The following is a 110,264-nucleotide window of genomic DNA, read 5'->3' on the forward strand; positions in this document are numbered from 1 at the left end:
ACCTAGAGAAAAAGAAAGACTTCAGAATCAGCACTGTGGACAGAAGTTAAAAAAAAAAAAAAAAACAATTTTAGAACTAAAAGTAACTTGAAGACCAACTACCCTATTACAGAGGTGAAAAAAACTGAGACCAAGAAGTGAAAAATGCCTTGCCCAGGCCCACATACAGATAGAGGCAGACTGGTACACGATCCTTCCTGCTCGCCCAGCCTTTATCACTCCATAAGCAGTCTCACAAGGAAACTACAAAGGCCCTTTTAGGTTTCTGGCTGACTGACCCAGAATTTCTCCAGCTACAAATACTTTAAATTATAGGTTAAACGTAGGAAAAATATGTTAATACATAGCTGAGTTTGCAAGAAAAAAGGAAAACAGATACCAAAAACACAAAGGGAAGAAAACCAAGCCCTGGAACAGAGGATATGGCAGCTCTTAGGGGTGTGGATGGGAGTATGGGAGCTGGAAATGGACCCAAATGTTCAGGTGTTTTGAATGTTAGGTGTTTTACCTACATAAGGACTGTGTAAAAAGGAGAGCAGACACTAAGACCCATTCACACAGTGGGACCCTCAAAAGACCACGTGTCAATAAGAGGGGCACTCAAAAATACTTAAATACTTATTGGCCCAGGGGGAGGACATGGGAATTTGACTTAACTGGGGTCTTGAACAGAAAAAATATATATATCCCAAGAGAAATTAACAGCCCAAGCCTGTGACATGGGGCAGGCGCAGAGTCTGAATTTTACAGTCTGCTGGGGGAGCTCCTTGGAGTACCTGGCAGGAACAAATACAAAACACTTCTGGAGGAATACTTTACAATTCAGGTCACATGGGGTTCCTAATGACAAATGGATCACTACAAAAGATGACCTCATAATTAAAAATTACCAAAATAGGTAAGGAAATGATGGATCCACCATGCCAGAGAATCAGCAGATACAACCATGGATGAAAGAAACAATAAACAACCAAACCCGGGAAGATTAAACAAACAAACAAAAACCACACAGAATTATCTGGTAGAGACTATAAAGTAATATCGTAAATGATGAAAGACATGAAGGAATAGAAACCTAAGGAAATAACACTCTAAAAAATAAACTGAAAGATCTATAGCAAGAGATTGGATTAGTAATTTTGAAATTTCTCACAAAGCAAAGTTCAGACCTAGATGGTTTCACTGATGAATTCTACTAAACGTTTAAAGAAAAATAAATACCAGTTCTTCGTAAACTCTTCCAAAAAATAGAAGATGAGGGAACACTTCCCAACTCCTTCTATAGAGCTGGTATTACCCTAATATAAAAACCATTCAAAGCCATCACAAGAAAACAATACACCAATATCCCCTATGAATATAGACACGAGTCATCAACAAAATACTAGCAAACTGAATCCAGCAACGATAAAAGTATTATATACCATGACTAAGTGGAATTTATCCCAGGAATGCAGGGTGGATTCAACACATAAAAATCAGTCATTGTAATACACCAAATCCACAGAATAAAGGTCAAAAAACACATGATCATCTCAATAGACAAAGAAAAAGCATTTGACAAAATCCAACACTCTTTCATGATGATAACTCTCCATAAACTAGGAATAGAAGGGAATTTCCTCAGTCTAACTACTAGAACTAATGAACAAGTTCAGCAATATTGCAGGTTACAAGAATCAATTATATTTCTGTACACTTGCAATGAACAGTCTGAAAATGAAAATAAGAAAACAGTCTCACTTATAATAGCATCCAAAAGATAAAATACTTAGGAATAAATTGAGCAAAAGTATAAAAGTTGTACTCTGAAAACTATAAAACATTGTTTAAAGAAATGAAGGAAGACCTAAATAAAAGGAAGGACATTCTGTGTTCATAGATCAGAAGGTATAATATGGTTAAGATAATAATACTTCCCAAACTGATCTACAGATTTAATAAAATCCTTATCAAAATTCCTGATGCTTTTCCTGCATAAACTAACAAGCAAATCCTAAAACTGATTTGGAAGTACAAGGCACCCAGGGTAGCCAAAACAATCTTGAAAAAGACAAAAAACAAACAAACAAAAAGACAAAGTTGGAGGACTCACACTTCCCAATTTCAAAACTTACTACAAAGCTACAGTAATGAAGACAGTATGGCAGTGTCGTGGTAGGATAGATGTATAGATCAATTGAGCAGAATTGAAAGTCAAGAAATAAACCCTTACATTTACAGTCAAGTGGCTTTTTTTTTTTTTTTTTTTTTTTGCGGTACGTGGGCCTCTCACCGTTGTGGCCTCTCCCGTTGTGGAGCACAGGCTCCGGACGCGCAGGCTCAGCGGCCATAGCTCATGGGCCCAGCCGCTCTGTGGCATGTGGGATCTTCCCCGACTGGGGCACGAACCCGTGTCCCCTGCATCGGCAGACAGACTCTCAACCACTGCGCCACCAGGGAAGCCCTCAAGTGGCTTTTTATAAGAGTGCCAAGACAATTCAATGGGGAAAAGAATCATCTTTTCAACAAATGGTGCTAGAACAACTGGATATCCACAGGCTAAAGGATGAAATTGGACCTCTTCTTATACTACACTCCAAAATTAACTCAAAATGAATCATAGACCTAAAACTATTAGAAGAAAATATAGGGGTAAATCTTTGTGACCTTGGGTTAGGCAATGGTTTTTTAGATATGACACCAAAATCAAAAGCAACAGAAGGAAAAAAATAGATAAATAGGACTTAAAATGTTTTTGTGCTTCAAAGGACAACCCATAGAAAAGGAGAAAATATTTGTGAATCTATGTATCTGATAAGGGACTTGTATCCAGAATAAATAAAGAACTCTGATGACTCAATAAGAAGATAAAATAACACTTTAAAAAAGGGCCAAGGATCTGAATAGACATTTCTCCAAAGATGATATACAAGAAGTACATGAAAAACGCTCAACATCATTAGCCACTAGGGAAATGCAAATGAAAACCACAATTCAAACCCTGTAGGATGGCTATAATCAAAAAGAAAGACAATAACAAGTGTTGGCAAAGATGTGGAACGCTCATACATTGCTGGTGGAAATGTAAAATGATGCAGCCACTTTCAAAAACAGTTTGGTGATTCTTAAAAATGTTAAGCACACAATGACCTTATGACCCAGCAAATCTACTCCCATGCATGTACATAAAAGAAGTGAAAATATACATCCACACAAAAACTTATACACAAATGGTCACAGCAGTATTATTCACAATAGCCAAAAGTGGAAACAACCTGAATGTCCATCAATGGATGAATGCATAAACAAATGTGGTTTATCCATACAATGGAATATTATTCGGCAATCAAAAGGAATGATGTAGTGTTAGATGCTACAACAAGGATGAACCTTGAAAACTCTGTACTAAGTGAAAGAAACCAATTGTAACAACCATATATGGTATGATTCCATTTATATGAAATGTTCATAATAGGCAAATTTACTGAGACAGAAAGCAGATGTAGTGGTTGTGAAGGAAGGTCCCTGTAGGCTGAAATCCACATTACAGGGAAATACTGTAGTGGGGAGAACATTCTAGGCAGAGGGAACAGCTAGTGAAAAGCTCTACAGCAGGGAAATTCCCTGGCAGTCCAGTGGTTAGGACTCTGTGCTTTCATTGCTGAGGGCATGGCTCAATCCCTAGTTGGGGAACTTAGGGAAAAAAAAAACCAACTCTACAGCAGAAATAAATTTGGCATGCTGGAGAAGTTAGTGTTGCTTGGATTGGAAGGAAGTTACAGAAAGGCAAGTGAGTTTTCAATTTACATTTGCTTTTCAGAATAGGAACACTTAAAGCCACATCTAATCTCTGGGTCTTAAATGGTAATTTGCCCCAAATTGCTATTATCGGCTTGGACCCCTTCGGTCACAAAACATAGTGGAATTCTTGTGGACATCCCAGGGCACCCATCAAGGCAGAGAGCCCATTGGCAGGCCCCACAGTAAGTTCAGAAAAAGGCATAAACCTTGGACTTCCTTGGTGGTCCAGTGGTTAATTTAAGACTGTGCTCCCAATGCAGGGGGCACCAGTCGGGGAACTAAGATCCTACAAGCTGCACGACACGGCCAAAAACAAAAAGGCATAAACCTCAAAACAAGAGACAGTTTGGAGTGGGGCTTTCAAAATCTTATTGATGTTGTCACCGGCAATTGCATCTTACAACTTTTGTTAACATAAACAGGATTTTTGGTTATTTAAACGGAAGCAGGAGCTAAGAGAGGAAAGCTTGGTTGCCTGCCCCTGAAGGTGTGGAGCTGATCTCCTCTGAGGCCAGGTCAGCCCTTCGGGCCGGAGTTCCGGGCAGTTGGAGAGCAGCTGCAGTGCTTTCTCAGCAGACAGAATCTGCCTCTCACCTTCTCCTGAGTCATTCCTTTCTATTGATTCACTTTACTTCACGCTGAGCATCATGAAATCTCAGAACAACTAAGACTGAGGGTTTTCAAGTTTGCATGAAACCACACACCTGAAGAGCCTAATACAAATGGCCTTTGGAGAGTGCGCCCATCTTTTTAAACCTATAGCACATTTGACTGTACCTCTACTACAGCTTTCATTGCAGTCCTCCTTAAATTCTACCTCCTGCACATGTATGAAAGGCTTGGGTCAAGGCCAGTACGCTCTGCACTCCTCCTGCCCCCAGAAGAGCCCCTGGCACAGAGCAGATAATCAATACTCTCCTGTTATTTGGGACTGAGTGGCCCTAGTCCTGATGTCGGTAGAGACCAAGAGCTGACCATCCTCTAAGACTTCTAAAGAGTTCAATATGACAGTTAAATATCTGTTTGAAGATTTGCATACAACTGTGAACCTGGTCCTTCAATCAAATTCCAACCTTGGAAATCAAACTGGGCCATCTGAGGCATGTGCTGGTTTTATGGTGGTTTATTAATTGCCCCAAACCACAATGCTGAGCTGTGGGGTGTTAAAGGTTAAGCCTCTGCTCTCTTTCCGGCTCCTCGGCTGACTGCCTTGCAGCAAAGGGTGAAATGACCCCATTCATCAGAAGGCACAGAGGGAGGTTCTAAAACAAAAGGTAACCAACCTGACCTGCAAAGTTAAGGCAGCGATTTTCAAGTTTAAATAAAAACGAACAGACATCCTTGAAGAGCCCAATAGGTAACGGTGATAATGATACGGTCATCAGTTCACTCAATATGGCAAATAAAACCCACCTGGCAAATCTTACGAGTCAAATGCTAGAAACCTGTTAGGAAAGAGGCAGCTGCTTCCACTGCCTGAAGCCTAGGGCTGTTGTGTTATTTCCCCCAACACCCAAGGACACATAACCTTTTGGTTCCCAAGCATGATATGCTTTATAGCTTGCAAAACCTGATAACATTGTCCCAGAGTCCAAGTTGTTGGTTCTAAGTCCAGCTGCATCTCATGCTCTGGTGTTCCCACCTAGGTCACACAGTGCTTTCTTTGTGTACATTTCCCAGTGAATTTTATAACAGAAGCAGTTTAGAAGCCTCATGACCTAACAAGCCCATGAAAGATGAAATTGCACCCAGATAGAAGTTTTTAAAATCCAGCATAAGATCTCCTGCCCTGTTGGGTGAGTGTCTCAGATACGAAGCCGTGCTTCCCGCTCGGAAAACGGGAAACTTTTCTGGATCCTCAGGGTCTGGGCTGGGGCTGGGATGGAGACAGAACGGGGAGTTACTCCACAACACCTGCACTCACCACGGTCTTCTAAATCTCGATCTTGTGAATAGCACGATCTTGTGAATAGCACGGTTACATCGCATTGAATTAAAGGTCCTTCTTAGAGCAAAGTTTAAAAACGTACTGCTATTTCTGTAACCAGATCGTGGCATTTATTAATTTTTTCATATATCAGGAGCTTCCAAAAAGGGCTGCAAGTGGCAGCCCCTTTCCTCCACCTATGAGAGCCTATGTCCTGGGGTCCCACAGATCTTTGAGGTCAGGGACACGGGTGCGCAGGAAGGGGTCAAGCAGGGAAATCAATACAACTGGGGGACGTGGGACCCTCTTTCCGAGTCCCCAAAAGGCAGCTGGGGGTAGCGCCCGCGGAGAGCGTGGGTGTCAGGGCATTCGTCGCCCGTACTGAGAGGGGCACTACAGGGCTCTAGGACCACAAAGGCCTGACGGACTTCGGTATGGGCTCCAAGCAGAACAGCCTCGCGGGGTCCGGGCCCCAGCGCCCCAGCGGCCCAGTGCGCCTCAGGTGGGGACGGTTGACCCAGCTCACCTTCGCCCCGCCCACATGGGGGCCGCTACACTCCGCCCACCCACCGCCTCAAGAAGAGTTGCTCGGCTCACTTGGCTCAGCGCGCCTCTGCCCCGCCCACACGGGCCTCACTGACCCGCCCACCACGGGCCGCCCGCTCGGCCCGCCTCCTTCCCACTGCCCCTGCCGCCTCAGGTGGGGTAGTCCCGCCCACTCGGGCCGCCCCGCCTCGCGGCCGCCCCGCCCACCCCGCCCGCCTCAGGTGGGGCCGCTTGGCCAGCCCTGCTCGCTCCAGAAGGGTTGGGCCGCTTCTCCTCAGTTCCTCCAGGGCGGCTGCGGCGGTGGCGGTAGCGCTGCAAGTTTTGACGTTTCGGACGCGGAGGCGCGCGCCTGCACTCCCCGGCCGACGGCTGTGGAGGCGGCTGACCCTCGAGGGCCCCTCAGCCGCGCCCCGGCGCTCCCGCCGCCCAGGGTCGGGCGGCCACGAGGCCCGGCCGCGTTCTCCCGCGCTCGCCAGCCCGGCGGCTGCAGCCATGTCGCGGGGGCCGGAGGAGGTGAACCGGCTCACGGAGAGCACCTACCGGGTAAGCTGGCCCGGGGCGGCCCAGGACCCTGGGAGTGCCGGGGTTCGGCGTTCGAGGGCGGGAGTCCCGGGGACAGTAGAGGCACGGGGGTTCGAGGCCGGGGAAGCGGGGAGGCCCCGCCGGCGGCCGGCATTCCTCGCCGGGGGAGACGGTCGGGATTTTTCACCTTCGGGGTAAGGAGGGGACTTTACGCGGGAATGTCCTTCCCTCCCCCATCCTCTCCCCTTCTCCCCTCCCCCTCCTCTCCCCTCCCAGCGCTGGAGACGCCCAACAGATTACACATTTCACAAGCAAACGTCTGTGGGGAGAGTTGGGGGCGGGGGCGTCTTGTGTCGCCCCTGGGGCGCGTCCTCCTCCCCAGCTTCTCCTTGGGGTCGGTGACCGCGCCGGCGTGGCTGCGGCGATTAAGCTCTCGGAGAGCAAAGAGCCAAGCTCGAGTTTCCTCTGAGAATGTAGGGGGGAAACTCCCAGGTAATTAACAAGCGCCAGGTGAGCTGAGCTCGGCGCGGGGGCCTCCGGGGGGCGCTCCCTCTGAGACCCTGCCTCACGCAGCTTTAAGTTCAGCTTGGCTTTTTAGACGTCGATTATTTTGTGAGGTTATGGGAGTCAAAGAACGCCCGAGGTTTGAATAAAATAGACCTAACCTCAAGGAATGCGTCGATGGTCATTCTCTTAACTTTCACTTATTACGAGCGAATGTTTCCAGAAACGAACAGTTTTAGGATTAGTGGCCAGTTTAGTAAGTTTAAGTACTTATAAATGAATTCCAGTTGAAATAAGATATGTGTTTAATCATCTGATATTAATAGAATACAAAACAACTTTTGTTTTAATTCGGCTTAGGCTCATGGAACTCAAGTTCTCTAAATTCATTTGTAGCCATTTTTAAGACCCACAGTTGGGTCATTTTTTATAGGTTTTTTTTTTAACCCTAAAATTTAGTTTCTAGTTTTGCAAGGTCTGAGTGAATTCCTGAAATCAGAGTTTATTGACTTTTGTTGGCTAAGAATAAAAGCATGAAAATAGTTTCATAATCCTTCGAAGTTTAAAAGATTGGTTCCCTTCATCTGGATACACAAATACTGTCATATGTAGATTATACTGCATAGGTAGATACAGTAGGTACAGTTGTCATGGTATTTGGGGGCTCAGTAGGTAAATGTGACCAAAATCCGTTCCTTGTTCATGTTTCCTTAATAGAGGGGCAGTTTTTAGAAATCCCAGAAATTTGAATGTTAAAGTTTTACCTTTGGGTTGAGATTGTTTAATATTTAAATGATCCTGAAGATGGTGGGGTAGGAAGTGGGGCATGTTGATGAAGTGTGTAAATATAACATTTTTACTCTTGGACTTGGGAGTAGTGGCTACTCTGATGACTGTCCAGTTAAGGACGGTAAAACTGTACTTTTGTGAGGAATGCAGATCATTGCAAATTTGAGTGGAGTTGTGCTCCTCCTGCCTCCAAAACACAGACACATATATCTTTCCAACCTGAGATACCAAATGTGGCATGCAATCCTGAAGTCACTCTTCTCTGCTTTTTCTCCCAGTTCTTCCTGACTTTCACTTTTAGTGGTGACTCAGTGGAGGGACTGTACTCAAGTGAATTACAGTGCCACAAATGCCAATGTCACATTACTCAAAGAACTGAGGCAGGAGGGAAAAAGTGTGGATTTTATAGTTTTGGTTATGTGTATTTATAGACATAAAGCATTGTAAATCATTTTCATATTTTGAAAGGCTGTAATACACTGAAGATTAGAGACCAGTACCTTATTGCTTTCTACTCCCAGGTGTCTTAAAAGATACAAAAAGCTCACAGATGTTTATTGACTGACTTTAATCACCATTTCCTCGTTAATGTTTGGGGTCATCTTTAGGTTGGGATGGTGGGATAATAATTTACAGCTCCAGATAACAAGTTTATATGTAATCTATGAAGTGGATGCTGCTAGCTCGCGCTTTGACTATGATGGAAATGCACAGTGAAATTTTATGTTCACAGGTCTGATTGAAAGCCCACCATCCTTTCACCACCTCCTCTTTGGGTTCTTCCCCTCCCCCACCCCACAAAGACGAAAGCTGAAAACAATTTAACTTTAATATGGTAAAAATCTCCCTGCAGTGTTGATGAACCTAGAAAAGAGGTCTCCTTTATGTTACCTGGCAAACCAGAATGTTTTACTAATAGAAACACAACCTAACCAGGTGTGTTTACAAAAGCCACCTGCAAATGAGATTTTATGACTTACATGGGTTTTAGATTTTTTTTTTAATACTCAAATTTTTCTAACTTTGAAAAAAAGGAATACTTTAGAGAAAAGGAGGAATTATAAAGTGGTGTGATCCTCTGTATGCAGTATCAAATACCTTTAAATATTTATTTAAACATTTGCTGAGTTTTCTAAAATGTATACTTAGACAAATGATTACTGGAGAGCCATGCTAAATCCCGGGAAGATGTGTATTTTATGGCGTCACAAACAAATGGCATGGTAGTAAGTCCCAAAATGTCAGGTAGTGTCACTGTTGCTAATTAGAATTAAGCCAAAGATCCCTCTCCCTCCCCACTCTTCAGCCTATACTATGCCCATAATTTTCCCACAGCAGCTTGCTTGTGATTTTGTATGGTTTTCTAATGAGTACGTGCTTTAGTGGTACAAGGAAGAAGTAAAGTTCAAAAAAAACCCTTAATTAAAAGTAACCACACACACGCAAAAAAGTAGCCACAACCTTCCTAGAAGTTAGAACTATTGGTCTTAGGAAGTTGAGGAGGGCTGGATGTGATGTCATCCAGGGATGTCACCCCTACATTAATCTTGCTGAAGCAGCAGTGATGGGGAAGGGGACACAGAGGTCTTTGTTTAAATGCCACCTTCTCAGAGTCCCACTCACACAGCTTTAAAATCCCAGATGATGCCATCCATCTTCCAGTCCCACCTAAGCCTACTTTACCTTCCCCCACTCCCCACAGTGCTTATGACCTTAGCATGTAATATATATTTACTTATCATATATGTTTATTCCTACTCCAACTAGAATGTGAGCTCCCAAAGGAAAGAAGCTTTGTTTGGTTGTGTTCTGAGCAATTAGAACAATTCCTGGCACCTAGTAGGTGTACATATTTGTTGAATAAATGAACATTTAATTAATTTCATTAGCACCTGTCCTGTGCCAGTCTCCCCTCTCCCTCCCTTGACACTGTGTTTCATTCGAAGTGTACATCAGCCATCTAGGTGGACATGGATCTTGTATACCATTGAGAAGGTGAGGCCCAAAGTCTGTGAGAGACCAGTGCCCACATGCCAGTTCCCCTGCCAGCCTCCATCCCTCTCCTTTTTTGTATAGAAATTTAGCTTGTAGTGGCCAACAAATGCACAAACCAAATACATTTTCATACTTCAGTCATCTAAGATGTCACGCAGAAGTTTGTCATCGTTAACTCATCATCATTGACATGTTTTGAACAAACCTTTCTTTGAATAAGAAAATGAGGTACTTTTGTTCTTTCACTGGGCAAAGCGAGTGGTCTAGGCCTATGTGCTAGGTTTTGTTTGTGTAAGGGTGGTTTATTTTCTCGACTTGGGTTTAAGTGGGGACATGTAAGTGAAAGTCCCTGCCTGGTTGGCTTCCAGTGTGGACTGTGGCATATAGGTCTAGCTTTTGAAGCTTTCAGTTGCTGTTTATGTTTATTGTTGTTGTTGTGTAGGCTACTTGATATCTTCATGTGTTCCCGCCATAACACTACTTTCTTCGGGTATGCTGAAGATAAAATGGGACTTGCAGAAGACCAGACAACTTGCTCTTGGCTCCATGATGACTAAAAAAGGGGATTGTAAGAATCAGGTGCCAGGTAGCGGCAGAAAGCGTTGCCAGGTATCGAATATTAAACCGCACAGCCCAGTATTGTAGCTTTTTTTATGGTAAAATGAAAACACAAAGCCAAACACTGAATGTCCTTTCTTGTCATAACATTTTTCTTGATTGGAAAGAGGTTTTAGAACTACAATAACATTGCTAAGCAGACAGAGCAACGTCCTTTTTAATGAAGGCTGGGGCCACTTGGACTTGTGACACCGAGTTTCAGGTTGCTTTTGAGTTTACACTTGTGACATTATTCCAGGATTAGGCATTAATTCTTGCCTTGCACTTTTATCGTAATGAGCTGCAGGCAGACCTGCAGGGGAAACCTAATGTCTGTGCAATTGCAACCAGTTGGATTTTTTTCCCCTCAACATTCCACACAGGTATTTATTCTGCACTTCAAAAGTAAAAATCATTATAAAAGCAGCACAAATATTCATTTAACTTATCTGTTAACATTTGCAAATGTATATATTTTTATTTCTAAAACTTTTATTTTTATTGAAGTATAGTTGATTTACAATGCTGTGTTAACTTCTGCTGTACAGCAGCACAGTGATTCAGTTACACATATATGTACATTCTTTTAAAAATCCTTTTCCATTCTGGTTTAATAGTTCCCTGTGCTATATAGCAGGACCTTGTTGCTTATCCATTTTTTTTTTTTTTAAATATTTATTTATTTATTTTTAGCTGTGTTGGGTCTTCATTTCTGTGCGAGGGCTTTCTCTAGTTGCAGCAAGCGGGGTCCACTCTTCATCGCAGTGCACGGGCCTTTCACTATCACGGCCTCTCTTGTTGTGGAGCACAGGCTCCAGACGCACAGGCTCAGTAGTTGTGGCTCACGGGCCTAGTTGCTCCGTGGCATGTGGGATCTTCCCAGACCAGGGCTCGAACCCGCATCCCCTGCATCGGCAGGCAGATTCTCAATCACTGCGCCACCAGGGAAGCCCATCCATTCTTATTTCTAAAACTTTTTATTGAACTTTAATATGCACACTGAAAGGTTTGCTTAGGTGTATAGAGCTCACTAAATTGTCACAAACTGAACCCACGTGTGTAACCAGCACTCAGATCAAGAAGTAGACCACGACCGGCCCCCAGAGTCCCTCTCATGGCCCCTGCCAGTCACTGTGTCCCCTCCAAGATAACTGCTCTCCTGACTTCTAGCAGCGCTAATTAGTTTGGCTTATTTTGTCTGCCTTCTTTCACCCAGTGTGTCTGTTGGATTCATCCATATCACTGTAGCAGTTGTAGTTAGTAGATCTAACTCCACTGTAGTTAGTAGATCCCCCATGCATGCGGGATCTAGTTCCCCGACCAGGGATCGAACCTGGACCCCCTGCACTGGGAGCGCGGAGTCCCAGCCACTGGACCACCAGGGAAGTCCCTGTTATTTTTAATTTGGGTCTTCTCCCCACTTAGATTGTACATGTTTGTGAACAAGTCCCCCAGATTATACTTCTCAGCATTTCCCACAGTCATTCATGTTTTATTAATTTACATGTGTGTGTTGGTTTTAACCTCAGAGGCTCTTTAAAACTATATTTTTTTCTGATACCAGAGAATTTCCAAAATTTCTATGAATATTTACACCAAAAGTAAAAGTCACCCAGAATCCCACACTGTTAACTCTTACTGTCACTCTTTCCAGTATCTCTCAGTACATCTTTCCATGTCAGTCAGTATTGTGTGCTTCATCACTTTGATGACTCTCCATTCTTCATCAGAATTTATTGATCCACTCCCCTTTTCTTGGATGTAAGATGGTTGCCAATGCTTTGCTATTAAAGTACTGCACTGAACGTCATTGCAGGTAAAGCTTTGCACAAATCTGGGATCTTTTCCTTAAGCTAAATCCCCAGCAGGAGTTGTGGGTCAAAGGGTAGTCAACATTGTAGAGCATATTTGTGATACATTGCAAAATGCCCTCCAGAAGACTTGCCCCAATTTATGCTGTAATCTGATCCTGTGAGAATGTACCTTTCCTGAACCTCAACCAATTAAGTAGGTCTTTTAAAACTGCTTCCTTTTTTTCTTTTTTTTTTTTATAACCGTTAGAGGGTTTAAAAAAAAAGTAGTAGAACATGTATACCTATAACATAGAGTATCTTGTGGACATTGGCTGGGAGAACACCCTAGATTTCATGTCTAGCACTACCGGGTATAATTTCCCCTATAAACTTTGTACTTGTAGATGTGTCCAGAGTAATTACAGCTCTGTGGCCCCTGAGGCCTGTATGTTTCTGTTCTTACTTTCCTCAGCCTTGATTTTATACTTCTCTTTATGTTTTCCAGACCTTGAGTTGGTCTTTCTGGTTTATCCTTATTTTAAGGACTGTGTTCTGGTTGTAACTCAGATCTTTATGGTTAAAGGTAAGAGTTGTGGAAATGAGATGAAATGTTACTGGTTTCTCTCTCGTTCCAAAATAAATGAAAAATATTACCAGAATGTGTTCCCAATCTAGGAAGCAAAATAAATAAGCACCCCTCAGAGATGTAAGGGATTGCTCAGGGCCTTCTAGAGCTGTGTTCTGAGAGAGAACAGCCAGTGGGTGAAGATACTTCTGGGTTTGTTGCTTAAACTGGTTTTATTTATATGGTAATTTGGGGGTTAAAAGTCCCTAAACAGTAGCAATTCCTCCAATAAAAATATTAACGGCTAGCTGTGGTTAGCTCTAGGGCAGGGGGCAAGGGGCTTTTACTTCTTACTTACAGTCGACCTTCTGGGGTGTTTACATTTTATGTGAGCGGGTCACTTTTATAATACTTAAGCTAAAAAAAACCCCCTAGAAATTGATAAATCTATACCATTTTAATGGATAAAAAGTTTTAAAAACTAAGGTAAAGTGTGCCACTTTCTACCTCTGTTTCGCAAATTAACCTTCTGAGGGTAAACCTAATTTAAAATCTTACCATTTTCTCTTAATTTTTACTTATGCGGGTACATTTTTAACTTTTACTAACCTGAGACTGTGAGTGCAACAGAAGAAAAATTCAACAAAACTGAGAACCAAATTCTAGTTCTTACAACTGTCTTTTCAAAGTCTTACTCCTGATGTTGCAAGCAGCTGATCCACTTCGAGTGCAGCTGTATCCTTGAACTGTACGAAAGCAGTAAGATGGACCAGAAAAGGTACAAAATTGGTATTAACAACCTGCCAAAGTAAGAAGGGATAAAAGTTCAGATGATAAGAACATATTGCCTATAATAAACATGAAAAAGACCTGGGTGTGGGTCAGGACAGATCTCAGCTACTAGCCACCCTAAGTGCTTCCCTTTGACCTTCCGGATGGAGCAGCCCCCTCCTGAGTTAGGAGAAGAGAAGCTCCAGTCCGGGGGGGCTGGGGGAAGGGAGGGGAGAGGAGGACCAGAGACAACCCTGGTCACCTCTCGGATTCGGCTGCCTGAGACCTAAGCTAACAGACCAATCCATTTCTGGATGCAAAAACTCAAGTGACAGAAAAGAATCAGGAAAATCGCAATGATAATTCCTTATATTTAAGTGCTGCAATTTAAAAAAAATTTTTTTAATGGTTTCAATTGACCAAATGGTGTATTTTTTGCGGGCTTCATCTTACACTGGGAGCAGCTTGAGGTGCCGGCCGTAACTATGTCTGATGGTACAATATATTTCTAAGTGTGTGAACACTTTAAACATGCAAAATGCTGTTCTTACATGACAGTCCAACTGTTGTGCCCCTGAGACAGATGACTTCTTCAGCAAAACAGTCCATCCTTTGGACTTATTCCTTCGCCATATTCCTCCATTTGACCTTGCCTTCAATTTTCACATCTGTGAACAAGGGTGAGGATAGTACCCACCTCATATGGTTGTTGTGAAGATTAAACATAATAATGAACGAAAGCTCTTAGAACAGTGTGTTGGCTGCGAGCAGTAGTAGCTTGTGTTTGCTGGACCATACCACCCTACGTGCATTGATTTTCATGTGTTTTGTTTACTGCTTATCCTCAGCATCTAGTAGAGTGACTGACACATAGGCAGGTAAAAGAATAGTATTAATATTATTGGCACAAATTTGTCTCTCAATCGACGAGCTGTACACTCCTTGAGGATTTTTTGAAATCTCTCATTGTGCTGTTGGCACAGTAAGAACTCAGAAATATTTGTTGAATAAGTACGGATGTATGCTTATCTCACAGTTGTAACTAAATCCTCACCTGCTCCATGGCCAGTGAGACTGAGATGGCACTAACAATCACAGCTACCGTGTTCTGAGCATCTGTTAGGGATGCACTAACTAAGCTTCCCACCTACATTTATTCCTTCTGCAGCTCTCTTCTTGTGCCCCAGGCTGTACCAAGCACTGTGGTCACCACTGGAAACCACCCTAGAGAAGAAACAGCCTGTGCTTTTCTAAAGTTTATAGTTTATGACAGGACAACAATGCCAGCCTTTCCCCTCCGCCTTGGCCTGCCCGGGATCATCAATTCTGCGTTCTTGCTCCTTCCCCCCACCTCCAGCAGTATCAGAGGCGTCCTGCCTTTACCAGTTCCGTTCTTCAGACTTTGTTTGCTTTGTCCCAGTATTGGAAGAAAGGAGGAAAAGAGTGATGTATGAGCAGGTTAAGAAGAGTGAAGAAGAGTTTCTTAGGCAGTTTGTAAGAAGTCTTTGGAAAGTTGGCTATATGAGAGAAGTAGATGAAAACAAAGCAACAAAAGTTTTAGAAGTTTTGATTCCCCTTACTGGTATCAGAACTGTATTTAACAAACTTGAACTATTTTTACATTATTTTGGGTTTTTGAACAATATTTCTCAGATTGCAAGGGCTGGGATTTTTTTTTTTTTTTTAATTTATTTGTTTGCCCCGAGTCTTAGCTGCGGTAGGCGGGCTCCTTAGTTGAGGCTTGTCAGCTCCTTAGTTGTGGCATGCTAACTCTTAGTTGCAGCATGCATGTGGGATCTGGTTCCCTGACCAGGGATCAAACCTGGGCCCCCTGCGTTGGGAGCATGGAGTCTTGTCCGCTGCACCACCAGGGAAGTCCCAAGGGCTGGGATTTTAATGCAAAGCAGAACGACCTGTCTCACAGGATCTTATTGAGGGCAGTTCATTAGAATTATTCCAGATATTATGTAAGAGTGGTGTTTGGAAAGAACTAGTGAACTAAAAAAAGGAATGTCGCTTGCGATATGAAATCAGCAATTTACCGCTGACGCTTGAACAACACGGGTTTGAATTTGTACAGGTTTGCTTATACTTGGATTTTTCTCAATAGTAAATACTACAGTATTGCACCATCGCATTGATTGAATCTGTGGATACGGAGGGCCATCTATACTCAGATTTTCAACTGTGGGGAGCGTGGGCACCCCTACGCCTCATATTGTTCAAGAGTCAACTATACTTTGATCTGGTAAAGTTCCTGTTCCTCGTTAAGTACTTGGGGACTTTCTAAACAAATGCAACTGAGCACATGAGACATTCTTTCCTGTAAATTCATTGCTTGCTTTTTATTCCATGACACACCTTTTAAAATTAATAATAATCAGGCAGGCAAGAACACTTAACCAAATGGTCTAGCGTGCCCTGTAGCCTTCAAAGTGTATGTCTGTCAACAGCTATTTTAAACCCAGTAACTAATCAGTTACTGTTTCTTTAATACACGCCATCTATCTGTGGTAAAGTTATATATTTCTAAATGATTTTCAAGTTATATTAAAGGTGTTTTGCATTTCTTATTTTCACTATGTCAATCTAGATTGCCTGGGTATTTTTTCATACCTGTCTCCCTTAGACCATGCATTTTCTTTTCTTTTTTTTTTTTAAAGATTTTTTTTCTTTATGTGTACCATTTTTAAAGTCTTTATTGAATTTGTTACAATATTGCTTCTGTTTTATGTTTTGGCTTTTTGGCTGTGAGGCATGTGTGATCTTAGCTCCCCGACCAGGGATCAAACCTGCATCCCCTGCACTGGAAGGCGAAGTCTTAATCACTGGACTGCCAGGGAAGTCCTGACCATGCATTTTCAAGGGCTGGAACTCTTACCTCATTCATCTTTGGGTTCTGTACATCCAACATAAGGTTAGGCTCACTGTATGTGTGTAATAAAGAGTGAACAAGTGTGTAGTTGTTTCAAAGGCCCAAACGTGAGGACTTTACAAGTTAGTGGAGTGATACATAAGTACGTGTTCTCTAATACTTGCCATGATCTCCCTCCCTCCCTCCCTCCCTCCCTCCCTCTCTCCCCCTCTCTCTCTCTCTCTCTCTCTCTCTCACTCTCACTCTCTCACTCTCTCACTCACACACACACACACACACACACACACACACACACACACACCAGGAAAGAAGCAAATTTCCAGATTCTGATCGAAAGTTATGTAAGAGTTGTCCTAGCACTGTGGCTTATAGGAAGGATTATTTCCATTCTTTCAAATAAGAACATGGACCTGTAGGAACCAAGCAAAAATGAATGCTAATATTATCATAGCTGGAGTTTCAAGAAGTGATTTTTTTTTTTTTTTTTTTTTTTTTTTTTAACCATACGCGGGCCTCTCACTGTTGTGGCCTCTCCTGTTGCGGAGCACAGGCTCTGGACGTGCAGGCTCAGCAGCCATGGCTCATGGGCCCAGCCGCTCCGCGGCATGTGGGATCTTCCCAGACCAGGGCACGAACCCGTGTCCCCTGCATCGGCAGGCGGACTCTCAACCGCTGCGCCACCAGGGAAGCCCAAGAAGTGATTTTTTACTTTAGTCTCACAGGTACTACTTCCTCTGAAGTTTAAGGTCCAAAAGTTGCTTGAAATCTGGGGTAGGTCCCCAAATCCTCTTGCTGATGGAGGCCAGTGTGGGCCAGACACTGCTACCATGTCTGATAGCATTGGCAGTTAGTAAGCTAGGATTGCCTACTCTCAGCCTGGAAAGGGTGTTTAGTGCTGCCAGGAAATAACGTGCAGCTATATGGAGTTACAGCACCTGCTGGACCTTGGACCCAGTGTAATCATCTATACTTAAAATTACAAGGAAGGGCTTCCCTGCTGGCGCAGTGGTTAAGAATCCACCAACCAATGCAGGGAACATGGGTTCGAGCCCCGGTCTGGGAAGATCTCACATGCTGCAGAGCAGCTAAGCCTGTGTGCCACAACTACTGAGCCTGCACTCTAGAGCCCTCATGCCACGACTACTGAGCCTGTGCTCTAGAGCCCACGAGCCACAACTACTGAGCCTGTGTGGCACAACTACTGAAGCCCATGCGCCTAGAGCTCGTGCTCCTCAACAAGAGAAGCCACCGCAATGAGAAGCCCGCGCACCACAGTGAAGAGTAACCCCCACTCGCCACAACTAGAGAAAGCCCGCGCGCAGCAACGAAGACCTAATGCAGCCAAAAATAAATTAAAAAAAAAAAACTACAAGGAAACGTGGTTTCAAATGATTCCCCTCATAGACACATGTGAAACTTTTGTCTAGTGTTTAAAGTAAAATGAAACTTTCCTTCACTGGAAGGAAAGTGTTGAATAGGGTTCAGGCCATTTTTTTCCCCCAAGTTATGTTATCAGATGGTCATGAACACTTATTACCTATAACATGGTTCTCCCTCCACAATTTTCTTTAAAAATAACAATTGAAAACTAGTACACTAGTTTACTGGGTGGAATAGCTCTGGGACCTCATTTTCTTGACATGTTTGATAATTTCTTCCAAAACGTTTGAACAGTTATAGAACACACTTCTTTCTCACACCAGTATGTTGGGACCTTTTTGTTTTGCTTAATTGTGCTTTGGCTTCAGAGCAGTTCTTGCTGCCTAAATGAGTAGGGAAGGTGGAGTTTTGTCACAGAAATCTGTTTCTTTAACCAATGAAATAAAAGGTCCCGGAGATGTAATTGCTTCTAGTAATGGATCTTAAGAAGCAGCAAGATGTACCTTTCTGGTTCTGATCACACTGGTTTTCATCACCTGGTTGGTTCTTAAAGGAGCTTGGGATCTACCAGATGCTCTCAGAACTCTCTCAGAATGTTCTAGGAGAGGCAAAGCCCAAAGAGGTGGCCCTGTTCTTTACTGACCACTAGCCCAGTGGCTTCTGGTGCAGAGATCATGTTGCTGGGGGGGGGAAGCCATGGAACCCTTGGCGCCTCGTGGCTTCATTTCTGGCATGCCCTTTGCCCTCTGAATGAAGGACCACTTTTGCAGAAATAATTATCTACAAACCAAAGCCTGGTTATGAATAAAGAAAGGAAAGGAAGAAGGAAGGCAAAACAGTGTTTAAGTCATAGTGAAAGTTTCATGGAGTGGGGTTCCCTCTGTGGGCTGAAGATTTCCTATGAAACTGTCCTTCTAGAGGGACACGGTAATGATTTTTTGCCAGAGAAAAAGAAAATGGAGAAACATTTTTGCCAAACTCCTTCCCCAATCATAGCTGGAAAGATAACTGCCAAGCAGGAGATTGGTCTCAAAATAGCTGGGTTATCTTTTTCTACTAATGGATCTAACTGATTGAGCAGCGGAAGTTGCTGCTAACAGCTACATGGGCATACATGCTCTGCAGACCAGGAGCATTGTTCTGTCTGGTCCTGGACCAGTGTTCACAGAGGACAGTGGATGACCTGCATCTCAGCACATCTGGGTCTTCTGTGGGCAGGCTAGTTAGAAACCACAGCTTTGTGGCATTTCTCAGCATTGAGGATTTAGAGCCTGAACCCTTAGCAGCCTGGGATGTCGAGAAGAGCAGGGTTTTGTTGTTGCTGGATTGTTGTTGTTGCTGTTTTTTTTTAATAGCTTTATTGAGGTGTAACTTATAAACTATAAAATTATAGTCTTTTCATCTATTCACCAGTTAATGGACATTTGGGTTGTTTCCAGCAACGTATTTTTTTAAGGACTGTGTTATTGCCTAATACTTAAAAAGTAATTTAAATGTCAACTTGGAAAAACATAGGGTTGGGGAGCAAAGTTCACAAGGAAAGATATGGCACTTGGAGATTTTGTAAGCCTGTTACGACTTAGTAGGTAGAGGGCAGAATCTTGCAGCTTCTATGAGCCTCTGTTGGAGCTGTTACGTTGAGCTAATGAATCTGCGAGCAGTGCATTACCTCACTCCACCAATCCTTGCTGTGGCTAATCAGCCCACTGGGTTATTGTGTCTGTGTGTTCAGATGAGCTGAAGGCACGTGATGCAGCTGATTCGTCCACGAGCACATACATCTCATATAATTTTAAAAGAATTCAAAAACTGCTGCTGCGAGTATACCTTGGGCATTAGATAGTCCAGGTACTGTTCTTGGTGCTGGAGGTGCAGTGGTCCTTGGCCTTAATTTACTTAATTTCCTTAGTTTCTACTAAGGAGACAGAGTAAACAGGTAATATCCTGTAAGGGAGTGACAAACCTTTTGATGAAAGAGAAGGAGGAAACAGCTGGAGAGAGGGCGGGAGGAGGAGGGTGGAGGAAGCTGTCTCTGAGACCCAGGTGGGCGGGTATCCAGGAGAAGGGCCTCCAGGCAGAAGGAGAGCAGGTGCAGGATCCCTGTGGTGGAATTGGTTTGGCCTGTTCCGAGCACAGCCCAGAGGCCATTGGCCTGGAGCACAGAGATGGGGGCAGGGAGGGGAGGCCACAGCCCAGACTGGCTTGATTGCAGGCATGATCCACGCTTTTGGTGCCTCTTCTCACCCTGTGGTGAAAAGGACAAAAGTCACTAATGACTTTATTCCATGACAGACTTGAGAGCTGAGGATAAAAACCACCTTTCATTGTTTCTCTTCCCCTGCTTAGATAGTTCCAGTCCTGTGTCCTTTTTTTAATGCTGACAAGGGAAACGGTTTACTGTACTTAAAAAAAAAAGTACTGTTTTTCACCCATTGGGCAAAAAAAGTATGACACCAGGTGTTGGTGATTGTGGTAAAATAGCACAGCGGTTGTAGGAGCACAGATTGCAGCAGCCACTTCGGAGAAAGTATTCGGCAGTAGCTAACAAACCCGAAAAATCTTCACGTACCCCATGCCCCAGCAGTTGTGTTTCTAGGAGAATTCTCACCCACATGCACAAGGAGACATCGACAGCTTCTTGCCACACAGTTGGTGTTAGCAAAAACCTGGAAGCCGCCTAAATGTCTCTCGGTAGAGGAAGTCCAGAAACCAGCTCACGCTGCTGTGCGGCCTGGAAGGTGTGAAATTGTGGGGCAGCCGGGCAGCCTGGAGTCTACGAGTGGAAGGTCTTTTTCCTCAGGGAACCCCAGTTTCATTCTTAGAGCCTTTCAGCCGACTGAGAAGCCCACTCAGATTTCTGAGGGTAATCTCTTAAAGTCTACGGGTAGTTAGCCACATCGACAATTCCTACCCGGCTGCACCGAAATTAGTATTCAATTGACTAGGTACTGTAGCAGACACACAAAATTAGCCATCACAAAGGGATACCATACAGAAGTTAAATCGGAATAAACCCAGTTAATACATATCAAGGTAGACAGGTCTCAGAAGCATAACACTGAATTTAAAAAAGCATGTAAAATGTATTACATGATACTGTTTATTTTATTAAATGTACAAAGCAAAATTATTTATCAATCCTGACTATATGTGTGTATAAATATGAGTTAGAAAGTTTACAGTCTTAACTAGTGGTTCTCTGGGGAGAAGAAAAAGGGATATGAGACTTGGATAGGGTGGCTGAAACACCTTGTGGTTTTGCAGTGTCATTCTGTAACGTTTTGATTTCTTTTCAGCAAAGGAAATTAATATGACAGTGTTAACCATTATGAATTCTTGGGAGGACTGCAGGTAGTTGGAGAATCTTCTTTTTCTCCCGCACTCCCTCCTTTTTTTAAGGGAAAGAAAAGGAGAAGATCAGAAATACTTGCCCATGTAGAACTGGTCCATATTGTGATGCTATTGGAAGATTAATTATATTCATCTAAAATCAGGAGTAAGATTACAAGAAGGCATCCAAAAAGAAAAAATATTGTAGAGACTCCCATAATTTCTCACCCTAAAATAGTGCTCTCTGTCATAAAAGCGTTTTCATCCCACTTTATTGCACAATTCTCAAGGAACTTGTCTGGAGGCCTGAGTGGTGCGCGCAAAGGTTAGTGCCCAGGCCTGACTCTGCCTCTCACTGCCGGTGGGATCTTCGGTGAGGTTTTTGTTTTGTTTTGTTTTTTTGCGGTTCGCGGGCCTCTCACTGTTGTGGCCTCTCCCGTTGCGGAGCACAGGCTCCGGACGCGCAGGCTCAGCGGCCATGGCTCACGGGCCCAGCCGCTCCGCGGCATGTGGGATCTTCCCGGACCGGGGCACGAACCCGTGTCCCCTGCATCGGCAGGTGGACTCCCAACCACTGCGCCACCAGGGAAGCCCTTCGGCGAGGTTTTTACATTTAACATCTCAGAGCTTCACGTCTCATCTGTAAAATGGGGAGGATAACCATCGCCTTGTTAGGATCTAATGAGCAAACCCGTGTGCAGTGCTAGGCACAGAGCCTGAAATGTAGGCTGCAGAGTGTCAAAATGTATCTCAAAAGGAAAAAAAGAATAAAGAGTTTTGAACTGAATAAAGCAGATAATAATTACACCTCCAGTTTCCTTTGTACTGCAGACTTCTGGAGGTTTTTGCGTTCACGGTCTCTCTCGTCCTGACGTGACGCTTTGAGGCAGGAGAGCCCGGATCATTTGTTTTCATGTTACAGAAAGGAAGCGGTAGTGCCTGGAGACTTCTGTGTAAATAGGAATGCTCATCCATCTGGAGAGTTGACTAATATTTTCTATCTTCTGTCTTGCAACGTTAATTACTACAGTTGATTCAGTGCACTGTCAGGTGCCTTGAAGAACACACAATAGGTGCTCCATAAATATTAGTTATTATTTCAGTGAATTCTCGTACCCCTCATGAGGTGGAAATTAGAGGTTTTCCCATACAGAGGAGGAGACTGAGCCTCAGCATGGAGGCATGCGATTTGCCTGAGGACTCAAGGCCAAAGTATTTTTTATGCAATAGTCCCCCACCCCTCAGGTTCATTGCTACTAGGGTGGCATGTTACAAATTATAAATGATACAAATTGATACATAATACAGGTTGCTAGCTGGTAGCCTAGATAGATCATACAGACTAGGGGGCCAAAACATTGTTCACGTTTGACTGACAGGAAGCATTTTTGTGTATTTATATCTTCGAATATGAGTATTTTTGCTCTAGCTCAATATTTCAAACAAAAAACATCTTAGTTGTCTAACTTTCCTTTACTTGGCTTCTGCTCCCCATTCAAGATGGGTATGAAAAACATGGCTCTTCTGACCATCAGTTAGCCCACAAGCATCTGCCTTTTTACCAAATTTACTCGTCAGTACTTTCCCTAAAGGCAGGGGACATAATTACATACTGATGATGTTAGTCTAGGAACAGCAGCTTCCGACAACACATGCAAGAGGAAGTGAGATTTTTTACAAATGACTTCTATCTAGAAGTATTCTCAGTTAGCCCTTATGAACAGGTATTCTTGTCACATGAAATTAAAATGTGCCTTGATTAGTTTAAGCATTTGTGACATTGCTAGATTAATTTGTATGAGATTATTTAGAATAAAATATCGAAATTTTCAGAGACATACAGTACCTGAATCAAGTTATAAAAAACTCTGTATTAGAGATTCTTAAATCACTTTTAAAGTTTATTACAGTGTAAATATAACCCACACTTTTCAACTGAGAAAATTAAGCACTGAAATATCAAATAAGTTGTCCTTGGTCTTGTAGAGAACTGGAAAAAGAAATGGAAAGAGAAACTAATTCTTAGGAATTTAAAATCAGCTCAGTTTAACTAGCTAGCTAGTCATAATTGTATTTATGCTTCATAGTCTATAGTTTCATACTGGTAAAGGTAATAATTTTTCAATAATGAAAGAAAAATCTAAATGGTGAGAAAGTTAAAAACCATCGTAAGATTGTATAATTCGTTTTAAAATTATGATCTGTAACGGTACAGGAGGCAGAGGAAATGTATGAGATAAATGGACCAACTAGAAATCCGGTGGAAAGTGCCTGTAGGGTCCGAGTGGCCTGTTCCTCAGCAGTTTTGGAAATAGCTGAGCACTGATTCTCCAGTGCTGCGGAGCTCTTGTGATAGGACCAACCCTCTTCATTATGAGACACAGCACAGGTACAACAGTGATGTTGCCAGTCATCTTATTTTAGCCTAGATGGTCCATATTCTTCCCTGAATGAAGATGAAACTCATTCTGGTTCAAAGTGGTTTGCCACATTATCCTCCTTGCCAAGCAGTAACTGTTGGGATACATACTAAGCTTTTGTTATAGATGGTAACAAAATAGTGCTTCTTGGCCCGATAATGCCTTTTATAATTTATTTTGTTTCTGTACTTGGAATCTTAAACCTTTTATTCCTAGCGCCAAACTTAAAATGGATTTGTTCATTACTGCTGGTGATTCTCTCTACATTTGAGGCTCTATAAACAATTCAGGTCTTGCCAGGCCTTGACACAGCATGACCTTTGACCCAGCTGCTGCCCTCCCTCCAAAATGTAGGACCCATCCAATTCACAAGGACATGCACTGTAAAAATTTTATGGATTGTGGAATATGACAGCGCACTGCTTTTTTGTTCCTGGGTTTAAAAATAACATGTACTTCAGCTAAAATAACTAGATTAATGGCCAACAGCCAGTGTCGAAATGGATTTTCCACTGTTCAGAGAGGCCAGAATTTCCAGGGGAAACATTTCTGTAGCTAAACCTAAAATAAAGAATTGAAGTGTATGTTGAACTTACAAGCTTAAAAATTCTTATATTTTTTCTGAAGCTGATTGTAGTCTCATGTCTTAGTTGAACTTTTTTCCTGTTGAATCATTTGGATAGTGGTTTATGCTTGGTGTTAACTTTGGAAGTTCTCATTATTTCATTGTTTTTGAAATTTTAAGATGGGAGTTATATGTAAACATTTCAAGAATTATATCAAGAAATCAAATTATACTTTCCCATTATTTGAATACGCTGAACAAAGAATAATCTTAAGAAAAAACACAGATCTTAGCTTCTCTTTGTAACTGCTTATCTGCTAGAGGACGGAGCTTGCTCTGTTGATTTCCTTATACGTATTACCATCTAGACTCAGCCACGTGAGATTATTTTAAGAATTTTAAATGATGTTTTAAAAATAGTTTTATCTTTTTATTAGAACTTATATTCTTACCATCCAGACTTGGTGTTGTAAGATTATTTTGAGGATTGTAGATGAGGTATTTGAAAAATGGTTTTTTTTATTAGAAAGCAACCATTTTCTAATGAAGTTATTAGATTTTAAAAATTACTGAAATCTCGTACATTGCCGATGAGAATGTAAAATAGTGCAGCCAACTCTGGAAAAGAGTGTGACAGTTTCTTATGAAGTTAAATGTACACCTACCATGTGACGCAGCAGTTGAACTCCCAGGTGTTTATTCTAGAGATATGAACACTCATGTTCACACAAAAACCTGTACATGATTGTCCATATCAGGTTTATTTGTAATTGCCAAAAACTGGAAACAACCCAAATGGTCAACAGTTAAATGGATAAACTGTGATACATGCATTCTCTGGACCACTGATAGCAAAGAAAGGGAACAAACTTGATACGCCCAGCAACTGGGATGGTTCTTAAGGGCATTGTGCTGAGTGAAAAAGTAAATCTTAAAAGGTCACATACGGTGACCCACTTATATTACATCCTCACAATGACAAAACTATTGTGACTGAGATCAGCAGTTGCCAGGGCTTAGGATTGGTGGGGAGGGTGTGGCTGTAAAGGGGTGGCATCAGGGAGATCTTTGTGCTAATGGAACAGTTCTGTATAATAACTGTGGTGATGGTGACTGTTACACAAATCTATACGTGTGATAAGGTGTCATAGAAACAAAGCACACACCGTGCAGATTAGAGACATGAAAACTGGTAAATCCAAATAAGGTCTATAGTTTAATAGTGTTGTACCAATGTTGGTTTCCTGGTTTTGACGATGTACTGTGGCCATATAAGTTACCATTGGAGGAAGCATACATGGGAACTCTTTGTACAGTTTTTATAACTTCTTGTGACTCTTAAACTATTTCAAAATTAAAAGCTTAAAAACAAAACAACTTGAGGAAAGATAATAGAAATAGCAGCTGTGGCGACAGGTCCCCGTGATCAGGTACTGAGGCTGACCATCTTGCAGAGGGACTGGTGAGGGGTCAGCATCGGCTCTGGAGCTTCATGGCTACTGGTTGTGAATGAGGCTCAAACAGCTGACTGGCTCCAGGAAAACAAGCTGAGTGGACTTCCAGTTAAGCATGGCCTATTGACCTCAAGTCTTTTTCTTCTCTTCCTTTTGAGAATACATTAAAATGATGGCAAAGGAACTTAAAGAAAACGCCTGTAAATCCATAGTGTAGAGACCTGAAAAAGGAAATATCAGTTGACAAAAGGCCTAAAGAAATTTGGATTGTTAGAAATGGACGGAGGTGTGGTAAACTGCCTTAAGAGAACTGAAAGAAACTGCAGAGATGAGTACCAGTGAGAGCTGAGCCCTTCACCCCAGAGAACCCCCAAGGCTGGGGAACAGGCCCCACAGAAGGTAGAGATGGAGGGGACATGCAGGGCTAGAATAGGAGTTACACAGGTGGTTAAACTGCCAGGTCCCCTTTCCTGCCCCAGCCACCACTATTACAGCTGCTCCCTGGGCGTGGCAGCCTGGAGATTCAGTCTCAGGATGTGTTGAATCAGAGGCACTCTTGACTTGGAAACACCAGCTGAGGTACTGGAATTCAGGAAAAATCAGCACAGGAAACCTGTGGGATTCCCAACCCCCTTCCAGACCTGGGAAAGCTGACCACCTGGTGATTGCCCCTTCCCCCGCCCAGTGATAGGAAATTAGAAACTTCTCTGGAGAGACCCAGTGGCCCCTGGTTACCGTCACTTGGCCAGTTTCTTTACAGCTGACTTGCTGTCCAGTCACTCTGAATGAAGCCTACTGGTCAGTAGCCACCCTGTATGCACGCGCACACACTTCCAGCCAACATTTTAGGGCTTTTCTCCTAAATACAAACTGACAGTCAAGGATCACCAGACATTTGGGGAAAGCCTCCAACACAAAAGACAGTTGGATACCAAACAATGAGAAGAAATAACCAGACAGTATGGGGAACTGGCAGAAAATATCCCCCAAATTACAGTTTATTCAGATAAGAGATGATACTGCATCCGTAAAACAACAGGATGCTTTTAAAGATGAATAACCAAAAAAACCTGAAAGAGCCCAAATTAAAAATATGATATCAAAAGTTTGAAAAGCATCAGAGGAGTTAGAATGTACAGTTGAGGATATCTGTCAGAGACAGAACAAAAAGTGGAAAATCAGAGGAAAAGGGTAAGATGATTAGAGAATAAATCCAGGTCATATAAAATCCTCCTCAGAGTTCCAGAGAATGAAGAGGCAAAAATCAAAACAGGAACACTTTTCAGACCTGAAGGACATAATTTTCTCTATGGGTAGGGTCTGTTGAGTGCCCAGTAAAATAAATGAAAAAAGTACCCACACTGAGACAGACCACTGGGTAGTTTCAGAGCACAGGGATAAAGAGGGTTCCAGAGATAAACAAGCCCCCTCCCACCACCTGCCCCCCACCAAAAAAAAAAAGTCATATACAAATGACAGCTAACTTCTCAATAGCAAAACTGGATATTGAAGACTGGAGCAATATCTTTAAAATCCTAAGGGAAAATCACTTTCAACCTGTAATACACAGCCCAGCGAAATACCAGTTAAATGTCAAAGTAAAGATAATTTCAGACATGTGGGGACTCAAATTTACCTCCTGCGTCATTTCTTAGGTCACTCTTGGAGAATGATCTCCAGCAGATAGCAATAAATGAAGAAGGAGGGGGCTTCCCAGGTGGCGCAGTGGTTGAGAGTCCGCCTGCCGATGCAGGGGACACGGGTTTGTGCCCCGGTCCGGGAGGATCCCACGTGCTGCGGAGTGGCTGGGCCCGTGAGCCATGGCTGCTGAGCCTGCGCGTCTAGAGCCTGTGCTCCGCAATGGGAGAGGCCACAACAGTGAGAGGCCCGCGTACCGCAAAAAAAATAAAAATAAAAAAAATAAATGAAGAAGGAGGAAGATGTGGAATCCAGCTAATGAGACTGTCACACAGGGGACCAGAAAGGGACATGCAAGGGCAACAGTGTGGCAGGAACGGTCAGGCCAGACTAAGAGGACGGAGAGTCCTTGGAGGAAGTTCTGGGGGAAAAAATGGAATGGAAGATTAGCTGACAGCTTTGTACATTTGAAAAACAGTGATAGGCTCCTATGAGATCCGACGGAGCGTGTGGAAACATTTAAGGCAGATACATAGAAAAATCTAAGGCGGGGGTGGGAATGAGACAATTATTAATCCCAGGAGAAACAAAAAGTATATCAAGAAAGGAAGCATAATTCTTTTACATTCCTTGCATTGTAGTGACCAGTATTTACGAAGTCATAATAAACCTGGACTGTTGATTTACCAGGAAACTGTTATTTAATTATATAGGAGAGACTGAGAAAGGGAAAGTAGGGTTGTCTACCGTAGCAGAAATCCAGTACTTATTGTCCAAAATTGAGAAGCCAAGAATATTCATCAAAACTATGGCAGCAAATACAAAAGAGCACTTGCAAGCAAGCTGTTATGTGGGTGTAAGGCCAGGGGTGGGGAAGGGTTGGGGCAGGGGTTCTTTTTCACGATAAGCCTTTATACTGTCTAATAAAGTTATAGTCTTTTTCTACTAACTCATAATGGAGGACCTTTTTATCCCGAAGAGTAATGTGTCAAGTATCTGCCGCTTTGGATATTGTATGGTTTTTTATTCTTTTTGTTGCTTGGTCCTCTACAAACAAGGTACACATTTTGGGAGAGGGGTAAAGGGATCTGGCTGGTCTATCTGGAATGATTCATATTGTGAACCTTATGGTTTGTAGGTGTGACAGATGTACTGTCACCGTGTGTTCTGGGTCACGAAGCCAGAGACCCATAGGAATGATTTCTTGTCTGTACTTCAGATTTAGGGTAGCATTTTAAATTTAGGCCAATGTTCTAAATAGTTGCCTGTTTTATACTTGTCACAGCACTTCTATGTTTATGACCTTCTAGCGATATAGAAATGACGCTTTTAAAAATGAAAACCATGACATCTGCAGAGATAGAGCATCATGAAGTCCATAATGGGAAACCACGTCTCCCCCTCCACTGCTGTGAGCACAGGACCTACCGCACACTCCATGAATAATGAATGAACTGATGGCTGGGAAAAAAAATGCCAGTGACCACCTAGAAAGAAAGTTCTAGGCTGGCCTATGTCTTAGGGCCGTCAGCAACACCCACCCCCATCCCTTCCCCAGTAATTAGGCAGAGCAAAAACAACATCTCTTGGAAATTCCCGTTCTACTGATAGCCAAAACACTGCCCATATAATTAAGTTCCTATCATGCGCCCCTGTTTCTTAGCACTATCATGACAGCCATTAACTTACCTAAACCCAAAAGGGAGCATCAGCTTCTGGACTCATGGCCCCCACAGGGTGTACTTTGTAGAGATGGAATGTCTGCTACCTGCTTCATTTACAGTAAATTCTAGGCAGCTCCTGGGCAGGCAGGGAACTGCCAGGGTCACATGCACCTCACTACTCCATCAGTTAGGATGGAAGTGCTCTTCACCACTTTCAAATCATGACTTTGTGGACGGTACCATCAGGCACACGTGTGGATCCTAGGCTATGTAGTGACACCATCTAAAGATTGCTTGATCTGCTGTTCGCTTATTTTATTAATTTATTTTTTGTTTGTTTGTTTGTCAGAATGTTATGGAACAGTTCAATCCTGGGCTACGAAATTTAATAAACCTAGGAAAAAATTACGAAAAAGCTGTTAATGGTAAGTCTGTTTTCTAAATTTATAAATATAGAATGCATATGAAAGCCATTCATTAAATATTTTACTTAATTATTTTTAAATGCTACTGAATTTTTAAAATATCTTTAAATTGGTAGAAACCCTTTATAATTAATCTGTAGAACTTTGCAATGATAGGATATTAGTATACTTGAAATGAGTAAGTTGAATAATAGGCTACCAAAAGTGACATATCTTAAATATCAGATTTTGCTTTTTGACACTGCTTAATCTTTTATAGCATTGACATAAACATGTTTTCTACTTTTTACACCAAATTCTTTGTAAACTAATAACATATATAAAAAGTGTACTTAAAATTTTAAGATCCTGAAGCATAGGAATTATTCTCCTTTCTATTTATGTAGAAGAATTTCTTGTCTTTGGGTGTATCACTTATGATAGTAATATGAGAAATAAAATGTTTAGCCTGAATGGAAAGACATCTAAATTAAAGGTTGAACTTAGATTCTCATTTCAAAATGAGTGCTTAATTTAAAATGAACTCAGGCATTGGCTTTTGTCTCTCTGTGAACCAGAGTTGTTTGCTGGTTTGAACAGATTTCATCTGAGGAAGCCAATGTGCATCTACACATGCATTCCCCTCGCAAAAGGGGAACGTTATCAGTGATCACCTTGATGTGGACCATTTTTTTAAAGTCTTTATTGAATTTGTTACTGTATTGCATCTGTTTTATGTTTTGGTTTTCTGGCCCCGAGGCATGTGGGATCTTAGCTCCCCAACCAGGGATCGAACCCACACCCCCTGCATTGGAAGGTGAAGTCTTAACCACTGGACCGTCAGGGAAGTCCCTTATCAGTGATCACCTTGAAAACTCAAGATGCTAACAATCACCAAATTCTAACATGGTCAGAACAATTCTCCATATGTAGCAAGTGTCACCCCCAAAATATTCAGACCCCAGTTTCACCACCTACCCTGGTTCACTAAGACCAGCACGTAACATAAGTAGAAAATTTAGTTTCCAGCGGTTTGAGATTTGAAGAAAGCTTCAGACCAAGCTTTGTGTCTTTTTTTCCCCTCTTCTTTCTCTCTTTCACGATACCCCACCTTTGGCTGCTCCCTGATGATGTTTTGAAAATAAACCTGCGCCCTCACACCCTCAGTAAGCCTGCTCCAGGAAAGGGGAGGTGCTGGCAAGACTCAGGACTTTGGATTACGGACGAACTATCGTTTCAGTCACTGCAAAAGTAAACTGCTTATTGACTTCCTTCTGGATCTCTGTGCTCTTGGCCAGACGTGTTCAGTGTCAGGAAATGCAGCAGGCCTGAGATTTCCCTCCCTCTCCCTCTAGCCGTACCAGTGACTTCTATGGGTGCCCCCTCCCTCCTTCAAAGAACTGGAGCCTTGTTTTGGAAGCTGACTCTCTCCTGATGATTACCTAGTCACAAGACCACAAAGTCATCGCTTTATCCATCCCCGGGAAGGAAATCACTCTGACCTGCAGTGATTTTTTTCTTTCTAGCACGAGCTGCCTCTCTGAGGCAGAGTTTTACAAGGTGACGCAGTGAAGAGCCCACAGCTTAGCCTCCTGCTAACAGGGCTTCTCCCCAGCAGCCTCTACCACTTTAACACGTCCTGGGGCCTATTCTGCGTTTCATAATGTGTTCCAGGATTTCTGCAGGCCATCTGTTTTTGGCTGAAGCCATTGAGAAACTTCAATAAAATGTGTAAAGTCGTTGGTAAGAATCTGTAGTATAGTCGAGGATGCCAGATGTGCATTCAACAGTTAGATTATGGCCCAGCACAGCAGCACAGCTGATGAAGAGCATAGGCCGAGCAGCGGCACAGGAGTTTGAGAGGAGGCCGGTGGAGTATGGAGCAGGCAGAGGCCGTGTAGGAGCTGAGCCAGCTGACAGATGTTAGGTTTCAGTAGGCAGACGCTGCTTACTAGTGCTTCAGGCAGAAAAGACAGCATCCAAGCCGAGACCAGGGGTCCATGCTAGCATGGGTGAGAAGCTGTGAGGGAACAGTAGAACATAAGGTGGAATAAGGTCCTACTATGAATGCATTTGGATGCAGCATCTGTTACCTATTGCCGCATAACAAACTGCCTCTAAGCTTGGTGGCTTAAGACAACAATAGTTCATTATTTTCAGTCGTCCTGTAAAGGCTGTGCAGTTGTCTGTACCCCTGGGACTCTGCGGTTGCAGTGGACTGGGGCTGAGCTCACTTCCTCTCTCAGGCATAGCTGGCTGTCCCAAGAGTACAAGCCCCGTGGGAGTTATGCCTGCTCGTACCCCATTGGCCAAAGCAAGTCACATGACCGAACAGCCTGTCAGCATCCTAGACAATTATACCACCTGGGAATTCCGGGAGGTGTGATTCATTGAAGGCCATGACTGTAAAAATCTACGATGAACTCTGTGGAGTGTGACAGGCTTACCCTGTGGCCAGTGGGAGGCCATTGAAGGCTTTTGAGCAGAACTGTAACCTATTGAAATCATACTGATATTTTAAGGAAAGTTTTTCTGGTAGAAATGTGTAGTTTAGGTTGATGAAGTAGTTGATCAACCACTAAAAATTAATAAAGCTTCATTCCTTAAAACAGTAAGTGGTAGAAAATCTCTAATATATCCACAAAAGGGGACAGAATTATGAAAATATTAGTTTATTTTTCTGGATAAATTATAATTTTTAAGTTAATGCAGCTTTATCATAAAAGCAGGATATTTTACTAGACTAAGAAGGTTAAATAGTTTTAAACATAAGTTGGCAGTTAATGGAAAAATTTCAATGTGTGGATGCAAACCAAAAATTTTATTTAAGTGTTGTGTAATCCTGTATTACCATTCTCCCCCGTTAATTTGCTTTTTAGCTTATCAGCACCTTGCAATTTTAAATCTTCCCACTAAAATATTACATATATTAACTTGACAGTTTACTGGCTATAAACCTTGTTTTTCGGTGGAGTCATCTCTTTTTCAGTGCTAGCTGAGACCAAAGAGTCAAAAAGCACCATGATTTAGAACTGCCGGGGTTGTGTGCACTGCCTCTGCTTCGCCATTGACCTTGGGCATGTCCCAGAATATCTCTTCTGTGCTCCACTTCGTGAAACGGGGTGATAACATCATCACCCTATGTCTTAATGTAGTGTGGTAGATTAATTAATTTAAGTAATGATTTGGAAAGTTTACATAAATGCTATTTGTTACTGCTCTTTTTTATAATTACGCTTTACAGTTATCCTTAGTCTTATGAAACAATAGTATAGTAGAGCATTAGATTTCATGAACTTGTATATATATGTAGTAAAAGCTGTAAGTTTCATAATTTTTTTAATTCTACAAGACATGCAAAAATAGATTAATTTGCCTTGAAAATACTACTTTTTTTGGCCTGCAGTATCTTCAGCGGGACTTGGGCATTAATTCATTCTGTGACCTCCTCCCCCACCTTTTTAAAACTTGAAATACCTTTTAAAATTCATCTTTTAAAAACAATACCCATGGGCTTCCCTGGTGGTGCAGTGGTTGGGAGTCTGCCTGCCGATGCAGGGGACGCAGGTTCGTGCCCCGGTCCGGGAAGATCCCACATGCCGCGGAGCGGCTGGGCCCGTGAGCCGTGGCCGCTGAGCCTGCGCGTCCGGAGCTTGTGCTCCGCAGCGGGAGAGGCCATAACAGTGAGAGGTCCACGTACTGCAAAAAAATAAAAATAAAAAAATAAAAATAAAAACAATACCCGTTATAAACTGGTGTGGCCTCAGGTTTTCGTCTCAGTGAGAGGAAAGGAGCCTGAGAGGGGTTGCTTAGGGCTCTTTTATCTCCCAAATCCTGTGGTCTCCAAAGCTACCGGGCAAAGTGATGTCTGTGTATGAAGCTGGCCTTTGAGCAAGGTAAAATATTTTCTCCAAAGTCACACTAAGTAGGCTAGATCGTATTGAAAAGCTTGCTTGTTGTACACCTTCAGTATCCTGAAACCCAGCCTGTGTAAAGTGACAGAAGGAGTGGGTATTATCAGCTTCCATTAGTTTGTCCAATACTCACACTGTTAGGGCATTTTATAGATTCAAACCGTTTGTTTCAAAAAGGATAACTAACTTGTCCAAGAAGGTCATGTTGTTGGAAGTAACAGTAGAATTCAAACCCAGATTTGTCTTGCTCCTGACTCCCACCTACAACCTCCCTGCACCCTCCATAAAAGAAAAAGGAAAGGGGAAAAAAAAGGAAAAGAAAAACAAATCAGAAGCATATTTCTGTACCTTATAATGTAGTTTTCAGAATCAGTTTGAAAGGAGAAATGTGATTTTTAAGATAATTAGAATCCAGCTTGTATAGCAGTAAGAGTTTTCCTGTCTCTGCCAAAAAAGAGCAGAAAGAAAAGCAGAGCATTCAGTTATTTTTCAGGTAATTTCATTTTTTTTTTGAAATGATAATGTATTTCAGATTTCATAGATTTCTCTCCTGGCAACAAGTATGGTAGTTGCTTGTGTCTCAGAATATCTTTTTCAATAGAAAAAGTAAAAATGCCGTAGAAGGCCCAGGCGCCTAGACAAGCCCACACCAGCCCCTCTAGCTAACAGTATTGCAGACCTGTATTGCTGTAGAATGACCAGCTTGCTGCAGTGGATGTGTTCCAGCCCCAATTCTGTGTTAGGAACATATCCCCTCTGGAGCTGGCCTGAGGAGCAGGCAGAACCTTCTCCGGACCCCCAGCCTCTGCCGCTGCTGAAGGTTCCCCAGGGCTGGTCGGAGGCGAGGATCCCGTGAGGGCTTTCCGGTGGGTGGGGGGCCTGCAGGAGTGCAGTGGAGGGACCTCTGCCCCTGGCACAGCTCGCAAGCTCAAGCCCTGCCCCCTGAGAGCCACGCTTGCCTCAGCCGCGAGGGACTCCGGGGTGTTTGGAAGAAAACCTCTGTGTCGTTTCCTCCTTTCCATGTGTAAGTGATGATTGTGTGTGTCACCTTCCCTGTCTAGCTATGATTCTGGCGGGAAAAGCCTACTACGATGGAGTGGCCAAGATCGGTGAGATTGCCAGCGGGTCCCCTGTGTCGACAGAGCTGGGTGAGCTGACCGTCCGTTACATATACACCCAACTTGAGCGCGGTTCCGGAGCCTTTGTCGTGCGAGCCCTGATGAGAACATACAAAGTGGCCCGGATCCAGAATGGAAAAGAGGGCTAGCCCAGCACTCGGGTTTGTTCACCTCTGCGGTGATTGACTCCTCCGTGGTCTGTCCAAAGTGGAGGCTTAGTTAAGCGCAGGCCACTAGGAACTGGGCTTCTGCCTCTGAGGTTTGGGCCCTAGTTCCCTGCTGATCCCTGAAGCGTGAAGCCAGGGGAGCCTTGAGCCACATTTTTAACTGAAGGGGATGTGCACGCAGCCTCCGGCCTCTGGCAGAGCGTTTCCTGTGACTCACCTTGCAGAGAGTCCAGCCCCTTTACGTTCTGCTCTTGGCTATCGCTGCTTCCACAGTTGCTCTCGGTTGTGATTTTTCCGGTTTTGCTGGTATGAATCGATCCCCTGTGCACACGCGGAGGGCGAGGGCAGCCGCACCCTCGGCAGCACCAAGGCTTCTATTTACAGAGCCGGTTCACTGTACCATCTCCGAAGCGGGGAAAGGTGGATTTTTTTTTTTTAATAGTCCCACACATAACCATCATTTTAATAACTTGTTAAATATGTTTTACTTGACAGAGGGTAACATTTCAGAGTTTAAAATGTTTGTCAGAATTTGAAAGGTTCAGAAAACCAGAGGAAAGGATTAGTGAAGTGTGTGTTTTAAAGAAATGTGTGTTCCTCTCCAATTAAAACGTGGAAAGGGAAGCAGAGGGGCAAAGGCGCATATGTTTAAGGTTCAAATAATTCACACCATTCGTATGTTAAGTGTCTTGAGGGTTTTCAGGATTGCTTGGAAAACTCCTAACTGACCCATAAAAGCCAAGGAACAAATTCAAGGTGTGATGATGGTTCTGGGGTTGGGGGCTGGGCTGCTGCGTCTGCAGTGGATCTGGGCGCTCGTTAACATTCTCTGACAGCTTTTGTACCGGAAGAGTTCATAGTCTTGAAACCTGTAGGCAAAAGCTAAGCCTGAAGTGATGCTGGGTGATGAATAAGTCAGTACTGCGATACTGAATAGAATCAGTTACGAGTAGAAAATTTTCAAAGCGCTGACTTGTATTCTGTTGTTCTGGCAAGGTCTGAAGTATAGTAACTCTGTCCAAAGTGGATCAGTTTAATAAAATACACACTGTGTTATGTAGACAGAAGCAGACAGTAAAATTTAGGACATTTGAGGGATGATTGGGGTGATTATAGGGTTCCAAAAATAGAACTAAATTAAAAAGAAACAGCCTATTTGTGTCAGGCATCAGGGGAAAAAAAAGTATGACCCTTATGTTAAAACATACGGCGCTTTGACTCACCGTCATTCAGTTTGCCTTTTTAATGTTTTATGATTCTTGCCACTGTTTAAATAAGACTTCTGTTCCACACCTTATTTGATTCAGCTGTGAGTTCATAATGTTGAATCAGCTGTTTCCACAGCAACCGTGTTGTTATAAACACGAGCTTAAAATTTTGGTTTCAATAAGGAAAATATGTTGCTATGGTGCAGTTTCTTTCATGTGTTTGTATTTCATTCAGAGGGAATGGAAATTACTTGCTGCCATTTTTGTTCCAAGTTGTCCTTTTGCTTATATTCACTCTATCATGTAGTTAATTTCCTACTCATTTGCAGCCATTCCATGATAAAGTGCAATCCTAGTAGGAGTTGCTTTTGGAGGCCTAACATTTACTTCTTTTGATTTGCTTAGTTTTTTATTTTGTTGTTAAAGTTTAGACTAAAATACTACCCTATATCTGTTTAAATACCTGTATGGAAGAGCACTGGACAATTCATAGAAAAAAGAGAGACCTAAAATTGATTGTACCTTTCTTGTTTTTCAAGAAGATTTTCTGATCTAGTTACTGACATTTTGGTATTGGCCTTCATACTTTATTATGAAACTTATGTTACAAATTCCATTTGTTAAAAACTGAAGGGGTATTACATATGTGAAGATTATGAATCATTTCAAAATTTTCATTCCTGAAGAGTATTATCTCTGAAAAGCCTTTCTTTTCCCACGCCCCACCCCCGCAAAAAAAAATCCTATAGTTATACAATTTTCCGTTTAAAATTTTTGCTCTGGGAGGAAAATACCCTCTGGCTAAAAATATTTACTTAATTCATAGAAATTTGTGGTGAGGATTCAACTTGGAAAACTTGGCCAAATACATTATTAATGTAAATCAGGGTGGCAAAGCTAAGCATTTCAGTCTCTTCTCATTTTAGAGGAAAGAAAAGGTGTGTGTGTGTGGGTGTTGATTAGCCTTTTACTTTTTGTCTTCTGGGTCAGCCTCTGTTAGTAGCACAGGGCTGCAGCAGTACCATTTCTGACTTCTAGCTATGGGTGTTTTCATTTTGATATCCCTCTTTCGGCATCAGCTCACCCAGTACTGTGTGAATCATTTAAGATGCTCTTGCCCACGAGTAACAAAATACCCAACTAACAGTGGTGTAAGCAATAAGGATGTTTATTATCCCACATAAGAAGGCCAGGAACAGGGGGTTCTTGGTTAATCATTACTAAGGACTCTGGTTCTTTCTCTCTTTCTTTCTGTCCTAAAGCCCAGCTCCTCATGGTACCAGGGTGGCTGCCCTGCCATTGCTAGTCTCAGGCATCACACCCTCCCTCTTCCCACTATGTCCAGAAGCAGGAAGGAGCACGCTTTACAGAGGAGGAAACCTTTTCCCAGGAGCCCCAGCACACACCCTCTTGTTCTCTCTGGCCTGATTTGGATCACACGCCCATGACCCAGCAGCACTGTTCCCAGGCATGGTTGGCCAAGGGATACATCGAGGGGGAGAGGGCACAGCTGTTAGGAGGACACCCGATGGTGCCACCAGTCAGCCAGCTCTGGTTATCAGAGGTCTTGTTTCAATGCCTTTTAGTGAAAGGAAAGGACTTAACACGCGTTACTGCTTTAGCTGTGCTGTGAGCTGCAAAGTGCTGCTGCGTTTTGCTTGTGTCTCTGATTGGGATAGTGTTTTTCTCCCACATGGGTTGTGTGGTTTTACTATCGTGTGTGTACTTCACACTCTATTTATGATTGTTGTTTCTCCAGTAGACCACAGCCATCCTTCCCAGTCTATTCCTATTTGGGAAGTGGGACTCCCAAGCACAGAAGATGAATTAGGGATGTGGGGTAGTTTTTGTTTTTCTGTCCTTTTGCTTTTCTTCTCAAGCTTTTGGGTATCTTTTCATCACAAACTCTTGGGGCATCTTCCCTGCCTCCGCTTCTCTCTCCTTTCTTTCCTCCTCTCATCTTCCTCTCTGCTGACGTACCTGCACGGTCTCACAGCCTCTTTCATCACTGCCATATTTCTTTCCAGGCTTTTCTTCCGGTGAGTTTGTGCCTAAGAGCCAACATTGAGTGCTTGCTCTCCTCGGGCGCAGGACCCAGTGCCTGACAGGGCCTTTAGTTCAGCGTCTCATTTAGTCCTCAGAGCCGTCCTGCACAGATCTGGGTGCAGGCGCTTCCACTGTCTCCGTTTTCCACGTAAGACCCAGAGGTGAAGTGTGTGCCTGGGTCACACAGTTAGCAGGTGGTCCGACTTGAGGATCTGAGCTCTTCACCTCTGCACTTACTGCACTTCACTGAGGCGAAGGGAAAGGAAAGAGGCAGCCAATCACGGGTTGCTGAAGAGGAAGAAAACAGGAAGCCCACAACGGGGACCTTTTCAAGAAGGAGATGAGAGGGAATCGTTGGTGTCAGAGCAGCCGAAGACTGGGGAGGGGCTGGCAGGTGTGGTGATTGGAGCTCACTGGCCCCCTCAGAAATGGTGGCTTCACTAGGGTCCTGACCATAAACACCAGGTGTTACAGGGTTGAGGAAGATGGAACTAACAGAAGTTTTACTTACATGTGTATGCCTTCTTACACGTATTGCTTGACTTTTGTACAGCTGTGCTTCACATAGAAACTCAGGTCTCACTAAGTGCGTGCTGTGTGCCGGGTCCTTCGTGTGTTGCCTCATCTCATCCTCAGGAGCCTCGTGGATAGATGTTTCCTCTGAGGTCTGCAGAGTGGATGCTCACCCCGCGTTTCCCTGGGGAGGCTAGTAGACCATAGGGTAAACTTGGCAGTCACAGCCTTCTGCATGGTGGTGAGATAACCTCCATGGGCAACCACATTGGGTCCTGTGTCCTTAGCCATGTGCTCTGCAGCCAAGCAAGGCAGAGCAAGGGCTGTGGAGGTCGTGACCTCTGCGAGAGGATGGTAGGCGGCATTGGTGCTGCTTGGGAACGATCCTGTGACCCAGGACAGGGAGGCCAGGCCAGGTCTTATTTTCCCCTGAGACTGCCCAACACCTGAGAGATGCTCAGTAAAGCTTGTGTTGTTACAGTGCCGCTGTCAACTTACACCACCCTGGGCAACACGTCACCTTATGAGTGGTTGGCAGGACTAAGGGAGAGGACAGCAACACGTTCTGGGTTGTTTGAAGATGAAATGAGATAATGTGCCTTGTGTTTTCTAAAGTTTCACAGACCAGAAAGATGCCTCTCTGTTGCCGCTTCATATGTTCACAAGTATTTGAGAATTCAAAAATCAGTACCAATTTTTTTTCATTGACATTATTCTCTTCCATAAAGTAGGTGATACGTTTGTAAGAATATACATTTTTGCTTGATTATTCAAGAACAAATTATTTCAGTTCTTTCCATTGTATCTTCATTTTCTATTTCATTAATGTCTACTCTTACCCTTGTTTTCTTCCTTGTACTATCTTTGGGATTATTCTGCTGTTCTTTTTCTAATTTCTGAAATGATACATTTAACTCATTAATTTTAAATACAGGTAGGCCCACAAAGATGACCATACAAGTTAAAACCATGCAAAGCCATCTTAATAATCAATGGGGAAAATTATGATTGTCCTGTGACCTTTAAAAATGTTTGCCAGAAACATTAAAAACTCTCACTTTCAGTTATAAATGTGTAAGGAAATGGAAAAAATAAAACATATTTATTTAGTACACAGTACTTTAAAGCATTAGAAACACTGATAGTTAAAGCATTTTTATTTATTTGTAAAAAACTCGAGTCGTTTCAACAACTCTTGTCGCCTTCTTGTATAACTTAAGATACAATATGCTTTTGCAAATTGTCATGCTCCTTTTAAGCTTGGATCAGCTTCCAGCATTTTATCCTCGGTGATTTCAACGTTGTGAGATAGCCTTGAGAGTTCCTTTAATGTGAAGTTTTTTGGGCTGGTATCACTTTCTCGGAAACACCTTCATCCTTTTCACCACAACCGCTTTCCTCAATTATGTTGATGATTCTGGGCTTCACTCCATTCTTGTGGCTGTACATCCAGGGTTTCTCAAACAGTAGCAGTGTTGACGTTCCCACAGGCAGGTATTTCTTCTGTAACTCCATTTACAGTCATTGTTACCACTTTTAATGTCTTTGCTGTACTTCCTCTTTCAGTTATTCATATTTGTAACACATCACATGGGTTTGTTACTGGGAAACAGGGAGGCAACACACCTACACACTTTGCTGTCTGTGTGCTCTATCTGCAGTCCTTGCAGCAACACCACACTGTCTTAATTACTGTAACTTTATGATAAATCTTGATATCTAGTAGGAGATATCAAGTAAAGTAAGTAGACCTTATTCGAGATTGTCTTAGCTATTATAGGACTTCTGCATGTACACGTTCCTTAGAATCAGCTTGTCAAGTCTCACTAAAAAAAAAATAGCGGATTTTTGACTATAGATTGAATCTATAGATGAATTTAGAGAGAACTGACTCAATCTTCTAATCCATGAAGATGGTATATCCTTTTAATTACTTGAGACTTCTTTAATTTCTGTTAGCACCATTTTGTAGTTTTCATTGTAGAAGTCTTGCACATTTTTATACATGCATTTTTAGATACTTATGACATTTGTGTCCTATTGTAAATGGCGTTTTAAATTTTTTTATTTTCTTTTTTTATTCTGTTGAGATTTCAATTTGTCATTCTTTTTCATTACTATAAGTTCTATTTAGTTCTTTTGAAATCTGTGAATTTTTATCATTTTAATAGCTTTATTGAGATCTGATTAACATATAGTACAATTGCCCCGTTTAAAGCGTATAGTTCAGTGGTTTTTAGTATATTCACAAAGTTTTAAATTATCACCACAGTCAACTTTAGAACATTTTCCTCACTCCAGAAAGAAATCACATACCCATTAGCAGTCACCTCCCATTCACCCCCAACTCCAGTCGTATTTAACCATTAATATATTTTGTCTCCTATAGAGTTGGTTTTGCTGGACTTTTCACATAAATGGAATCATACAATATGTGATCTTTTGTCACTGGTTTCTTTCACTTAGCACAATGATTTCAAGGGTCATTCACATTGTAACATGTAGCAGTACTTCCTTTCTTTTTATGGATGGATAATATCCTATTGTATAGATATACCACATTTTGTTTATCTGTTTTATCAGTTGATAAGATATTTAGGTTGCTTCTACCTTTTAGCTATTAAAACATACTGCTGCTATGAACATTCATGTACAAATTTTGTGTGTACATATGTTTTTCTGTCTCTTGGGTATATACTTAGGAGTAGAATTGCTGGCTCATATGTTAACTCTAAATTTAACCCTTTGAGGAACTGCCAGAGTATTTTTCAAAGTGAATGCACCATTTTATATTCCCACCAGCAGTGTATGAGGGTTCCAACTTCTTTAAGTCCTTGCTAACACTTGTTATTGTCTGTCTTTTTGATTATAGCCATCCTAGTGAGTGTGAGGTACTACCTCATTTGAGTTTTGATTTACATTTCCCTAGTGGTTGATGTCGAGTATCTTCATGTTCTTACTGGTCATTGCATATCATCTTTGGAGAAATGTCTATTCAGATCCTTTGCCCATTTTTACTTGGGTTATTTGTCTTTTTATTATTGAGTTTGCCAATCAACTTTTAATAAAGTTTTGTTTTTCTCTTTTGATTCTTTTTATTATCAATGCAGTTTGAAGTTCTTTCTTTCTTTCTTTATTGGCTGCGTTGGGTCTTCATTGCTGTGCGTGGGCTTTCTCTAGTTGTGGCAAGTGGGGGCTACTCTTTGTTGTGGTATGCGGGCTTCTCATTGCAGTGGCTTCTCTTTGTTGCAGAGGATGGGCTCTAGGCACACAGGCTGCAGTAGTAGTGGCATGCGGGCTCAGTAGTTGTGGCTCACGGGCTCTAGAGCACAGGCTCAGTAGTTGTGGCACGTGGGCTTAGTTGCTCCGTGGCATGTGGGATCTTCCAGGTCCAGGGCTCGAACCCGTATCCCCTGCATTGGCAGGCATTCTTAACCAACGCACCACCAGGGAAGTCCCAGTTTGAAGTTCTTGACAGTCTAATTCTGCTGATGCTTTATTGTGCCTCTTGATTCTCATTCATGTGGAAATATTTCTGTATGGGTTTTATTGTCATCTCATTGTTCTCGTCCATGTTGGGGTCACCTATGGAGGTGTAAAAGTTTTGCCATTGGAAGTCACCAAGAAATGAAAAGTAGAAATGCCAAGCAATGGTGGAGCTTCTCTCATTTAAATATGTTTAATTCTTAGAAAATAAAAATAGTTGATGGAATATGACTTACCATTTGATAAAATTCTTGTAAAATATTTAGAATGTGCAAATGAAAATGCTCCTTTATTTTCTGTCATATCCATACTAACAAAGGTATTCTGCCAGTTTTGCAGGGAAAGTGACTCAGATTTTATGGAAAATATCTTTAAATGTCTAAAATTTGTAAGCTCTTCTAATTATCTAAAACTTAAATAATGGCAAGTTTTAATTTTCTATAAATAGGCTAGATACACATCCTTCTCCCAGGAGTCATTCCTAATGGTTTGCTCTTGAAAACAAAAGGTCCTTTATGAATAGAGTCTGTTCTCCTATTATAGAGACTATTGAGGAAATGTGTCATTGCTTTTTCTCAACTATAATTGAAAGTAATAGGAAAATTCTAATGATTCAAGAGAATTGCCAAATTTTAGTCATTTTTATGCTAAATGCGCTGAACCACTAGAAGATTACAGTAAGAATTAGCATATATTTTGAAGTAGCCTTCAAATTCGCTCTGTTAAAGCATCACCTTTTATCAGTTGTACCTTAACTGAGCAAACAAGAGCCAAGGGGCTGGTCAGCACCGATTTGAAACTAAAATTTTATTGGGCCACGGCCGTGCCCACTTGTTCATGTGTTGTCTGCAGCTACACTGGCAGAGCTAAGCGGTTGCAACAGAGGAGACCTGAACTGTTTACAACCCGGCCCCTTGCAGGCCCTTACTTGACAGCAGAAGGCCTTTAGGGTCATCCAGTTGCTTAAGCCACTCAGGACGGAGCCATCGTGTGAGGGATTTGATATCCTTTTCTCCAAAGAAAAAGCAGCTCCTTACCATCTGCGATCTAAGTGCTTGGGTTTAATTAAGACTATACTTTCCAGGATCATTCCTGTAGTCTGTTACTAAGTGCTTGGGTTTAACACACATTAACAGCATGATCCCAATAACCACAGCATGTAAGCAGCTCTGGGGCGACACCGCCTTGCCCTGTTGGGAGAAACAAACGAACAGACAAATGCAAAGCCAAAGACCAGAGCTCTGTAGTCAGGATTTGGCAAGTAAAATATTTTAATCCACTGTGTTTGTTAAATAGTAAGTCATATGAATAATAATTCATGTGACTCAGGTCGTCAGGGTGTGTACCTGTAGCTGTGCACATAAATCCTTATCACAGCGGCTGGGCCCGTGAGCCGTGGCTGCTGAGCCTGCGCGTCCGGAGCCTGTGCTCCGCAACGGGAGAGGCCGCAACAGAGAGACGCCTGCGTACCGCAAAAAAAAAAAAAGAGCAGAAAACAATACGTGAAAATTTTTTTAAATGTTATTCATTCAGAGAAATATCATAAATAGATTCCTAAGGTCTAGATAAAAGAAAAGAATTCATGCCAGAGTCAATGAGAGAGCTAAGTTGAGTCAAAGCAATTGTTGTTGACCAAAACCATTTATCTTTTAGTTGCAGGTGAGGCTCACTTTTTTTTTTTTTTTTTTTTTTTTTTGCGGTACGCAGGCCTCTCACTGTTGTGGCCTCTGCTGTTGCGGAGCACAGGCTCCGGACGCGCAGGCTCAGCGGCCATGGCTCACGGGCCCAGCCGCTCCGCGGCATGTGGGATCTTCCCGGACCGGGGCACAAACCCGTGTCCCCTGCATCGGCAGGCGGACTCTCAACCACTGCACCACCAGGGAAGCCCGAGGCTCACTTTAAAGAGATTAAAATCCTTTCCGCAAATATAGGAAACAGTTAGTAGGGAATTTATTTTATTTGGTTAGCATTGTACCTGACGTATGCATATTAACTCCTGTACTCATCGTGATAGCTCTCTGAAGTGTGGGTACTATTATTATTATTATTTTCCTTTTACAGATGAGGAAACTGGGGTTCAAAGAGAGTTAAATAACTTGCCAAAGTCACCCAGCTGGTTAACGGCTGGTTAATTTGAGCTCAGGTAGTCTGCCAGCTGTGTGGCCTGTTACGCTGATTTAATTTTCTACATGTCGAAGAGATGGGCTTTTTCTGATGTGATTTATTTTATGGCAGTCAGATTGTCCTGCCCATTATAGTTCAGCAGATAAAAGGTTGTGTTAAATAGTGAACCATCATATAGTCTGAAACTGATTCATCATGTGAGTATGATTCTGTATTTTGTGTTTTTATCAGATATAATCAAGAGTTTGTATTTTGTATTAGGAGCATTTATTACATGACCATTTATTCCAACTTTGCAAATGACTTGCCATTTCAGTTTTCAGGTGGCATCTTGTTGGGAGCAAAAAAAGATCTAACTGTAGAGAAAGATAGGCTTATAATTTATAAATGTATAATTTATAACATCTATATAAGCACATACCATGTAAGTCCATATATCATCTAGGCATATTGGTATAAGTATATATAAATTTCTAAAACTGAGAGGATGTTCTGTGTTGTAAATTGTACCTCCCTACAGAAGTTATTATAAGAAAAGCATTCCTTCTTCCAGCTTTGAAGTAACCATATGTGCAGATGATGTATTATAATTAGTAAAAACTACAGGTATAAAAGCTAAGATGTCAAATCAAGATGAGTCATTTTAACATTTAATGCTTCCTGACGGCATGATGGGCACATCCTGAATGTCAGTCTGAATGTCATTACCTATTTTTCAATGCACTTTATGATACTTGCCCGTTCTCTTAAATCTTTGAATTTTAAAGTGTGTGAAGGGAAAATTATCTTGTTTAAACCCAGTTTTCACAATTATTTAAATTGGTCTTTTTCTCCTCAAAGGATATCATGTGTCCTGTCAACTCTGGATGGGGAGAGGTTAGGACTCCTTATTCTCAGGCTCTCAGCTGTGGCCAAAGAACAGCGGTCAGGGGGCCGCAGCAACTGTCCAGGTCTCCACGAGGCAGGGGCCTGAGGGCTCTGCCTCGTGACCGCTTCTTTCGTCATTCACATCAGTCACGAGAGCCCCCGCATCCTCTCACAAATGCCCGCGGGTGTCTTACTCTATTCATGGCACTATGCTGGGCTTGAAATCAGGAGTCAAACAAAAACACAAAGTTCTAACACACAAATAGGGGAAGGGACTTCACAGCAAGAAAGAGTGGCTCTGGTCAGAAGCACCAGACACAGCAAAGGGTATGGCCCCTGCAGTAGGTTGAGGGGGGAGGACAACGAAGTTAAAGGGAGAGGGACACGGTGGAGACAGGTGTAGTTAGAATCGTGGTGCGGGTGAGGCCTGCCTTGACCCTGCCGGCCACATGTTCCTAAGCACATGGGCATGCTGCAGAGGAGAGTGACAGCCTTGGCGGGGGGGACGTGGTAGATTCCTTGTTAGCGCACGTGGGGTTCTGTCTTCAGCCACTTGGAAGTAAATGCACTTCCTTAGGTACTCTTTCCTGGTCTGGATGCCTTAAAATTATTAAAAGTAAGGATGCCAGTGTAAATCAGCTATCCCTCAATTGAAGGAAAAAAAAAAGTAAGGATGACAAAGGAGCACATGAAAAGATGGTCAACACCATTAGCCATTAGGGATTTGCACATCATAACCACATGAGATACCACTTCACACCCCACAGCAGCTGTAATCAAAGAGACAATAGTATGTGTTGGCAGAGATGTAGAGAAATGGGAACCCTTGTGCATTGCTGGTGGGAATGTAAAATGGAGCAGCTGCATTGGAAGAGTCTGTCAGTTCCTCAAAATACAGAGTTTACCTTATGACCCGGCGATTCCATTCCTTCGATGTCTCCTCAAGAGAAATGAAACATACGCTCATACAAAATCTTAGCATTATTCCCAGCAGGCACAGGGTGGAGACAACCCAAATGTCCAGCAGCTGATGAATTGATAAAATATAGTATATCCATACCGTAGGGTGTTATTCAGTCATAAAGAATGAAGTACTGACACATGCTACAACATGGATGAACCTTGAAAACATGCCAAGTGACAGAAGCCAGATTAAAAGGCCACGTATTGTAAGATTCCATTCATACAAAAGTTCTAGAGCAAATTCGTAAGAGACAAAAAGCAGATTGGTGATTGCCGGGGGCTGGGGAGAGGGGAGAATGGGGAATAACTACTTGATGGGTACAGGGTTTCCTTTTCAGGTAGTGAAATGAACTGGATAGTGTGGATGGTTGTACAACATTGTGAATGTCCTAAATGTCACTATTGGTCAATTTAGGTTATGTGTATTCTACCACCAAAAAACCCCCCAAAAATAAGTATGCCACTCTGAGAAGTCCCCAATATATGGGATATCCTAATTAATTCATTACTAAAAACAATATAATAGACACTGTAATGATTCAAGAGGCTAGTGGTACACATTTCCCAGCCGCTGTGAAGGGTTTTAGTTGGCCCCGCCCGACTCAGAATGAATTACACAGTGAATGAGTTACACAGTAAATGAATTTTGAGGTGCACACTTCCAGTTATAAAATAAGTCATTGGGATGTAATGTACAGCATGATGACTATAGTCGATAATATTGTAGTGCATATTTGAAAGTTGCCAAGAGAGTATAACTTAAAAATTCTCATCACACACACACAAAATGTTTTGGTAACGTATAGTAACAGGTGGTAATGACTTCTTGTGGTGATTGTTTTGCAGTGTATACAAACATTGTATCATTTTGTACACCTGAAACTAATACAATGTGATATGTTAATTATACTTCAATATAAAAAAACTTTAATGAATTTTGTTGGCGTTAATGGAAATTCAAGAGCCTCATGTAATTCTCACAGCAGTCCTCTGAGGAAGGAGATGTCATTCCCATTTTATAAACAAGGAAACGAAAACTTAGGTTGAATAACTTGCCTAACTTCACACAAGTAGTTAGGAGTGAAGCTGGGGGTTAAATTCCAGTTGATTGATTCCATGGTGAGTGCAGGGTTTCCCACAGACTCCGAGTTTAAGCTTTAAGGCCTCTCAGTTTCACGACATCTTTTAAAACCTTGTACTTAATTTTGAATTTGTGATTTTGTACTCCTTAAAGAGGACTCCACAAAAGTTGGATTTCTACACAGGGAACAAATTACAAAAGTAGTCTTTAAAATCTGGAAGACAGGGTGTGCAACAGAAGGGTGTAGTCACTCGTGTATTGTTCCTGAAATCCAGTGAGAGGAAGTGACAGGAAGCCGGCATTTGGTTCAGTATAGAAAATGACCTTGGGACAAGTCCTCCTGTAAAACCTGCAAAGGAGCTATGAACTGCTGTGCTTGCAGCAATGTGTCGAGAAGGATTCTGAGGCTGGGGGAGGTATCCTGATGGTCCTTTAGCAGTGTCTGCTCTAGGGAGGTTCCAGAGGGGGAGATGGCAGCAGTTACAACAAATGTGCCACCACTGCCCTGCTCAGTGAAACTTTCAGTGAGAAGTAAGCTCTAGGATGAGCTTAGAAATGTTTGTTGATGGACTAAATGAGTGTATCAGATAAGGGTGTTGGGCTCTTTGCATTCTAACTCTATGAATCAGGTTTTTCTGGGCTTTCTTGAAACCATGACTGTCATTTACAGCATTAATAAGCTTGGTCCCAACCTTCAGGGTATCTACAGCTTAGTAAGAGAGATTATGAAAATATATACATACATAGCTTTAATACAGGACCCAGTGCAAGAGTAAAAGGTACAAAGGCTACCGGACTTCATGGGAGGAGGCAATCACACCCACATGCAGGTGGAGGAGGTAGAGACAGACTGAGTCAGGGGATGCTGTAATCCTGAGTAGGAAGGGGTTGGTTTCTGGTGGAGGGAGCAGGTGGAGGGGACGGGGGATATTTCAGTTTGCCTGGGATTCAGGGTTCATGGAGAGGATTGTGAGTGTAGGTTAGAATTGGAGCCTTATTACTTTGAGTGATAGGCTACAGATTCTGTGTTTGTATGTCTCATTTCAAACTGAAGTAAGAATATTATTAGGACTAAAAGGTTTTGCATTATTAAAAGCTGACTAATATTTTAGGGGCATGAGTTCAAAGATAAAAATTATGAGATGACTAAAAAGGCAAATTAAATGACATGCTCTTTACAACTAAAAACTGGACTCTTAGTGTCCAGAATAAGTCTATTCCTATAACTCTTGAGTGCAGTGAAGCTAATATGTGTATATGTCTCGGGTATTTATAACTCAAAGCCATAGCTGATAGCAGCTTCCATTTTATAACAGTAGAAACTTGTGACATACTAAGGTTTCTTTTTTCTCTTCATATATATATGATTAAAGGTTTTAATATCTCACTTTTATTCTCTACTCAATCCTGCCCAACTTTGCACGTCATATTAATATTTTAAAACAACTTATGAATCCTCTAGGAAGTTTAGAACTTGTTTTATAATGAGTATTAAAATACACTTCAAGCTTTTAAAAAATTAATGCTTTTACTGAAAAATGAACCTAAGAAACAGTTTCTTTCCTTATTATTTTAAAATGTCTGTTTTAAAATAATTAAAACTCGTGGCTATATAAACTATCTTGGGCACTGCTTTTTTTTTTTAATCAAAGTATAATTGATTTATAATGTTGCATGACTTTGTGGTGTACAGCAAAGTGATTCAGTCATATATATATATATATATATATATTCTTTTTCAGATTCTTTTCCATTATAGTTTATTACAAGATATTGAATGTAGTTCGGTGTGCTATATACAGTAGTACCTATATTTTATATATAGTAGTTTGTATCTGCTAATCCTAGACTACTAGTTTATCCCTCTCCGGGCTTTCCCCTTCGGTAACCATAAATTTGTTTTCTATGTCTGTAGTCTTATTTCTGTTTTTTAAATAAATTCATTTGTATCATTTTTTTAGATTCTACATATAGGTGATATCGTATGATATTTATCTTTGTCTGACTTACTTCACTTAGTATGATAATCTCTAGGTTCATCCGTGTTGCTACAAATGGCATTGTTTCATTCCTTTTTTTTACGGTGGAGTAATATTCCGTTGTATATATTGATATATACCACATCTTCTTTATCCATTCATCTGTCAGTGGACACTTAGGTTGTTTCCATGTCTTGGCTATTGTAAAGAGTGCTGCTATGAACATTGAGGGGGCACTGCTTTTTTAACTTAACATTCCACACATATTTCTTTGAATTCATAAGTAATCCATTTACTCATCATTTTGATGGCTGCCTACATTTCACTTCTTTAAATTTTCCTCTGTTGGCACGGAGGTGGAGTCCCAGTGCTGGGGAGGAGGGTGAGCATTGTGGTAGTGGGATGACTACAGGGTTTGTTCTTTGCTCTTGTGAAAAATTGTCCTTTAACTAAACAAAAAAGTCCTTCTATGGTTTTCTGAAAAGCACATAAAAGCAAATATTCAGTAATCAAGGGATTACAGTAGTTTTTCTTTCCTCATTTAAATAACAGTATGCTCAATTCAGTGAGCATCTCTGCTAGGCATTGTTCTGATCACTTAGGGATAAATCAATACGTACAAGCCCCTGCTCTTGGGAACTTGCGTTCTAGTGGGTGGTAAACAGGTCTAATTTGCCGGGCAGTGATGAGGCGAAGGGCCACTGATGGAGGAAAGGGGTGAGCGCAGCTGGTTTGGGAGGGGCGTCAGGGACATGCAGTCAGGAGGGAGAGCGGTCCCAGGAGACCGTTCCGTGGAGGCCGGCAAGTGCAGCGTTCCTGAGGCCTGGTGAGCTTGGGTCCCAGTTGGGAAGCCGGTCAGTTGAGGTGCAGTTCAGGATGGGGGGAGGGAGGGGATGAGGGCTGGAGGTGGGCTGCGCGGGTGGGACCAGGCCCTGTGGGGCCTTGTGGGTCATAGTAAGAACGTTGCCTTTTGACCTGAGGTGAGGGTGAGGGGCCTCTGAAGGCTTTGGACTCCGGAGTGGCAAGGTTCTTCCTGGCTCTGCTCAAAGAATAGGCTGTAGAAGGGTGGGAGCAGGGACACGGGCTGGGAGGTTGTTGTCCCAGTGCAGGTGAGCTAGAACGCTGGGTCGGCCTAGGATTGAAGGGAGAGGCAGTGGGCTTGCTGTGCACTGGCCGCCAGCTGTGAGAGGGTGTGGTGGATGAGGGGTCAGGGTTTGTTCATAGATGTCTTAGGTTTGGGATGCCTGTTAGACGAAGTGGAAATGTTGAGGCAGCAGCTGGAAACGTAGGTCCGGAGTTCATTGAACGAGTAGCTTTTTATCCCTGTGGGCAAGACGGGCCCTCTTTCGCTCTCGCAATGTGCCCTGTGGCTTCCCTCAGTCGCAAGGAAACCAACAGTTATAAGCATCACAGCGAGTCAGATGCTTCACCTCTGTATTCTCATTTGATTCTTGCCAGGTCGTATCGGGGGCTGTTTGTTTACATGTCCATCATACAGATGAACCAGGGATGCAGGGACCAGCCCTCCCCACCCCACATAAAGCCTCACAGCCACAGTAACGTGCCAGTCGGGCTGGCAGCCCAGCCCTTTTCTGAGCGTTCTTCCCCAGTGTAGCTGTACTGCAGGCTGTGGGGTTCCCTGCCGTTTGCAGTGGATCATCATCTTTTTATGCCTCCCTAGTTCCTTTCCTAAAGCATTTTTTTAGTTTGTTTCAAAAGTTTAGGTGCATCAGGCAAGGTGGCCATCGACCGCTCTGTTTGACTTGGAGTTAGGGCCTGTGTGTGTGGTGTGTTTGGGCTGTGACAGGTGTGGGGAGGCTGATTGTCATGGGCTGCCTTGGGGATTCAGTCCTCTACTTTGGTTTTACTTCCTGCACAAACCAAACATTGAGCTGAAATGGCTTCAAGCAACCAGGCCGGCCCTCACCCAGTGCGTCCGTGCCTCTGTGATACTGCCCCCCCAGAGGTAGCCTGTTCCATTTTAAAACAGCCCTAATAATTAAAGTGTTCTGGTGGATGTTGGGTACACATGCCTGTCCCTGTAATTCACACATACTGGGCATCATTCTGTCCTAGGGTACCCGGTAGGAAAAATCTAATTCCTTTTGCATATTTGAGTGAGGATGCAAAGTAGTTGAGAGCACAGGCTCAGGGTCGGACATGAGTTCAAATTCCAGCCCCACCACCTTTAGTACTTTTGTAATTTGGGGGAAAATCATCTAACCTCTCAAAGTCTCAGCTTCCCCTTCTGTACCGTGAGGTAATAGAGCTACTTCTTCTTGGGCTGTGAGGACTAAATGAGGCCATTTCTGTAAGGCAGCTAGCACCGTGCTTGGCACAAGGGAAGGACTTGACACCTGTAAGCTGTCCATGAGGATCATACAGTTGTCATCTTGCCGTCTGAAGTAGAAGAAGGTGAGGAATACTTTTGAACTGTGAAAGCACCAAGTTATCCTGTTTGCTCAGTTGTCCCTTTGGAGTAAGAGATATAATAAAATAGATTCTGGATTTTGTGGAATCTCCCTTAAATTCACGTCATAATAGGACTGACCAACATCCACTTGGGGAGTATGGTTTTAGATTAATGTCTTTCCATCCAAAAGTTGGGAGCAGTAGCCCAGTTTTATTTTGTGTTTTTAAACTTGCCTAATTAGAACTGGTTGCCTTAAAAGAAAACAATAAAAAACCATAGTCTTTTGAAAAATTTCTTCACTTAAAAATTTAAGATGGTTTTACTCAGTAATACTGGATGGAAACTGTCTCTTGGTGCCTCCTCTACCTGTGTATTGTCCTCATCTTTGTTTTTGGGGGTCCTGTTTTAATAATTTTAAAGAACCTAAAATTTTTTCAGATGTAGCATTTTTCAAGCTTCAATGAAAATGCCTGCAGTCAATTAGTGGTTCCTAAGACTAACTGGTTGTCAGCTTCATTCATTATTGATAATGCACACCTGCTCTCATTTTTGTTGGCATCAAAATGGTTGTATTTTAACCTTAATCTACTAATCGATGAAAAAGGAGAATAAATAATTAATGTTAATTTACCTCACTTGGTGTAATAACTTATGGAAAACTTCTAATGCTGTATTTTACATTCAATGTAAAGAAGACAACTGCTTATAATCTGTATATGGATGCAAAATTGATAAATTATTTGTGTGATATAATTGATACACTTGAACAAATTCACATTGTTCTTTTAGGTAAAAGAAGAGTAGTACATTAAAATCCAACTTGGGAAATATTTTCATTGCAAATCCTGTACTTTGTTTAACTTGACAGCACTTATGTGTAGCAGGTAGGCTAAATTAGTTTAATTGCTAATCAAAAATGAAGTGGATAATAAACATTCAGTTTGCTTCCTGAATCAATCTAATGACAGAATTATCACCTAAGCCCTGAATCTCCACCCTCCTTGACATAATACTTGGTTATAATTTTCTGAGGGGACATCTCTACTAGGTATTACCTTAGGTATTGAGAAGACTAGATCTCTGATATTGTGGGATTGCATTTGCTTTATACCTAACTGAAAAGACTTGATTTTAAAATATCCAGAAGGTTTTCTAGTGATAATTCCCATTGAGATTTAAGTCCTGTTGTTAGGATAATAGTAATATTTTATTTTAAAAAGCATTCTTACATAAGCTTAAATTTAATTCAGTGTGTCAGTCATATGGGGTTTATTAGTTTCCATTTTTTCTTTCTGCAGACCTTATTTAGAAAAAGAAAATGTTTCTTAAAAAGAAAAAAATGTTTTAATGTTTCTTTTTCTAGCTACCTTCTAAATTCACTTTTCGTCTATTGCCAAACTTCCAAAATAAGTAGTTTATACCAGCTTCCTCCCTTCTCCCTCGTCTCTCCCTTCCTCTCCCACTTTTTATCAGGAAGCTGGAAGGAATCAAACACTGAGTGTCTAGTGTGTGTCTTGCTCTTAGCACATTCCACTTGTTAGGCACTTAATTCTCACAACTCGGGTTGCCAGGTGTCCAGCACTGAACCCACAGAGTCTGGGATTGTAGCTTCTTGCTTGGCAAAATGAAAATTTTATAAACAAATATGTCTCTTGTTTTTTTTTTTTTTTTTAAATTATCTTGTTTGTGACTCAGAAGCCTCTGAGACTGGACCTCAGTGTTACTAAATCTTGGTGATAGGAAACAAAAGATGACAGGAACTTGCTCCTGGAGCCCTGAGGATGGAAACAGCCCCACCTGGAGCCAGCTGGCTCTGCTGTGGCTGCAGATGGATGCCCAGCGCTCACACGTTAGGGACCAGGCATTTGGGTTCCGCAAAAGTCACTTTTCCTGTAGGCATTTCTGTAATCAATATATTTATACCAATAAAATCAAACACCACAGATGCCACTTTCTGATAGGTCCAGCTTTTGCTGGTTTTCTTCTCCTGCTATCACTGAACTTCCATGCTTCACTGCAGTCACCCTTTCATTTGTTTGTTCAGTATATTCATTAACAACCAGACTTTTAAGGCCGGTGTGTTCCAGGCAGGCACTTGGGGGGCACAAAGGTAACGGAATCAGAAGATCAAGTTCTCTTCCGTGTGTAACTGCCAGAAACATTCAGACACTACATGTGTGTTCCTCCAAGCAGGGTGCTGGTTCCTAATCACTGCAGGTTCCAGATGACTGCTGTGAATTTATTTTTAATTAATAGACTTTAGTTTTTAGAGCAGTTTTAGGTTTATACAAAATTGAATAGATCTCACACAGTTCTCACACACACTCTCCCCCACTCACTATTTCCCCTGTTTTTAACATCTTGCATTGGTGTGGTGCATTTGTTACAAATGATGAACCAGTATTGGTACATTACTATTAACTAAAGATCATAGGTTATATTGGGGTTCTATGAGGTTGACAAATGTATAAACAGCCACCCCCCCACCAGTCCTTGGCAGTCACCGATCTTTTTACTGTTTTTGTAGTTTTGCCTTCTCCAGAATGTCATTTAGTTGGAATTGTGTACTATGCAGCCTTTTCAGACTGACTTCTTTCACTAAACGACATACATTTAAACTCCCTTCATGTCTTTTTATGGTTTAATAGCTGGTTTCTTTTTAATCCCTGAATAATATTCAGTTGTACAGATGTACCAGTTTGTTTATCCACTCATCTGGGTTGTTTCCAGGGTTTGGCAATATAAATAAAGCTGCTATAGGCATTCATATACTGTACAGGTTTTTCCATAGGTATAATATTTCTAGTCATTTGGGTAAACACCTAGGAGCACAATTGCTAGATCAAATAAGACTGTTTACCTTTGTAAGAAATTGCCAGACTATCTTGAGAAGTGACTGTACCATTTTGCATTCCCACCCGTTCCTCTTGCTCCACTTCAGCATTTGGTGTTGTCAGATTTCTGGATTATAGCCATTCTGATAGGTGTATGGTGGTATCTTGTTGTTTTAATTTGCAGTTTCCTAATCATATGATATGGATCATCTTTTCATATGCTTATTGGCCATCTGTATATCTTACATTTTAACTGAGTTTGTTTTCTTATGGTTGAGCTTTAAGCAGTCTTTATATATTTTTTACATGTATTTTGGATACAAGTCCTTCCTTTATCAGATATGTGTGTTGCAAATATTTTCTCCCAATCTGTGGCTTGTCTTTTCATTCTATTAACAGTGTTTTTTGTAGAGCATAAGTTTGTAATTTTAACGAAGTCCAACTTAACCAGTTTTTTTATTTCATGGATCATGCTTTTGGCATTATATCTAAAAACTCATTGCTAAACCAAAGTCGTGTATTTTCTCTGGTGTTATCTTCTAAAAGTTTTATAGTTTTGCATTTTACATTTAGGTGTATGCTCCATTTTGAGTTGCTTTTTGTGAAAAGTATAAGGTCAGTGTCTAGATTCATTGCAAGTGGGTGTCTAGTTGTTTAGCATCCTTTGTTGAAAGGACTATCCTTTCTCCATTGTCTTTGTCTCCCCTGTTGTCTTTGGGTTTCTTTTGAAAATCCTTCTAAATGGAGTGTCAGTTGTAATCCACTGTTATTATCCCAGAGTCCTGTTGATGGGTGATGTGGTGGTAAAATATTGGAGAGGGGGACCATTCTATAATCTCACGTTTAAATCTCCATTGTTTTGTTTTGTTTTGTTGGGTATTTTTGGTTTTTACAGTGGGCCACAGTATCTGGGATGTGACCTTCGGAAGAGTTTCTTAGCCTTTTTTCCCCTCCCCTTAATTGAGACAGGAAGGCTAGAGGGGCTGCAGGTACCTAGTTGTCCTTCCCCAGATCAGATAAAGCTGAGGAAAAGTGTTTCCCTGGAGGGCTAGCCTTCCTTACACAGAACAGAACAAGAACAGAACAACTCTGGGCAGATGTTTCAAAACGGTCATTTTCTCCCTCCCCCTGCCAGAAGCCCCAGAGGAATTTTCTCCATTCCTAACAATAAAAACCTGGTGGCAAGGATGCCTCCTACAGATAAAACTCATGAAAATGTGAGCTGCCTGTTGTTTTTAACTCTCAAGCTCGTCCACACTGAGCCTCCGGCAAATCCTCAGTTACCGTTTGGGTTCCTGGCAGCCATGGCTCCAGCATCAGTCTCTGCTCCTGGTAAACTCTGATTTTCCACATCCGTCTGTGAACTTAATTCTCTGATGAATCTAAGAGTTGTTTTTCAGTTTGTTTAGCTTGTTTCTTGTTGTAAGTAAGGGAGTGACGACTTCCAGGCTTTTTACACGTTGGAGCAAAACCAGAAGTGCCCTTGCAATTTGTTCTAACCCGCAGTGGTCAGATGTATCTCTTCTCATCATGGATCAATCCTGATAGATACTGTTTAACTACAGTACTGTAAAGGCTGTGAGGTGGAGGAAAGCAGAGTGTATTCTCTAACTGTGTTCTGTTTGATAATAGGAGAGTAACAGTTTTTCCTTTGGGGACCCTGGGACTCGGGGGTGGGGAGGGAGGAGATGAGTTTAGGAGAGGTCGGTGTCTGTTTCTCTCATTCTGTAAGTTTTAAGAGTTATTCCGAAGCATTTTAAACATAGTACAATAAAGCATACTAAAGAATATGTAGATGTATATGTATAAGGAGCAAAAAATAATGAAACACGGTGACTAGTTACAAGTTGGCAACCTAGTATGTAGATTTTATTTCTAGAAAACAAGTACTCACCCAGAAAATGGCGTGTTGAGGAGTGTGGGCCCCATGCTGTTGGCATATATCATGCATTATTGAACTAATTTGCTACTTCTGTCTGGACGCACACACCTTATCAGCCAGTATTTCTCTTCAACTCACAAGAAAGTATCACACTCCCCCAAGCCTGTGAAGTAAATATTCTAGTTACCACCATACAGGTGAGATTACCTGGAGAGAGGTTAAGTAACTTCCCAGGTGTGCACAGCTAAGAGGCTTGTCTGGCACCATTGTAACTTCTGGCAGACTCTGACCTTTGCCCAGTCTTCGTGTCCCTTGAGTTCTCTGTGGGTGATGACAGCCCAGAGGACCCCACTTTTTGAAGATGCTTCAATCTTTTAGCTTTCACAGTACCCCGGCCCTTTCCAGCCTCCTTTACCAGCCTTTCATCTTCTTCATGAGCTCTTCTTCCTATAGATCTTGTGCTCTATCACTAAGAGATCAGCAGTAGCTGCTGGCCTCTTATTATGAAAAACCAACATCCTTTAGGCAATCTCTTGTAGACTTTTATATAAAAGTAAGTTCTGTTCGTTCTGTATCTAAAAGGGACTCCACTCTGGTGGGGTCGGGGGCAGGGGTGGTGTTTAGGTTTGTGGTTACAGCTTTTGTTTGGCTCAGAGGACTTGTCACTTCCAGATCTTTGGCCATTTCTACTATTTTCTAAAATCGAGGTTTTCAGAGGTCTTACTATTAAATAAGTAGAACATTGATGTTATTTCTCCTGTCAACAGACCTCTTCATCTCTTCCTTACCTTTATCAGCTAGTACTGGATGTACCATCAGAGAAGGATGAAATCATTTTATTCTTCTCCAACAATAAGCAAATAAATTTAATGTTGGCAATAAAGAACTAGCATGAGATAGCCCTGTATCAGAAACCCTAAAAGGGGATGAATAGTCAGGAACGCAAGATAATAACTCTCAAATGCCAGGTCTTCATGATTAGATTCAGGTTATATTAATGCTATCTAAGGCAATTTGTGCTCAGAGTATCAATTTGGACACACAGTGTTACCTGCCTCTCATTTGTGGCATTATTTTTGACTGTCCAGTGAAGGTGTTGTCTGATTTCTCCAATGTACAGTTGCTTTTTTTTCTGTTGCTACTTTCAGAGTATGTAAATATCTTATTCCTCATCAACATTTGTATCCTAAATTTAACACCTATTAATGATTTTTGCCCGAACCAGTCTTTACTGTGATGGTTGCAAACTCTACTGTGATGATTTTCCAGCTCTAACATTCCCTTCATACTGACCAGTTGGCACTTGGCATTCCACTTTTAGCAGGAGCCCTCCCTTCTCCCTCATTTCTTTCTTTTTAAATTTATCTATTTATTATTGCTATGGTCTCATGGATTCTATGAATTTTTCAATGATTTATAATATATTACTGTCCTTATTTTGGTGCTCAAACTGTCCCATGTTTGGCCTGTAGGAGCTCTTTTGAGCTGACTCTTTTACTCATTCATTCATTCATTCATTCCTGTGCACTTCCTTACTCTTTTGCATAACAGTGTGTTCTGGGCTCATCTTGTCCTTTTACGCCTCAGCTGCAGAATCCACAGCCATTTTTCTGAGGAGTGTTGCTTCCCCTTAGTGGGGAATGATTTTAGAAACCAAGATTTGGGTACTAGGTGTGCTCATTGCTATTGAGATGTCATTGGGGTCCTTTCAGCCAACAGAGCTAGGAAATATATACATGTGTATAGCTTATATTGTGTACATACACAAAAATAGACATGTGTATATATGTATACACACATATATTCATACACAAATAAATGAGCAAATGCACTTACACTTACGTATTTTGGAAATGTTTGAGAACCCTGGCTCCCGGTAACATCAACATATTTACACACTTTCTCAATCCTATAATACATCTAAAATAGCTTTGGAATTATTAGAAATTTTATAAATTTATAATTTTATATTATAAATTTATATGTTAATATATTTGTTATAAGTTATAAATAAACTTAACTATTATTAGAGTTATGAAATATATTTTAAATACCAAAAAATGACCATACTAACTCTTGGGAAAAAGAGTTCAGAGTTTGTTTGTAGTTTTACCATTCACCCTGTCTACTGATTTTTTTTTTTTTCCCTATTCTGTATATTGTGGTAAAATATTGTAGAGACTTTGGATTGTGTTACCCTCCTCTTAAGAGTGTGGAGTTTTATCCTAGCAGACAGTTAAATTACTGATGAATCACCTGACTTTGTGGAGGCTTAATTTTGGACTTTTTTCTGGTGAATCTATTTTGGTTTTGCCCGTAGTCCTGTGACTCAGTCCTCATTCCTAAGGTATAGCCCTTCTCAGTTTCAGTGGGAAGCCTGTGGTGTTTACCAGACCTTGAATTTCAAACTCTATATTCCCAACACTGTGTATCCTGAGAACATCCGCTAAGCTTTCCAACCTTCCAACTGTTGCTTTTGCTGCATTTCCTAGTCTCACCCTGAGCATGTGCAATTTAAGTGTTAGTCAAGGATTTGAGGGGAATTTACATACAGTTTGAGGTCTCCCTGCTCCTCCATTGTGTGAGTGAGTATTCCACGATTTATCCATTCTTATGTTGATGGATATTTGGGTTGTTTTTAACTTGGAGATATGATGAATAAAACTGCTGTGAACGTTCTTGTACATGTCTTGGTGAACAAATGCACTCATTTGGGAAAAATATCTAGGAGTAGAATTGCTGGGTAATACGGTAAGCAGATTTGTTTATCAGATAACTGTCAGTTTTGCCTTTTCTGGAATGTTTTATAAATGGAATCATACAGTATGTAGCTTTCATTGAGCATAATGTGTTTGAAATTCATCCATATTTTTATGTCTAGTTCATTTCTTTTTATTATTGGGTATTATTTCATTAAATTCTTGAAATGGGTGCTTAGAGCATTGATTTTTCACTCATTTTTTTCTAATATATGCATTTTGAGGCTATAAAATTACCTGTAACCACAGCTTTAGTTGCATCTTACGTGTATTATATGCTGTATTTTCTTTTATCATTTCATTTCAAAATCACTTTAACTTCCATTGTGCTCTCTTCTTTGACTTACAGGTTATTTAGAAGTCTGTTTCATTTCCAATATATGGACATTTTTTAGTTACCTTTTTGTTAATGATTTCTAGCTTAATTGTGGTGCATTTAAAGAACATTCTAAGTATAATTTCAGTTTTTCTGAAATACCAGGAGGCTTTCTTGTGGTTCCTTTTTAGTATTTTTTTTTTTTTTTTTTGGTACACGGGCCTTTCACTGTTGTGGCCTCTCCCGTTGCGGAGCACAGGCTCCAGACGCGCAGGCTCAGCGGCCATGGCTCACGGGCCCAGCCGCTCTGCGGCATGTGGGATCTTCCCGGACCGGGGCACGAACCCGTGTCCCCTGCATCGGCAGGCAGACTTTCAACCACTGCGCCACCAGGAAAGCCCCCTTTTTAGTATTTTGTGTTTGCTTTAAAATGAAGTTATTGGATAAGCTTTACATGTAGGGTATATATAGGTAATGTATTCTTTTTTTTTTTTAATCTTTATTGGAATATAATTGCTTTACAATGGTGTGTTAGTTTCTGCTTTAGATAATGTATTCTTTATATGTATTATATAGTATTAATATGTTCACTAGATCAAGTTTCTTTATTGCATTATTCAGTCATCTATATCTGTACTGATTTTTTTGTCTGCTTGTTCTATCAGTTTACTAAGAGAGATATATTACAATCTCCTATGATGGCTATTGATTTATCTGTTTCTTTTTTATAATTCAATTTTGGTTTAGAAACATTGAGACTACATTGAGATGCACACAAATACAAAATTTTTCTATCTTCCAGATGAATTGAACCTTTTGCCATTATGAAATGACTGCTTTATCTCTAATAATGCTTCTTGCCTTCTTTGACTATTTTGTCTTCTTTGTTTGGTCTTAATGTACCGGCATCAGCTTTCTTTTGGTTAGTGTTTGCCATGTATCTGATTCCATCCTTTTACTCTCAACCTTTCTGTATTTAAGTGTGTTTCTTGTAAGCAGAATATAGTGGGGTGTTGGTTTTTTTTTTTTTTTTGGCGGTACGCGGGCCTCTCACTGTCGTGGCCTCTCCTGTTGCGGAGCACAGGCTCCGGACGCGCAGGCTCAGCGGCCATGGCTCACAGGCCCAGCCGCTCCACGGCATGTGGGATCTTCCCGGACTGGGGCACGAACCCGTGTCCCCTGCATCGGCAGGTGGACTCTAAACCACTGCGCCACCAGGGAAGCCCCGGGTGTTGTTTTTTTAATCCTAACAATCTTTGTCTTTTAATTAAACTATATACTCCATTTACCTCCAGTGTAATTACTTTTGCTTTCTACTCTCTGTCCTATGTTAATTTCTTCTCTAGTCCTCTTTTTGACTATTTTTTCTCCTCTCTGTTAGCTTGATAGTTATATGAACTTTATTCTTTTAGTGGCTACCCTGGAGATTTCACCATGCATCTTTTCTTATCAAAGTCAGTTGTTACTTGGCACTTTACTTTCATTTCTGACAATGAAAGAACTTTGGAACACTATATAATTCTGTTGTATAACTTCAGTTTGTCTCACTTGTTTTCATCAGATGGGATAAATCATGATCAATGGTAGAATAATTATAGTCTCCATGCAAGGTGTTAATTAGAACTGTAGAACTATGATTGGGTAAGTCAAAAGCTAGACTTTGGAGGAACGTTGGATGAAATGCTCACCCTATCACTGACTTGGCATTGTGCCTATGTGCACATTGTTTATTTGCACAATTTCAATACTGATGAGAGAAGAGCACCTCCACCTGCATCCAGGGACTTGGGAACAGCCATTGGGAGCTATTCTTAGATGCCGGCAAAGCCTTCCAAGCTGGGTCACATGTTGGTGGGTACTACTCCGACTCTGCTAACGGTGCTGGTGACCCTGAGTACATACTTGTGTTTTTTAACGTATCCCATCTATGTGTAATTTGCTTTTACTTTCATTATATTTTCTCTGCATCACACTGGGTATTTGAAAAACTCTCAGAAAAAGTATATCCTTTTTCCAGTGACATTTTTTCTATCAGTTTTCTTTTCATCCATACAGGGTAACTTTAGGCCAGTAGTGGATTGGCTTCCATCTTGTCGTTTTATTGTCTGGTTCCACTCAAAGTCACATGGAGGAAGTAGTGTGCGCCTGTCACTGCTCTGTGCTATCTGGAAATAATAAATGTTCTGATTATCCACAATCAAACATAAATGAAAAAGAATATTTATGCCTACACGTTCTGTGCTACTCACGTCTGTTAGTAGTGTCCATCTGGTTCCTCTAAATTTATACTGTGAATTGATGAAGAATTATCTAGTTGAAAATATATTAATAGTCCAATGACTAACCTATATTTCAGATGAAAACTTTCTTTGTGTTCATACTAGTAATATTTTTTAATTTTTGTATAACTTTTAAAGTCCATACTGCCTATTGGCTAGATGTGTATCTTCATACAGTATTGTCCAAAATGTTGGACATATTTGTTCATAGTTCCTAAAATTAGAGTGATACCATGAGGAGCTATTATTTGTATGAATTTTAGAGAAAAATTGATGGTAGACATTGACTTTTAGTTGTATCAAGTTCATGATTTTGAAAAATTTGTATATTTTTAAATTCCCTTAATATTGTTATTTAAGAATATAATTTATTCAGACCGAATTACATTACTGTACTTACTATGAGTTTCTTCCCAAAATATTGACTCAGAACCTAAAAGGGAAAAAAGGAAATGGTTGATCCAGTACATACGGTGCTGTAATTTCTGGGATCAACACTCTGATTCCTGTTTAGACGTTTACTTAGTTCTGCTCCATTAGAATCTGGGCCGTGCTTTCTCGACTGCACCCTCTCGTTTCAAAAATTTTTTTTCTTCCCAAATGTAATTTATGAAAAAGTAGGTTACAGGGCTAAGAGTAAAACGTGCGATACCACATTTCAGACATAAAGTAACACTTGCTATGTTAAGAATAAACTTCTGTAGATTGAACATAAAGGCTGTTTTCATTTTCTGTTTCAAGATACTCTTTTGGCAGCTTGCAAAATCACAGTAAAGATGTTTTTTAATCCTTTCTATGACTGAGGACTCAGTGGCTGCTGCTATGAGGTTGGCATTTAAATTCCACGAACTGTGAGGGACAGGAATAACAGGGGGGAAGGTCAGGTGTTCCGTCTCTGCCCGCAGAGTGAATGGGCTGTTTCACTGGGCCTTTTCACTGGGCGCCTGCGGGGCGGGGAGAGACTGTGGACGGGAGGGGGAGAGTGAGGAGGGGGCTCGGGTGGCCGGGGCCCTCAGGCCAGAGCGCCGGCTTTAGCAGCGCTGGCGTTCCCGAGGGCACTGCACAAGCACATACTTTTGACACGCTTCTCAGAGGTCCATGTTATATAAGGTTGTAAAAATTAAGTTCATGACAACATGAAAAAAAAAATGTGAACACTTTGCTACTAGCCTGAATCACTCTGAATGATTTAAGCAAAATTATTTTTAGACCTTTTTCTTTTTTAAGTAGATCTGATTTGCCCAGGATAGAGTGCTTGATTTTCAATTAATTGAAGTGGTTTTTGTTGTTGTTGTTTATTTTTCATCTCCAACTCGGAGTTATGGGTTTAAAATAGATGTGAAGGTAACTCAGATTATTTCAATATATGAAATGACATATTAATGTAATTATATTCTTGGTCATATAAAGGCTTCCTTTGTGAAGAACTCTGGTTTGTTTCATGTTGAGCTTTAGGAGAACTGAATTATGGGATAAATGGAGTCAGTGTCACTGAGGGTGTAGAGTGGGTACCTTGATACCCTGGCACGTGGACCATCAGTGCTGGGGACGTGTCTGCCCTCGCTCTCATGCTTATCCAGCAGATGTTCCTAGAATCACATGGTGCTTAGGGACTTACATGTACCTATAACCTATTAACATGGTTATATCCTTCCAGGAGATTCTCTGTCCCCACCACCCACGATGGTTATTTTAAGCAACACTGCTCATGGTGGGCTTCAGGCCGAGGAGTTGTTTTATCTGGGACCCCATGGGAGGGAGTGACATTTTACATGTAGATTTGGAAAGATCCCTGGCACCTGTGAGGGAGGAGATCCAGAAGAGAACAAGCTGGGAGTCATGAGAAATAAGAGCTTGAAGGAGGAGGGCGCCTCCTAAGAGGTCCAACTGGCAGGTGTAAACATGTGGGGCAGAGGGCCTGGGGAGACCCCTGCCCACCTCTCCTAGAACAGGTCATCGAGTGAACATTGACTTCACGTCATCCCCACGTGCCTTCTCTCCTGGGTAGGGGAGGGCTGGCACATTTGTTGCCCAAGGAAGCAGGATGAGTAAGAGGCATGGTTCCATGCCGGAGGTGCCCAAGTGATGGTACGAGGGAATGAGTCTGTCATTGGGCGTAGGCGGGGTGTTGACCCCTCATGACTGGCTGGCTGGCAGCCAAGAGCTGGTATTAGAGACAATGAGGGCGGGGTGGGATTCACTCGTAGGCCTGCTGAATACGGGGCAACTAGTGGGACATCCAGGTGGACATGTTCAGGACGGGCAGAATTTCTGAGTTAGAAGATGGGGGAGAGCCTGGGCTGCCCCCTTAGAGTCAGATGTCTTCAGGTGTTTCCAGAACTGGGCCTACTAAAGTCATTTGCATAGAGGTGCTCGCTGAAGCCGGAGTCTAATCAGTAATCTTTTCCTCTTCCCCCGTGTCTACCATACTCGTCCTTTTCATTCTCCCTCATCCACAGCCTTTCAGTTTGCCCAAAGAACTCCTTTTTATCTGCCCACCGAACCGTAGGATGGTCCGCTCGGCATGTTTTGTGGTTTGGGATGATTTGGTGGTGGTTCCAAATAACTCTTTCGCTCCCAGTTTTTGGGTATCAGACCCATTTGGTTCCTGTAGAGAAGTTGGCGGGGGGCTCTTGTTCACCTTTAGAAGCGGGAGGCAGCGCCCTGACGCGAGCCGCAGGACATGTGCTTTGCAAATCAAGTGGTCATCTCGCTGCTTTTTTGGAGCAACACTCCTTTGTCCCAGAACATTCTCTTCTGTGCAGTCATTTCAGAGAACGGTGTAGCCCCAGGAGACGCGAGGCAGAACACTGTCCCTGCTGCAGTTTCCCGTGGTGTTGAGATTTTCCAGAATGATACGAGAACTAATGTGAGGAAGAGAAAATAACCTCTGTCTTTTATGCCTGACAGATAATCAGATTACCCAGGATTAGATGAAAATAAGTCATTTGTTCCTATAGTTAGTACTATAATGACCAAAATAATCTCTTGTAAGAGAGTTTAACAATTAAACCAGATAAATAGGATTCAGCTTAGGGAATGAGTAAATGGCCAGAGAACAACGTGAGTTTAAAGACAAAGTTGGCGAGCTTTTGATGAACGATGTTGTAGAGTAAGTTTGCTGTCGGCTGTGTCCATCTGACCCACCCCCGCTGTCAGGACGCAGCCGGTGTTCCCAGTGCCACGGGGCTGGTGCGCACCTGCTCTGGGAGCAGCCAGGGACTGGGCTTCATCCACCACTTTACTTCCCTTCATATCTTTACAAAAACCACGCAGTGGCTTTTTGCCCTTACGTACCTGGTTTTGTCCACAGGCCATGTTCTCATAGAGATTTCGAGTATCCACAAGAAACTCAACGAGAGGCTTGATGAAAATGTATGTGAACTGTTTTTATATTTACCAAATATACTTATTTTTAAATTTTATTTCACTTCAAGTCTCAAACCTGGTCTGAATTTTTCATTTCCTTGTGTTAACAGTTCAGAAAATTCCATAAGGAGATTATCCATGAGCTGGAGAAGAAGACAGAGCTTGATGTAAAATATATGAACGTGAGTACCTAGTTCTGCTCCACCTCCCGTAGGTGGAGGTGGCCCGGGGCCGGGGGCCCAGCTCTCGCGAAGGCTGCACTTGCCTGATGGCTGAGCTCGAGGACAACTTCCCCCACTGCTGACTCGGCAGCAGCAGGTATGATGGAGCTGGCCGTCGAGTGTGTACACAGCCGCATAACACCGACGAGGTCCCTTTGGGCTGAGTGGGCCAAGTGTTAACACTTGGGATCTTTACTAAAAAGCATAGCAGGAAATCCTGCAGGGAATCATACACTTCTGGAAAACATTGTTTTCAAAGAACATGCATATGTGGATGACACCTGCATCTGTGTTAGTGCAGCTGTTACTTTCACAAACCGACACTTGTGGACGTGAGCCATGTGGCAGGACGCCGTCTGGAGCTCCCTGGGGCCCCGGTCCCATCGTGGTGTCTCTCCCCTGTTGCCCTACGGCAGTGTCGATTCCAGCAGTTTGCTCCTTCCGCCTCGCCTTTCTGCTGCACAGTAGCTGCTTCCTTGGCCGCCCGAAGCGCCCCTTCTTCACAAGCCCCGCATGGCAGTAAGCGGTGGGGGTCACCCTGAAGTCATCCTGCTGCCCTGCGTGCACGTGCTCTGTGGCCCGGAGGATGTAATACCAAGCCCTTTACGTGCATTGTCTGATTTTTATCCCCACAGAAACTCTGTAACATAGGTACTCTTACTATATCCCCACTGTACAGATTAGAGGGTAAGCATGGATTTCAGAAAAATTAAGTAATTGCTGAGATCACACAGGAAATGAGGGATGAAGCCAGAATTCTAACCCAGGTCTGTGAGGCTCCAGAACACTGTTTCACAGCCCTCAGAATCACCGGAAGTGATGGCTCTTGTTCATTCTGTTTCTTGAAATCGTTAAGTCATAAAACAGTCAGGAGTGTGTGAGTTGATATTGTTCATTTATTCACCAAAGCACTTACAGGCCACCCAGTGTCCAAAGACCTTGGAGAAAAAAGGAATAAAAGAAAGAAACGACATTGTTGTCCTCCGAGAAGCTGCCCTTCTGGTCAGGGGCTCATCATATAAACGGGGAACTTTAGGACAGGACATTGAAGTCGAAGGAGCGGAGTGGGGTGGTGTGAAGTGGGGATACCTGCAGCCAGGCAGGGCAGCGCGAAGCGTGGGCCTTTTGCCACCACGCCCAGTGGAAACGCAGCAAGAGTAACCGCCTGACACTGCCTGGTGCTGCAGTAAAAATAAGTGCAACGTTTAACTTACAGGCGACTCTCAAAAGATACCAAGCAGAACACAGGAATAAATTAGATTCTTTGGAGAAATCTCAAGCTGAATTGAAGAAGATCAGAAGGAAAAGTCAAGGAGGACGAAATGCACTCAAATATGAACACAAGGAGATGGAGGTGAACTTTTCAGCACTATTTTACTTTATTTTGGGGTTGATGATTTGTACAGTTAACGGGGAAGCGTGCTCACCTCAGTCAGTCTATACTTCATCCGTCACTGTTCTGCTGTTGAAAGTTAAAAATAAGCATTTCGACTTGGTAGGAGCTGAAGGCCGCAGAGTTGCCCGGAGTTAAGTTAATAATTAGTCAAGAGCATTGGCATTTTCTCCCAACTCAGGGAGGGTCAGGGACTCCCCAGTATAAGCATTACTATCTCCATTTTACAGATGGGGAAAGTGAGGGTTAGGTTAAGTCACATGGTTGGCACTTGGAACTGGGATTTGAACTTGAACTTTCTGGTTCTGAACTTTTTGGTCCCACGATTTTCCAGTAAAACATAATCATATCCCTGGATTACAAAGTAATATTTTGTGCAAATTACCCAGTGGAATGTAAGGCCTTTGGCAACTTCTCTCCAAGCATGAGTCAGGGATCTTAATGAGAATTTGCCATCTGCTCAGATCAGGTTACAAGTACGTCGTTTTGTCTAATGTTTATCTGCATTTAGCACTTACTCCATTATCAAAATAAACCAAGCATAAAGATGGGAGAAGATAAGTGTCAGGCTGTGTAGCTATTTGATTCCTCATGTCATACTTGTATAATTACTGTTTATTTTCCTAGTATGTAGAAACCATCACTTCTCGCCAGAATGAAATCCAGAAATTTATTGCAGATGGTTGCAAAGAAGCTCTACTTGAAGAGAAAAGGCGCTTCTGCTTCCTAGTTGACAAACACTGCAGCTTCGCAAATCACATTCATCAGTATCACTTACAGGTGGGTGTGGTGGCAAATTGCGTTGTGAGGACTAATTTTATTCATATTTAAATGCCCTTGAAATGCTTCACCTTCCATACGTGCCCAAATATAAAGAGAAAGGCTTATTTTGCCAGGGAGAAGATTCCAAGGAAATAAATTTTTTATAATAGTTATTTATTTATTTATCTGGCTGCATTGAGTCTTAGTTGCGGCACACGGGATATCTTAGCTGTGGCATGCGGGATCTTTCATCGCAGTGCGCGGGCTCTAGAACGCGTGGGTTTAGTTGTCCCATGGTATGTGGGATTTTAGTTCCCTGACCAGAGATTGAACCCACGTCCCCTGCATTGGAAGGTGGATTCCTAATCACTGGACCACCAGGGAAGTTCCCCAAGGAAATAATTTTTGACCAACTTGAATGTGTAAACTTTTAGAAATGTAGATGAAATGGTCAAATGCTTGTTTATAATGTTTAATTTAGTAACACATTCATACTTATTGAATAACTGAGAAATGGCACTTTTTTCCTTTTCTCACCCATGAGTCAGCTTTTCTCAGACTCTTTCTGATGCATCTTCAACATCAGTGTCTTCCCCAGACCCACGGGGTGAGTCCCAGCAGGCCCCAGGTCCAGCCCACCTGGGTGGCCTGAGATGCTCACCTTGGAGGTCCATGTAGATGGTGTTGCTGGAAATTCTATCCCAGGCCACAGACCCCATTCACAGCCTCAGGACAGCTGGTCGGGGCTCTTTTATCACTCCTCCTCAGGTTGTGTGTCTGTTCAAGGTCGCATCAGCTGCGTGACTGGATTTATCCCTCTCCTTCAGCGCATGCAGTTGTGAGGTTATATTTCCAGGAATCATTACAAACTGTGTGTTAAATTTCCTTTCCTCTCTTTTTTTTGTTTTTTAAATTATGAATTCTATTGGGCTTATGTAAGCATCCAGAACTAGCATTGACTGAAGTCAAATATTCATTGTTATTCATAATAAAGTAATTTAGAGAGCACTCCGTGATATGAGAAGCTTTGTAAGAGCTTGAATATAGTGCAACTTCCTCTTTTCGGGGGAAAGAAAACTTGGACTTGTATGTATGCATATATCACAGGTTACATATTCCATAAAGTTTTTGCAACTTTAAGGAATATTCAGCTACCAAATCTAAATACCTAAGGTCTCAGGTTGTTACAGGAAAGAAAAATATGCTGCATTAGATGATCGCTTTTGTCACCAGTGCATACGTACTAATGTTTCCATGGTGACACTGTCCTATTGGGGCAGGGTCGTGGGCCGGAGGGGCACAGAAGCAACCTTGAAGCTCTCTGTGGTGACACCACCCCCCCAGCAATGGGGTCCTTGCTGTGTCGTGAGGCAACATGGCCTATTTCCAGAGAGCTCTAGTTGTTGACCGTCTTTCTTACACTTAACCTTGAGTCCCTATTACGTTTTTTAGTGTGACGCAAGCCAGATCTCCTCCTTTCCCTAGCAAAAGTCTCTTCAAGTCTCTGAAACCGTTTTTGTGCCTTCCCTGATCCCAGTCCTGGATGAAGCAGGCTTAGTAGTTGGTCCGCGGTGTGTCTGCGTCACAGGCAGGGGACAGGGTGGTGTGAGGGGTGGGGCTTAGGATTTACACCAACTCCCCCAGCCCACTTCTGATGGACACAGAGCCTAGATGAAAAACAGTGTGGTTGTTATGAAAATAGTTTCAAAAAAGATCCCCTGCTTCCCTTTTCCAACTAGATTGCCGCCCTGGAAAAAGGGGTTCTCGGAAAGGCTCCGGGGAGTCTGGGAGTCCAGTTGAAGGAAGAGCCAGGCTGTGGGAACCAGGACAGATGCCTCTGCCTCTGGGGCTAAGGGGTCTCGTCGCTGTCCTTCTGCATGTCTCTGTTCTGCAATCCAGCTTTTCTGCAAAGCCCATGGTCTGCCTGCCCCAGAGCCCCAGCCGGCCTGTGGGCAGGGCTTCCCCTCAACACTGCCCCCAACTCTGGAGACCCACCACGCTCTGCTTCTAGTCACTCTGTCCCCGTAGAGGAACTTCTCAGGGCAGGTCTGATTCACTCCTCTAACACGCCAGTCCGGTTTCCCTGAGGTCCCAGTAGTTGAAACCCTCAGGGTCCTGGATCTACCACGGAAGGCTGTGTTAACCAGTTACTTAGCCTCTCAAAGTTCTCAGTTTCCTCATCTGTGAAATGGGGATGAGAATGGTACCTACTTTAGGATTGTGGGGCAGATGCAGTGAATTAACAAGGATGAAGTACTTAGGACAGTGTTTAGTGCACACGAACGTACACACACAAACAGAGTCCACTCTTGGTCCTGTCGCTCGGTCAAAGGTGCTTCTTGTGGGAGGAAGACAGCGGGGATTGGCAGTTCTGGGACCGCGGGGAAACATGGGGATTAAGACGGATTGATCCGCCTTCCCTTTTCGTTTTTGAACTTCTTCTGAATCATGTACAATCCTTGTATTAGTCTTGAACTCTCTATTCACCCTGAGGGAGATGTAAATTCCTTTAGAACAGGAGCCTACATCCTCAGCAAATAAGACACAGCAGATCCCCATAGGTGCTTAAGCTCCTCACTGAATTGAACTCATAGCTCCCACACTTCCAGTGGTAAGCCAGGAATACATTAGTAGTAGTTGTAATTTGTGTCAGTCCTTCCAACAGTACACGTTTCTCTTTGGTTTTGTTTCTTTTGAATTTATAGTCTGCAGAATTGATCAATTCCAAACTGCCTAAGTGGCAAGAAACATGTGGTGATGCCACCAAAGTACCAGAGAAAATCATGAATATGATCGAAGAAATTAAGACCCCAATCTCCACCCCAATGTCTGGAACGCCTCTGCCTTCACCCATGATCGAGAGAAGAAGCATGGTAAGAGATGGTTGTCTCCTCAAGATTTTGGTTGTGTGTTTGCTAAATAAGATTTCAGCCATATTTGCACGACAGACCAAGGCCTTCTTTGTTAGTGGAAATCACAGGTTCTCCTGTACTACTTCTAGGGCCTGCCTTTCCTTTTATCCCCTTACCTTCAGATTTGAAACTAGATGTGAAAATGTTTCACACTGTGTTAGCACTGTAATCTTTGTTTTGGAGATTTTTTTACTGATTCTGTTTTTAATTGTAATGATTCCAACTTTATAAGTTTATTCCCATTGAAGGAAGCGTAAAGTGTCTTAGAACACAGATTAGCAAAACTCTGGTGCCATTCATCACTACATAAGGCACCTGAGGAAAAAAATAATCACCCCAGTATTCCAGGTAATGAATTCAAGCATCGTAGTTCACTGTTCTTTGAATATGGGCTCTATTATTTTTTCACAAACACGTGAGGAGATTCAAATCCAGCAGGTAGTTTGAACACATGTGTCAGTCCACCCTCCCTGTCCATATAAAGCCCTCTGAAATGACAGCAAAGATATTAATGACCAGCCATCAACCTGCCTAATAGATCCATAACCGCATGGGAAAATAAAGAGCAGGTGCTGTCAATGGACCAGAAACACTGAAGGAGTCTCCAGAGCGAGAAAGGCAAGGTCAGCGTGTGGAGAATGAAAATAGAAGGACATGTCAGCCCCAGGGAAGATGTGCAGGGCAAGGTTCCTGCAGAGTATGGAGCCATCAGTTCAGAGCCAGTGGATCCAAGAAGCGGGGAAGAAGCTGGGGTGTCCTGAGTGTTATCGGCTGGGGAGCTGGTTCAGACTGTTCAGGCTGCTTGGTCCCTCCGCTTGTCCCACCTGTGCTAAATCACAGGCAGCCCGGGCTTTCGTCTGTGAACTGAAACAGCATGTGTGGACCGAAGGGTGGGGCCCACTCCTGGGGGTGTGTCTTGCCTCTTCCCCACGTCGCATGCGATCAGGAGCACAGGGAAAACACAGACTGTCGTGTACAGTAAAAAGAATGGGGACTGCCACCCAGTACAAAGATGGACAGACAACCAGCGGTCACTGAACAGGTGGGGGAAACCAGTGTCATAAAAAGACGCACCAAAGTAAAAACTGGAATGGCGAGTAAAGGGGGCAACAGAGCCAACAGGGCAGAGGAGAAAAGAGATGAAAGACTATTACAACCACAGAGAAGAGTCAGCTGTCTTGGAAATTTAAAAGGATTATTATTTCTAGTTAAAATGGTATGTCTGAGATCCGCTTCAAAATAATCCAGTTGTGGAGGAAGATGGATGGGGCATACAGGAAACGAGAATGTCCGTGGATTGGTAATTGTCGAAGCTAGGTGTTGGGTACATGGAGATTTATTGTGCTGTTTTCTCTACTTTTGTACCTGTTCCAAATTTTTCTAAAATTAAAGTTTTTCATTTCCCCCTCGTCCCCTCCAAAAACACCCCAAAACAAGAGCTGGGCTCCTTAGCAGAATGAATCAGCTTGGGAAATTAAGCCAAAGAACTCTTCCAAAATACAGTGCAAAAACAGGATTTAAAAAAAAAAAAAAAAATCAAAGAGGTTATCAATGTTAGCTGGGTTGAAACGTGGGAGGTACGTCCAGCTGCCGCCTGGGGCCTCACCGCCCGCATGTCTAGTGGGGATCTTCCTGCTCAGCGTGTCCAAAACCACATACCTGAGGCTCTCTCACTCTAACCCTGCTTCTCCTCAGTCTTTCCCATCCAGTAAATGGCGACTCCATCCTTCCAGCAGCGCGGACACCGGACATCGACCCTCTCCCTCTCTTAGGCCACGGCTAGCCCGTGGGTACACACTGTTGTTTCCCACCACTTCTACCCCCACCCTGCTCTAACCGAGGTCCAGCAGAGATGACCACGGTAGCCTGGCCTTTAACACAGCAGGCAGGGTGATCCTGGCTGAATGGAAAAGACCAGAACCTCAACAGACGGCAGAATGCTAGCAATAAAGAGAGGATTCTGAAAACTTTCAGGGAGGGCAAAAATAGATTACTCACAAAGAAAAGAGAATCCCACTGATACTGGAAAACAAGATGTTAGAAAGTAATGGAGTAATGCACTCAAAATTCTGTGGAAAAATAATTTTAAATGTAGATGACTTTAGCCAAGCAGCACTTAAAAGGGAGCCTAAAAATCCATATAGACAGGAAGGAGATGAGTGCTTCTCAAGGGGTGGGGAAAATGGGGAGTAACTGCTTTAAAAAAAAAAAAAGGCAAAAATGGAAAAAAGGACATGGTGTTCTTGAAATAATTCAAAAAGGGGCATTGCCCTACAAAAAATTTGGGGGAAAAATGGAATTTAAAGCATGTGATGCAAAACAGTCCGGGGATCTGTCTAATGCCATTGCTGTGTCACACTAATGTTAAACTAATAACGAATTTTTCACAGGCTGGGCGAGATTATGACACCCTTTCTAAATATTCACCAAAGATCCCCTCGGCTCCTTCAGCCAGAGCGTTAACCAGCCCTTTGATTGATATGTTTAATAACCCAGCCACAGTCGCACAGAATTCAGAAAGAAAAAATAATTCAACAGGTAAGATACTTAGTTGGATTTCTTTTAAAGCACCTTTAAAAGTTTTTAAATATTTAGGATAAGTGTGCCTTGAGATAGAGGTAAATACACATGTATGGTAGCACCCCCTCCACACTGGCTTGGAGGAACTCACACCTTGTGATGGGGTCTAGGTTTATTCTGAAACCATAAGACACGTTGCTTTGACACATGCCAATTCTATATACAGATTGATGTTTACATACAGTGAACATTCCTATTGAAAGGTGTTATATTTTAAAAGAAATGGGATATAACTTACAGAGCCTCACGCTGTGTTACGTATTGGTGGCAATTGGACTAAAATTTCTCTTTTTTTCAATGAAACAAACTGTAGAAGTTCACATGACAAAATTAATGGTTATCAGTCTTACCAGTAAGCCTCGTTTAAATTATAATCAGTGTTTTCATCGTCTCTAACAGAGCACTTCATGGTTTCTGGGGGCTTAGGTTCTAACTGCTTACATTTCTTAACCCGGTTGACTCTATTTCAGTAGACTGGGACCAGTTATTGTTTGCAGGCATTTCAGGTGGCTTTGGTTAGGCTCCATTCTGCCTACACAGAGTCTTTGGCACCCAGGACCTCGAGACTGTCGTGGCGCCAGACCCGTCTCTTTTGGGGGGGACTCACGGGCCCCTTGGGTGTGAAGTCGTGGCAGTCACACAGTGTGTTGCTCGCGAGAGCCCACGGGCTGTCTAGCGCGTGCAGCTCTTGGGGAAGAGATGGAATTTTCAGAATGTCAGCTGGAAAGATGATACTCTGTAGCCATTTGCCTTTGAAGAACTATAAGTTATATATAATATAAAGTTAAAATATACAGTGCTGTGTGCCGCCCAATCATTCAAATGATTCTTTGGTTCTTATTGGTAAAAGCTAAATGAAAATCATTGAATTCAATACAGCCGAGGTAATTAGACTATGCGGCATGTTGAAGAGATAGCAAAGTTTACATTGTACTTATTAAGAATTTGCGAGAATGATGCAGAAAGAGATTTTGCATTATTTTATAGTAAATAGTGGGCTAGCAAAATTTGAGTGGAAAAAAAATATGGAAAAAAAACTTTCCATTCCAATTTTGGGGTGGCGGCGGGTAGTGCCGGTAGATATCAGCCTGCGTTGAGCTGAGACATGACGGAGTGCAGCGTTAGGCTGTGGAGCCAGGCCGCCCGCATCTGGTTCCATCTGGTTCCAGCTTCTGCCACGGGCACCTAGGGGGAGGGGTCAATACACGTGACTCACCCTCACTACATCCCTGCCACGCGCGCAGGTGAGCAGCCGTGGCAGCAAGAACGTCTACATTTCCAGTTTCTCTTTTTTGTGGCACAGGCCTTGTGATTTGTTCTGGGGGAGTGCGGCAAGGAAAGCAGTGGGCCACTTGGTGGTGGAGAACTTTGCCTCTTTAAGAGCCGTCCTGATTGAATCAGTGCAGATGAAGCTTGGCTACACTACTTTATCCTCTCGGTCTGGAAAAGAGCCTTTAGCCACAGGGATCCTCCTCTGAGAGGCCTCGGGCCATGGCTCTGCTGCTGTCCCTTGCTGTCCCTGTCCATCCAGACATGGGTGGAGGTGTGGAAATATAATCCGATTGGTGTCTCAGTGGAATGAGTGTGCTGGAGAGATGGGGGCGGGTGGTTTCCTGGGCTTGGCTCCTTTGAACTTGCCTGATCATCCTTCCTTGAAAAGCCATCACTGCTCGGTTCATTTTTGACAGGTTCTTCAGATGACCCCAGTTTACAGCGATCGGTTTCTGTTGCCACTGGACTGAACAGGGTAAAAAAGCAGAAAGTGAAAACCATCTTTCCGCACACGGCCGGCGCAAACCAGACCTTACTTAGCTTCGCGCAGGGAGATGTCATCACGCTGCTCATCTCCGAGGAGAAGGACGGCTGGCTGTATGGAGAGCATGAGGACACCAAAGTGTAGGTCTCGGGAGGGGGTCCAGTGGTCCCACGCCGAGAGGGCTGCTGTCTCTCCTCGTAGCAGGTCTTCCTTGTGGGCAGATGAGCATTTTCACCACAGTTAGGTTCATAGTTTAGTGACAGTTACAGTTAACTGCAGTTGTTCTATTCCCAGTCATTCCCCAACTGTTCTCTGTGTGTGTGTGCGTATATAGATGAATTTGATGCGTAAATATATAGGAGTCGCTTCTGAAAGTAGTTTTAAATGTTTTTTTCACGTGACTTCAGATTTCTCAAGATATACTTTGTTAAGATTTAGCATGTGAATGGTTTAAATGCCAGTGTCATCATTTCAACTGGACGTGCATAAGCTTTACAGGAAGTAGGTTAAATCAAGTTTCTGTGTAGATTATTCAGGTATTAAGTAAAACCAATATGGAAACCAAAGACAAAAAGGGAATCCAAATAAGAGTAATTCTGTATATGAGAGACTGCGATGAGAGTGGCCCGGCCGGCCCCTGCGCCGTGACCGAGCCGTTCCGGCCCCTGCGCCGTGACTGAGCCGTTCCGGCCCCTGCGCCGTGACCGAGCTGTTCCGGCCCCTGCGCTGTGACCGAGCGTTCCTGGGTGTGTTTATGCTTTGCTTGTCTGCTGGGAGCATCCCAGCAAGGTCTTTTTCTCCCCACTCTTCACCTGCAGGAGGGGTTGGTTCCCGTCGTCATACACAAAGTTGCTGGAGGAAAACGAGAAGGAGACCGTGAGTGTGCCCGGACCAAGGTAGGACCTGCCTGTGGCTCAGATGGCCCAGGGGCAGAAAACGCACCTCGACCTCGTGTTCTCAGGCGTGTCGGAATTAATCTGGATGTGTAGCAGAGCCCACGGGGAAGCCGCAGATGGTGTGGAGTGGGGGGGGTTGCGGGGGATTGCTGCTCCGTGATTGCTTCCTTCCTGACTTCTGTTGCCCACGCGCTTCACTGACCATCTGCTGGAAAGAGACGCGCCCCAGAACCCCCCTTTAGCCTCAGAAGCACTCTCCCCACCTCCTACCGCAGCTGAATCCAAGGCCCTTGTGCTCTGTCTTGGTCTTACTCGGCAGCCTTTAACACTGATGAACACTTTATCTGGAATGTTCTCTTGACCTTGCACTCTTTATTTTCCCTCCACCTCACCACCCATCCATCTTCAGTACCCTTTCAGATCTCTCCTCTGCCTTGTGCTTAGACATAGGTGTCCTCGGGATCTGCCCTCAGTCCCTTTTTCCTTTTCGGTGCTTCCTGGGCCACCGTGTCTGCCCCCTAAGCTTGAATTACATCAACGGGCTTCACTCAGCACCTCTGTGCCAACACCGCCCCCTCACGTCTGTATCCCATCCAGATAATGATCATTATCACCATCACTTAGGAACTGTCCAAAGTGCCTTACACTGACCAGGTCATTGAATCATCATACAACCTTGTGAGATAGGTCCCTGCTTGAAAATTGAGAAGATGGGGGCACGGAAAGGTGTAATAACTTGCTCAGGCAGCTGGAAGTGGTGGACCCAAGACTAGACTAACCCAGGCAGGTCTCTCCCAGCCAAGAAAGACGTGAATGTTTGTATGTGGTGTGGGTCCTCAGAAACATGTCCAAACTGAACGTGGCATCGTCTTGGCCACAGTGTTTCCCATGTCAGAGCAACCGTCCTGACCCATCCCGCTGTCCCCAGCGGACCGCGGATGCCGCACCTGATGCCCCCCCCAAGTCCTTCCATTATACTTGCTCCGAGCCATCTGTGTGTTTCTGTCCCTTGCAGAATAGCTCAGCTGCCAGTGGCCAAGGACTGAAACTAAATATATATATATATATATATATATGTTGGTTTTTTTTTTTTTTGGCGGTACACGGGTCTCTCACTGCTGTGGCCTCTCCCGTTGCGGAGCACAGGCTCCGGACGCGCAGGCTCAGCGGCCATGGCTCACGGGCCCAGCCGCTCTGTGGCATGTGGGATCTTCCCGGACCGGGGCATGAACCCGTGTCCCCCGCATCGGCAGGCGGACTCCCAACCACTGCGCCACCAGGGAAGCCCTAAATATCTTTAGGATGTTAAAATGCTGAGACTCTTTAGTCCGCAGTGCTCGATGCTTTTGCTTAAGGCATTTGCTGTATTTTCTTACTGAACTCCTTGAATTAAGAGCCAGCCCCTAATTGAGCCAGTTTTCCTCTCCTTTTCTTTTGTCATGTCTTTTAAAGGATTTCTTTTGAGTGTACATTTATAAGTCAGCAGAAACACTGCAGTGTCATATACAGTGTGTGTGTGTGTGTGTGTGTTGGGGGGGTAATCTCCTCCTCCCTCACCGTATTAGATTATTAATCCACCGCAGTTCTGGCCATAGGAGATTGGGGATGTTTGGGGTGCAGGGGCCAGGTCTCATCTAACTTGTATCCTCTGGTTCTTGTTCGCTAGCTCAGTATCAGTACGGAGCGTGAGCACGATGAACTTATCTGAGAAAAGCAGCGTCGTCATCCCCCCACCGGATTACTTAGAATGTTCGTCCATGGGGGCGGCTGCAGAAAAGAAAGGAGCGGTTTTCCAAAACGCTTCTACCTTTAAAGCACCAGTGTCCAAACCAGAAACCACGTCTCCTGTGAGTAAGGCCCAGTGTACCGCGATCCTGAACAGCAGGCTCTGGTGACGCGGGGTGCTTCTCCCTCCACACAGGAAGGTGCTGACCCCCAGGCGGGGTGGAGACTCCCTCCCAGGGCCTGCAGATTCCCCTGCCACACAGCCTTTCAGCTTCCTTACCTTCAGTCCCCCTTTTGTTTTTAGTTTATCTGTAAATGACAGTTTACACACAGTAGGCCCATCATTTGCCAGACTGTATCAGGTTTTAAGCTCTCCTTGCTTTTGTTCATGGCTGCAGTCCTTTAGACCTGTAGTGACCTTTTTCTGCATTTTCTTCAGTTTTCATATTGTTTTCTGAAGGAAGACTTAAGGTTGAACATAGTGATCTGATCATTACACCTTCAGAAAGGGTGCTGTGTAAACCCTGTGTGTACGTTATCTGTAATCCTAAACAAGCGGGTAAGAGGCACAGAGGCTGTGAGTCACTTCGTCTGTTCCTCTGACAACTCTGTCTTCTGGGCCAGGCCCCGGTGTGGGCTCTGGAGACGCAAAGATAAACAAGACCAGCCCCTGGCTCTGCTGGAACTTAGGTTCTAGTGATAAGAAGCAGACGATGAGAAGTTAACACAAATATCAATGCTAGAAGCTACATGGAGGAATGTAGCAAGGTGAGGTGATGAGGGATCGGGTGACCTCTTGGATGGAGGTCAGGGTTTGGGTGTTCTGGGAAGCTGACTCTGAGAGCGAGTGCGGGTGCTGATGAGAGCCGCCCGGGCCCCGTATGGAAGGGAGAGGCTGGCCCGGAGCCTCCACTGCCCCCGCCGAGACCTCTGGGCTGGGACGGCCCTTGGAGCTGCCTGGATTGGGGGCAGCATCTGGGGGCCGGGGTCTTAGCCAGAGCGATTCCTGAGGAGCGCTGCCAGCCGAGGGCCATCTCCCCACAGCCAGAATCAGTCCCAGTCCTGAAGGGGATCTGGGCAGCACATGACAGAGCCTGCAACGGAGCACTTCTCTGGGGGGTGACATCTGAGACCCAGGGGTCAAGGGGAGGAGCTTCCCAGATAGAAGGAGCAGAAAGTTTAAAAGTCCTGAGGGTGGTGGACTCGGCACCCTCGGAGCAGAGGAGGGAGGTGAGGATTCCAGGGTGGCGGAGCCTCCAGAGGGGTTCTCATCTTTTTTTAAATTTTATTTTCAGTGTAGATTATACAGTAGAGAAAGGGGGAAAGGATGGAGGAAAGGGGCTGACTGAGAAGGAAGAAGAGCACACGGGGAGGAGCCGGCTGGCCGGGGCAGGGATGCGGGTCCACTGTGCCGACGGGAAGGCCGAGGGCCGGGGCCAGGGTGCAGCTGGGAGGACAGACTCGAGGGCTGTGTTGGGGGATGTCTGTCAGTGCCGAAGGACGGATCACCAGCGGACGGGGCGGGCAGGGAGGTGCTGAACAAGTTCAAAAGAAGAGAACTGGTGCCAGAGGTGTTTTGCAGAGTGAGAAAGTGAGCGTGCTCCGGAGAGAAGTGGGATATGAGCTGTCGGTGCAGTAAGCCTGGGCCAATGTTTCTGCTCGTTTTCCGTTACCCTTCGTTATCGTGTGCTCCTTCCTGTGGTGCATGCAGAAGCCATGCCTCCCATGGGGTGTGTTGTCACCCCTAGTGGGGGCCTCTGTTCAGCTCTGAGCGGGGCGGGGGCGGGGTCGCTTACAGGAGATGGGAGTGCTTCCAACGATGGGCCCATCGTTGCTACAGTGCGAGCGCAGGTGTCGGGGACCGTGCCGGCCCCCTCATAGGCCGAAGCACGTGTTTTGGTCCAGGAAATGCACTGTTCTGAAATCTCATTCAAAAATGCCTTTGGCTTCTCCTCTTAAATAAGCATACTGTGTGATTGTTTGCAAATCACCCCAACTAACTCCAAAAATTATTTTCAGAAGAAAATGGAGCTTTTCCATTTTGTTAGCAGTAGATGTCAAAACTGGACAAACTGCTTGGGAAGGGCACATGTGAAATGCTATTTTATTAAAGGCCCCAGTATATTTTAAAACAGTATTCAAACTCTTTGGAAATGATCTTAAGGCATTTCTGAAAGCATTAACAATTCCTTTTGCTGGGGAAAAAGAAACTTTGCAATTTGCACGTCACAAAGCTCAGAATCCAGGCACGTGAGGGCCGTTGTTCAGGTGGGACCTGTCCCTCTAGTGCCTTCTCCTGGCTTTGATTTGCAACTTTTTCTTATGGAAAAATTCGAACATAAAAATGGACAGAATAATCTAATGACCTGGTCCCCCAGGTTAGCTTCAACAGTTCATTTATAAATCTTGTTTCATCTCTCCCCCACCCACTCCGAGATCAATTTGAAGCTAACAACCGACAACATATTATTTCATCTGTAAATATATTAAAGATCCTCTTTTTTTCTCTCACATGACCACAATGCCAATTACCATATCTTTTAAAATTGACAATAATTCCTGAATATCATCACCTGGTCACTTCAAATTTCTGATTGTCTCATTAAAAATTTCTTGACAGTACAGTTGTTCGAATCTGGACCCAGACTAGCTCCCTACATTGTAATTGGTGGTTCAGTCTCGTGATGAGTCTTCCCATATCTAGAGGTCTCCCCTGTCTCTTTTTCCTTGTAATCTCTCTGTAGAAAACCCAGGTTACTGGTCCTGGAGGGTGTCCCCAGTCTGGATTTTTGCTGGTTGCATGCACATGGTGTCCTTTACTGAGTTCCCCTTTGTTCTGTATTTCCCGCCTCGATCAGAGTCTGTTGTTGTTTTGTTAGTTTGCCTGTTTTGTTTCGTAGAGCATTTCATCAGTGGTGGTGGTGGGTATAGGCGTCTGCTTGTTTCCTTCCGTGATGTCAGCAGCCATTGATAATGACCGCCCGGCTCCATGGATGTAGGTTGTACAGGCAGGCCTCAGAGATGTTGCAGGTTTGGTTCCAGACCATCTCGATAACGCAAGTCACAGGAACTTTTCCGTCTCCCGGTGCACATAAAAGTTATGTTTACACTATACTGTAGTCTGTTGAGTGTGTAATAGCATTATGTCTCAAAAAGCCTCAATTTAAAAATACTTTATTGATAAAAAATGCTAACCATCATCAAAGCCTTCAGTGAGTCGTAGTAGTGACACCAAAGACCACTGATCACAGATAACTGTGACTATAATAATAATGAAAAGCTTGAAATATTGCAAGAATTACCAAAATGTGATGCAGACATGAAGTGAGCAAATGCCGTTGGAAAAATGATGCCTATAGCCTTGCCACGACCTTCAATTTGTAAGGAAAAAAAAGAGCAGCATCTGTGAAGCACAGTCAAGTGAAATGCAATAAAATGAGGTCTGCCTGTACAGTGCCTTTTAGGATAGAAGAATCTTGCCCCCAAATCATAGCTAGCACTGGAATTACAAATGAAAACACATTCTAGCTAACAGCACCGATTTTAGAAAATAACATGTTTTAATTTTCAGTATTTTTACCACGTGGATAAAGCTCAATGAAGAAAGCATTGGTGTACTTCTTACCACACTGGATGGATAGATTGAAAAATCCTGGTTTTAGATATCAATATAGTCAGTAATGATATTCATTATTAAGCATTTGGCAGTTTAAATGAGCTCTAACTTTATTTTTAAACCTCTCTGTTGGCTGGATCATAATAGACTGTCAGTATCGGGAGGCTGTCTTGAAAAGCATGGAGACCAGCTAGGCAGCAGCACCGCACGCAGTGCCCACCTTTTTATCCCTTCCCACTTGCTGGGCAGCAGAGCTTCAAGCACACTGCTTTATCCCCAGGCCCAGGGTGGCCTGGCTGCCCTGGGGCCGCCTCCTCTGTGGCAGGCCCTCGTGGAAGCTGCTGCCCTGCCCCCCGGATCAGGTGCAGGGGTCCTCAGCTCACACCCTGGGGATCCTGGTCTGCGAGGTCCCAGGGCTGCCTCCAGGCAGAGCTCCACACCTGAAGCCCCTCCCCACCGAACCGGTAACTTAAGGTCTCCCGACAAAGCCCAAAACCCAATGGCTTCACTGGTGAATTCTATCAAACGTCTAAAGAACTAATACCAATCCTACTCAGACTTTCCTTAAAAGTGGAGAGGAGAGAATTCCTAACTCATTCTGTGAGGCCAGCATTGCCCTGACACTCCGGTCAGGCCCCCTATTTCTTTTTTTTTTAACATCTTTATTGGAGTATAATTGCTTTACAATGTTGTGTTAGTTGCTGCTGTATACAAAATGAATCAGCTATACGTACACATATATCCCCATATCCCCTCCCTCTTGCATCTCCCTCCCGCCCTCCCTATCCCACCCTTCTAGGTGGTCACAAAGCACCGAGCTGATCTCCCTGTGCTATGCGGCTGCTTCCCACTAGCTATCTGTTTTACATTTGGTAGTGTATATATGTCCATGCCACTCTCTCACTTCATCCCAGCTTACCCTTCCCCCTCCCCGTGTCCTCAAGTGCATTCTCTGTGTCTGAGTCTTTATTCCTGTCCTGCCACTAGGTTCTTCAGAACCTTTTTTTTTTTTTAGATTCCATATATATGTGTTAGCATACGGTATTTGTCTTTCTCTTTCTGACTTACTTCACTCTGTATGACAGACTCTAGGTCCATCCACCTCACTACAAATAACTCAATTTCGTTTCTTTTTATGGCTGAGTAATATTCCATTGTATATATCTGCCACACCTTCTTTAAGCATTCATCTGTTGATGGACAGTTAGGTTGCTTCCATGTCCTGGCTATTGTAAACAGTGCTGCAGTGAACATTGTGGTACATGACTCTTTTTGAATTATGGTTTTCTCAGGGTATAGGCCCAGTAGTGGGATTGCTGGGTTGTGTGGTAGTTCTATTTGTAGTTTTTTAAGGAACCTCCATACTGTTCTCCATAGTGGCTGTATCAATTTACATTCCCACCAACAGTGCAAGAGGGTTCCCTTTTCTCCACACCCTCTCCAGCATTTATTGTTTGTAGATTTTTTTTTTTTTTTTTTGGTACGCAGGCCTGTCACTGTTGTGGCCTCTCCCGTTGCGGAGCACAGCGTACACGCAGGCTCAGCGGCCATGGCCCATGGGCCCAGCCGCTCTGTGGCATGTGGAATCTTCCCGGACCGGGGCACGAACCCGTGTCCCCTGCATCAGCAGGCGGACTCTCAACCACTGCACCACCAGGGGAGCCCTAGAGCTTTTAAATATTCTTATATGAAATAAAAAAATAAAGGCCACTAAAATGAAAGACTGAAAAAGGCCTTCCAGCCTGCAAGACAGAAATAGGGGGCCTATCGTCAAAAAATCTACAAACAGGGCTTCCCTGGTGGCACAGTGGTTGAGAGTCCGCCTGCCGATGCAGGGGACACGGGTTCATGCCCCGGTCCGGGAGGATCCCACGTGCCGCGGAGCGGCTGGGCCCGTGAGCCATGGCCGCTGAGCCTGCGCGTCCGGAGCCTGTGCTCCGCAACGGGAGAGGCCACAACAGTGAGAGGCCCGCGTACCACAAAAAAAAAAGCTCTAAATATGTAATGAAAACGCCCTCCTTCTGTGATTCCAATGGCGATTAGTTGGCGTTGATTTTGCAAATGTCAGAATAATGAATGTTGACGAACACTTTTCTTAATAATAAGTGAAACCTTGCAGTAAAAGGGAAGAGGTATAGAGTCGATAGTTACAGTGAGGTCACATTTATAACGTTGGCAACAAACATTTCTATGGTATCAGACTACTGTGACCAACGAAACTTTTTTAAACCCAATCACATGGCACGTGAAGGTACACTTTGTAGAGGGGATCTGCAGGTCGCACTGGAACTCGTCCATGGAACATTTATTGACGAGCTTATTACGGTCCAGGCCCTGGGCTAGGCTCTAGGGTAACAAATAGGAATCAACCCCGGAACTGAGTCCAGTGAGCGCTGTTTATTGGGGCTGTGGAAAAGGTGCAGGGTGACAGGAGGCGGGGAAGGCCCTGGCTCAGGCTCCTGGGAAGCATCAGAAGTGGCTTCTTGGAGGCAAGCATTTGAGCCGAGTCCTGAAGGAAGAGCTCTGATGAAACCCAAAGCCTTCAGACGGTGTCGTGGGGTCTGCGTGGCTGGGCGCGGTTGGGGCAACGGCGGAGAAGCGGCAGGATGGGCAGGCCAGGGGTGACGCTCCCCGAGCCGGGCCGCCTGGGCTGTACTGCGTCCTTTCCCATCCTTCCGGGTGGCATTCGTTCATCCAGGGAGGGGACGGTAGGAGTCCCGTCCACTGCTGGGGATGGGGCGACAGGATCTGTCAGTACTTAAGGGGAAGAACTGATAGAGCTAGTGACTAACTGCTGGTACCTACACGGGAGAGAGTGCTGTTCTGTCTCAGCTCTGGGAGCAGGTCTGGTTTACTCATGTTTACATATTTTGGAGCCTTTTTTTTTTGGATAATTTATATAACGAGCACATAACATTAGATCTTTAACATGCCAGCGTTAGAAAGAAAAAACATTCTTACACATTTAACTACTAGAAAAATATAAATATTTATTTTGGAGGTTCTGAATAATTAAAAATAATCAGCGTCCCATAAGTATGATTGTATTAATTAAAGACAAAGTTACTTATGGTTTGTTAAAGTACCTACAATTTGAGAAACCACCCCCTTCCCACTTTTGATTAAAAAACAGATAAAAGTTGCCTTTCATGGAGGTATTTATATATTTTATGATTTGACTATTAAGGAATGGCTTTATGGTAAAATTTTTATCTAAAATTCTACTTTGCAAATAATCAAACTGATAAATTATCCCACTCTTGAGACAGAAATAAGGATGAACTCTTAAATTAATATTTATCCATCCCATGCTTTAAGTAAACAAAAGTATGTTTTAATATTTTTTCACCTCAAATGTTGCCATTTGCTGGGTACATTAAACATATGCTGAAATTAGTTTTCCTTTTAAATCCGGCGGGCAGTCGAAGCTACAGGTTTTGGCTAAACAGCAAAGTCCAAGTTTGGTCAGGGTCTCCTTGTAAAAATTAAAACATCTAATCATTACATCTCATTTTAAATACTACTTCTAAAAATAACACTTCATAAAAATAATCCAGAGAATTTTTGTTTGGGTAGAAAATTTGGAAAACATACAACAGTATTAAAAAGAAAATTCTATTTATAATCTCACTTCTAGGATAACTCCTGTTAACATTTCATTACATTTCCTTTGAGATACAGATAAATATTGATATATTTAGATATATAGATATTTTCCCCTCCCTCCCCAGCACCCAACCACATGGTGGGATCATAGCATTTTCTCATATCACCTTAGAAGCATTTATGCTTCTAACGAGCCCCAGCACTGCTGCCTGGGCTGTGATGAGCTGCAGGCCTGTGGCAGGAACCCTGTGAGCCCATGAATAGCACCTCTGTGCCCCTCTCATCCTCACGGATCAGCAGCATGTAGGTGTCCCTCCATCAGAACTCCGTTGATGAGACAAGTACCACCGTCACCTGTGTGCTGTTTAAGACGTACCAATAGGTTACTATGTTCTGATCTGGAGAATAATGGAAAATGCTAATTAATAAAGGCCACAAGAAAATATTAATTGGCTTTTAAAAATCATCAAAGGCCACAAGGTTCGTGCACTTCCTGAACGAGGCGCTGCCATCCGTCATTTCAGAGCCTCTCAACCAGTCACCCTGACTCTTCTGGATGTTCAGTTTTCCATGTCTGTAAACGTGCATCTAACCTTGGGCTGAAGACGGTAATAACCCAAAAGTAAGTACAGGGCGTTCACAGACGCATCATGAGGTATAATGACTGATTCGTATTCCATTTCTATCGCTTCATCTTTTGAAGTAATATTTCAGTATCCTCTGCAAAGTGCCAAAGAAAAAGCTGCAACTGTCAGCGGTGTACACCCTCAGATGCCTCCGCTGCCTACAACCTGTCCGTTAGACAAGCTACCGCGTTTCATCGCTACCAAGTCAGAGTGGGAGTCCAAGAGCACAGCAGAGCGGACAGAAGGACCAGCTCTGCCCCAAAGAGAGCCCCTGGGGAGCAGGTGAAAAGGCCTGTTTTTAATAGGCCACCTAGTCGTCGTGGCCTCTTGCAAAGGCAGCAGACACAGGATCCAATCATCTGTGCGTCGGTAAACAAACCCGGAGAGATTATGGATCAGGCAGAAATGTTCCGGAACTGGGCGGCCCAGCAGAGTGGCCACTGGACACGGGCTGCTGAGCACTTGAAAAGTGGAGAGTGCAACTGAAAGGAGCTGAGTTTTTAATTTTAAATTTGTATTTTCATCTAGTCATACAGTGAGCGGCTGCTGTATCAATCGGCCAGGTACAGATCACACAAGAGAGAATGAGATTTCATTTAGAAACCTGATCCAGAGGGTGATGGTCGAGAAGCAGGTACCACGATGAGGCCCTTCCAGGACCTCCCTGAGGGCTGGAGACACAGCCCTGGAATTTCGTATCTCAGAGGTTCTTACGCCCAACTGGGCTGGTCATTTATCTTTCCTGAACTGTTTACACCAGCTGATAACACTGGAGAAAAGTATGTTCTGTCTCAGCCAGACTCTGGGGTCCGTGGGAGCTGGTAAAGCAGCCTAACACTTTTTTTTATTGTTGTTGCGGTACGCGGGCCTCTCACTGCTGTGGCCTCTCCTGTTGTGGAGCACAGGCTCCGGACGCGCAGGCTCAGCGGCCATGGCTCACGGGCCCAGCCGCTCCGCGGCATGTGGGATCTTCCCGGACCGGGGCACGAACCCATGTCCCCTGCATCGGCAGGCGGACTCCCAACCACTGCGCCACCAGGGAGGCCCCCCCCCAACACTTTTATATGTAGATTTTACACACACACAACCATCAGAATACTGTCAGTTACACGTCGAGTTTTGTTTAAACACCAGGATACCTAGGGTATACCTGGGAGCCACCCACCAGAGAATGTTCCTGAACCCAGTGAGGTGGACCCAGCTGCCCTGGGACGTCCCATCTCAAGAGATGAGATGCCGTCTTTTCAGTACCGAGGGGCTGGGGGTCGGTCACGTGCTCTCTGCCTTAGTGGCAGTAGCTTTTAAGTAATCCGATAACTGGGCTTTAAATAGCTATTGAGAAACCAAGCCCTCAAACCCACACACTTTGATTTCAAAGCGCGTCTGGCGACCTGTAGGAGCTGCGCTGAGTGGGTGCTGCCTCCACCCCCCACCCCTACCCCCCGCCTCACCGAGTGGGCACGTTGGTTTCAGAAAAGAGCTCCATGACCAGAGCAGTTGGCTTTCCCCGTCTGGGCTTCAGTTTCCCATTTAAGAATAAACGGGTTGGGCTTCCCTGATGGTGCAATGGTTAAGAATCCACTTGCCAATGCAGGGGACACGGGTTCGAGCCCTGGTCTGGGAAGATCCCACATGCCGCGGAGCAACTAAGCCCGTGTGCCACAACTACTGAGCCTGCACTCTAGAGCCCGCGTGCCGCCACTGCTGAAGCCCGTGCACCTAGAGCCCGTGCTCCACAACAAGAGAAGCCACTGCAATGAGAAGCCCGCACACCGCAACGAAGAGTAGCCTCCGCTCTCCACAACTAGAGAAAGCCTGTGTGCAGCAATTAAGACCCAATGCAGCCAAAAATAAATTAAAAAAAAAATAATAAAGGGGTTGAACTGGGTCAGAGGTTGTGAACTGGGAGAGTCCAGCCTGCAGCTGAGGACTGAGTTAGTTGTTAACACGTAAAGCAGTGTCACTCAGGGCTGCTCACACCGCGGGCCACGCGAAGCTGCTCTCCAGCTGGCGGTGGAGAGGAAGGGACGTTCTGTCCGAGGAAGCAGCCGTGCAGGAGGGCAGGCACCAAGGAAGCCCTAGGGCCCGTCCCTCAGGCCCTGCTGTCTGCAGGATGGCTCGGTCCCCAGGGGCGTGGAGGACTCCCCGCGAGGCTTCTCAACAGAGCCTTGGCCGGGCCGCGGGTGCCATCACCTCTGTGCGTCTGCCTGTGGCTGCGGGTCTGAGCTGACCTGTAGGCTGGGACCGCGTCATCGTCAAGGCACACGGGCACGCAGTAGACACCCAGGCAGAACTCCGGGGTGGCGGGGAGGGGGCGCGAAGCGGACACCGTGACAGCCAGCAAGGGCCACCTCCAGGTGGACTGGGGTTTGGGGTTTTTCGGGAGAAGTCACCAGGCATGTCCCATGCCTGTTCCCACCTGTGGGCTGTCTCGCCATCCAGTCCCCAGGCCTCCCCCGGCCCCGCTGTCCCCTGGCAGCCTGGCCACTCGTGGGGAGGGAAGCATGCCGGCTGCCAAGAGGGGACACAGAACACGTGACAGGCCGTGGCCAAGGGTGCAGCCCAGCAGAGGGACCAGCACCTGGGAGTCGTGCTCTGTGAAGCCTGAGCGAAGTGGGGGCGGGACGCGTGCTGCGAACTCGAGCAGAACCCGAGAGGTGAGTGAGGACCGGTGTCTCCCCGACGGCGGGCGGGGCGGGGCTCTTCCGAGCGCATGCTGTGTGGCCCACACTGCGACAGAGGAGGTGCCCCGGGCACGCCAGGAGCTGTGCCGAGATGGGTCACAGAACGACCAAGAAGGGCCTCCAGAGCCCTCGGTGCTCCTGGACAGGGCAACGTGTGCCAGGCGACGGAGGAGGGCAAGATGGGGTGTGGGGGGAGACCCCGAACCCCTCACCGCAGGCTCGGGGAGGCAGTAGAGGGACAGGCGGCTCCTGGCTCAGCCGGCGGGGGGTGGGCCGTGCGGGCGGGTCTGAGGCCAGCGGATCCTGAGCTCCTCGCTGGGCAAACGATGTGCCTTCGCGGAGAAGGGAGCTGGGAGGAGGGCGGCCGTGGCAATAAGCTCGCTGGCAGGTGTGTTAAAGAGGACACCTTTCTGAAAAGGTCCTATTTTTTTTTTTTTTTTGGTAAATATTGAATACCATATACAGAGAAGTGCAAGAAAAGTCACTTTTCACAAAGTGACTCCATATAACCAACACCCAATCAGGAGCTGGAGCATTACCGGCCCTCCAGGAGTCCCCCCAGCTGTCCCATCTCACAGTCCAGGCTGCCCTCCTCTGGACGCTGGGTGCCTGTCTGGTCTGGCCCTGCGTAGACAGAACTGTGTCCTCCTGTGGTTCCACTGGTGTCTCAACAGAGGCTGTCATCCCTCCTGTTAGAATAACTGATTTACAACGTTGCATTAGTTTCAGGTGTACAGCACAGTGATTCAGTCATACATATGTATGCATTTTTAAACCTATTCTTTTTCATTACAGTACATTACGTGATACTGAATACAGTTCCCTGTGCTATACAGTAGAACCTTGTTTACCTATTTTATGTATAGTAGTGTGTATCTGTTAATCCCAAACTTCTAATTTATCCCTCCCCGTGTTCCCCTTTGGTAACCATGTTTGTTTTCTGTCTGTGAATCTATTTGTTTCATAAATAAGTTATTTGTGTCATATTCTATTTCTTTAAAATATTTATTTATTTTGGCTGCACCGGATCTTAGTTGCAGTACGTGGGATCTTTGTGGCATGTTTAGTTGTGGCACCTGGGATCTTAGTTGCTGCATGCGTGTGGGATCTAGTTCCCCAACCAGGGATCGAACCCGGGCCCCCTGCATTGGGAGCGTGGCATCTTACCCACTGGACCACCAGGAAAGTCCCTATGTCATATTTTAGATTCCACATATAAGTGATATCATATTGGTTTTGTCTTTCTCTTTTTGACTTCCTTCTTTTAGTACAATAATCCATAGGTCCATCCATGTTGCTGCAAATGACATTATTTCACTCTTTCCATTGTATATATGTACCCTATCTTCTTTATCCATTCATCTGTTGATGGACACTTTAGGTTGTTTCTGTATATTGGTTATTGTAAATAGTGCTGCTATGAACGTTGGGGTGCATTTATCTTTTTGAATTAGAGCTTTGTCCAGATATCTGCCCAGGAGTGGAATTGCTGATTCATATGGCAATTCTATTTTTAGTTTTTTAAGGAACCTCCATGCTGTTCTCCATAGTGGCTGCACCAATTTACATTCCCACCAACAGTGTAGGAGGGCTCTCTTTTCTCCCCACCCTCTCCAGCATTTGTGGACTTTTTAATAATGGCCATTCTAACCAGTGTGAGGGTGGAACCTCACTGTTGTTTTGATTTGTATTTTTCTAATAATTAGCAATGCTGAGCATCTTTTTATGTGCCTGTTGCCCATCTGTATGTCTTCTTTGGAGAAATGTCTAAGCCTTCTGTCCATTTTTGGATTGGAATGTTTTTTTGTTATTGAGCTGTATGAGCTATTCGTATATTTTGGAAACTAAGCCTTTGTCGGTCACATAGTTTGCCAAGATTTTCTCCCAGTCTGTAGGTTGTCTTTTCGTTTTGTTTATGGTTTCCTTTGCCGTGCAAAAGCTTGTAAGTTTGATTAGGTCCCATTTGTTTATGTTTGCTTTTATTTCTATTCCCTTGGGAAACTGACCTAAGAAAACATTGCTACGATTTATGTCAGAGAACGTTTTGCCTGACATCTCTCCTGTTGTTGGGATAGGGCTGCCCCATGCATCCTAGCGGGTGTCTCAGTGCTAATGTGCACGCATGCTGCTTGTACCAACCAGAAGTGGGCTCGCTGGGGCATGTGCCAGGGCCCGGTAGCTTCGGGCTGCCATCTTAGGAGTCATTTTGCTCTCTTTCCTCATACCACAAGTTGTTACTTCTTGCCACTTTACCGCCAGGGCTGGACTTCAGCGCATCTCCTCCAGTGTTTGTTTCTCTCACCATGTCGTGTCACCCAGATAACACAGCCTGTGAAACCATGGCTAAGCTCGTTTCAGAGTTTAGTCAGGCTCCAAGGTTTCTGCCTTGAAGGCAGTGGGGGCACTCCTCAAGTTGAGGACACACAGGAGAGGGGGACAGTGTCCTGCCCCAAGGACAGGCAGGAAGGTGGTTTCTGTTACATGCCCTGCAGAGGCCGCATCCGGGGAGTCCAGCTTGGCAGGACGTGGGCCTTCCAGGCCGGGAGGATGCAGCCGGCCTCCCCCTGAGCCACAGTCACAGCCTGGACTCAGCCTCCCCAGCCTGGGGGCACCTGCTCTGGGCAGCAGGTTAATGCCAGCACCCTGAGCATGTGTGGGACTGCACGACAGGCATTCTGGGGTATTTTTAAAACAAATCATAAGTTAGCCCTTACTCATCCTGTAACATTCACACCAGAAACTGCTCACTCCGAGGCCTGCTGAGCAAGCCCGGCAGCCCTGTGGGGACAGGCCCTTTTAGGATGTGCTAACGAGCAGGGCAGCTGCTTTGCGCTTCAATCCTGAGAGGGAGACATTGAATCCGGACATCGGGCTGGCTGCCCCTGGTGCTGGGGCTCCCCCTCGGGATGACCTTACTGGCTCCAGGTTCAAGGTCAAGGTGTGAGGTCCCCAGAGGCCCGGAGACAGCAGGCGCAGGTCTGCGAAGTAGCCCTGGTGCCCCCAGCCCCCTTCTGCCTTGAGTCTGTACATCCAGCACCCAGGAGAGGCCATCCCAAGGGAGCCCTGGCCTGGCTTTTACTCCAGGCGTGGCCTTCAGCCCCACGCTGGCAACTGGCAACGTGAAGTGAGAGCAGCTCAGAGGCCTGCAAGCCCTGAGACCATGGGGCATCCTCGGAGCTGGCCTGGTGGCCCTGGTCAGATGGCATGACACTGCCCTCTCCTGGGCAGCCATCTGAATAAGCCCGCCAGCTTGGGCCAGTGATTTCTTACAACAGCCAGAGCAGATCTAAAGCAGATTCTTTGTGGAATGAAGGAGAGGACACACAATCACCTGGTCCCCGGCCACACTGGGAGACCCCGAGCCCCTGGGAGCCGGAGGCCGGGGCTCCGAGAGAGCTCTGGCAATTCCTGAAGGCAAAGACAGTGCCTGCACTGTTCTGTCCTCTCTCTCCCGCAATTACGGAACTTCTGCAACATCAGATCTCTGCTTGGCAGTTGGCACCAGTCTACGGCACTGAAACCCAACAAGGTTTTCTTTTTACTGTTTCTCATGGCATCGTTCAGGATCGGGCTCGCAAAAAGCCAACCTTAATCACTACAGTTTTGCACGTGAATTCAGGCCACAGGCAGGGAGCAGCAGACCTTGTGTTTCCCTCTAAGATGTTCCAGCATCTGTAAGGGTCCCTCACTGTGTTTCAGAATGTCTTCTGTTCTTGCCCTTACGCTTCCGAGTGAATTTAGATAAATGAGACAAATGAATTGAGACTCCAAGGCTCTGAAACATGCGTAGCTTCAAGCAGTCCCTTACGCTTTAGATGTCTTTACCTTCAGGTCTTATTAAAAATGTCCCAATTTCATGAGCCTTCCATAAACTTCTTTTTCTTTCCCACAGAATGATGCAAATGGGTTTGCAAAGCCTCCTTTTCTCAGGTATGTTACTTTCCTCCACCAGGGCCCTCCCCCTTGCTCAGCCTAGGAGAACTGGGCTTGCAGGATCTCAGTTCCCCGACCAGGGACAGAACCGAGGCCCTCGGCAATGAAAGCGTGGAGTGCTAACCACTGGACCGCCAGGGAAGCCCACCGCCCATTACAGAACTGTCCAGAGTTTTAAACATTTCAGACAGAGGGCAGCATACCTCTCTGCAGTCCTGTGTGGGGTGGGAAGGTGGTGGTGGGAGAGCCTTCTAGGACAGCGGCTGCATTATTAAGTGCCAAACGCAACATGAGGCCAGGGGAACTCCCTTCTGGATCAGGGCAGATGCTGGGCAGGCCCTCCAGGCCCCGCTTCCAGAGGACCCCCAGGCCTGAGGCCTTTCTCACTGCAGCCAAAACGAAACAATTAGCAGCTTATAATGGGCGCATGGAGAGAACTGTCACAAAACAAAACTTTCATGTTCAGAAAATGTCTGGGATTTATATAAGCTATATAATTTTACAGAACAAGAGCAAGAGTTATTAGCTCTTTTTCTGAACCAAATCCCTGTCTTACAATTTTTTTCTCCCCCCGCCTCCCCAGCAGAGAAAATCCCTTTGCTACTGTGAAACTCCGACCAACAGTGACAAATGATCGCTCAGCACCAGTCATTCGATGAAAAGGTGGCCCCAGATTCTTCTGGTTCCCCGTTCGGTTCTCGCTTGGGAAATGATAGGTATACGTTTGTGATAAGTGCTGTCCTGTTGTAAAGCTTCACCGGAGGGTGCCTGATTTTACATGTATTCCACTCGAGCAAATCAGTGCATTTTCTAATTTAACATAGCTGGGTTTACATATTTGTCTTTAAGGTAACTACATCATAGTTTAGATACAACTCAATCATTTAAAGTATTTTCTTCCTATTCTGTTCAAGAACTGTAAATTTTCAAGAACTGTAAATTTGGTTCCAATCCTATTGTATCATTTTCTTTTAATATTCTATGATTTTTTTTTAATAGCCAGAATAAGGGATAGTTGATGCTTCTGTGACTGGCTTTCTGCACCTGAACGCAGATAAGATCAGTTTTATTTTATAAAGCATGTGCTCTTAAATAGCATTACGATGTTTAAAGAAATCACTGTGTAGATTTGCATCCCAGCATGCAAATAACCTTAAGCAATATAAATTACGAGAATATTGTATAAAATTTAACTTAAAAACTTCTAAATGTTTGCTTAAGTCAAATGCAGCCCTACCCAAGATGAAGCATCCCGCAAGTTCTCGTGATTTAGACACAGCGCTAAGAGCACTGAGAATTCTCCTATCACAGCCATGATATTAGCACTTGAATACTTTCTAAGAGGTACTGAATTTGGCGTTCTGAGTTACCAACTGGGATACCAATGAAAACATGCCAGGCCATGCCACATGCGGGCCTGGCTCACAGGGTAATAACACATGCATCTGGGGACTCCACACGTAGAAACCCAGGCTCCTCTCACTAAGCTAGTTGACCAAAGCTGCCTCCGTCACTGATTTACTCTGAAACCTGTTGGGGTGCAAGTTTCTCCACTTTTCAGTCAGGTGCTGAAACTGCAAACAGCACTGCTGGAGCCAGGAGGACCTCTGGGAGCCGGGGGAGGGTAGCGGGAGGCTGCACCTCGGCTGAGCCCCACGCCGGCATACCCGGAACCTGGGCTTCTGCAGCGGCGCGGCAAGGCAGAGCCAGTGGCAGGATTTATCTCTGGCTGTCAGGGACTACGCCCAATTTGGAGGAGTGGGGAGTGGTGATGAAAACTCACACACAGGCCATCCACTGTATGGGGGCAGGGGAGGGGGGCTTGTTGCTAACCACAGCTTTTGGCTTTGCCATGAATATTATTTTTCTATAAGCTTGAAATTGGTCAGGGTCAAATGCAGGTAAACCAGTGTAAGCGTGTGACGCTTTGGGTTCTTGGTCCTGTCTTCCTCCTGGCTGGTCGGCTATGACCGCTTGGTGGTGGGGGTCTGGGACTGTGTGAGGGCTCCCAGGACCCGCAGGCTAAGGGCCTCTGTCAAGCAGCACACTTGTCTTTTGAGAGCAGACCCTTCCACCAGCGAAGAAAACACAATCAAATTAGTCACATGGCCCGTTGCTCCTCTCACCGTTTAATAAGAGTAGGATTCAGAAGCCCTTTATTTTCAACAGTGTGGAGGGAGTGAGGTGTAGAGACGTGTTAATTAAGGGAAAAAGGGCAGGGGGTGTCACACCGTGGCCCCGGCCCCCAGAGCTCTGCTGCTGGGGGTCTTCTGGTTACAGGGATGGCACAGGTCCTGGGATTATCAGACGCCACTTGCAGGCCCACCTGGCTCACCCAGACCCTCTACACCTCCACAGAAGGGACGACAGCCGTCACTTACCTGCGTCACACAGCACGGGAGGCCTTGCCTTAGGTCCTGGGCACTGGGGTGCGTGCTCTGTAAATGTCAAGGTATTAGGTTTCATTATAATAATACAAACTTGAAAACAAGCACAGTTTTTGAGCTGTAAATGCCTAATGAGGAATAACAGAAGGTCGGTGTGAACTGGATAATGTTGAAGCTGAGTTAGGAGAGGTAACGCTCTTCTCTATTTTGTATATGTTTGAAATTTTCATAACAAAACTTGATTTCTGTAAGTGGCAGATTTCTGTAAGTGGCAGTGTGCACTGAATAAGCGAAACCAGGTGAACAACGGTATGGATCTCATTTATTTAAAGCAGTATGTCTCACCTTTCCCAAACTGAAGACTGCAAAAAATAAAAGCAGTGCCTTACTGAGCTGTCGTTGACCTGGGAGCCGTGCGCGGCCACACTCCCTGTGGCTCCCGCGCCCAGTCCACCCACCTCCCTTTACAAAACAGTCCTGAAGCTGAATCCCATGAAGCTATTGTACACGACATTTACATTAGAAAAAGAGAGCTGGGTGTGGGGAAGCCAGGTGTGCTGTTCCCTTTAAGTAAAGTTTGCTCCACAGTTGGGGCATCTTCGCTTCCTCAAGGCAAAACAGCAGATGAACCCAAAGGGGAACAAGACGATGGCCAAGAAGATGCCCAGGAAGGTGAAGGAGTCCTCCAGAACCCCGACCCTGCGGAGAGAGAGGGGGCACGCGGGTTAGGGCCCTCGCAGACCCAAGGCCTGCCAGCCCAGCGGACCCCTGTCCCCAAGGCGCCCTCCACCCACGTCCACAAGCCTAGGCGCCTCCAGAGCTGGGGCGCTGGTCGTGGAGGGGACGGCCAGCTGCCACCGGTGGCTGCACAGAAAACGTGAAGAGGAGAGAAGAGCCGCTTGGGAGGCACCAGCACCTACTGATAAAGGCAAGAACATCTGGCTGCCATATAACCTGCCACATGTTTTCTCTTACAAAATGAGGAACAAGAGACAAATGCTGGTTTCTATAAAAATTCTTATGTCTCTGAGAACAAAACCAAGAAACCCAAATCACTTTAGGATATTTTTTTCCCAACATTGAAAAGTTTTAGACTTATTTTCCCATTCCCTACAGGGAAATTCCGAAAATAGTGACAGAGTTTGGATTTTGTGTGATTTTTATTGGTTTCGGTGCGGGGAGCAGATTCTAGTGAAAGACTAAAAGCAGCCATGTTCACACTATGTTCACACCATGTCACTTATCTTGAGAAATTTAATCTCAAAGCTTCCTCTTCGGAAGAAGTCATGATAACCTTCAACGTGCACAGTCCATAATCCCTGGGACCGCTAGGGGTCATCCCCGCGCTGTGTGCCCACAAGGGCTACACCCCGGTCGGGTCCTTTTCAAAGGCCCCGAAGGGGGGAAGAAGGAGCCATGTGCTCAGCTCCTCGGGTGACGCCCATGAGCCCGCCCCCCAGAAGCGTGTCTCTCGGGCCCCGCAGGCCCAGCCCCGCGCCAGCTGCAGTGCAGAACCAGTGCCCCGCCCTCGGGACCCCAGCCTGTCCCCCAACGCACACACCAAGGTCCTTGGGCTTCCTGAAGCCACCTTATTGTCCTCAAACACAGTAAGGATCCTTCATGCCCACGACCCTCCTCTGGCTGCCTGTGTGGAGAGGAAGGTTCAGCCCAACCAACAAGCGTGGGCAGCGGCGGGGGGCGGGGGGCGGGCGAGCAGGGCTGTGGGGGCCCAGCGAGGGGCAGCTCAGCCGGGACACCGACTCCAAGCCCTGCCCCAGAGAAGAGCACGCGGTGGACACACCACTCCCGCAGCACCTCCCAGCGGGCCTGGCCACTGGAAGCCCTGGGAACACTGCAGAGAGACCAAGGGCGGGGGGGGGGTCTTGGGGACCTGCCTCACGCCCCGAGTTAGTTGAGGAAAGGCTCTGAGCAGCCCTGCAGCGGAGACACCTGCTGAGCCCAGGCTCACGGACGCCGCCCACAGGCCAGGCCCACCCCAAGGGAAAGCGCATCAGCTGGCCAGCATCTGTCAGCAGGCCCGCCATTTCCGGCACAGACAGTACAACACAGGCTGTCGGGTCACCACGCTGTGCCCCGTGCCCGCCCAGACCCCACCTGCCCCAGCTTCGAGGCCCTCTCAGACTGGGTGGCAGAAGAACGTGCTGAGAGAGCACCCGAGGCCACGCGGCCGAAGTAGGGAGCGGGGGCTTCCAGAAGGCCCTGAACCACCACCCGTGGCTCCACACAAAGGAGGCCGTGACAGGCTGCCCCGGGCCCAGAACACGCCTGCCCTGTGCAGTCGCTGCTGACAGCTCCTACACCTACTGGTACTAATCAGGCCACCCGAGAATAACTGGAGGCGGTCAGACGGCCTGGGACCACTCGGGGAGCCATGGCCCCAACTCCCTGCTTCCTCCAGGCACCGAACCAGGTTCCACCTACAGCTGAAATCCCCAGACTCACACCGGTTTGTACGTTCGGTTACAACGTCCAAGGGAGGAGAAGCACAGGACAGAGTTGAACTAGGCCTCACAGCTGTGTCACCTGCACCAGCTGAGAACCTTCTGAGCCACCAGGGTGCCTCGTGTCCCCTCCAGGGGCCACTGAGGCCCGAGAAGAGTGACTACCAGATGCTCCGTACTCTCTCACTTAAGGATCAAGGCTGTTCAGAGGCAGAGCTTAGAACCCAGGGTCCTGTCCACTCAAAGGCTCCAGGAGGAGGCTAGGGCCAGGCGGGGTCCTGCCCTGCTGCGAGGGCACCCAGCGCCCCCTGGCTGGAGAAGCCCTCCGAGTGGTGGCCATCTCCCCACAGTGGAGGAGCGGGGCTTGCCCTGGGCTGCCTGGTGCCCGCGCCCACGTGAACTGGCCCGTCTGCGACTTGTTCCTGTCCTCTGGGGTCAGGGGTCAAACAGCAACAGCCCCCCATCTGCCTCTTCCCTAATTCTCCACCCAGACCCTGGTCAACACTGTCTAAAGCTAGAGGAAGCCCAGGAGGGCTGGTCACCCTCATCCGGGCCCTCCCCACCATGAGGCCAGTGGACTGGCCCCGCGTAAGCACAGCTTCCCAGCAGCAGTCAGACCAGCCGGGGGAGGCCCGGCACCCCAGGCAGGAGGAACACGCTCCCTCATTCCACAAACCTGCAGTGCTTTCTGTCCAGATCCATCACTCACTCAAGCCAGAGCAAAGCAGGCAGCTTGGGCTTCCCCTTTCCAACACCTTTCCAACACCCTCAGTCAGGAGTGCGGGTTTGATGGGATGAGACCCCACGCCCTCTCCCCCGTTCACCTCCAGCCCACCCCAAGAAGGCGGCAGAGCCAGGCCGTTTCCCTTCAGCAGCCAGGGAGGTGGGCAGAATCCGGGCCCTGCTAGCAGGTCTGCTCCACACTCAGACCTTCCATGAAGAACCACGGCGCGACCCGCCAACGTGGCTTCCCAGCCCAAGGGACCTGCTACCCGCATCGCAGTCCACACCTCTTACCCACAATTCCAAATGCCAAAAGCTCTGAATGCAGAACTTTTTTATAAGTTTGTACCAAACCCAGCTGGCAGCCACATGTGACCTGAACTGATGTGCGGCCATTTACAGTCTTAATGTGTCCCCTTAATGGGAATATTTGTGTCTTGCTGCAGAAATGTTAATATTTGACCATGGGTACTGCCCAAACCTCAAAAGCAGTGCTAGCATGATTTACTGTTTTTAAAAATCCAAAATCTTCTGAACTGAGAACACAACCTGGTCTCTAGGCCAGTCCTGACTGCAGAGCAAACCTGCAGAGCAAACCTGTCCCTCTGGGGCCACGTAGGAGGGAGGGGACCCCCTGCCCGTCCTGCCAGCCTCTCCTAAGTGGCGTGGCCTCTCTTTCTCTCCAAGCCCCTCAAAAGCCCTCACCGTTTCAGAGTGAGCTTCATCTCTTCATCCACTGGCTCAGAATCCAAACTGAGCAAGCGGCCTCAGCGGCGGGTTAAAAGGCCCCTCCCCCATTCCTGAGAAACGGGGGTGGGGAGGATGCGGAAACTGGAGAAACCTGGGAACTGATTCTGAAAACACTTCCTTAAAGGACTGTGACCTTACGGGGAAAGTGGTCACTCGATTCCACTGACACCCATCTGCTCAGGGAGCTGGGCTGGGTGGGGCCCCAGGACGAGCGCGGCGGAGACCCTGCAACACACACGTCCCATCCCATCCTCACCACCCCCCGTTTCCTCACAGCGTCCTCCCCGTCCCATCGCGTCCCCCTTACACGAAGCTGGAGCCCGGAGCCTTGTTCAGGCAGCGAGTGGCCTGGCTGGGAACAATCCAGACCCCAGCCCAGGGCCTCCCTACCCTCTGAGCCCCCCCCTCCCCGTTAGTGCCACCACTGCTCCCAGCACAAGGCCGCCTCAGGTCAGGATCTGCCGCAGAACCACCCCAGACAAGCCGGGAGAGGGGAGCAGAGGGCTTCGTGCAGGTGGCCACGAACCTGCGGACAGGCAGGGGTGGGGCATGATGCCCCACAGCACCTGGCCAGCCCCCTCCAGAGACCAGGTCATACCTCGCCCCCAGCTGTCCCAGGGTCCCACGGGGGCAGGGAGCCGCCGGCCACTCCAGGGGCGCTTCTGAGCAAGCCTGCGGCCGGGTAGCCCAGAGCCTCCCCAAGCAGAACAAATGCTGAGGGAGGGCCTGCAAGGTGGCAAGGCCTGCCTGGGGCTCCCGGGGCTCCCCGGACCCCAGGCTCAGTCCAGGCACAGCTGGACAGAGAGGCCCCGAGCACTCCCAGGCCCCCACGGTCGGCACGCCCTGCCCGCGGCAGCCCGGGAGCCGGGGCCGGCTCATCAGTGCTTGGGCCGGGGAGAGCCCGCTCCCAGGGGCGAGGCCGGAGCCCCAGCCTCATCACTGTCCTGACCTCTGGGCAGCACCTGACCTCCACAGCCGTTCCTTGAGCCCGTCTTGGCTTCCAAGACCCCAGCCGTTCCTGGATTCCCTCCTACCTCTTTGGTCACCCCCAAGACTGGACGCCCAGCTGGGAGCCGGGTGCAGCCAGGCCCCACGCCTCGACGTGCCTTCCAGCCTCCGACCCGCGCTGCCCAGCGCCCTCTGCACAGGCCCTCCCACTGCAGCCCCGGGCCCCCAGACTCAAGGTGGCCTCATCCAGGGACAGCCCACGCCCCAGAGGAGGACAGCTTCAGAGAGGCCCGAGGCCTGGCCGAAGCCCCACCAGCCAAGGCGGTGCTCAGTCCACAGGGGCCGCGGGTGGACAGGGGTGGGGTGAGGCTCATGCTGTCTGCAAGAGTAGAAAGAAATGCTCTCATAGCGCCTAAACAGAGAAGATGGGGTCAGGCTGCTTAAGGGAAAGCTCAGACGGTGGCAAAGTGACAAGTGGCACAGGCCTCTGACGCCAGGCCTCACTCAGAGGGAATCACAGACGTGTGACTTCGGCAAACTCCTGCCAAGCTCCCAGGGAGGGACGGAGCCTGGCAGGCTGGCTGGGAAGGAAGGAAGTGTGGTCACATGAGAAGCCGCCTGTCTCCCAACCCTATGACGCTGGACAGGGGCCACACCGGCTGTCCCCAGGGACTAGGCACCCTCTCCCCAAACCACCGCGGAGCTTCCTTGGAAGCACCCGGCCTTCCCCTGCTTCCTGCTGCCCACCTCCCCGGGCCCCCGGCCCACTCCGGCAGCAGAGGGCACTGCAGGCAGGGGACCGGGACACCCCTGTGTAAGAGCCCAAGCGCCGGGAGGGCCCTAACCGCCGGCATCTGTCCTTAAGCTGACAGAAGGGCCCATGGAGGACACGCCTTGGAGGGCGTCAGAGTGTGTGCTCCCAACCCGGGCCCCCAAACTTGTTCTCAGAGCACCTGCTCCCCACTGCTGCGCCCACCACCCAGAGGCCGGGAGGCCAGCGATCCCGACAGAAGGGAAGAAACTTGTTCCGGTGCAGGCGCCCTCCCTCAGCCTTAGAGCAGCCCTGAGCCCAAGCCCCTCCTCAGAAGAGCAGAGAGATGGTGACCCACATTCTGCACTTTGGGGGCTGAGGGCAGAAGCCGGGGCCTCCACTGTGACCGCTCCCACCCCAGGGAAAGGGAGGGATCAGGGGAAATGCTCCCCGTCCTGCAGCAGCCTGGAAGCTCACAACCCTGGGGGATCCATGCCCGTAAACTCCACTGCTGGTCTCCCCTCCCCCACGCTCAGGGCCTTGGGCCAGCAAGAGCCTTGGACCATCCCATCAGACACCCCATCTCCCAGATGGGGAAACGGGCCCAGCTGGCAGCTGGCAAGGCCAGGATCTGAGCCCAGCTCGTCTGGCAGGCTGGGCCCTGCGGGGAGACGCTGAAACCCCAGCCAGAGGGCTCTGCTCCAGGTGCGGCGCCTCCTCAGCTGCCAGCCTGAAACCCCTCCTTACACTTAGGATATTGCTCGGAACCCCTCCCGCCCAGAAACAGGCCCTTGGAATCGCCCAGCTAGGCTCCTTGGGGACAGAAGGGCCGTGCACACAGCAAGGCTCTGGGCACCCTGAACCAGCCTCAAAGCCAAGCACAGCGTGTTTCCCGTCGCCCACCTCTCTGTGCAACTTTCCAAAAGGATTCCCAATGGCTCTCTCTGCAAGGGACCAGCCTCCCAGACCGCGCCCCCCATCTCCAAGCCCACCCACATGCCCCCAACCCCAAGAACTCTGCCGCCCACAGGTGCCCAGTGCAGGGTGCAGAGAGCTCCTCTCCGGAGGCAGCCAGTTGTCTCCCCTCCCCCTTCACATTCTCCAAAGGCTAGAGTATCACCAGATGTGTCCGAAAAGACACCTGCTTAGGGTTTGCATATCAAGGTCCACCTGGCCGGCACGCAACCCAGAGGGCTCTCCCCTGCCCACAACCCCTTTAGCAAACTCACAGTTGGTTTCGCGCGTCCAGCCTCCTGCCCCCACTTCCGGACGTTCCCCCTCTTCCCAGGCCCTTGTCTCCCCACACAATTGACCCTTGTGACTCAAACTGTTAACTTCCCTTCGACTCCACTCTGGGCATCCCTGATTCGCTTTTGAAATTAAGCCTAAGTGTAAGCCACGGCTTCTCAGTTCCATCTCACGAACTCCAACTTCCTCCGCCACCCACCTCCCCACCCAGGCTGAAAGCCCAGTACTTGCCAAGTCTGCCCTGACTTTCTAAATTGTCCATGCAGTCGAATTCACCAAGGGCAAGAACCAAATCTTATCTGAATTTGAATCCTCAAGACCCACACAGAACAAGCATATAATAGCTGCTTCTCAGGCCCTACAAAAACAGAAAATTCTGGAGGCTCAAGGTTGAGAATCTGAAATATCGCTCCCACCCCAAAGAACCTCGGCGTTGCTGCCCTTATGCAGGTAAGGGCCCTGATGGCATGAAGCAGCCCTGACAGCGGCCGCTCCCCTGGCCCCCTGGCCTTCCAGCTCCTCCAACACGGGCCACCTGAGTCAGGGCTCTCCTGCCCACGCACTTCAAACTGACCCTCCCAGGAGAAGAGAACCTTCTGCCACCTTCAAGAACCAACCGCAGAGCAAACTTGCAGCTCCCAGAATCGGAGATAAGAGGCTGCCAGTCCAACTGCTACCATTTCTTCATCCCACCCACTCGGGATTCAATGGCCACCAAAGCACATAACTCCCCCAGGAAAGAGAACCCAGCTCCCTCTGCCCCATGAAAGGTGCGTGGACCCAAGGACCACTGAACCCATTCTCTCCCATACCCCAGTGAGCAGCCTGTCCCAAGACTGACCGTGTCTCCAAACGATCCTGGTTTTATGAGTTTCAGTAAGTGTGTTCTTAGAGGTTTCTGGGGCCCCCAGGCCCGTGACATACCTGCAGACAGGGCAGCCTCCAACGACAACGATGGAATTGGCAGGGTACCGGGTGACATTTCGGCTGTGGATGCTGTAGACCCTGGGGTGGTGCGTGGGTAACCCTGTGGGCAGGAAAGCACATCAGAAGGGGACAGGCAGGAAAACGCGGGGAGTCAGAGATCTACTTCTCCTGCCCTTCCCCACTCCCCACCAAAAACTCGCATCCTTTTCAAAATCAAGACAACAGCGTCCACTAAGTGCCTACTACGGGCTTTATCAGGTGTTAACTTGCAGACAGCATCTCGTTAATAAAGTTAATTTGCAGAGAGATAATAATGCTTCCCGGGAAGGGCGAGCCGGGCGCGCGCGACCGCGCAGGTGGGCTGAGGGCCCTCGGGCGACACCCAGACTCGGGGTCCCGACATCAGGTTCGCCGAGCGGAGACTGCCCACCACCGGGTCTCCCCTCGGCCGCGCCCCTGCCGCGTCCGGAGAAAAGTTGGTTTCGGGGTTAAAGGTCGTCACAGAACTCCGCCCAAAGTTTGCTCCCGGGGCCCCGGGCCCCGCCCGCTCGGCCAGCTGCAGTCCCGGGACGACCCCCACCCCGCTCCCCGGGCCCCGGGCCCACCTGTGACGAGGTAGGGGTAGGGCGGCGGCGGGGCGGCGGCGGGGATGGCGCCGTAGCCGTGCGGGCCGCACGCGAAGTCGCCCTGGCCGGCCTCCAGGTTGTAGGCGGGCGGCCGCTCCTGCAGCAGGGGCTTGTGGTCCATGGCGGGCGGCGCCCACCGCGCCCGGCCCGGCTCCCGCTCGCACTCTGACTCCGCTCCGACTCGGACTCGCGGGGAAGCCCGGACGCCCGGCGGCCGGCCCCGCTCCTCGCGGGCGGCGGCGGCGGCGGCGGTGGCGGCGGTGGGGCTGGGCCCCCTGGAGGCGGGTGCCGCGGGCTTCCCCCCGCGCCTCCCCCCGCCGGTCACAAGACCCGGGTCACGTGGCGCGGCTCCCGCGGGGGGGTGGGGCGGGGTGGGGCGGGGCCGGCGGCGTCTTAAAGGAGCCGCGCCCGCTCTCAGCCGCCGCGCGGGCCTTCAGTCCGGGCGTCCCCACCCGGCATCCGCGACCCCAGACCTCACACAGCGAGGAAAGCCCCCGCCCCCACGCCGACCCAGAGACGCCGCACTAGGGGCGTGACCTTATGGCCTGTAGACCTGTCCCTCCCGGCGCTCCTGGCCCGCTGGGCCTCGGGGGCCCGAGCCCACCCACCACTGAGGAGGGCTGAGGCCTGGGGGGCAGGGGCGGCCCGGAGGAGGTGCTTGGCCGGACGAGTCCCCAGGCCGCCCCCTGGTTGTCACCGCCCCGAACAGAGGGGCCGGGGCCTCCGCATTCTGAGCGACCCTGTGAATCGTGCCTGCTCGTGCTCAGTTGGCGTTCAAGTCCTCGGTTTTCTTTTTGACAAACTAAATTCGGTAATTTATAGGGGTTGTGGCCACTGATTACAAATTAACTCCCCTGTTGGGAACAAACCCTAAATATCGGGCACCGCTGTGTGGCAGGTTCTGTCCCACTGTTGCTCCTCGGTTCGGTAATCTTCACGGCAACCCAAGGAAGTACTGACCCCTGGTCCACAGTCCGGAGACGGCTCCGAAGAGGGGAGTGACCTAGACTGTACCACCAAGGCCGCTCAGTCCCACGCCCTCACGGAAGCACTATGTCACATGCTAAGAGCTTAATGGTTTTGTAATAAAACTAAACAAACAGATGTGTGAGCTTCAGGCCCTGACACCCTGTAGCTCCCCTGCACCCCTCCCGGGCCTTCTGCAGCGTTTGGGGTTTCCCAGCCTTTCTCACGTGACCCGCACTTTGATCTAGCTCGGGGACAACTCTCAGACCCCGCCTCATTTTTAATTTCTCTTAAGAGACCATCGAGATTCTTTATCGCAAGTGTAGCCCAACAATCCGGTGGGAAGGGAGGAGGGGCGGCCGGGTAAGGGCCTGGCTGGCACTGGTGGGGGAGAGCCAGGTCCAGAATGGAGGCTGGCCCCGAGTGGCCAAGGACTTCCGGCCAGCAGAGGTCCTGTCTACGGTGGGAGGCCCTGCACTCCAAGGGGCAGCTGTGAGCTCTGACCAACCACAGGGTGAGAACAGCCAAAATCAAGACCGCGCCCCCCCCCCCCCCCCCGCCCTAGGGAAAACTGGGGCACGACCCAAGCCTCACCAAGGAGCGAGGAAAAGTGGGCTCGGGGCAGGCCTCCTAAGATTCGTCAGCTGTGGACACTCCTGCGGGACCCCCATCCTTCCCCGCCTACCCCTCAGCTTTTCCTATCTGACTCAAGTTAAGATGGCAGATGTCTTCAATTTCATGGTTAATTTTCCCTTCCTCACGTGTCTGTGTTTACAGATCAAACTCCGAAGAACCCATAGCCTCAGGCTCCCTTCTCGTCCAATAATAGATTTTCGCCCCCAGCAGTTACCCCCCCCCCCCCCGCTTGGAAATGTCTCAGTGAATGACAGGATGTGGGACTTCCCAACAAAGCAGGCCCCTGCCTGTCATTCCTTCATTGAGCCGAGGGTGACCGGCTCGCCAAGCTTCCCCCAAGCAAGGCCTGAGGGGAACAAACATAACTGGCCACGGAAAAGGAGCGGTCCAGTAGGAAGCCTCACTACAGCAGTGCAGCAATCGAGGCTTGAGGGGGGAGAGTTGGAGGTGCCTCTGAACGCTGGGTGCCCCGGGAGTGCCCCCACCTGAAAGTATGGCCAGCAGTGACTGGTCCCGAGGGACCAGGGGACGAGCATTCCAGGCAGAGTGAACTGCGGTCCCAGAGAGCAGCAGCCCACTACCTGCCGAGACTCTAGGTCACCTGGTGCGGCCGGAGCCCTGCGAGGGGGCTGAACCGCTGGGAGTTCAAACAGAAGTAGGAGCATCAGATCTCCTATTAGAAAAAGTGACTTCGGCAGCAGCGTGAAGGGTGAGAGGCGCAGGGGGATCAAAGAGGAGGGACAGCTGCAGGGACAGGGAGGAGAGGCCAGGTGCGTGAGGTGGAGAGCCCGCTAAGGCCTGGCGACCGCCTGGCTGGATATGGGAGACTCAGGACGCTAGGGTCTCGGGCTCAGGTGACAGTGGTGCCAGGACCTGGATGCGGATCGGGAGGAGCCAACAGGAGGGGACGGGGCGGGTGGGGAGGCTGAGCGGCCCGGGTGGACCCAGATCGCGCACATCCTGAAGCAACACTTAACCAAAGGAAAGCGTATGCATCCGCGAAGCACTAGCCTTCGGATAAAGACCTGCGCCGTCTCAGTGGCAGTTCACCCACAAGTATTTTGGAGCAGACACTCTGCCCCAGGAGGCAACAAAACTGGCGACATCCTGCCTTGTGGAGCTGACACTCCAATGGGGTGGGGCCGGTGCTGCGAAGTCGGCCGGGGGCGGGGGGGGGGGGGGTGCAGAATGAGCAGGTCAAGGGCATAGGGAGTGAGGCAGGCAAGGCGGTGCAGTGAGTGGTGTGTGATTTTACTTTGCTGTTCAGAGGCTGGTCCAGTAGGTGGGCAGAGTCTGGAAGGAGGTCGGAGAGCCAGCCGTGAGGAGGCCGGAAGGACCAGCTTTTGCGTGTTTGCCAGTTTGCTGGTGTTTTAAGGGAAAGGGGAAGTAACAGCACAGTTTGTAAGTTGGTGGGAACAATTGGATGCAGACGAGGGGGGTGTGGGAGAAAGAGGGGGGGAGGAGGAAAAAGGATGTGGGGTCCCTGGCAGAGTCCCAGACGAGCCACTCACAGAAGCGGGAGAAGGTGGAGCATGTGGGCACTCGGGCAGGTGGGCAGGAGGAGGGAGGGGACGCTGGCTTCGATTGCTTCTGTTTTCTATATGAAACAGGAAGCAAGTCCAGCCTCCGGGAGTAACCTCACCTCCAAGCTACTTCCTATCTCAGTTCATCCTTGGGGCCATCCTGAGAAGTAGTCACCAACAGCCCCCAATCGCTTGACGAGGAAACCCAGGCACACAGAGGTTCCGTGACTTTTCCGCCGTCTCCCGGCCACAGAAGGTGGATCTCTGGATCCCTGATCCAGCACAGGTGACCCTAACGATACCGGCACGTGGCCTCCATGGCAAATGCATGAGAGGAAAGCCAGCCGCTGTGTGCTGATTTTAACAGAAACACTTCCTTCTTGAAGAAGGCTTGGAAACATACCTTCCTCTGTGCGTATTTTTCAGGTCTCTGAAATCCTCCTCGCAATCCACTTTTATATCATGCATACATTAACAGAAGAATTTTTTTAGCATTGCCAGTTCCACAGAAATGAGAATATGATTTTAACTGCTATCCGTACATGTTTTTGCTGGGAGCACTCAGCAGGGGACCTTGTCGGGTAGGGGACGTGCTGGCCCCTGGCCAGGGGGCCAGGGAAGGTGCCACTGTCCTCCAGACCTTGACTGTCACCAAGGACTGTCCTCAGGTATAGCCAAAGGAAACCAAAACCGGGACTGCGCCCTTTCTGGCAGGCTTTGAGAAGTGCTGCTAACCCGCCACACGGGCTGCCTGTGCATCTGAGAAGCGAGCACCTCACGGGGTTGGGATTGTGGCAAAAATAAGGTAAAATTTTTAAAAAGGAAGCAAATATCATTTCCAAATTCAAGGCTGTAACTGATTACAAGTGCCTGGCTTGGAGAAAGCCCTTGCCAAATATCTCCTAAATGTTTATCTTAGATGAACACCGAGTTTTCCATTTGATGGCAAGCCTTACAGTTCTACCAGGAAAATCTTTCTAAATATTTTAGAAATTAAGCACAGATGTTTTTACACAACACAAACGACAATTTCATGCAAATCACAAGGTCTGTCTTATCGCAAGTACAATACACGGGCAGACCTCGTTTTAGTGCACCTTGCTTTACTGCACTTTGCAGACCTGCATTTTTTACAAGTTGAAGGCCCGCGGGAAGTCTGTCGGCGCCACTTTTCCAACAGCATTTGCTCACTTCATGTCTCCGTGGTACATTTTGGTAATTGTCCCAATGTTTCAAGCTTTTTCATTATTATCTTTGTGATGGTGATCTATGACCAGCGATCTGTAATGTTACTACTACGACTCACTGAAGGCTAAGATGAGGATTAGTATTATCAATAAATTATTTTTTAATTAAGGTATGCACATTTTTTTTTAGACCTAATGCTCTTGCACACTTAACAGACTACAGTGTGCTGTAAACCTAACTTCTCTATGCGCTGGGAGAAGAAAAACATTGTGGGACCCGCTTTATTGCGGCGGTCTGGAACCAGACCCAAAATACCTCCGAGGTCTGCCTGGATGTTTTACTATATTTAAATCCATACTACGCCCTTCAGTCTCTAAGAGGTGGTCCTCACTGCATAATCCTGCCCAGTAGAACACACTTACTTGTGCAATGAAACACAGAAGCATCTCCTTAAGTCAACATTTTCTAGCAATTCTCGCAAGAACAGAGAGTAAGTTCTGAATAGAAAGTTTCTAGCTAAATAAGTTACCAAGCAGCTGTACTCAAAACCTCTGAACACACTGCAGTATCAATAGATGTCAGTGATGTATCTGGACTAACGATGAGCTAAAACACGAAAGTCCACACATTTATGGCAACCACGCGCAAGACGATCTGAACGCCTTTTTCATCTGCCACATTCAGAGTAACAGAACAGGGTGCTTCTCCAGGACTTCTTGACTGAGGGCAGGGGGGGGTCCAAGGAAACTGCAGCCACATTTGGATGCTGAGGCGGCATGTGGTCCCCATCCTGACGGTTCTACAAACTCCCTGTGTGACTTGGACAAGTCACTTCACCTCTGGGAGCCAGGCTTCCTTACACGAAGATACCCACCATCCTTTCAGAAATACAACAACGTCTCTTCTGTGGGGGGCAGTTTTACCCCATCACCTTCCAGAATGACAGAATCGCCAATTCTAAATGGAACTTCAAGAGAGAAACCAACGTGTATCCCGCTCCTGCTATGCATTGGACGCTGTAGGGACTCATACTTCGTATCAAGGCTGTGCTACTCAGGTATCACCCCCAACTTGGAGGCAAGAGGCCACCTCCCCACTGAGCTGGGTCCACTGAACCCCTTGTAACTTATCTCTGCATCCCCAGTGCCTGGAACGTAGTAGGTGCTCAATGAATGTCTAATGGAGGAACTCAGGGTCACTTGCCCAGGTGAGGGTTCAAACCTAGGTCCTTCTGCCTCCAGACTGAGCTCCAGCCCAGAGACTGTGAGGTGTGTCCCCCACCCCACCCCCACCCCCGCTTCAGGCTAGAAATAGGTCTGGACCATTCCAGAAGGCCATTCCTGGTTTTATAAAACAAGAGTGCCCAGGTAGTAGGAGAGACACTCGTTAAGACGATGACGGCTCTTTGGGACTCACTCGGTGTTTTGTGATTACAGAGTATCATTCAGGGGAAATGATGGACCGCTCAAATTTTCTACCCCCCGCCGGGCATCAGTGAAAGTTACTCAGCTTTACAGCAAGTACTTCCCTTTGAAATCTGCCGCCAAGTGGACTCGTTACCATTTACCAGAGCACTGAAGTTGGTGACAGCAGGCATCTTCTTTGGTTGGGGGCAAGCAAATGACCACTCCCAAGCTGAGGGGAGAGGTCACTTCCTTAGGTCAGGGCAGGACCTCTGTGGGTCACCCATCCGCCTCCCCTCATCGTCAGTCATTTTTAAGGGGCCCTGCGGGGCCTGGGAGAGTCTTGGTCTCCTGCTCTCTCGGTCATTAGTCTATTCTGCCACATACCTCAGTTTTCCTGTAGGCCACAGAGGGAAGCAGAAGAAACCATGTCGTCATGGGGCCCTGGCTTTGTAAAACAAGCGGCCCGGAAGACTGCAGAGGGCAGGGGTCCTCAGGAAGGAGAGGCCGCCTCTGCCGTGAGGGCCCCTCTGCCCCGTACCCTCCTCTGGCCAGGCCCACCCTGGGTCCCCTCTCCAGCCCTGTTCGGTGGCTCCTACCTGCTCCCTGCACGGTGGACATGGCTGGCTTCAGTGAGATGCCCCTGACCGGTGGGCGGGAGCCTGAGGGCGGGAGCCAGGAAGAGTCCACTTACGCGCCAGCAGAAGGTGGGCAGGGGCCGTCATGAATGGGTGATGGAGAAGGCCACGGGGGTGGGGCCATCGCAGGAAGGGCCGGGTCTCTGGGGGGACAGAATGCTGGCTCACAATCCAAGATTCTCAGGTTCTGAGCCTGGAGTCCCGCCACTAGGAAGAGGCTCGAGGTGCCACCAACCAGATTTCACCTCTGGGAGCTGGGAGGGTTCGGTGAGAAGCCCGTTTAAGAGCACTGCCCAGGGGATCCTTGATGAAAACCATGACTTATGGTCTGTAGGGGCGGGAGAGCCACTCAGGTGACAAAATGTGACCGGCACCAAAGACAAAGGCCCAGCGTCAGGGTTTTTCCTGTGTCCCTAGAAAGTGTCAGCAGGGACTGGAGGGGTGGGGAATGTTGACACGAATAACCCCTGAAATTCCAGGAGCCAGGCCCCCCTCAGATGGGGCCACTGTTCATTCGTCTGCTTTCATGGGTTCCTCCCTTTACTTTCTGTGGACAAGTTCCTTCTGCAGTTTTGACAAAGACCCAAGGAAAGGGGAGTGGTGTCGTGCACCTCCGCCAGGAGGAGCGGGTACCCGGGGTCTGTGCGGGGAGCTGTTGGGAGGACCCCGGAGGCGTGCACTCTGTTCAGGGCATGTCCTGTGCTCCCTGGGCTGCCCGTACTTTCAGCTGCTGCAGGTGGAAAGCGGTAACAGGTGTGCTGTGTGGGAGGGTTCCCAGATGCTTACCACGAACCGCCTTGCCCAAGGAGCCCGTTGGCAAACCGAGCTGTTACCTGCAGTTCACATCCTTACAGCAAGCAGAGCTGGGTGCTGTAGCGTAAGTTTTGGTCTTTGGCGCTACCCACTACGTAACCCTTATCCCTTTCATTTAGGAGGAGTGGCCTTTAGTGAAAACAGGTCTCTTCCTGTCTTCCTACCTGTAGCCTGTTGGAGGTGTAATCGTGTGGTCTTTCTTTTAAAGGTGACACAGCCTGCTTTTCCATCTCAGGGCTGCGGGTCCTGGCCTCTGTCACCTGCAGGCCTCCCACCTCTCCAGGCGCCCCTCACACCATGCCTGAGAGCCAGGAGGCCGGGCCGTCTGGGGCCCGCTACTCCGTCTCCTTAGCCTGCTGAGGAGGCGCCCACTCGTGACTCAGTTTCCTCTGCTGTAAAATGAGGCATCAATAGCACGTGCTCACCCGACCTTCGTGCGAGGTCCAGGACACGGCACGCATGCGAGGCCCAGGACACGGCACGCGGCACCCAGTGAGCGGCCACCAGCCAAGTGTGGCTACTGCCTCTGAGCACCGGCTGCTGCCTGGGGCCCCTGCACAGGGCGGTGGCACATCAGGCACTGACATTCGGTGGGACCTGACCGTCCCCCTGCTGCCCCCCACCCAGCAATCCTGGTGGATGGTGTGGGGTGGATCTTGTCATCTTTCCTGTCAGGTACATGCATATGTAATAGACTAGGGTTGCCTTTTCCCCACGTGGGGACA

General features: G+C 46.0%; 2 protein-coding genes and 1 pseudogene across 5 annotated transcripts; 2 read left to right on the forward strand and 1 right to left on the reverse strand.

Annotated features, from left to right (window-relative positions):
- The first annotated feature begins 6,477 nt into the window (after window positions 1–6,477).
- Window positions 6,478–94,144, forward strand: BAIAP2L1 (BAR/IMD domain containing adaptor protein 2 like 1). 4 transcript variants are annotated; one of them, XM_060032433.1, is made up of 14 exons: window positions 6,478–6,799; window positions 29,468–29,543; window positions 34,498–34,584; window positions 64,785–64,846; window positions 64,951–65,022; window positions 66,278–66,415; window positions 67,082–67,234; window positions 69,922–70,089; window positions 72,519–72,666; window positions 74,397–74,604; window positions 75,283–75,360; window positions 77,027–77,207; window positions 91,510–91,547; window positions 92,134–94,144. In XM_060032433.1, exons 1-14 carry the CDS (start codon window positions 6,749–6,751, stop codon window positions 92,207–92,209), a joined length of 1,536 nt encoding a protein of 511 aa, XP_059888416.1. In that variant the 5' UTR covers window positions 6,478–6,748; the 3' UTR covers window positions 92,210–94,144. The 4 variants fall into 4 exon arrangements, with proteins under 4 accessions (XP_059888416.1, XP_059888417.1, XP_059888418.1 ...); XM_060032434.1 differs by having other exon boundaries at window positions 92,137–94,144; XM_060032435.1 differs by lacking the exon at window positions 77,027–77,207.
- Window positions 43,042–43,149, forward strand: LOC132439047 (small nucleolar RNA U3; annotated as a pseudogene).
- A 93-nt stretch (window positions 94,145–94,237) lies between the features above and the next one.
- Window positions 94,238–102,684, reverse strand: BRI3 (brain protein I3). The gene is made up of 3 exons (XM_060032437.2): window positions 102,352–102,684; window positions 101,744–101,846; window positions 94,238–94,636 (listed from the first exon to the last, which is right to left on the reverse strand). The coding sequence occupies exons 1-3, from the start codon at window positions 102,491–102,493 to the stop codon at window positions 94,504–94,506; spliced, it is 378 nt and encodes a 125-aa protein (XP_059888420.1). The 5' UTR covers window positions 102,494–102,684; the 3' UTR covers window positions 94,238–94,503.
- Window positions 102,685–110,264: the final 7,580 nt, after the last annotated feature.

Source organism: Delphinus delphis, chromosome 15 (genome assembly GCF_949987515.2).
Source record: "Delphinus delphis chromosome 15, mDelDel1.2, whole genome shotgun sequence".
NCBI lineage: Eukaryota > Metazoa > Chordata > Mammalia > Artiodactyla > Delphinidae > Delphinus > Delphinus delphis.

What these genes read in the sequence shown, in the direction of transcription:
- BAIAP2L1 (XM_060032433.1), top strand. Translation starts at nt 6,749, where the DNA reads ATGTCGCGGGGGCCGGAGGAGGTGAACCGGCTCACGGAGAGCACCTAC. An exon ending in TCACGGAGAGCACCTACCGG is followed by an intron (nt 6,800 to 29,467) that starts GTAAGCTGGCCC and finishes TTTGTTTGTCAG; the next exon opens with AATGTTATGGAACAGTTCAA. An exon ending in TTCATCAGTATCACTTACAG is followed by an intron (nt 67,235 to 69,921) that starts GTGGGTGTGGTG and finishes TTGAATTTATAG; the next exon opens with TCTGCAGAATTGATCAATTC.
- BRI3 (XM_060032437.2), bottom strand. Translation starts at nt 102,493, where the DNA reads ATGGACCACAAGCCCCTGCTGCAGGAGCGGCCGCCCGCCTACAACCTG. An exon ending in CTACCCCTACCTCGTCACAG is followed by an intron (nt 101,847 to 102,351) that starts GTGGGCCCGGGG and finishes TCCTGCCCACAG; the next exon opens with GGTTACCCACGCACCACCCC. An exon ending in GGAGGCTGCCCTGTCTGCAG is followed by an intron (nt 94,637 to 101,743) that starts GTATGTCACGGG and finishes CTCTCTCCGCAG; the next exon opens with GGTCGGGGTTCTGGAGGACT.